Source organism: Balaenoptera musculus, chromosome X, assembly GCF_009873245.2.
Source record: "Balaenoptera musculus isolate JJ_BM4_2016_0621 chromosome X, mBalMus1.pri.v3, whole genome shotgun sequence".
In the NCBI taxonomy this organism is placed as follows: domain Eukaryota; kingdom Metazoa; phylum Chordata; class Mammalia; order Artiodactyla; family Balaenopteridae; genus Balaenoptera; species Balaenoptera musculus.
In genome coordinates this window covers 20099027-20243205 of record NC_045806.1, presented here as the reverse complement: position 1 = coordinate 20243205, position 144179 = coordinate 20099027, and the positions used below count along the sequence as shown (strand labels likewise).

The 144179-nt window shown below is 38.8% G+C and overlaps 5 protein-coding genes, 1 non-coding gene and 1 pseudogene across 12 annotated transcripts in view; 5 read left to right on the top strand and 2 right to left on the bottom strand.

Annotated features, from left to right (window-relative positions):
* Nucleotides 1–42093, bottom strand: part of ZFX (zinc finger protein X-linked) — a 67658-nt gene extending 25565 nt beyond the window's left edge. For 2 of the 5 annotated variants that reach the window (XM_036839460.1, XM_036839462.1), the window contains exons 1-3: nucleotides 40983–42093; nucleotides 11410–11498; nucleotides 8092–8661 (exon numbers count right to left, since the gene is read on the bottom strand). In XM_036839460.1, the coding sequence (XP_036695355.1) occupies nucleotides 8092–8661; nucleotides 11410–11470 (631 nt within the window). In that variant the 5' untranslated portion in view covers nucleotides 11471–11498; nucleotides 40983–42093. Of the gene's footprint in view, nucleotides 1–8091; nucleotides 8662–10280; nucleotides 10336–11409; nucleotides 11499–15689; nucleotides 16233–40982 lie in introns of those variants that run through there. The other 3 variants (XM_036839461.1, XM_036839458.1, XM_036839459.1) reach the window with 3 other exon arrangements.
* On the top strand, nucleotides 32014–33130 carry LOC118888452 (protein tyrosine phosphatase type IVA 1-like). The gene is given in 2 exon segments (XM_036839463.1): nucleotides 32014–32645; nucleotides 32647–33130. Coding segments are annotated over 2 exon segments (780 nt in total). The 5' UTR covers nucleotides 32014–32246; the 3' UTR covers nucleotides 33028–33130.
* Nucleotides 42094–52190: 10097 nt separating the features above from the next.
* On the top strand, nucleotides 52191–52818 carry LOC118889091 (annotated as a pseudogene).
* A 7765-nt stretch (nucleotides 52819–60583) lies between these two features.
* On the top strand, nucleotides 60584–60689 carry LOC118889392. Its single transcript, XR_005018526.1, has one exon. It is a non-coding gene; the product is annotated as a U6 spliceosomal RNA (small nuclear RNA).
* A 22268-nt stretch (nucleotides 60690–82957) lies between these two features.
* Nucleotides 82958–99561, bottom strand: EIF2S3 (eukaryotic translation initiation factor 2 subunit gamma). The gene is made up of 12 exons (XM_036840754.1): nucleotides 99189–99561; nucleotides 98573–98636; nucleotides 97473–97600; nucleotides 97261–97382; nucleotides 95052–95146; nucleotides 93616–93774; nucleotides 92204–92338; nucleotides 90626–90720; nucleotides 90062–90206; nucleotides 88395–88564; nucleotides 87850–88022; nucleotides 82958–83549 (listed from the first exon to the last, which is right to left on the bottom strand). The coding sequence occupies exons 1-12, from the start codon at nucleotides 99255–99257 to the stop codon at nucleotides 83486–83488; spliced, it is 1419 nt and encodes a 472-aa protein (XP_036696649.1). The 5' UTR covers nucleotides 99258–99561; the 3' UTR covers nucleotides 82958–83485.
* A 493-nt stretch (nucleotides 99562–100054) lies between these two features.
* Nucleotides 100055–104575, top strand: LOC118888965 (guanine nucleotide-binding protein G(I)/G(S)/G(O) subunit gamma-5-like). Its single transcript, XM_036840488.1, has 2 exons — nucleotides 100055–100101; nucleotides 104245–104575. The coding sequence occupies exons 1-2, from the start codon at nucleotides 100055–100057 to the stop codon at nucleotides 104564–104566; spliced, it is 369 nt and encodes a 122-aa protein (XP_036696383.1). The 3' UTR covers nucleotides 104567–104575.
* A 7986-nt stretch (nucleotides 104576–112561) lies between these two features.
* On the top strand, nucleotides 112562–140951 carry KLHL15 (kelch like family member 15). Of its 3 annotated transcripts, XM_036840753.1 has the most exons (5): nucleotides 112562–112623; nucleotides 113198–113397; nucleotides 118793–118843; nucleotides 124711–125422; nucleotides 139708–140951. In XM_036840753.1, the coding sequence occupies exons 4-5, from the start codon at nucleotides 124718–124720 to the stop codon at nucleotides 140815–140817; spliced, it is 1815 nt and encodes a 604-aa protein (XP_036696648.1). In that variant the 5' UTR covers nucleotides 112562–112623; nucleotides 113198–113397; nucleotides 118793–118843; nucleotides 124711–124717; the 3' UTR covers nucleotides 140818–140951. The 3 variants fall into 3 exon arrangements, with proteins under 3 accessions (XP_036696648.1, XP_036696646.1, XP_036696647.1); XM_036840751.1 differs by lacking the exon at nucleotides 112562–112623 and having other exon boundaries at nucleotides 112854–113397; XM_036840752.1 differs by lacking the exons at nucleotides 112562–112623; nucleotides 118793–118843 and having other exon boundaries at nucleotides 112854–113397.
* The last annotated feature ends 3228 nt before the right edge of the window (nucleotides 140952–144179 follow it).

The window sequence follows — 144179 nt, the reverse complement described above, 5'->3', positions numbered from 1 at the left end:
GATTCACTTTGTTATAAAGCAGAAGCTAACACACCATTGTAAGGCAATTATACTTCAATAAAGATGTTTAAAAAATAAAATAAAATAAAATAAAATAAAATAAAAAAAAAAAAGAAATGAAGCACCATAAAAGGTTTACATTACAACAGAGACTCTCTGCCAAGTGATCGGGCTTTGGCAGGAGAAGCCCCATACTCCAGAGGCATATTAGTTGTTTTCTTTGATGTTACTATCAACAGTAAGCACACATACCCAAGTATCCTGGTTTTCCATAAGAACACACTACGTTGCCATAACTTATTAATTTTGCTAAACCTTTAAAAACTCACTTATGGATTTTTGCCTGGCCTTTAAAATTCAGACTTTAATATTTAGGGTAGTAAATTTTGCAAATTCACTACCCATTTCTGATAACATGAAAACAGTATAAGGATAGACATATAGATCAATGGAATAGAATTAAGAGTACAGCAATTAACCCCTCACCATTTACCGTCAATTATTTTCAACAAGGGTGCCAAGAACATTCAATGGGGAAAGAACAGTCTTTTCAACAAAAAGTGCTTAGGACAACTGAATACCCACATGTCAAAGAATAAAGTTAGCTCCTTACCTCACACTATGTACAAAAATAAACTCAAAATAGACCAAACGCCTAAACATAAGGGCTAATACTACATAATTCTTAGAGGAGAAAACGGTGTAAATCCTTATGACCTTGGGTTAGCCAACAATTTATTATATATGACACCAAACACATAAGCAACAAAAAAAATTACAGGCATGCCTCATTTTATTGCACTTCACAGATACTGTGTTTTTTACAAATTGAAGGTTTATGGCAACCCTGGGTCAAGCAAGTCTATCGGCGCCATTTTTCCAATAGCATTTGCTTACATATATTTTGCTTCTTTTCGAGTCTCTGTGTGATATTTTGGTAATTCTCACAATATTTAATATTTTTTCATGATTATTATATTTGTTATAGTGAACTGTGATCAGTAATCTTTACTGTCACTACTACGACTACTGAAGGCTCAGATGATGGTTAGCGTTTTTTAGCAATAAAATATTTTTAATTAAGATATGTACATTTTTTTAAGACCTAAAGCTATTGCACATGTAACAAACTACAGTATAGCGTTAACATAACTGGGAAACCAAAAAAATTCGTGTGACTCGCTTTACTGCGATATTTGCTTTACTGTAGTGGTCTGGAATCAAACCTGCAATATCTCCAAGGTATGCCTGTTTAAATAAACTGGATTTCATCAAAACTTAAAACTTTTGTACATCAAAGGACGCTACCAAAAAAGTGAAGACAACCAACAGAATGGGAGAAAATATTTGCAAATCATATATAAGGGATTTGCATCTAGAATATATCAAAAATTCTTTCAACTCAGTAAAAAAAAGACAAATAACTCAATTTAAAAATGGGCAAAATGGGCGTCCCTGGTGGCGCACTGGTTAAGAATCCGCCTGCCAATGAAGGGGACACGGGTTCGAGCCCTGGTCCGGGAAGATCCCACATGCCACGGAGCAACTAAGCCCGTGCGCCACAACTACTGAGCCTGCGTGCCTGGAGCCCATGCTCTGCAACAAGAGAAGCCACCGCAAGGAGAAGCCCGCGGACCGCAACGAAGAGTAGCCCCCGCTCACCGCAACTAGAGAAAGCCCGCGCACAGCAACGAAGACCCAACAAAGCCAAATAAATAAATAAATTTATTTTAAAAAAAAAAAAGGGGGGCAAAAGATCTGAACAGACATTTCTCCAAAGAATATATACAAACGGCCAATAAGCACGTGAAAAGACGCTCAACATCATTAACCATCAGGGAAATGTATATCAAAACCACAAGAGGATACCACACTTCATATCCACTAGGATGGCTATCACCAAAAAGACAGTATTAACAAGTACTGGAGAGGATGTGGAGAAAATGGAATCCTCATTCACTGCTAGTGGGAATGTAAAATGGTGCAGCTGCTTTAGAAAACAGTCTGGCAGTTCCTCAAAAGGTTAAACATAGAATTACCATATGACCCAGCAATTCCACTCCCACATATATACTCAGAAGAGATGAAAACATATATCCAACAAAAACTTGTACACAAATGGTGATATTGAAGTCCTAACAGCCAAGAAGTGGAAACAACCCAAAAGTTTATTAACTGATGAACAGACTAAAATGTATACCCATACAATGGAATATTACTCAGTAATAAAAAGGAATGAAGTACTGATACATGCTACAACATAGACGAATGTTGAAAACATTATGCTAGGTGAAAGAAGCCAGACACAAAGGACCACATATTACAGGATACCACTGATATGAAATGTCCAGAGTGGGCAAATACAGAAAGTAGATTAGGGCTTGCTTAGAGTTGGAGAGGATGGAGAGGGATAATATGAGTGATAGTTAAAGGATATGGGGTTTCTCCTTGGGGAGATGAAAAAATTTCTAAAATTGATCATGAGGATGGTTGCACAAGTTTATGAATATACCAAAAACCACTGAATTGCACACTTTAAACGGGTGAACAGTATGGTATGTGTATGAAAAGCTATTACCAAAAAAAAAGTTTATTTCAAAACTTAAGAATCTAGGATTAGAAAGGAACACCTAACTCCCATTCACCTCCTACCTAACTGTCCTAATTAAAAGACACGAGAGATGTCAACAAGACCTAGAGTGACATTTCGTTGATCATATTAGTATCAGAGGCACCCAAAGAATATTTTGTTTCCCGCAGCTGTTGTAAGGCAGTGCCTGACTCATCATCACCAGATCTTCTCCAACTTTCCCTATTGTACAAACTGATGTTTCACAAAATAGCATCTTGACTATGCAGCTGAAAAGTGAAACTGTAGGAGGGTGAAGACCACTGCAAAGAAATCAGGGATGCCTGGCAGCTGTCTCAGATTCATGGAGAACTAAGAAACCATCTGAGTAACAAGTGGACGATTCAAACACTCCACCTTTCAGAGAGCCAGAAAACTCCTAAGTACCATAAAGCAGTGCTACCATATCTAGCCTGACCAGAACCAAGTAACAGCCACAGCTACTGGTAGGGAAGAAATGTGTCATTAATACCTTGGATGAGGCGTGATGTCCACAGACTTTCAGCTATAGCATTCATTTATTCAACAAATATTTCACATCTAATATGCCAAAGGATTTGATGGGGAATATACATAAGTAGCTAAGATGCAATAGACAGTTGCTGTCCTCAAGAAACATACAATCAATTTAGAAGCAATCACAACATCTAGAGAGCAAAGACTAGATGAAGAGGTCATCCTGACCTCAAAGGCAGCTATACTGTGACAAAGAATGTTTGTGCCAATGTACACTACCCATGACACTACTACTTGCTACTTTATCATCTTTTTAAATGAGACTTTCAGAGGGAAGAAATCTGTCAAGAAGGACTCTAAAAACTTTATAAAAGCTGTTTAGTAGACTCTTCGCTTCAATGACTTACTGAAATTTTTAAAAAGAATATTTGCACATCTGTTCATGTTCGTCTTTGACCTATAAAGTGATGAATAAATATCATAGGAATTCAGAGATACTACCATCTCTCATCATATTATGAAGAGCATTAAAGTTGACTGCTAATAATGGCATCTCAGCATTCTCTATCACAGATAAAATCAGGCCATAGTTCCTCTATATGCTTACTACAAAGCCCTTCTCAATCCTGAACTTCTGAAATCAATATAGGTTTTAAGTTAAAATGTAGCATAAAAGAAGTATCTTTACTGGGAAGCAGACAAGAGAAAAGCTAGTTAATTCCAAGGCATTCATCTGGTCTGATTCCAAAGCCAACAGTTTAAACATGATCATTACTTTGAAGGGAAAGGGGATGATGGTATGGAGTGGGGGGAAAGAGTGAAGAAGTGTCTGTATAATAGAGAAGACAAAAGATACTACCAAAAGTCACCATCCCTAAAACCAATCCAACCATTTCACTATAGTGAAATAGGGGGATAAGAACTTGTATATGTGTTCTTTGTATTCTTTGAGCTTGGATGTGATATTCCATTTTTAAAAGAAAGAAGAAAGGAAGGAAGGGAGGGAGGGAGGGAGAAAATAAAAAGTAAAGGAAGAAATTATTGTATTATTAAAATATATATTTTACGTACATATATAAAATATACTAAAATACAGTACAATAGCAGTTTGTGTCTATCTGTATTTACTTTTTCAGGAATATTAAAATCTATATCAATTAGCACAAACCCAGGGCCTAAAAAAAAAAGATGACTATAAATAAAATTTTTAATAAAAATTTTGTAAGTCTGAGCTCTAATACAAGAATCTACTACACTATGTCAACCATTACTAACGAAACGTCTGGTTTTTTGGATGACTTTCTTGGAGGGTTGACTTCCTAAAAGAGTAATAAAGGTAAGAGACAGTGTGCAGCTGAAGGTCGAACTAATGCCATGCACTTTACTCCTTAGCTAACAAGTTTAAGACAGAAAGGACAGAAAAGGGAAAGAGAAATCAAGAACAGAGAGTGCTTTCTCAAGTATTTCACCAGATCCTCCTCCCTCATAAAGCACAATGAACCCAATTCCCTCCTTTCTCCAGCCTTGCCCCTGGGTTGCCTAGTCATGGGATAGAAAATCCGGCAGTTATATTTAAAAATAGCATTTTCATTTAAATAGTGCATCTTACATACAAACTTAAGTCTCCCAATCTCAGCTGGCCCCTGCAGTTCGTTCAGCAATCTGTAAGTTCTCAGCTTCCTGCCCTGGCCCATCCCCATACGACATAGGCTTTTCAACCCTTTGCCACTACCCTTCAGCTCCCACCCAACCTCTGCAAGTCCTTCTATATTAGCAGGTGAATTTGCTACACAGAGAAAATAGCTCCCAACATTCAAACACTCCTTTTAAACTTACTGTCCCAGGCTCTCCAATTTTCCTGATCCTTAACTGCCTTCCTGTCTCAGAGAAGGGGACTCTTTCTCTCTAGGACTCACCTACCAGCCTTCCACCACTGCCCTGGACCCTACTCCGTTCCTCTTCTCTGGAACCTGCTCCAACTGTTAGTCCTTCCTATATCTTCAGTCTCTGTTCAACTGTTTGTGTCCTGCACCTGTAAACCTATATATATGCTCAACACACTTCCACCATCCATTCAACCATCAAAAGCTGTACTCTTGCTTCTTCTGTCCCTTCACTGACCAAAACGGCAATTTATACAAACTGCTTCACCTACTCCACCACTTCCACCAACTTCTCAATCCATTACAGCTTATCTCCTCTATCTCTTCTCCACTGGCCCATGCTTTACTGAAACTATTCTAATTAAGATACCAATAACTTTTTATACAATTTTTTAAGGTTACTTTCCATTTATAGTTATTACAAAATACTGGCTATATTCCCCATGTTGTACAATACATCCTTGAGCCTATATTACACCCAATAGTTTTAATCATAAAAAATTTAAAAATTAAAAAAAATAAAGTTGCCTTTCCACAAAAATAAAACAAAAAGGATAATTAAAAAAAAAAAAAAAAGATACCAATGACCTCCTAACTGCCTAACGAAAAAGCCCACTCCCTCCTCAGTAACTAACACTCTTAGAAATTCTGCTTATCTTTCACAGTGTTAAAAACATTCTAAAGATTTTTCTCCTCCTCCTCTTCCTAAAACCTCCTGATTTTCATGAGCTCTTCTCTGCCTACTTCTTAAATGCCCAAAGGATCCATACTTGACACTCTTATTTGACAAGCACTCTCTGGGGACCACCATCCATTTCCACATAGGGTACTACCTATATTCTGTTGTCCCAAATTTCTTCCTCTAGTCACAAACTCTCTCAAAAGCACCAAATTCATATTTTCAACTGCCTACAGAAAACATCCACCAGATTGTCCCCAGCAAGCAACCTAAACTTTCAACAGGTCCTGAAACATTTTCTTTCCACCAAATCTATTCCTCCTCCCGGGTAATGGCATAACCAGGCACCCAATCTCCCACGGCAGAAACCTTAGTGTCCTCCTTGAATTCTTTCTCCCTCAAATCCTTACCCCTATTCTATCTATCACCAAATCGCATTCATTTTACTTCCTAATCTCTCTTAAATCCAGCTCCCCTGCTCTACTCCCATTACTATGAAGGTACTTAGCATCTTCTTTATCTCATGGAGGAACCATTCCAACTTCTCTCTAGCACTAATCTCTTCTCACCTATTCTTATTCCTTATTACTACCAGGGTTACCTTCCTAAAATAAATTCAAACTTGAAACAGGATATTACATTTTTCCTTGTCAGAGTGGCAAAAATTAAAAGGGAAAACAATACCCTATGTTGGTCAGAGTGTAGGGAAAGGGACATTCTCATAAACTTGGTGGGTGGAATTCTATTAGGCAAAATACCGAAGCAAATATAACCAGACTTGTAAATATGTATACCCTCTGATCCAGCAATATTATTTCTAGAAATTTATTTTAAGTAAATAAACAGAAAGTGCACAAAAATATGAGTACATCCTAAAGTTCCCATTATTCCCAGCAGAAGCCAAGACCTTTTTGACATACTATATATACCATTTGCCTAGAATGGCTCCCTCCTATCCATGTCCTTCTTCATCCTGCAAAAGTAGGAACTCATCCTTGAGTTCAAAGGTCAGCAACTCCATTCTGTCTCCACAGCAATTTAGTCACACCTCTGCATCACAGTGTAACCTATCTTTCTCTCCCACTGTAGACTGTAAGCTCTCCAAGGACAATGGTTTTGTGTAATTTTTATTTAGCACATATCCATATTTGCACTATCTAAAAAAATGTCTGACACATAGTAGGGGCACAGTAAACACGTGTTGAATGAAGGCATTTTCCTCCTCTTTACACGAAGAACTCTCTGATTTCCAGAATCTTAAGAACTTTTAAAAGGTATTTCCTAAAATGCTGGTGGACTCCAATATTTCATATTAAATTCCTGTTTTATAACAGGTATTCAAGCAAAGCAAATGGTCTCGTGCATTTATATAAGCAAATAGTCTGTAAGTCTTTATTTGTTTGAAGTTTAGTTCCTAGAGGCATAATTAGAATTTCCATACTGGGTCAGAACTGTGGTCTATCTAACTGAGGATTAGGATCCTCAGGATCTCTGAAAGTGGTACCAAGAAATAAATTGTAAGAAGACATAGCTATTCTCCCAGATGTTAGAGGTGTGTTCCAAAACACCTTACTTTTCTTCAATAACCTAGTATGAGTCCATCATACTTGAAATCATGTTTTGGAATATTTGTTTAAATACTATGCCAGAGCTCTTTTCCATGCTATCTGTTATATAAAGAGCATTTTACATATTATATAAGTACATAGTATTACATAAGTAGTACTGTACATCCATATACAAGAATATAAGTAGTTTGGGTATACATTTTTCTCTAAGTTGAACTCCTTTTAAGTTTCAAGAGGGTTCCTAATTCTATTGAAGGCTGGTAACAGCCTAATCACATCCTTCATGATTTCACAAAGTTCAGTTCTAGTCCTTTCAATCTTTGATCTCTAGACTGAAGAAATCTCATTTTTCTACTGTGTCCTTACAGAGAAATGATTCTACCCTGTACCATTCCACTTTTCTTAATTTTGAGTTATCTTACAGGCTCCAAACTGAAACAACAATGAAGGAAGGTCTATGAGATTTAATTTTATAGAAGTCAAGAAAATTTCACCCCTGATATAAGTTAGGAAAGACAGCCTTCAAAAACACCTTTGAGGGGGCTTCCCTGGTGGTGCCGTGGTTGAGAATCCGCCTGCCAATGCAGGAGACACGGGTTCGAGCCCTGGTCTGGGAAGATCCCACATGCCGCGGAGCAACTAAGCCCGTGCGCCACAATTACTGAGGTTGCGCGTCTGGAGCCTGTGCTCCGCAACAGGCGAGGCCGCGACAGTGAGAGGCCCGCGCACGGCGATGAAGAGTGGCCCCCGCTCGCCGCAACTAGAGAAAGCCCTCGCACAGAAACGAAGACCCAACACAGCTAAAAAAAAATAAAATTAATTAATTAATTAAAAAAAAAAACCCATCTTCAACAATCACTGTACCCCAAGACTCACAGGAAATCATAAGGTAGTCCTCACAGTTGCTTTTGTCATCATCTTGCTGGTCCACAGGAATCCCATTGGCATCTATGATTGCTTCAGAGGCACAATCTGCTACCAATACTTCTTCTGACACTACGTCAGCTGTCAGAGGATCAGTGACGATCTCTGCCTCTACTACACTATCATGAACAACGTGTTCAACATGTCCAACATCAGACACATGTATGGATTCACTCGTCAAGACGTGTTCTGGCATAGACATTGAGGCTGAAGTAATATCAGAAGCTAAAACATCATCTGGGACTGTGCAATGTGCTAAAGAAACTTCTTCGGTTACATCTGAGTCCAGCACTTGCTCAGGAATGATGACCGTTTCAGATACATCTGCTTCTTCCATGATATCTGGACATTGAACATCTTCTATAACAACGTCCTCGATAACATCTTGGATTACAACTGAGTCTGGGTCATCAGGAACAAAGTTATGCACAGTTATGTCTGAATCCACAACATCTGAAACAAAAACAGTTTCTTGTACTTCCACAACAATTTGATCACCATCCATGTGTGTAGCATCAGCTCCTTAAAAAAAAAAAATTAAAATCACAAATTTCAGGTAGACATGCATGACTACCTCAATTAATGTAAATGTTACTTAATTTCTACCAGGAAAACAGAGTAGCTCCTCAGTTGTCTCAAACATTAAGATAGATTAAAGAAATAAAGAGAGAATCTATTTTTGAATCATATCAGAAATAGAAATTCTTAATACAAGAACTTTTATACTCATCCCAAATCAATTAACAGGTAAGGAAATAAAAGAAAAACAAAGTAACTGAGGCAGTCACACACACAAAAATATATTCATGAAAGTAATATTCTAGGCTGACTAAAACTAAACCCATATGCATAGGTACTTAAGGGATGATTACAAAAATTAATAAGTAAAGCAACTTCAGGTGGCAAATATACCATTTTCCTTCATTATATGTTTTTCACTTCTTTCCCTTCTTGCTCTATCTCTCTTTCAACTCATATTTTTTTCTCCTGTCCATCTCTCCCATGTTTTCTTTTACTTCCCTTCATTTCCCCTTTCTCCTCCTTTGTTCTAGAACAATATCCCACCAATATCCTCCATTTATGATTATGGAAATTCAGAAACTATCCTTCGAATCTAGAATATAAAAAGAATCGGGCCATAAATAAAAAGAGGGCTAGAAGGCCACAGTTAAAGAGGAAAGACAACTGGTTAAGGAGCCTCTGTGGACAGATAAGATGAATAAAAGTGCAGTTGCTCTGGAGCAATGGAAGGTGAGGTTAGTTGGAGTGGGGCCTGCCCCAACCTCACCAGGGTAGTCCGCCTCCGTTCAGCTTCCTCCCATCCCCCCATATGCCAATCCCCCTGGCAGTTCCTCAGAACATAAGAAACCCTACTCTAGTCCACTCTGCAGTTAACAAATGAAGGTAGAGGGTTGAATCAATTGAAGCCCAGTGAGATTAAATGACTTCTCCAAGATCACACAGTTTGCACAGGTTATGGTGCTCAGTAAATACTACTCTGAATAAATGCCACAAATGAGAATCAAAATCAGATATCCTTGCCAAAAACATAATGTAAGATAAAATAAAACAAATCTGGTACCTTGGCTCCTGATCCAGAGAAAAGCAAACAATATTTTATAAAAGTCTTACCTAAAAAGCTATTCAGTCGATTAGTGCTTCTGGATGTGACTCAGACCAGGCTGAGTCCAAGCAGCTGCCTAACTCAATGACTCTGTGTCAATGGCCAGGCCCTCAGAGAGACACATGGCTTTTTTTTTTTTTTAAACAAACACAAATAATCAACAAGGGCCAAAGAACCTTTAAAAATGTAAGAAATCTTAAAGCCAGTTAATATCCATTTTATTTACACCTAGAACTAATAAAGAGTGCTTGCTTTAATTCCCATAGAACTTCTACAAAATGCTTTATACTGTTTTCAATATTCTCAATATTAACATCAAGCAATAGATCACTGTAATCTCCATTTTGCAGACATGAAGATGAAAGCATTTAGTGGCAAGAGTACTGCTTAAAAAAATCTAAATCAGAGAGCAGGATTTGGACACTTATTAGTTTTGTGACCTTGGGCAAGTCATTTAACCTCTGAGTTTCGGTTTCCTCATCAGTGAAATGAGGACAGTAGTATCTGCCATGCATACCTCACAGGACTGCTGTGATGATCAAATGGGAATATATGGGAAGTGTTCTGAAAAACTGTAATGAAAGGTTTCATTATTATTAGGACATATGAAAATGGAGGCCCTGGCAGATTAAGTGACTTGCTCAAAGATAAACAAACACCATAAGTGTTAACAATCAGGGCTAAAATGCAACAGCCCTTCAATCTACCCCTTAGCCCATGATCCAGGCTTGCTTGTGGCAACATTAAGCTAGTAAATGGTGTGCGTTTTTCTCGAAAGAGCTTAGTCTCTCTTTCAAGCACATTAATTATACTTCATGTTCTAAAGAAGAAAGAATCATAACTTTGCATTTATCATTATCAAGCTGAAATTACCAAATGTGAATCAAAAGACTATCCCAAATTGTTAAGAAAAATACACAAACCACCATTAGATTTAGAGATTAAAGAAAAGTTAAAATTAAAAATCGCTAATATTTAATTTCCTGATAAAGTTAATTGCTATTTCTTTAGTATACAATACAGTCATTTCAAGTCCAATGGAAAACTCATTAACATTTTATTTATAAGGTAGCTAGTTAGTGTGATATAAAACCATTTTATATTACAAAACCTAGCATAATCACTTCACTGTTATATAACTGGAACCATGAGTAATCCAAAATTGTGAATACTTTTTTCCCATTTTTAGAACTTCATAAATTTAATTCTCCTTGTACAGTCTGGGGAGTGAGGTAAGACTCCTTTTGTTAACTTGTGAGAGAGAGGATTTTAAAAGTAGGATGGGGTCAGAACATGGAGGGCCTTAGGTTTATACTTTACCAGCCGGATAATGGTCTATGTGGAAGAAAGTAGAATGAAGAGATGTAAGCAAGGAATATTTTCAAAGGGAGAACTTTAACAGGACTGAAGTAAACACTAAGGTTTTGATAATGTTGCTGTTACTGACAAGAATATGAGTGTTGGTTATGAGGGAGCCAAATTTTTAAGGAGGGGAATAATAATATACTCACTTTAACATCTGTAAGCTTGATAGGATAACAAGATACCTAAGTGTAAATATCAATGACAGCATCTAGCAATTTTTCCACTTGACAACCAACTCCAAATCTGGTAGGCGGGAAGTGGAACAACCCAAGTAGTTATACCTGTTGCATCAAAATATGAGTTTGGCTCTTGTGGTTGTAATTCAAGTCCATCTTCATCCATGGCCTTTAATTCTCATCAGTCACAGCTCCTAAATTAGGCGAAAAAGTAAACCAAGTATTACTCTTTTTAATATATGTATTAAAAAAATGTCATCATACTATTTACATTTCTGAGACACCAAAAATTATGTGACAGATGAACATCTATCAAAAATGTGTCTATCTGAGGGCTTCCCTGGTGGCGCAATGGTTGAGAATCTGCCTGCCAATGCAGGGGACAGGGGTTCAAGCCCTGGTCTGGGAAGATCCCACATGCCGCGGAGCAACTAGGCCCGTGAGCCACAACTACTGAGCCTGCGCGTCTGGAGCCTGTGCTCCACAACAAGAGAGGCCACAACAGTGAGAGGCCCGCGCACCGCGATGAAGAGTGGCCCCTGCTCGCCGCAACTAGAGAAACCCCTCGCACAGAAACAAAGACCCAACACAGCCATAAATTAATTAATTAATTAATTTTTAAAAAATGTGTCTATCTGAAATAAAAGGGAAAAGTTAAAATTAAATTGCCAAAAACATAATGATACATGGGCATCTATATGACAAGGAAAGGTGGATAAATCAAATAAGTCAGCTTTGCCTCAACTTTTTGAGATACTGCTTACATACATCATACATACATACGTACATACATACATACTGCAAACGTCTTGATGCATTCTGACACATGCATAAATCTGTGTAATCACTACTCTACCCAGATCAAGCTAGAGAACATTTCCAGCACCCCAGCACTCTGGTCTCCTCTCACTCTGTATACTCCTCACTCCCACAAGGGTAACCAGCTTTATTAAGGTTCAATTTATACTCTGTAGCTTATCGGGAGGAAATTCCTGCACAATTTTCATATTACTTCTCTGAATTTAATGTAGTCTGCTATCTTTCAACCAATACATTAAACAACGGTTAAAGATTCAAAGTGCAAAATTATAGTAAACACCCTTTGGGATTTCTGCCTAACTTACAATGACCTCTTAACTAATCCCCCAATCGGGCTTCCCTGGTGGTGCAGTGGTTAAGAATCTGCCTGCCAATGCAGGGGACACAGGTTCAAGTGCTGGTCCGGGAAGATTCTACATGCCGCAGAGCAACTAAGCCCGTGTGCCACAACTACTGAGCCTGCGCTCTAGAGCCCATGGGCCACAACTACTGGGGCCGCATGCCACAACTACTGAATCCCGTGCACCTAGAGCCCGTGCTCTGCAACAAGAGAAGCCACCGCAATGAGAAGTCCACGCACAGCAACAAAGAGTAGCCCCCGCTCGCCACAACTAGAGAAAGCCCATGCACAGCAACGAAGCCCCAGTGCAGCCAAAAATTAAAAAACAAAGAAATTAAAAAATAAATAAATAAATAAGCCACCAAAAAAAAAAAAAAAAAACCCACAAAAAACTAACCCCCCAATCTAGAAAAGTAAACTCCTGCAGTGTATTTATACTCTCCTGGCCATAGTTGATTGGCACTAACTATAAAACGGTAAAAATAAGTTCATCTTTGAGCACAATAAAATCAAAGTCCTATCCCTGAGAATCGAAACCATGAGCAAAGGTCACTTAGTCTATCTTTCTCTCTCTGCCTCTGTCTCTCTCTTCCCTCTCCTCTCCTGGTGGCTGGAACATAGGAGGTGAGGAAGGCCATTTTCCAACTTCAGCTTAGACTAGTGAGATAAAGTTTACAAATAAATAATAAAAAGAATCCAGTGAATGCCCTGAGAAATAGAGGAGAGGGAGCAGGGAAGGGAGGCTTACCAATAATAGCTTTTTAGCTCCTGGTTCTAGACCTTTCTGAGGTCCAGCTACAGTCTGCCTTGAGTTTTTGCAAGCCACCCCAATGACCTTAATGCTTCCTTTTCTACTTAAGCCAAAAACTTACAACAAAAAAAACCAATCAAATAATATACTACTTAGTACTAATCATTGCTTCAAAAGAGCACACATCAGGGATTAGGGCTTACTCATGTTGCAAGTATTACATAAACCTCCTCCCTCACTGGTTTCCTTATCTCTACTTTCTCACTTTCTAATCCAACCTAAATGGTTCTATTAGATGCATCTTTCTTTTACTTTTATCATTTTTTGCTGATGATATAAGTGCTGCATGCTGCTTACTAAAATTTCAAATAACAAAAACAAGAATCATTTTTCTAAAGCATCAGCCAGGTGATATCAGGCCTCTGTTCAAAAAATGTTTAATGGCTCCCTGCTGCCTGCAAATAAAGTTGAAACTCCTGCCATCTTCTAACTTCCAGCTGCAAACTATCTTTCTCTCATTATCTTCCCTAACTCTCCTTCAAGCACCTCGCCCGACCACCATATGAACACACTTCAACCAAACAAAAATGCCCCATATCCACATAAGACCCCAACTCTATATTTGGCTCAGGGTTTCTTCTACCCAGAACACCTTTCCCCTATCACCTCTGCTTGGATCTTCCCCCAAGTCCCCTTCCCCACACACACAAAAAAGAAAAAGCTGAAAATAATCTCTCCCCCCTCTGAATTTCTATAGCACTTTATCTTTTTTCCTTTTTCCCTGACTCTACTTGTTTGCTGTAAATTATGATTATTTATGTCTTATTTTCAGATGCCAAACTTGCATTTATATACATATATATACTCCTTAATGAAATATCCATGAGAAACTCATTTAATTAATGTTAATATAATAAACAGATTTTCAGCTTGTCAACTCTGAGACATATTCTATTCATTTTCAGGAAGGAGCATGTTTCACGTTATTTACTCAAAGTGCTTCAAACAAAAGGACCAAAAAACAAAAAACATTTCAACTATAAAAAATGGAAAACGTACATGCTCTGAATAAGCTGTCACTGCTCTCTCCCCATCAAAATCACCTCTAGCCATAATTCTTTTTCTCTTTTTAAAAATGTAATTACAAAATGATAAACATAAGCTAATTTTCTAAGCATAATGGCATAGTATACATGAAATCAAGCCAATTTAGAAGGCAATAAATGGGGTTCCTTAAGGTATTTAAGGCTCCTCTCCCCAATTTCCCTACATAAACCCAAACCCATCAACTCTAAGAATTCTCCACCTGCACAATAACTCCTTTTCTCAGCTTTTCTACTAGAGTTTGATGGATAATCCCCTCGATTTTGAAATTCTCTCCTACCTCAGTTTAAGTGACATCCTAGTCCTCTTCCCATCTTCCCAACCACTGTTTACTCTGCTGTTCCTCTCCCACTACTGCAACCCCGCCCAGGGTGGGACACTCAGCCCTCTTCTCTTCTTTTTCTTTATTCCAGGGTTTCAACTAGCATTTACACAAAGATGATTCCCCAAATCCACATACTCAGGGTAGTACCTAACACTTCCACCACACTGTCTGCTGAACATCTTTTTTTTTTTTTTGGGCAGTGGGGGGGCTGTGTTGGGTCTTCGTTGCTGTGCGCGGGCTTTCTCTAGTTGCAGCGAGTGGGGGCTACTCTTCGTTGCGGTGCGTGGGCTTATTGCGGTGGCTTCTCTTGTTGTGGAGCACGGGCTCTAGGCGCGCAGGCTTCAATAGTTGCAGCGCCTGGGCTCAGCAGCTGTGGCACGTGGGCTCAGTAGTTGTGGCTCGAGGGCTGTAGAGCGCAGGCTCAATAGTTGTAGCGCACGCACTTAGTTGCTCCACGGCATACGGGATCTTCCCGGACCAGGGATCGAACCCGTGTCCCCTGCATTGGCAGGCAGATTCTTAACCACTATACAACCAGAGAAGTCCCATGCTGAACATTTTCATCAGGAGAAAACCTTGCTTTCTCCTGACATGACCACTAAGGCCTTTTCCTTCTTCCCTGCTTATATTCGGTCAGGTTGTCAGACTGTCCCTTCCTTCTCCACAACTTCTCAGGAATCTGTCCCTTTTTACTCCCACTGTCACCATTCACTCTCAGCTTCATATTTCCTGATCCCCAGGGAACAAAAATAGCCTCTCAACTGGCCTTTCGCTTTCTGCCACTCCCACAACAAATGACCAGGAACCTACAAGTAAGGGCTGGTGCCAAATGCCAGGGCATTCCTGCAATCTGTGGGCAGACTAATCCTCGGAAGTACTGCTTTGATCACGGCACTCCCCTGCTCAGAAAGCTTCAGCAGTTCCCCAAAATTCAGGGTGCTCTAAAATATTAACCCAAGCTACCATAACACACTTATTTCCAAACATTTCACATCATACCCATTTCCTAACAGATATGCTGGCCCAAATGGAGGGTGTCCACTCACCTTATTTTGACTCAGGTAAGCAATAGTTGTTCAACAAACAGTTTTGACTGGTTATTTTTCCTTCTATTTTGTCATTATAAAAACTCAAATCAGGAAAAAAACATGTTTTGAACTTCTAAGCAGAGATGACTATACTTCAACTTTGTAACCCCTGTGGGGTTAGAAGTAAATCTCTCTCACAACCAGAATGAAACCAATGTTCTTAGGATAGAACCTACTCAGGAAAGTTCTCAGGATTGTGATAAAGTAAGGGTGGGGAGCGCAGGCTGATGATGTAATGCAAAGTGCCCCTACCTTTGCTGCAAGAACCAAGCCCAGAGAACAGTTGAATCTGAAGACAAATAAGCAGAACGGTTCAGAGAACCAAGAACCTAACACTTTGGGCGAACACATACTAATGTTCAGTCTGATTATCAAATGCCCTCAAAATACTTCCGGGACGTCACTCTCACCTTAAGCTCTGTAAAATATTCCCTTCCCAGATGCAGGAGTCATGATCCTAAAAATGCTATGGAAGAATTCACAACAGAAAAACGTACCATTTTAAGGGAAATATTGGTTTGAGAGAAACTCAGGAAATTCACAATAATTTTCTTCAATTCTTCAAAATAAAGCAATAAAAATACCATGCCAAGTTAATAGGTATAGCAGTGGCATTTCATCTGTCTTAAATCTGGGATAATGAATATAATTTATTTCTTTTTTTTTAACATCTTTATTGGAGTATAATTACTTTACAATGGTGTGTTAGTTTCTGCTTTATAACAAACTGAATCAGTTATACACATACATATGTTCCCATATCTCTTCCCTCTTGCGTCTCCCTCCCTCCCACCCTCCCTATCCCACCCCTCTAGGTGGTCACAAACCACCGAGCTGATAATATATCTTTTGATGCCTAGACACTTTCATGATCTCCCTCTCGGGGAAGGTGCTTATATTTTCACTTTGCTTTTTGTCATAAGCATACAAGAATCATTTGTCTGCTTTTGGTCTTCCCAAAACTCCATGCCTTTTAATTTTATGACTTGACTCTAGTTCCTCTCCCTAAGCCATGCTCAGAAAACCAAACTGTATCGTATAGATTAGATGGAATTGCTCAAGCTACAGGAAACAGAAACAAAAGCAGATCCACCTGTAACAGAATTTTTCTTAGAAGGAAATTGGAACTGGTGAAAATTTACACTTAAAGCCTAATTAATATCTTCCCTCTTAAGCTATGAATTTCTTTCCCAGTTCTTTCCCACATTGTTCAATGTGGGAAATGCAGCTATCATTTCTTCAGATATCTAATTTTCAAATCTGGAATGCTATTTCACTTCTCTTACCAATTCAGCCCTTATATGTCTCATAGTCATCCACTCTTAAATTCATCATGTCCCCTTTATTTTCACTGCTACCACTCTAACAAGCTCTGGTGGTCTTACTTCCAGAACCCAGTGGGAATCTTCCAATCAAAAGATTTGAGCCCTTCTTGAACTCAAGAAATTTTCTTCTGTTTCAATACTTGCTTCCATTTTCTCTGTTCATTCTTACTAGAATTTCTATTATAGGATGTAAGAACTCCTAAATCTAGCCTCCATATTGCTTTAACTTTTTCTCCTGTATTTTCTATCTTTGTCTTTCTATTACATTCTCAGAATCCCTAAACTCTTCCTTCTAAGCTAATTTGATCTTCACTCCATCTACTGAATTTTTACTTAAAAGATCATGTTTTAATTCCAAAATAAACTTAGTTTCTTTTTCACAGCAATCTTTTTTCAGTGGATACTGCATCTTCTCAAATATCTCTCAGGATTTAAAGTTTATTCTGTACCCTATATTAACCTGTCTCCTCTGCTGTTTCATTATTCAGTTTGTTGAATTTGGTGCCTCTCTTTCAGACTGATGGTTTTCCTCAAAAGCATGGTTCTTACAGGTTGTCCATTCCTATCTGTAGATGAGGGTCTAGAGTTACATTCTGATAGCTGGGCTGTATTTCCTCAGCCCAAGTGAGAAACCCTGTTTGCCTAGCAATGAACCTAAGTTCTGACCAAAGGAGTCCCGTCTAGAAGGAGGTCAAGGGAGAGAAAGGAACCATGTAACTAGCCAGGCTTTCCTTTAAGGTGGATGAGTAGCCCATCTTGCAGGTACTGGAGGTCCAATATCCCTCAGGATACTACAAGCTACCTAAAGCACGGTCCTTAACTTTCTCCCCACAGTACCCACTTTGGAATTTCCTATGGATGAATTTGCAATTCAGAGAGCCAAATTTTTGGCATTAGCTCAGGAGGAAAACCACTAGAGATATCTATACTGATAAGTAAAAGGCTTGGCTTTCTATAACTTTAATTATCTGTCTGTGCCCATGGCTTGCTCTTTCTCCTCGGATGTCCCCACTTTTGACACTGGGGAAAACACAGAATGACAATTTTGGGATGGTCCTTCCAACTTTCCAAATAGGGCCACAGGTTCACTAAGCTCTCTAGGGCTTTGCCATTAATTGATTCCCAATTGCTTTATTCAACCAGAAATTCATCATATTCTGGTCTACAAGTGGCATACCTCTCAGGTTTTCTTTTTTCTCTGAATTTTTATACTTCTTCCTCAATGTGATTTCAAAAGGAAGTAAAAATAAATGTGTGTCTTCTCTAGTCTATCTTGAATTTGAAGTCATTATGAATTTGTATGTGTCAAAACAGAATGGAAATATGTAAAAGCAAAAAAACTATGATAGAAACTGAAAAAAAATCAATAGTAGTGAAAAGTTACAACTCTTATCAACACCTGACAGATCAAACATTCAAAAAATAAGGAAAGAGATATATATAATTAATAATATTAAGCTAATAGCTTTAATTCAAATTCTACTCCCTAATACAATATTTTATTTTCAAAAAACCTTGCCCACCCTCTGTGCCAAGAAGAGGAAGAGAAAATGCTTCCTGTTGTAAATGTCAGAGCCCCGTCCTTCCTTGCCCTGTCCTACTTGGAACTTTTGTACACTTTGCTCAAAAATTCAATGCCAAGTTTTTGTTACAGATTAGTTTTTTCCATAAAACCATTTGAGCCAATCAGTAATTTCAAGGTTTTGTTTGTTTAAAGTCTAAGAGTTCGAACTTTCAAAATCTATTACAATTTGGTCCTAAAACTAACACAACATTGCAAATTAACTATACTTCAAATGAAAAAAAAAATTTTTTTAAAGAGCTTTTAAATAGGAAATAAAAAATTTGGACCTAAAATGACAAGCCTTCTTAAAGTCTTATTTTTCCAAAGCCCCTATTCATGTTCAGATTAAGAGTTGCCAAAACACCTAAATGTCCACTGACAGATGAATGGATAAAGAAAATGTGATATATACATACAGTGGGATATTATTCAGCCTTAAAATTCCATTGTTTGTGACAAGATGGATGGAAGAGGACATTATGCTAAGTGAAATTAGCCAGATACAGGAAAAAAAAAAAACATTCTGCATAACCTCACTTATATGTGGACTCTAAAACAGTCAAACTCAGAGAAGCAGAGAGTAGAACGGTGGCTCCCAGGGGTTAAAAAGGAAGAGAAGTTGGAGAGATAATGTTCAAAGGATACAGAGTTCTGGAGATCCTCTTTATGGCACAGTGTCTATAGCTAACAATACTGTGCTGTACACTTAAAATTTGCTAAAAGGGTAGATCTTATGTTAAGTGTTCTTACTAAGACGGAGAAGGAGAGGGAGAAGGAGAGGGAGAAGGAGAGGGAGAAGGAGAGGGAGAAGGAGGGGAAGAGGAAGAATAGGAAGAAGAAGACAACGATGACGACATGGTGGGAGGAAACTTTGTGAGGTGATGAATGTTTATGGCTTTGCTGGTGGTGATGATTTCTCAGGTGTATACTTATCCCCAAACTCATCAAATGTATACATTAAATGTATAAAGCTTTTATATGTCAATCATACCTCAACAAAGTGCTTTAAAAATAAAAAATATAAAGAAAATTTTTAAAGAGTTGCCAAAACACCCTCTGAAGTTAGTTGCATTGACGTGCTACAAGCACTAATAAGCACTACACTTTTTAAATGCCTTTGTCTTTAAGACTGTAGCTTGATGTTAGGAAGTACATACCCTTTTTTTCTTTATATATACTTTTTTTTTTTTTTAATTTTTGGTTGCATTGGGTCTTCGTTGCTGCGCGCGGGCTTTCTCTACTTGCGGCGAGTGGGGGCTACTCTTCGTTGCAGTGCGAGGGCTTCTCATTGCAGTGGCTTCTCGTTACAGAGCATGGGCTCTAGACACGCGGGCTTCAGTAGTTGTGGCACGCAGGCTCAGTAGTTGTAGCCTGAGGGCTCTAGAGCACAGGCTCAGTAGTTGTGGCACACAGACTTAGTTCCTCCGTGGCATGAGGGATCTTCCCGGACCAGGGCTTGACCCCGTGTCCCCTGCATTGGCAGGCGGATTCTTAACCACTGCAACACCAGGGAAGTCCCAGGAAGTGCATACACTTTCTACATAGTTTTTGTTATGTAAAGTAGTACAGCCTCCTTCATGAAATATTGCTATTTAATATACTCAATAATTTATCCATGTTCATTACATAAAACTCTACTGTATATCATAATGTCTAACAAATCTCTTTAGATGACTCATTTTGATTTTGAAGTTTTAAAAAAATAGTTTAGTTTATCAGCTTTTCCTGACACTCTGAACAGAAATCCTACTCACATGATTTCCTCTAATAACCACCTTTAGTTGAGGTATACTGGAGTGGACTTTGTGAAACACTTGATGTGATCAAAGGATGGAGACTGTTTTGACATAATATGGAAATTAATTTAAACTACACAGTACACAGAAGAGTTAAACTAAATAAAACCGTCAGGGGAAATTTTTAAAAGGTTAATTTCTGGGCTTCCCTGGTGGCGCAGTGGTTAGGAATCCACCTGGCAGTGCAGGGGACACGGGTTCGAGCCCTGGTCCGGGAAGATCCCACATGCTGTGGAGCAACTAAGCCCGTACACCACAACTACTGAGCCTGTGCTCTAGAGCCCGTGAGCCACAACCACTGAGCCCGCGTGCCACAACTACTGAAGCCCGCACGCCTAGAGCCCGTGCTCTGCAACAAGAGAAGCCACCGCAATGAGAAGCCCCGCTCGCCACAACTAGAGAAAGCCCGTGCACAGCAACGAAGACCCAACGCAGCCCTAAATAAATAAATAAATAAATTTATTTTTTTTAAAAAAAAGGTTAATTTCTGTCAAATGCAGTACATGATGAAGAATTGTTGGTATTATCAGAAACTTTTTTTAATCTTTTTCTTGCACTTGCCATCCTTCCCAAAATCAGGCATTTACTTCATCTCTGAACTGGTCATTCCCACAGTTGTTAATTTAGTTAAGTGCTTTTCAGGGGACTTCCCTGGCGGTCCAGTGTTTAAGACTCTGTGCTTCCACTGCAGGGGGGCACAGGTCCGATCCCTGGTCAGGGAACCAAGATCCCGCATGTTGCGCAGTGTAGCCAAAAAAAAAGTGCTTTTCTTATCGAACTCCTCCTTAATGAGCAACATGTCTCCTTGTATTGGAAAATCTTTCCGATAATGCATTGGAATTTCAGGGGTTTTTTCCCCTAAACTAAAGCAGTCTCACTTTCATGTTACTTTATTCAAGCTAATGACGGCTTTCCTTAGTTTTCTAATAACCAGTTGTAAAAAACATGTACTGCAGCTTTACAGTTTTTTAAACTATTTTAAATCTTTTTAAACTCGGAAACTTCTTAAAATTACTGTTTTGCCAATTGACCAACACAGTAACTTCTTTTTTAAACATCTTTATGGGAGTATAATTGCTTTACAATGTTGTGTTAGTTTCTGCTGTATAAAAGTGAATCAGCTATATGTATACATATATCCCCATATCGCCTCCCTCTTGCGTCTCCCTCCCACCCTCCTTATCCAACCCCTCTAAGTGGTCACACAGCACTGAGCTGATCTCCCTGTGCGATGCAGCTGCTTCCAGCTAGCTAGCTATTTTACATTTGGTAGTGTATATATGTCAATGCTACTCTCTCACTTCGTCTCAGCTTACACTTCCCCCTCCCCGTGTCCTCAAGTCCATTCTCTACGTCTGTGTCTTTATTCCTGTCCTGCCCCTAGGTTCATCAGAATCTTTTTTTTTTTTTTTTAGATTCCATATATATGCACCAAAACAGTAACCTGACTAATACTTACCCTACTCTTTCCCTCACCTACATGAACACACATGCTTCCTATTATTGCTCTTCTTAAATACATCACTTTGGGTCTGTTAGGCTCTGTAAACTCAATGCTGACACTAACAATGTTCTCTGTACATTTTAAATACTGGCAAGAATATAATATCAGGCCTTTCAACGACTGTAACAAAATTTTTAAATTGACATTTGCAAAGTTATGGAGCATTTTTACATTGATCCTCTGCTAATACTATTAGGAGTATGTTTTGTACCTATAACTTAATAAATCCTTTAAACATAAAACAAAAAAAGAACATGCTGGACAATGAAAGGGCTGGTTTGCAATACACCTGCAGACCTGCTTCTTTTTTTCTTTGTTTGCTCATCTTTTTTTTTTTCCAGCTTTACTGAGATATAACTGACATTCCATATTCTGTAAGTGTAAGATGTATAACATAATGATTTGACTTACATACACCATGAAATGATTACTATAATAGGTTTAGTGAATATCCATCATCTCATATAAATACAACATCAAAGAAACAGAAAAAAAAATTCTTCTCCTTGTAATGAGAACTCTCAAGATTTACTCTCTTAACAACTTTCATATATAACATAGAGCAGTGTTAATTACCTTCATCATACTGCACATTACATCTCTAGTATTTATTTATCTTATAACAGGAAGTTTGTACCTTTTGACTACCTTCATCTATTCCCCCCTCCCCTCCCCACCTGTTTCTTACATGACCAACAATGGGCATGCTCCACTGAGTATCAGCTCCAGGTAGAGTATCAGCAGCATTAATTCCATGATCATTCTCTGGAGCAAAGCTAGGGAATCAGCTAATTCACATTGCACTCCCCGCCCCCCACCCCGCTCCCCGCCCAAATCCATGCCTGCTTTTTTCAGGGATTTGGGGAGATAGGAAACTACTACTAGATAATAATCTAAAACAAAGGAGGAAACTGGGGGGAAGCACAAACATACATAATTTGAAATAAAGAAAAAAACACAGATACAGGAAAAGTAAAAAACTTGTAAGAAAACAGTCTATAATTCTATGCTAGCACACTGAAAAGAAATGTTAATTTACAAGCATTAACTCAATAAGAGATAGAGAACCCAATCACCATAAAATGGGGGGGGGGGAGGAGAAAGATGTCTGTTACCCTTTCAAAAAGCTCTAGGCTTTTCCCAAAGCTAGCTGAACACAGGAGGAAACCCATCTCAAATCTTTTTACAAAACTAATTTACCATTTTTTGAAAACACAATGATCCAAAACCTATGGGAGGCAGCAAAAGCAGTTCTAAGAGGGAAGTTTATAGCAATAAAAGCCTACCTCAAGAAAACTAGAAAAATCTCAAATAAACAATCTAACCTTACACCTAAAGGAACTAGAGAAAGAAGAACAAACAAAACCCAAAGTTAGTAGAAGGAATGAAACCATAAAGATCAGAACAGAAATAAGTAAAATAGAAACAAAGAAAACAATAGCAAACATCAATAAAACTAAAACCTGGTTCTTTGAGAAGATAAACAACATTGATAAACCTTTAGCCAGACTCATCAAGAAAAAGAGGACTCAAATCAATAAAATTAGAAATGAAAAAGGAGAAGTTAACAACAGACACTGCAGAAATACAAAGCATCCTAAGAGACTACTACAAGCAACTCTATGCCAATAAAATGGACGACCTGGAAGAAATGGACAAATTCTTAGAAAGGTATAACCTTCCAAGACTGAACCAGGAAGAAATAGAAAATATGAACAGACCAATCACAAGTAATGCAATTGAAACTGTGATTAAAAATCTTCCAACAAACAAAAGTCCAGGACCAGATGGCTTCACAGGTGAAGTCTATCAAACATTTAGAGAAGAGCTAACACCCATCCTTCTCAAACTCTTCCAAAAAACTGCAGAGGAAGGAACACTCCCAAACTCATTCTATGAGGCCACCATCACCCTGATACCAAAACCAGACAAAGATACTACATAAAAAGAAAATTACAGACCAATATCACTCATGAATATAGATGCAAAAATCCTCAACAAAATACTAGCAAACAGAATCCAACAACACATTAGAAGGATCATACACCATGATCAAGTGGGATTTATCCCAGGGATGCAAGCATTCTTCAGTATACGCAAATCAGTCAATGTGATACACCATATTAACAAATTGAAAAGGAAAAACCATATGATCATCTCAATAGATGCAGAAAAAGCTTTTGACAAAATTCAACACCCATTTATGATAAAAAAAAACTCTCCAGAAAGTGGGCATACAGGGAACCTACCTCAACATAATAAAGGCCATATACGACAAACCCACAGCAAACATCATTCTCAATGGTGAAAAACTGAAAGCATTTCCTCTAAGATCAGGAACAAGACAAGCATGTCCACTCTCGCCACTATTATTCAACATATTTTTGGAAGTCCCAGCCACGGCAATCAGAGAAGAAAAAGAAATAAAAGGAAAACAAATTGGGAAAGAAAAAGTAAAACTATCAGTGTTTGCAGATGACATGATACTATACGTAGAGAATCCTAAAGATGCTACCAGAAAACTACTAGAGCTAATCAATGAATTTGGTAAAGTTGCAGGATACAAAATTAATGCACAGAAATCTTGCAATCCTACACACTAACAACGAAAGACCAGAAAGAGAAATTAAGGAAACAATCCCATTCACCATTGCAACAAGAAGAATAAAATACCTAGGAATAAACCTACCTAAGGAGGTAAAAGACCTGTACTCAGAAAACTATAACACTGAGGAAAGAAATCAAAGATGATACAAACAGATGGAGAGATATACCATGCTCTTGGACTGGAAGACTCAATCTTGTGAAAATGACTATACTACCCAAATCAATCTACAGATTCAATGCAATCCCTATCAAATTACCAATGGCATTTTTTACAGAAGTAGACAAAAAATCTTAAAATCTGTATGGAGACACAAAAGACCCCGAATAGCCAAAGCAGTCTTGAGGGGAAAAAAAATGGAGCTGGAGGAATCAGACTTCCTGACTTCAGACTATACTACAAAGCTACAGTAAACAAGACAATATTGTACTGGCACAAAAACAGAAATATAGATCAATGGAACAGGATAGAAAGCCCAGAGATAAACCCATGCACCTATGGTCAACTAATCTACGACAAAGGAGGCAAGGATATACAATGGAGAAAAGACAGTCTCTTCAATAAGTGGTGCTGGGAAAACTGGACAGCTACGTGTAAAAGAATGAAATTAGAACACTCCCTAACACCATACACAAAAACTCCAAATGGATTAGAGACCTAAATGTAAGACCGGACACTGTAAAACTCTTAGAGGAAAACACAGGAAGAACACTCTTTGACATAAATCACAGCAAGATCTTTTTTGATCCACCTCCTAGAGTAATGGAAATAAGAACAAAAATAAACAAATGGGACCTAATGAAACTTAAAAGCTTCTGTAAAGCAAAGGAAACTACAAACAAGACAAAAAGACAACCCTCAGAATGGGAGAAAATATTTGCAAATGAATCAACGGACAAAGGATTAATTTCCAAAATATATAAACAGCTCATGCAACTCAATATTAAAAAAACTAACAAGCCAATCCAAAAATGGGCAGAAGACCTAAGTAGACATTTCTCCATAGAAGACCTACAGATGGCCAAGAAGCACATGAAAAGCTGCTCAACATCACTAATTATTAGAGAAATGCAAATCAAAATTACAATGAGGGGGCTTCCCTGGTGGCGCAGTTGTTAAGAATCCGCCTGCCAATGCAGGGGACACAGGTTCGATCCCTGGTCCGGGAAGATCCCACATGCCACAGAGTAACTAAGCCTGCGTGCCACAACTACTGAGCCTGTGCTCTAGAGCCTGCGAGCCACAATTACTGAAGCCTGCACGCCTAGAGCCCGTGCTCCGCCACAAGAGAAGCCACCACAGTGAGAAACCCGCGCGCAGCAACGAAGACAAATGCAGCCAAAAATAAATAAATACATTAAAAATAAATTACAAGAATAATAATAGTAATTAAACCTCACACCAAGTAGAATGGGCATCATCAGAAAATCTACAAACAACAAATGCTGGAGAGGGTGTGGAGAAAAGGGAACCCTCTTGCACTGTTGGTGGGAATGTAAATTGATACAGCCACTATGGAGAACAGTATGGAGGTTCCTTAAAAAACTAAAAATAGAATTACCATATGATGCAGCAATCCCACTACTGGGCACATACCCAGAGAAAACCATAATTCACAAAGACACATGCACCCCAATGTTCACTGCGGCACTATTTACAATAGCCAGGTCATGGAAGCAACCTAAATGCCCATCGACAGACGAATGGATAAAGAAGATGTGGTACATATATACAATGGAAAATTACCCAGCCATAAAAAGAAACGAAATTGGGTCATTTGTAGAAACGTGGATGGATCTAGAGACTGTCATACAGAGTGAAAGTCAGAAAGAGAAAAACAAATACCGTATATTAACGCATATATGTGGAACCTAGAAAAATGGTACAGATGAACCGGTTTGCAGGGCAGAAATAGAGACACAGATGTAGAGAACAAACGTATGGACACTAAGGGGGGAAAGTGGCAGGGGGGTGGTGGTAGTGGTGGGATGAATTGGGAGATTGGGATTGACATATATACATGAATATGTATAAAACAGATAACTAATAAGAACGTGCTGTATAAAAACAAAATAAAATAAAATTCATAACTTAAAATAAAACTAATTTACCGTTTTTTAGAAAACCTAACAAAAATAATGTAACCAAACTACAAACATGGTTAATTACGAATCCCAAGTCAAGTTTTTGCAAATGTGATCCATCATATAATATATATAGACACACACACGTGCACATACGTGCACATGCACACACACACAGACACCTTGACAAAGTATGGTTATTCTAGAATTCAAGGATGCAACCAAATAATGGCCCAAATTAAGAGGTCAAAAAAGGAAAATCCTGATGTGCCTCAATAGATGCTGAAAAGTTGAGATTCAACATCTATTTTTTTACTTAAACTAGTCAAATTGGAAGAGAAAGACATTTTTTTTAACAGTTAGAAAAAATACAATAAATAGGAGTGAAATCTTAGTACATGCTATCACGTAGATGACCCTTGAAAACCTTATGCTAAGAAGCCAGATGCAAAAAGCCACATATTACAGGATTCCATAAATATGAAACATGAAGAATAGGCAAATCCATACAGACAGAAAGTAGACTGTCAGGGGCTGGGGGTGGGAGGTGATTGCTAATTGGGTACAGAGTTTCCTTCTGGAGGGATAAAAATGTTCTAAAATTACTGGTGATGGTAGCACAACTCTGAATCTACCAAAAAAAACCCCACTGAATTGTACACTTTTGAAGGGTGAATTCTGTAACAACTTCCTCTCAGTAAAGCTGGTTTAAAAAACACACATGCAAATCTTAAACTAGTTCATGTTACAACATGTATTTTTAGATACGAGAATGATATCAGTATCACTTTATAACAAAAAGACATGTATTAAAACTAAGGTGAAACACTAAAAGTATTTCTTTTAAAGTCAAACTTAAGACAAGGATGCCCACTAACACTATTATTATTTAAGATTGTATGGGAACTGATAAGCAATGCAATTAGATAAGATAATGAAATGCAAGATATAATTATTAATTGAAAGAAATTATATTTATTTATATATGACTTATCCAGGAAATTCAAGAGAATCAACTACAATCTTAATATCAGAATGAATTCATAAAATGTGCTGGTATAAAATTAATATACTTGATGGCAAAAGCTTTTTATTTTAAAGACAAAAGCTTTCTTATGTAACACTTAAAAATGTAAAATATCATTAATAAGAGTAACTGAAAACTCTAAGTGGGATTTTTTAAATACAAATATACAGAGAAATCAATCTTGCTCTTGAATATACTGGATCAGTAGTATTACTTCTCTCTTAATTAACCTCTACATTCAATCAAAATCCCAACACACTTTTGTTGTAAATCAATTGACCTTATATATGTAGGTCTACTCTCGGACACTATTCTGTTTCATTGATCAATCTGGCCTTGCACCCACTATTTTAATCACTGCATCTTTATAATAAGCTTTAATATATGGTAGTGTAAGTTTTCCAACTTTTTTTTTCAAGACTGCCTTTGCTATTCCAATAGGCCCTTTGCATTTCCATATAAATCTGAGAACTGGTCTATTAAAAAAAAAAAAAAAAACCGGTTGGGGTTTTGATTGGGACTTCGTTGAAAACTGACATGTTTATAACATTGATACTTCTTATCCATGAACATCGTATCTCTCCCCATTTATGAGTTCTTCTTTCATTTCTCTCAGTAATGCTTTCACTAAAGGTCTTAATAAGCTTTGTTGGGTTTATTTCAAGGTACTGGATGTTCTCTGATCTTACTATAAATTGCACTACTAGCTTTTAAAACAAAATATAAAACAATCAATCAAATGTACTGGCTTTTAAATTTTATTTTCAAGTTGTTTGTTGTTAGTATAGAGAAATACAAATTATTAATCAATGTCCCCCAACTATAATATAGTAAAATTAGAAATAAATGTCACTGAGGTAATAACACCTCCCAAAAAAAATTCCCTTAAATTTGAAGAGTCTCAATAATTCAATGAGCAATAGGAAAATTATAAAAACCACAATATATTTAGAACTAAATAATAAAAAATCAATTCACATAAAATTCACAGTACCAGTTACAGTTCAGAGGAAATTTTATAGTTTTAAAAGCATATAAGAGTAGAGATTAAAAACTAATGAGCTAAACTATTTACAATAGCCAGGACATGGAAGCAACCTAAGTGTCCATTGACAGATGAATGGATAAAGAAGATGTGGCACATATATACAATGGAATATTACCCAGCCATAAAAAGAAATGAAATTGAGTTATTTGTAGTGAGGTGGATGGACCTAGAGTCTGTCATACAGAGTGAAGTCAGAAAGAGAAAAACAAATACCGCATGCTAACACATATATATGGAATCTAAAAAGAAAAAAATTGGTCCTGAAGAACCTAGGGGCAGGACAGGAATAAAGATGCAGACGTAGAGAATGGACTTGAGGACACGGGGAGGGGGAAGGGTAAGCTGGGACGAAGTGAGAGAGTGGCATGGACATATATACACTACCAAATGTAAAATAGATAGCTAGTGGGAAGCAGCCGCATAGCACAGGGAGATCAGCTCGGTGCTTTGTGACCACCTAGAGGGGTGGGATAAGGAGGGTGGGAGGGAGACGCAAGAGGGAGGGGATATGGGGATATATGTATACATATAGCTGATTCACTTTGTTATACAGCAGAAACTAACACACCATTGTAAAGCAATTATACTCCAATAAAGATGTTAAAACTAATGAGCTAAACTTCCAACTTAAATTTTTTAAATGTCAGAATAAATGCAAATAAAATAGAAAGAAAGAAATATTAACCACATGGAGCAGAAAGAGAAATGGTCAATAAAAAGAACTATTTGAAAAGCCTTAATATAGGCAAGTTATTGGCAGTACTCATCAGAAAAAAAAGGAACAAATTAATGAAATTAGACACTTTAAAGTCATTAGAGTAGCCTATATTTTATACCAACATATTTGAAATTTTATATTTTTCTAGAATACAGTTCATTTTGTATAAATAACAGCAACTTAAGAAAAGCCAAAAAAGAAATGAAATGGAGGTATTTGTAATGAGGTGGATGGAGTTAGAGTCTGTCATACAGAGTGAAGTAAGTCAGAAAGAGAAAAACAAATACAGTATGCTAACACATATATACGGAATCTAAGGGAAAAAAAAAAAAAAAAAGGCCATGAAGAACCTAGTGGCAAGACGGGAATAAAGACACAGACCTACTAGAGAATGGACTTGAGGATATGGGGAGGGGGTGGGGTGAGATGTGACAGGGTGAGAGAGTGTCATGGACATATATACACTACCAAATGTAAAATAGATAGCTAGTGGGAAGCAGCCGCATAGCACAGGGAGATCAGCTCGGTGCTTTGTGACCACCTAGAGGGGTGGGATGGGGAGGGTGGGAGGGAGGGAGATGCAAGAGGGAAGAGATATGGGAACATATTGTATATGTATAACTGATTAACTTTGTTATAAAGCAGAAGCTAACACACCATTGTAAGGCAATTATACTTCAATAAAGATGTTTAAAAAAAAAAAAAAAGAAAAGCCAAAAACACTTATCACCATGAAACAAACTATTAATCTAAAAACAACTCACAAAAAAAGACACCAGGCAAAGACAGTTTCACAGATGACTTCTAAGTTTCCAGAAACAGATCATCTCTATGAAATACAACTTGTTTCAAAGGAGAAGAATTATTCCGCAACACATCTTAAGAAGTTAGCATGGGCTTCCCTGGTGGCGCAGTGGTTGAGAATCTGCCTGCCAATGCAGGGGACACGGGTTCGAGCCCTGGTCTGGGAAGATCCCACATGCTGCGGAGCAGCTAGGCCCGTGAGCCACAATTACTGAGCCTGCGCGTCTGGAGCCTGTGCTCTGCAACAAGAGAAGCCGTGATAATGAGAGGCCCGCGCACCGCGATGAAGAGTGGCCCCCCAACTTGCCGCAACTAGAGAAAGCCCTCACACAGAAACGAAGACCAAAACACAGCCATAAATAAATAAATAAGTTTAAAAAAAAAAGTTTAAAAAAAAAAAAAAAATAAAAATAAAAAAAAAAAAAAAAAAAAAAAGAAGTTAGCATAAAAAGAAAAAGTACATGGCAATAACAAAAGGATGCAAATATCCAGGAACTCCAAAGACAGTTTAAAATACAAAATCTATGAATACAATTCATCACACGAATAGAGGCTGCAAAAACATTTAAAAAAATCAACGAAAACTCTAAAATGCTAAGTAAAAGAGAACATAAACTAATAAATATCTCCTCCCTCCAAAAAAAAAAAAACCACGAAAATATCACACTTAATGATAAAATATTAGAAGCACTCCATTAAAGCACGTGGACAATGATGTCTGTTATCAATGCTTTCACGCAACTCTGTGCTAGAGGCATTAGTCAGTGAAGTAGAAGAAAAAGAAAACAAACAAAAAAGAAAGAGGAGGCAAAAAGGAATGGAAAATAAAACATCTTTACTCACACACACCTATGTATTCAGAAAATACAAGAATTATAAACTGTAATAAACTGTTATTACTCCCACATTTCATTGAATCTAAAAATATCGCCTATTTTAAGATGCATCCTTGTTTTACCTACATCTAAGAAAAATATCCTGGCAGTTAAACTGATGCTATACTTTATTACCTAGAAATTTCATTTTAGATTTATCAAGACAATTCTTTTAGACTTATTTAGACATATTTTCATCATATCCTGTGGATATATAGAAGAAAAAATAGCAGCAAAAGAAATTGGGAGTCCGGTGACCCTGCCGATACCCGCAAAGCCGCCGCCCTGGCCCTGCCACCACCGCCACCTCAGGACCAGCTGTATGATTAGGCCTCAATCTTCAATGAGTAGACATATTCCTCAGTTCCGTGGTGTTCTTGGTCATACATTTATGGAGTTTCTGAAGGGCAGTGGAGATTACTGCCAGGCACAGCACAACTTCTGTGCAGACAAATGAACTGTAGAAATTCATTACTACTCTACCAAGAAGCTCCCATATGAGTGGTTAACCTGGACACAGAAGTGTTGAACTGAAATCCACAGAGCAGTTTTTGTTTTTTTTTTTTTAATTTTATAGCTACTTTTATTTTTATTTATTTATTTATTTTTGGCTGTGCTGGGTCTTCGGTTCGTGCGAGGGCTTTCTCTAGTTGCGGCAAGTGGGGGCCACTCTTCGTCGCGGTGCGGGGACCGCTCTTCATCGCGGTGCGCGGGCCTCTCACTATCGCGGCCCCTCCCGTTGCGGGGCACAGGCTCCAGACGCGCAGGCTCAGTAGTTGTGGCTCACGGGCCCAGCCGCTCCGTGGCATGTGGGATCTTCCCAGACCAGGGCTCGAACCCGTGTCCCCTGCATTAGCAGGCAGATTCTCAACCACTGCGCCACCAGGGAAGCCCACACAGAGCAGTTTTTACAAGAGTTCTGACCTGGATGGGGTAAAGCTCAGTGCACTTCCTTTCTATTGCCTCAGTATCACTGAATTGAAGAATTGCTGCTTCTTGTTAGGAGGTTCATTTCATTTCCCATTACTCTCAACTTCATACTCAAAAGCACTGAGAATTTCAAGTGGAGTGTACTGAAGTAGACTCAGTTTCTTTGCATCATTTCTGTATTCAAGTTTATAAATTCTTTCATAAACCTACTGGGTATTTTTTTAACTAAATTAACATGGCTCGAATGAACCGCCCAGCTCCTGTGGAAGTCACTTATAAGAACATGAGATTTCTTAATCCAACCAATGCGACCTTAAACAAATTTATAGAGGAACTTAAGAAGCATGGATTTACCACAATAGCAAGAATATGTGAAGCAACTTATGACACTACTCTTGTGGAGAAAGAAAGCATCCATGTTCTCAATTGGCCTTTTGATGATGGCGCACCACCATCTAACCAGACTGTTGATGATTGGTTAAGTCTCCTGAAAATTAACTTCCATGAAGACCCTGGTTGTTGTATTGCCGTTCATTGTGTTGGCGGCCTTGGGAGAGGTCCAGTGCTTGTCGCCCTAGCATTAATTGAAGGTGGAATGAAACATGAAGATGCAGTACAGTTGCTAAGACAAAAGCAGCGTGGAGCTTTCAACAGCAAGCAACTTTTGTATTTGGAGGAGTATCGTCCTAAAATGCGGCTGTGCTTCAAAAACTCCAATGGTCATAGGAACAACTGTTGCTTTCAATAAAACTGGGGTGCCTGACGCCATTGCTTGGAAGTGGAACCTAGACAGGACGGAATTTGTTGTACATGTTAGCCAGCACGTTGGCTTTGTGAAGTCTGATGAAGCTTCCATAGGAGTGTCGAAAAGCAGTTTTACCAGGCCACAAGCCTGGCAGAATTGCAACTTCTATGTCTGGGTTATGATCAACCTCCTTGGACACTTAGCAAAGGATTCTTGCTGTTCAGCATTTAAAATGTGCTTATTATCGTTTGTACCAATTGACCTTTCCTGAAATCATGCAGTATTGAGTCATGTCTTTAAATCTGTTTCCATGCCAGAATCTTACCAATATATAAGAAATTTAGAAAGACTAGGTGCCAAAATACCCAGCACAATACTTGTATGTTTTTAGTATCACATAGAACTAAAATCCCAGGAACTAAGAAAACTCTGGACCTTATGTGGTTTATTCCTTCCATCATTTCAAACATAGAAAGTAGGGCCTATAATGTTATTTGCTCACAATATGCTTACGTCTTCCACATTCATACCAGTATACATCAGATTTGCTCATTTTGGTTTTTTTTAATTAACCAAGTCTTACAGTGATTATTTAATGTCTTTCTATAAATCTCATTTTGTGCTGTAATAGAAGACCTCCATTTTGAAAATCTACATTGTAAAAGAAGCACATGTCTTTAATGTCTCCAGACAAAAAAGCCTTACAGTTAATTTTAATGTTTGCACTTTGGGGTACAACCTACAGGGAGGGCCTGAAAAAAGAATGGGAGGGGGCTATTAAATATTTTTAGTAAAATGTTGTCTTTGTCTTGTGCAGAACATGTAGAATATGTGCTTTAATTTAGTAAATATTTTTTAAAAGGTGGAAATACTTTGTTATTGTAGCTAAAAATTCTTAATCATAAAATTTCTGAAATTCTTGTAATTTTCTTTCAAACTTATCTGAAGTTGTTTACCATTTTATTTTTGTTTGAAGTGTGATTCCCAACCTCTCTTGAAAAAAAAAAAGGGGCTTCTGCTAATGAATTGAGAAGACATTTAATATTTTATATGCTTTTTGAGCTGTGTAACTTAATATTTGGATATTTGACAATTTGTTTTATTATGTAATTGATAAAATGGTGATGTGTATTAACATTAGCTCAACCATATATTTATACTGTCCGCGAACATGTGGTTATAGTTCTGTGGGAGAAATAATTTGTCAGTGGTCACCAGCATGTAAAAATCTAGTGTGAGAGCTTAAACATTAAATAAATGATGAAACGCAAAAAAAAAAAAAGAAATTGGTAGAGTACTCCTAAAACTTCACATTCAGGGTCCTACTATGGAATGCTTTTCTACTCATAGCTATTCAATCTTTCCTAACAATATTGTCCTCTACCAACAAGAGTGCTGGTGATGCAGCATTTCTTAAAATGCTCCATAATTATCTATGTGATTTTCTTTCCAGTAAGACACCCACCTCACAATTCCTTCTGCCTTCAGTTGTATTGTTGGGTGTGAAATTAAAACACAATTAAAACAATGCACATACTCATTTAAGTGATGACAAAATGAAGAGTCTTGACCAAGTATGTGCATGTAAAAACAATAACTACATCATGACTGCTACCTGGACAACAGTGATTATAGGACACCATCAAATGAAGATCTATATGAATCTCTGACATATTAAAATGGGGGCGGGATGTACTTCAGAATCTATGAAATATGGTAATACGAAAGTTCAGCAAGGTTACATGATCAATACAGAAACAGTATCTAAAAGAAAATCCTATTCACAATAACAAAAATTATACAAAATTTTTTTCTAGCAAAAAATCTAACAAAAGTTGTGCAAGAGCTTTATGAAAAGCAGTAGACTATGCCCAGATTCAGACCCCAGCTCCACTACTTAGCATACATCTATATGTATCTATATATTATTCTGTAAATTTGATGCAAATACAATAAAAATCCAACAGTTTTTCATAGAAACCAACAAACTGACCCAAAAATAAACAAAGGAAGGAGAATAGCTTTAAAACTCTGAAGAAAAAGAACACTTATTAAGATTTAACTATAAAGCCATCATTGTTAAATCAGAGTGGTATAGGTATATAGTCAAACAGACCCATGAAATCAGAAGAAAGTAGAAACAGATGTATATATGTGAGAATACGATAAACTTCACAAGTTGCATTACAAATTAGTGAGGAGAAAGGCTGAACTACTTGGCAAATTCATATTAAAAAGATAAAATCAGATCCCTATATCACACAATAGAGAAAAAAATTCCAGATGAATTAATGACCTAAATATGAAAAAGCACAGAATCATTATGACCTTGGGGCAGGAAAAGAATTTCTTGCAGATACAAGAAAACATAAACCATAAATGAAAAAGAACTGAGGAAACTGACTACTTTCACATTAAAAAGTCCTACACAAAAAAATATTCCATAAACAAAGCTAAAGAATAAGCCACAGACTAGGAAATGGTATTTTCAGTGTATAAAACTACAAGCCATTAGTATTCAGAATATAAAAAGAATAACCATAAACCAATGAGAAAAAGGCAACAATCCAATAAAAAATGGACCAAGGATAGGCACAAGCAAGTCACAGAAAACTCAAATGGCTAATAATACGTGGGAAAAAAGGCTCAACAACACGAGTAATCTAAGAAATGCAAAATGAAAACAGCAATCAGATACCATTTATACCTAAAAGATCGGAAAAAACTGCAAAGTCTAATCTTTTGGCAGTGGTCTGGAGAAACAGAGGCTCATACACAGCTGATGGGCGTGTCGAATGGAACACAATTTGACATTTGGCAATTCCCAGTAAAGCTGACAAATGCACAGACTCTTGAATGTAGCAACTCTACTTCTATAATCCCAAGAGAGAAGAACCCCATATAAGGATGCTCACAACAACATTGTTGTGAGATTGCAGAAAACTGCTAACAACCTAATGGCCCCTCCCTAAGAATAGATGAATAAACCACAGTGTATTTATACATTAAAATACAAGTAAAATGAATGAACTAGATCAGTAGTTTTCAAACTTCTTGGACTCAGGACCTCTTTACACTCAAAAATTGAGGACCTCAAAGAGTTTTTGTTTATGTGGGTTCTATCTAGAGATGTTTATATTAGAAATTAAATCTCAGACACCTTAAAAGTATTCATAAAAAATAAACCCACTGTATAAAAACATGAACATTTTTAAATAACTATTTTTCAAAACAAAAAATTGTGAAAGGAGTAGCACTGTTTTACATTTCTGCAAATCTCTTCAAGGACAGGCTTAATAGAGGACAGCTGGATTCCCATAACTGCGTCTGTGTTCAATCTATCATGACATCACGTTTCGTGGAGGCTCTGTACAGTACTTGTGCAGTGTACAAAAGAATGAGGCTGGAAGAATCTCAGGGATCCCTGGGAATTCCTGGAGCACACTCTTGAGAACCGCTAAACTAGATCTACATACAACATAAATAAATCTCAAAAACACATTGCTAAGTGAAAAAATATATATATAAAATGATAAACACAGTATGATACCATTTATGTAAAGTTAAAACACATAAAGCAGTACTTGACATTGTTTGTGGTACATACATATTAGGACAGTGGTTATTTCTGGCAAAGAAAAGACAGGAATGGGATAGGGAGGCACTCTTCAATCTGTGAGGTTTTCTTTCTTTAAACACACAAAAAGTTACGAAGCAAATATGTAATAAAATATTAAGATCTGTTAAATCTAGGCGATACCTGCCTTTCAGTAATTCTGAAATATTTCATAATTTTAAAATTTTAAATATTTTTTCAATCCTAATGGCTGTATTCTTCAAGGCCACGTAGCTTCCTTAAAATGTTACCTCCCTTTGAGTAAAATATAGTTACAAGATTCCTGGATTTTATAAAAATTTCTTTGGAAAACTAATTTGACAGGACTAAGTATACACTGGCCATACTAACCCCAAGCTTAAGTGCTGCAGGCGGGGGCTACTCAGCTTATGTGGCATATGCCTTACTGCGCACACCCCTTGCTCAAAGGATACAGTGACTAGACAGATGCTTGAATAGTTGAAAACGATTCAACTACACAAAATTCTCTGCACCCCAAAACTGAGAGAATTGCTTTTAGGTAACTGTCATTACCATGTACCAGGTAATGCTCTGGGACAAGGATAAATGAGAACCTGTCTCTACATCCAGAGTTTAGAAAAGATAACAAAAATATAAATACAGATCTAAAATATAAAAGGTTAAATGCTAAATTAAAACATACCTACATTGCTATATGACACAGAAGAATGAGCCTGGAAAAATGATGGTGCCATAAGCAGAAAGAAAGCTAGAAGCAGGAGTTGTTTTAGGGGCTCTGCGTTTAAAAAAAAGTTTTTTTCCCAATAAATAGTACTGGGCATCTACTATGTTCCAGATAAATTTGGTTTCAGCCATGTTGAGACAGTAAGACACCTGAAAGGAGGTGGTCAGTAGGCAATGCTAGAGAAACTAGAGGATGGGCATGGTAAAGGGCACCAAAACCACGCAAGAAGATTCAAGAGAACAGGGTAGACAACTGACCTTGAGGAAAATCCCATAACAGAAGGCAGAGAAGGTATAGAGTTTCTGAAACAAAGAACACTTTTATATAACACACCTGCTGACATGCTGTAGAAGTTTCCCAATTTGGGAAACAGTGGATCTAGGAATAGTGGAATGCAAAGAAATGAAAATGCTGGTGAAAGGAGAGCTAAGACAGCTGAGGTTTTTGTAAGATGAGCAAACCTAGGAATGTTTATAAGGAGAGGGAAAGCCATCAGCAGAGTTAGAGGGCAATGATGCAAGTGGCAGAATCACACTGACAGAGCTCCATCCTTTGGGACCAGTGGATCCCACAGGCAGAGCATCTGGGCCTGAAGGAGGCCAATTCTTGCCACAAGTGAAGAACAGGAGGACAGCCTAGGGAGAGACAAAGGAAGAATATGAAGTGGAAGGAAGAAAATTCAATTGCTTAGATCAGATGGCTGTCTATCTTTTTGGCTTAAGTAAAAGATTAGGTAATCTCTGCTGAGGCTGAGGGGTTTCAAGGACAGGTTGAGGAGTTTAAGAGTAAAAAAGAAAAACTCTGGAACTGCCAGTGTGCATAAACACAAATAGTACAAACAAGGTCATAAGTGGCAATACAAGTCCAGGTAGGTTGAGAGACAAAGCATTTACAAAAAGCAATGTGGAAAAAAGTTTTTCTTCACTGCATTGTGAGCATGCTTTTAAAAAGGAAACTTGCATCTATCTGAAAGATACACAAATTAAAAACCAACACCTCATTTATCCAAGATAGTTGTTGTTCCACCAGTTTTCCAGACCACCCTTTCAGGCAAAAAGCACTTTAACTGTTTCCGACAGAAATCCTTCCAAACCTTACACTCCTGTCTTCTTAACTATATGACTGAAGTCCAACTCTTAATCTTAAATCATCCACTCTTGCTGTACTGGAACATGTACTGCTGCTGCACTGCGTGTGCAGCAATATGATTCTCTTTTAGAATTCTATGTCTTTCCCAGCTGTCAAGATATAAAGCAACTGGTTCTTTCAAGTTTATGTTTACCTTTACCATCTCAACAACCACAGACTGCTTTAGCAACTTGCTTCTAGTCAGCCTCCTAGAACGCACTGTGTCTCAAACTTTTCTAAACCATAGCCCTCTAAGATAAACATGAGAATATTCAGTTCCTTCCCTTCCTCTCATGGAGCAATCACTGTTCTGACCTGTCGCAGTTTAGGAAAAATGGAAAAACTGAAACAACTTTCTGGTGAATACTTATGCTACCTATAAATTTACGTATCAAAATTCTAGGAAACACATTCCCAAAATGTGCATCGAGAATAGTTCAAATATTAATCAAAACATGAGAAGGCTTAGCTTAGCAAACAGCCTTAGTTATTACCCTCTTAATCAAAAAGGTGGCTCCTCTTACCAGATAGAAGAACAGGGATTCCAAAAAGACCACCTGAAGGCTGCTGCCTTTTTAATCATCGCTCTTCTACTTTTCAAAACTGTGACTTGTTTAAAAATTACCATGGGGATACTTACAGGTTCATTCCTCAGTTTCGTAAAGTAACCCACAGCACTGGTCCTGTAATTTTCAACCACGGTAAATGAAAAGCTAGAAACCCCTCCCCATTTGTTTACTACAGAGATTATAATAACTCTTGAGCAAAAAGTTACTTGGAGTGAGAAATTAGGACAGAAAAAAGGAGCAGCTGCCTACCACAGATGAATTGTTGAAAAAGTAGCAAAATTATCTGAACTTCTGAACATTCTTGATAATCATTCCTGCAGTGAAACACTGGTTGTTACTCTATTTCTCAACTTTGAAACTTCCTAGGCCAATGGAAGGGCTAAGTGACTATAAAGCCGGGCTCAGGTGCGTCATCACTCTACTACTTGAGGGCTCCCTGGCCTCCCCCATTGAGTATAAGCCCCTCCACCTGGAAAGCAAGCTCCGTCTACCTTATTTAGCCACCACTCCCCTACCTACACCGTCTACTCCAGCCAAATTACACATACTTGCTGTTTTCTGAAGAAGCTTCACCCTTGAAATGCCCTTTCCCCACCCCCATCTCAGTCTAACAAAGTCCTACCCATCCTTCAGTAACCTCCTAGAAATGTCACCTAACCTCGTTTTCCTCTGAAACCCCAATAATTGGCTGTACCTTCCCGGCAGCACTTCAGTGCATTTCACCTCATCTCATCTGCCTCTGAACAACGAACTTCTTGGAGCCACCGTCTGCATTAAAAGAACCTTTTGAATCTTTCAGAGCACCTAGCACCGAGTTCACAGTAGTGTAGTATGCAATCAAAACTACTTTAAGGAGTGGAATTCCACCTTAGAATTTTTCAAATCAAACAGAGAAACTAAATACCATACCAGGTACAGGAACAATAAATACTGCATCACATTACGTTGTCCTTCAATAAGAAAATAAAACCTTCTGCCCTTCTCTTACTCCTGAAAAAAAGTAAATACTACCAACAGATCGCTAATAGCTTAAATGCACCTTTTCTAGAAAGTTGTTTCCAAATTAATGAAATTCAAACGACTCCGTAAAATTTTTATTTCTCCGTTTCCGTGCTGTGCAATTTGCACTTTTCCCCTTACTACATGAAAGACTGAGAACTTCTTTCCTATCAATTTTTTTAAAAAATTTTATTCCTTTCTTTCTTTCTTTACTCGATAAGGCAGTGACTGTTAGAAAACAACCGCATCTAAGGCACTCTAATTCACGTGTGACTTCACTGGGGTAAAAATAAAATGTCTTGGGGTCCCACTTGCCGTGGTGAGTCCACATGCCTGGGCGGACCCTCAAGTGACCTGTACAAGGGCGGGGGAAAGGCGCGGGGCCGGGGACGCTGAGGAACGAGATGGCCCCAGCGCCTGGGCGCCGACGAAGACCGCCTGCGGCAGCTCGGCTAAAATGCAGCGGAAGCAGCAGCTAGTCACGGGGGCTGCGGTAGGCAGGGCAGGAAGGTGGCGCTGCCGCCGAGCGCCTAGAGCCCGAGCGCACATCATGGCGGCGAGGGCAATGGCCGCTGTGGGGAGCGAGCACGCCCCCTCCGCGCGCACACGCTGCCGTGCCGGGCCTCCGGGACCCGTCACCGGAGCCGCCGCCACCGCCACCGCCGCCGCCCGCTCTCCGACCCCCCCTTACGGGCTGTAGCGGAATTTTCTCTTCAGACGCCGCCTTCAAGATGGCGGCTCCCCCTCCCAGCAACCTCCTCAATCGTCCCCTGCAGCAGGCGCCGAGCCGCCGCCATCTTGTCCCCCATCCCTCCCCCCCCTCACCGATATTTACATAGCGAAAATCGGCCCGGCCGGCCTGCGGCCTTCACCTCACGCCTGCAGCCTTCGCCTCCTTGCCAGGCCTCGCCCCCGCGCAGTGCCCCGGGCCGGACGCGGCACCGACCCGGGGCCCATCGGCCGCGTCCCGGGCCACCGGCCGACCCTCCCCCAACCCCCGCCCGTTTGCGGAGCGCAGCTTCGCCGCCGCTCGGGGCAGCCGGGCTCCTCCCCGGGCCTAACTGCGGCCTCCTTGGGGCCTGCTCGGCGCCGCGCGCCACACCGCCCGGCCTAGCGCGGAAGGGCGCCACGCGGGCCTCCGACCAGGCCGGGACCAGGCCCCTGCGCGCGTGCTAGGCCCCGCGGCCGCGGCGGCGCCCGGAACTCACCGGACGGGCGTGCGGGCGGTCGGCGACGGTGGCGGGTGCTGCAGGCCGGCCTTTCTCTGGAGCACTGGGCCGGGCTCCGGCTGGTGGGGCGGGCGGAGGGAGGGAGGAGGGGCCGAGCTCGGAGCTGACAAAAAGCGGCCCAGCTCCCCGGCACGGGCCCGCCGTCAGCACGTCACGTCACCGCCCGGGAGAGAGACCCAGGAAAATGCGGAAGGGTACATAGGCCCCCTCCTTCGCCCGGTGTGTCTCCCTGGTGTCCCGGTTGGCGCGCTCACGCCCTGCGACCGGGGAGCCCAGTGGCCTCGCTGCGGCGGGGTCTCCGGCGGCCGAAGTCTCCGTGACAGCGCCCCCCTTCTTTCCACCTCCTCCGCGCTCCCGCCCGCCGCCGCCGCTACACACGCGCCGCTGCCGCCGCCTCGGCCGTAAAGCCCGCGCGGGGCCGTGGTCCGCCGACCCCACGGAGAGGCAGGCGGCCCGCACCCGGCCCGGCCGCCCCCCACCATCTCCTGTGGGCCGCGGCCGCCCCCCGGGCCCTCCCCGGAGACCTACCGCCTCTCCGCGCCGGTCCTGGCCGAAGCGCCTGCTCGAGTTGTTTGCAGGCCCTCAGACCCCCGCCCGCAGTAAATGTGTTTTCTTCATCCCCATGGCTGGAGAAGAAGATAAATTTAGCAACCCCCGCCGTCCCCTGCCTTCGCTTTAAAAAAAAAAAAATCTTTGAAATAAAATGAAAATAGGCTTGCCAGTCTAAATGGGTGCGTGGGCAAAAGGAGGGGGAGAAGGGTTATCCTAGAGCACCTACCAAACCGTTTAATTTTTTTTCTAAATAAGCGTTCAATCAGAGAGTCTAATTGATTTTATTAGTTTACGGCGGAAAAAATAAGGGTTATGTTTTGAAACTGGTTTCGCACATTGCAATGAACATGAATTTTTAATGTATATTTTCTCTCTATCCGTGTTTCAAAGTTGGGGAGTCTATGAAATATGTCTTGTGTGATTGTTTCATAAATAATGAATTTTTCACATTCTTTTAAAAATACAGAGGGAGGAGCAGAATTGGGATTTGGGTGTTTTTTTACAAACTACTTAAGTCTTTCAAAGTTTAAAAAGAATTAGGAGAGAAAGAAAAATATGTATTTGAGTAAATAAAACATTTATCAACTCCAAAAATGTGTATTTTGCATTTTCGTTACTGAAATTTTTATACTCTTTCCATACTGAACTTGGAACCCAAATTATGTTTAAAACTTACTAGTTAAACGCTAAATGATGTAGCTTTTACATTAATCCGAATCTGATATGATATTTCTTCGTTCAATTCACTAAATGTTAGATAAAGATTTTTTTGATTTTTTTTTAAAATTCTTTGGCCGCACTGCGCGGCATGTGGGATCTTAGTTCCCCGATCAGGGATCAAACCCACACCCCCTGCACTGGAAGCTCGGAGTTTTAACCACTGGACCGCCAGGGAAGTCCACTAAGTATACTTCTAAACAGTAAATAAAACAAAAGTTATAAGGCAAATAGCATATTGGTGTGAAATCTCTTCAAATACAGAGGCCTTGTATTTTAGTTTCCTGTCATAACTTTTTAAAACTACCAGAATGCAAGTTGTCCTTTCCCTCAGACCTCTTACAATTATAAAATTGCTTTCAAAAAGGAATAGCAAAGGTACAGTAAGATAATCTCTGAGGGACTTCCCTGGTGGTGCAGTGGTTAAGAATCCGCCTGCCAATGCAGGGGACACGGGTTCGAGCCCTGGTCCGGGAAGATCCCACATGCCTCGGAGCAACTAAGCCCGTGCGCCACACCTACTGAGCCTGCGCTCTAAAGCCCGCGTGCCACAACTACTGAAGCCCACGCGCCTAGAGCCCGTGCTCCACAGCAAGAGAAGCCACCGCAATGAGAAGCCCGCGCACCACAACGAAGAGTAGCCCCCGCTCGCCGCAACTAAAGAATGCCCACGCGCAGCAACGAAGACCCAATGCAGCCAAAAATAAATAAATAAATAAAATTTAAAATGTAGTAAAAAAGAAGTAATCTCTGAGAATGTACTTGATGGTAAATTTCCTCTCAAGGCTTTAACCTTGATTTTTTTCAAGCAATTAAATGATAACTGACATGTCTTCATCATTTATAGAAAATTCTACTGGGCTGTGATATAGACTATTCACAGAAAGGTAAATAAAACTAATGATTTTTTCAAGTAAAAAAAAAGTGAGGATTATTAAAACTTTGAACTTTTAGTCAAAAAAAAAAAAGTGAGAAATAGCTTGTATACCTACACTAATGTGATTTCAAAATATTGATAACCAGCGTTTAGGTAGTTTCCAAGGGCCTCCTTTGAATGCTATGGCATGTCAAGAACGGGGTCTCATCAACCATGTAACTGTAAGCAACATGAACACAACCTAATGTCAGCATTCTTGTTAGTTCTTCCATAATTACCATCAAATACTTCTAAGTCCACTAGCACTTAAGAAAAAAGTGTCAAGGAACATAAACGAAAAAGATGTTTGCTCAATTTACAAAACCAGAAGTAGTTTAGGTATCGATACTTTTAAAGAGCCTCTTGCCATTACTTTTCGTCCATAAAGAGACTTAACTTTGACGGGAAAAAAGGAAAGGATGGCCTAGTTCTACTAATTATATTAAATAAACCATTACTGGAGTCCAACAAAGATTATTCTATAGATGACTGTACAGATGAGGTCAGCTATACTTTTTTTTTGCGTTTTTAAAAAAGGGAAAATAATTTGTACTTCAAATCCATTTATGGAAGGCTGTAAAAAACAGTATGATAAAAATCATTTTACTGGAATTACATTCAATATAAAATTCTCGTGTGATAAAAGTGAAGGCTCAAAGGAAGTGTGAACAGCAGAGATCAGGAATTGTTCGATGTAATAAAACACAATATAGGTTGTGAAAATATTCACAGTAGGACCTTGAAGACACCTAAAATCACTGAAAGCATTTGGTAATCAAGCACTAAGTGGTTAAGCACCTGACACCTTGCACTTAAAGGACCTACTGCAGCCTCTCTTGAATTGATACTTTTCTTCCTTGTTTTAGTATTAGGGACCTAGAAAATTCTGGGCACAGGGAGTAAAAAGATGTGGTGCTTGCCCTTGGGGAACTCAGAATAAGGAGGCTGTGTATGGCTGAATACAAGCATTCTTAAGTGCTTTCATTTTCTCACCTAAATAAACACACAATAAAGTGAAATTTTATTTAGGGAGATTGAGAGCAGAACATTTCAAAGGCATATGCTGTGAATACAAAATAGATGGTTTCAAAGCAGTCAAAGGGATTTTGGTTATGTGCTAAAATTTATTTGTTCCTTCAGAGCTGTTAATGTATATTAGATAGTTAAAAGCAACTACTCAAGGTTTTGACAGTGTTTTAATAACTTAACTAAAAATCCCTGACATGTTTATAGGTCCTTGAGCCAGGAATAATACAAGACCTTTCAATCATCTTTCCAGAAAAAGATTATTCAGAAAAGAAGCTGTTAAAAAAAGAATAAAAGAAGCTGTTGCTTTTCATTCCTCATCACTGACTGATGGAAATCCAAATAAGAAACAATAAATTATTAGCTTATGAGAAATACAGACCTTCTTGAATAAAGTTGTGGTAATTCATTACATTATATCCCAAAGGTTAAAAAAATATTTACTTTCCCCTAGAGAGACCATAGTTTTATTGAACTAAGCATGCCCTATAAAAATTTACCATTTATCTGGTACTTGATACTTATACTTATCTTAACATGAGCAAGTTGCATCATGTTGGAATTCAGCTGACTATAATTAATGCCAAGTAAGAATTTTTACTCTGAGTCTTTAAACCACACACACTCCCCAAGGGAAATAATTTTAAAATAAACAATGACTGACAATTAGGTGGTTTTTGAACAGTACTTTTCACACGAATCATCAGTTGAATAAGACATTGTTTAATTCCTGAAAATCACCAATAGCTGAATTCTACCTCATGGATTATAAATCACAGGACACAGCAAACAAATTAGCTCCACTAAAGAGGTGAAAATCAATATATGAGGTCTAGAATAACCAGTAATAATGAGCACCCCAGGCACCCAGATTGGGACCTCTATATACAATTTTCCACTAAAGGAATCAGGGTTCCTGTGATTCCTGGGCTGGAGCAGAAAAGTACAAGATGAACCAGGAATATCTCCTCATAACAGAAAGAAAGAAAGAAAAGAAAAAGTGTCAAAAGGTCTCAGGAGCCAGTTTAAAGAGGCTCCAGTTGGCTAAAGATGAAAAAAATTTGAATGTTAAAAGAATAATTGCTATGGATCAAAACACATTAAGTATGCTCCTGAGTTTATAATGAGGCTTTTAAAAATGATCAACTAGGGACTTCCGTGGTGGCACAGTGGATAAGACTCCGCGCTCCCAGTGCAGGGGGCCCAGGTTTGATCCCTGGTTGGGGAACTAGATCCCGCATGCAGGCTGCAACTAAAGATCCCTCATGCGGCAACAAAGATCCCACGTGCCACAACTAAGACCTGGAGCAGCCTAAATAAATAAATATTTTAAAACTATAATAAAAATTTAAAAATAAGTAAATAAAAATGATCAACTAGTGGTGATGGTAGCACGGCTTTGTGAGTATACAAGAAACTAGTGAATCATATACTTTAAAAGGGTGAATTTTATAGCATGTGCATTATATCTTTTTTTTTTTGCCCCCCTTCCCACCTCCCTACCTCCCCGCATTATATCTTGATATCTAAAAAATGATCACCTTTGGAGAATACTAAAGAACCAACCATTATTTTGAAAACTAGTAAAGGAAAAGATCAAGTAGTACTTATCCTGTATGAACTATACCTCAGGTTAAACAAATAGTTGATGAAAAGAATATTCTTTTTTTTTTTTTTTTTTTTTAATTTAATTAATTAATTTATTTATTTTTGGCTGTGTTGGGTCTTCGTTTCTGTGCGAGGGCTTTCTCTAGTTGCGGCAAGCGGGGACCACTCTTCATCGCGGTGCGCGGGCCTCTCACTGTCGCGGCCTCTCTTATTGCGGAGCACAGGCTCCAGACGCGCAGGCTCAGTAGTTGTGGCTCACGGGCCTAGTTGCTCCGCGGCATGTGGGATCTTCCCAGACCAGGGCTCGAACCCGTGTCCCCTGCATTGGCAGGCAGATTCTCAACCACTGCGCCACCAGGGAAGCCCAAAGAATATTCTTTTAATAGAAGTATTCCTACTAATACATGAAGAAGGCTTGATAGAATTAGAATATCACCATTTTGCAACCACTAATAAATCAACAGATCTAAGCAACAATCATCAATAGCTGCTAACCAGAGTGACAACCAGACATATGCCTCATAATTGAAGTACACAATGCACTGGCCAAAAAAATCAAACCTGAACCTGATCAACCCCCTAGCTCTTTGCCAATTTACAAGAAATGTAAGGACAGAGAAACTTATCAATGAAACAACAGGGAATGTAATTGACAACATCTAGATGGTGGGAAACACTATGGGATCTTCTTTCTTCAACAAATAAATTATAAGGAAAAAAACACTGGAGGGAAAACCAACAGATGAGAAAAGACATAAAAAATATATCAATCAATTGAAGTATATGAACTTTATTTTAAACTTGAGTCTAACAAATAAGTATAAAAATATGAGACAATCAGAGAAATGGGAACACTGACTGGATTGCTATCAACACTAACTGGATAAACGCTGATATAAACAAATTATTGTTAATCTGGTTTAAGTGTAAAGATGGTGTGATTATATCTTTGAGCCCTTATCTTTTAGAGATACATTATCAAAATATTTACAGATAAAATGATACGCTATGAGAGATGGCCTTCAAGCTAATCTGGGAGGCTGGGGGCGGGAAAGAGGTTGAGGGTTAAGTGGGTGGGGGATATAAATGAAAGAAGATTGCCCTTGAGCAGACAGTTGTTGATGCTGTAGGATGGGCACATGGGGGCTTGATGCATTATTCTCTTTGTGTATATATTTGAAATTTTCCATAGCAAGTTTAAAAAACAAACACAAATAAACATACAAAGAAAAGATTATCTTTTCTTTGTATGTTTATTTGTGTTTGTTTGTAATGCGAGCATTACAGATATTAGTTGCTTCCTTTCTCACTTTTCTGTGGACCATATAACACCACTTATTTTCAAAACAGTTAGCATAATTAAGCAATAAAATAAATAAAATTAGAACAACATTAGGAAAACAGCAATGTTTTTCAAATTTGGAAGGGAACAACACCTTGCTAAAGATGCAAATTCCTGGGCCTCAATTCCTAGAAATTCTGATTTTTAGTAGGCACAGTATAGGGCTGAGGAATCTGCAATTTAACCAAGCCCACACACCAACAGTGCTTTAAGAAATACTAGTACATCCTGGTAAATGCCTCTTTGCTCACATTTATAAGACTTTCTCTTGGAGTATAAAGAAGTAAAATTTCTGGATATGGTACATTTTCAATATTACTTTCCAAAATGACTGTACTAATATACATTCCCTCCAGCAGAAGAGAATTCCCAGTTCCCCATTCCTTCGCCAACTCTTGATGTGCTAATGCTTTTAAATTTTTGCCAAGAACATAACTATCTTACAGGATGACCTTTCAGCTAGCAACGTTTGTTAAAGCAGCTCTTGAAAAACCTTCCACATTTTGAACAAAGACTCCTTTTTAATGACATAATGACTTTTCACCCCAAAATACATTAAATAAATATGCTAAAAGAAATGATCATTCAACCTTAAGTTTAAAGCAAAAATATTCTCACCAACTACAGACATAAGAATTCTTCTTTAGAGAATCTCATATGGAACAAATTTGAATTGTGCTCTGTGTTTACATGAACCACAAATGTTTTTTGATTGTTTTTTGCATACAGACATCAAGCAAATAGAAACAAACAGCCCAAATTGAGAACAAAACAGGAAGAAGCATCTGGCAGAAATGTGGAAAGTTTCGTAATTCTCCAAAAGGTGAGGCGAGCCAAGGACACAGCAGGAATCTGACCTAGTAAAGTTAAAGTTTCAGTGAAGTGTGGACTGTGCATGTAAGACTCCTAGTCTCTGGCAATGGAGCCCCCACTTTATGATAATAACATTACATTAAGGGAAAATTCACATGAAGCTGAAGTAAGCAATAAAGAGGACATGACATGATCTGGTCTGGTGATAAAGTCTGGGAAGGTTTTTGCTGTAAAGAATGACTTTGTGAGTAGACCAAAAAAAAAAAAAAAGGATTATGAACAAAAGGGTTAAAGTGGCCTGTGCTCTGGAGCAGAGCTTCTCAAAGGTTAACGGGCACACAAATCGCCTGGGGATGTTGTGAGAAACGCTCCTTGTGATGCAGTGGGTCCTGAATGGGGCCTGAGATTCTGCATTTCCTCTGAGCGCCCAGGCTAGGCCTGTGCAACAGTGGTCTGCGGGATCCCGCAGAGCTGCCGCTCTTCCCCCGACTCTGCCTGAAGTCTGTCACTGAGAAGTCGTGTACGGCAGGTACCTGCCGGCACTGCTGCTAGAAAGACAGAGGCCCTGGCCCGGGAAATGGCCGAAGCCCATCCCCCCGGGACCCCTCCGGATAAAGGGGCTGCCTCATGGCAGCCAGGGGCTTCGCCCTCCCAGGCCTTCTGTGGCCCAGGAGGGTTCGGGGTAGAACAAGGAAGGAGTCAAGCGCTATTGGGATTCACACTGTCACCCACGTGCACGCCCCCAGGAACTCATCAGGCACAGGTGGAGGAGAGAACGACGAGAGAGACGGTCGATGGATACGGAGAACAGAGAGGGAGCACCAGCACCCAGGTACTCGCTGTTCCCAGACAAGACATGCAATGAAAGATCTTTGAGAAAAAGGGCTTCCTAAGCTTGAGGAAGATCTGTATCTGCAGACTGCAGGAACTTGCCACACTTCAGGGAAAATGAACTACCTACACGCAGACACATTTGGCGACAACTTTTAACAAGGGGGAAAAAACCCTGCGATCATTACGGCAGGAGAAAACAAGTCATCATTAATTGAGGGCTTACCTTGAGTTCCACACGCCACTTGGTGCTTTCCGTGAACGCTCTCGTTTAACCCTCATAGCGTTCCAGTAAAGTGGCGGTGCTGGCCTTTAAGGGGACTGGGTTCAGAAACTCGGACGATCTTGTCAGGACCCCTGTGCTCTCCAGCTGCCTCAGCTCTCTCATTCCGCGTGGGAGCAGGCAGGCTTCCCCCAGAGCGGCACACGCAGCTCCGGGCTCACGTTGTCCCAGCTCCGTTACCCCAGAAGAAAGGCAGGGTCCCTCTTCTGGTTTCACCACAGAAGGACACCGGTTGTCTTTATGTTCTGTGCTTGCCCTTGGATCCACCACGGTGGCCAAGAGGAGGGAGGAAGATACTTGGCCAGGGGCTGAGGGCACTCTGATTAGAAGTCCCAGAACTAACAGGTTAGAGTGAGAAAAAATAGACAAATAAAAGAGAGGAAGGATGGTTTGGCTAACAAATCCAACGGGTCCACGACAGGGAGGTCTAGGAGCTGCCCCACTTTACAGATGACGACAGTAAGGATTAGAGAGGTCGAGTAACTTGCCCAAGGTCGCACATCCAGGGTAAGTTGAAGAGCCAGGACACAAACCGAGGCAGTCTGACCAGAGCTCTTAACCACTCTGCTATAAGGCAACAACACCAGTTTGGTTTCAGGCTTCTCTGCAACATCAGCTTTCAGAAGAAAATGGAGCAACAGCTAGACTTTGTGGAGAAAAAGATTGTAACCAAAGATTTGCGTGCTCTGCCAAATTGTCTTTCACAATAATACGGAACAGATATTAAACACACCCTGTGTGGCAGGCACAGGTCTAAGTTCTAAGGGGACCTCTGCACTACTATACCTGAGCTGGGGGGAGGGGAGGATGGTGGCCCACTTCTCCCAGAGTGACACATCTGCTCTAGAAGAGGGTAAGTGGGCAGGGATAGTAGCCCGTGGTCTTCTCATCTTGCTCCTCCTGTTATGGAACCTTTGCCCTGTGAGCAAGCTGGAGCAGGAGTGATCACGGCCCAGTACTACACAGCCTCCCGCACGTGTAGTAGAACTTCTGTCCTACAGTGGAGGCTGGGCAGGGGGAGAGAGCTCCAGCCCTCTGCCCTGCACCTGCCTGGATATACCTTCTGCAACACAGAGCTGGCTGTGATGAGACATGGTAATGGCCTGCCCTTCCCGGAGTGAAACCATAGCTCTAGACCAGGAGCTGTGAGGAAACGGGGCCGCACCTTTCTGACTGCATTTTCCAAGAATAGAGCTTCCATCACACTGAGCTGGGGATGGAAAGCAGTTCTTGGCTCAAATGCCACAGACTCCCATGGTTCTTACTAAGGTTTGTAGTAGATTTTCTTGAATACATGTTTCTCTATTCACTGTATGTCCTTAGAACAAATTCCAGAGACTTTAAATGATTGGGTTTTTAGAATAATTTTCACTAGTTAAATGGTTATTTCACTGGGGAGAGTATCTCCCAACCTCCTTACCCCACCATTTTGAAAGTCTGCTACCTTAATCAGGTTTTTTTTAAGGCAAAAAATAAGTTTGTTTGGTAGTATTATAAACTCATGATTCAAACATATTCAATGTGTTTCAACCCACTGCAATTTTTTTTTGGGGGGGGCTGCGCTGTGCGGCTTGCGGGATCTTAGTTCCCTGACCAGGGATTGAACTTGGGCCCAGCAGTGAAAGCTTGCAGTCCTAATCACTGGACCGCCAGGGAATTCCCCAATGTAGTTATTTTTATTGATGTTCAAATTATCCCAACTGTGGCTAGTGGGAACTTCTTTAAGTTGCCTCCAGAGTCCTTCTGAAGTGACCCTAACAGTAACGGACAACTTTCTTGCTACTAAAATACTATGGGGCTTCCCTGGTGGCGCAGTGGTTAAGAATCCACCTGCCAATGCAGGGGACACGGGTTCGAGCCCTGGTCTGGGAAGATCCCACATACCGCGAGGCATCTAAGCCCATGCGTCACAACTACTGAGCTTACGCTCTAGACCCCGCGAGCCACAACTACTGAAGCCCGCACACCTAGAGCCCGTGCTCCGCAACAAGAGAAGCCACCGCAATGAGTAGCCCGTGCACTGCAACGAAGAGTAGCCCCCACTCACCGCAACTAGAGAAAGCCCCATGCACAGCAACGAAGACCCAACACAGCCAAAAATAAATAAAAATAAAATAAATTATAAAAATAAAATAAAATACTATGTACGTGACCTTCCGCAGACCCACAGAATGCTTTTGAAAAACTTAAAAGTCATAGTTACCAGGGAACTCCCTGGTGGTCCAGCGGTTAGAACTCCATGCTCTCACTGCCAAGGGCTGGGGTTCACTCCCTGGTCGGGGAACTAAGATCCCACAGCTGTGCAGTGCGGCTAAAAAAAAAAAAGAAGTCATAGTTATCAGCATCAAAAGGAATATGTAGGCCTTCCAAAGAAACAAAGAAGATAAAATCAAATACTCAAAAGAGAAAAATAAATTTAAAAATCATAACGCACATAAAAAATAAGGAAACATTAAAATAGCATAGAAAAATATGACATGAATAATAAAACAAATGTATTAGTGATCATGATAAATAAAAATGGAATCTACTCCCTTATTAAAAATTAAGATTCACAAATTGGATTAAAATTCAATTTTATATTATTTAAATGAAGCACAAAATGAAACAAAAAGATTAATGTAAAGGAAGGGGAAACATATAAAACAAATACAAATTAAGAGAAATCAAATATGAAAATACTTACATTAGTAGAGTTTGACATTAAAAAAAGACATTGAAATTTATAAAGAAATTTATACGTAGAAGGATAGAAAAACGCTTAACAATATGATTAATACCCTGCAAATAAAAGTCCAGGACCAGACAGCTTCATTGAAGAATTCTACCAAACATACAAAGAATGACTTATACCTATCCTTCTTAAACTAGTCCAAAAAATTGAAGAGGAGGGAACACTCCCAAATTCATTCTATGAAGATACTATCACCCTGATACCAAAACCAGACCAAGACACTACAAAAAAAGAAAATTACAGGCCAATATCTTTGATGAATACAGATGCAAAACTCCTCACAAATATTAGCAAAACGAATCCAACAATACATAAAAAGGATCACACAGGCGGAGACCCTTTGCACCCCTGCGAACATGGCGAACATGGCGCTGCAAGTGGCGCGCAGCGTGCGGGCCGCGGTCTGCAGCCTGCGCGCCGTCTCTGCGCCCAACGCGCCCTGCCCGCCGCGGCCCTGGGGACTGCGGGCGGGCGCCATCCGAGCGCTGCGCACCGGACCCGCCCTGCTGTCCGGTCGTAAATTCACAGACAAACATGAATGGGTAACAACAGAAAACGGTGTTGGAACAGTGGGAATCAGCAATTTGGCACAGGAAACTTTGGGAGATGTTGTTCACTGTAGTCTGCCTGAAGTTGGGACAAAATTGAACAAACAAGAGGAATTTGGTGCTTTGGAAAGTGTGAAAGCTGCTAGTGAACTCTATTCTCCTCTATCAGGAGAAGTAACTGAAATTAATGAAGCTCTAGCAGAAATCCAGGACTTGTCAACAAATCTTGTTATGAAGATGGTTGGCTGATCAAGATGACACTCAGTAACCCTTCAGAACTAGATGAACTAAAGAGTGAAGAAGCATATGAGAAATACATAAAATCTATTGAGGAGTGAAAATGGAACCCCTAAATAAACTAGTTTGAAACAACTTAATCTAGCATAGTTGTCTTAAATTAGTGGTGGATAGATTTTTAAAAAGCAACTTTTAGCAAAAGAAACTACTTGAAGTAATGTTGCCTGAAGAAAATACCCCTTAACTTCCTAATGATTTCAGACAAACACTATGCATCTTTTTCACAACACCCTGTGATTTTTAGGCTAGTCTCCAGTTATAATACTCAGAATTCCTGAAATTATCTGTGGTAAAACTAGTTATAAAAATTATGTAATTCAAGGATAACATTGCTATTTTAACCTTATATAATATTGTAACTTGCTTACAGCCATCCCTGGAATTGGGTCAAAATACTCAATGAACTTGCCACTGGAAAGAAATGACAGTGGAGAAAAGTTTGTTAGTTGTATAGTGTCCAGTGAAGAACATTACTATCTTAATTTTGCAATATACTGTGTTTGCTGGTGCTATTTTTATACAGTGAAGCAACAGCCTTGCAGGAAAATAAGAAACAGTTTAATAATAAAATATTCAACTTCTTAAAAAAAAAAAATCACACACCATGATCAAGTTGGATTCATTCCAGGATCACAAGGATGGTTCAACATATGCAACTCAGTCAATGTGATACAGCACATTAACAAAAAGAAAGACAAAAACCACATAATCAGCTCAATAGATGCAGAAAAAGCATTTGACAAAATTCAGCATCCATTCATGATAAAAACTCTCACCAAAATGGGTATAGAGGGAACATAGCTCAACATAAAAAAAGCCATTTACGACAAATCCACAGCCAACATAATAATCAATGGTGAAAAGCTGAAAGCCTTCCTGCTAAGTTCAGGAATAAGACAAGGATGCCCACTCTTACCGCTTCTATTCAACATAGTATTGGAAGTCCTAGCCACAACAATAGGACAAGAAAAAGAAACTAAACCTATCCAAATTGGAAGGGAAGAGGTAAAACTATCATTATTTGCAGATTTCATGATACTCTATACACAGAGAGAACCCTAAAGTCTCCACACAAAATCTATTAGAACTAATAAATGAATTCAGCAAGACAGCAGGACACAAAATTAATACACAGAAACCTGCTGCATTTCTTTACACTAATAATTAAATGTCAAAGAGAAAGTAAAAAACAATCCCATTTAAAATCACATCAAAAAAATAAAATACCTAGGAATAAACTTAACCAAGGAGGTGAAAGACCTATACACTGAAAACTATAAAACACTAATAAAGGAAATTGAAGGTGATTCAAAGAAATGGAAAGATATCCCATGCTCTTGGATTGGAAGAATTAATACTGTTAAAATGGCCATACTACCCCAAGCAATTTACAGATTTAATGCAATCCCTATCAAAATACCCATGACATTTTTCGCAGAACTAGAACAAACAATCCTAAAATTTATACAGAACCACAAAAGGCCCAGAATTGCCAAAGCAATCCTGAGGAAAAAGAACACAGCTGGAGGGATAACCCTCCCAGACTTCAGACTATATTACAAAGCTACAGTAATCAAACAGTGTGGTTTTGGAACAAAAACAAATGTGTAAATCAATGGAATAGAATAGAGAGCCCAGAAATAAACCTACACACCTACAGTCAATTAATCTATGACAAAGAAGGCAAGACTATACAATGGAGAAAAGACAGTCTCTTCAACAAATGGTGTTGGGAAAGCTGGACAGCTACATGTAAATAATGAAATTAGAGCACTCCCTCATACCATATACAAATATAAACTCAAAATGGTTTAAAGACCTACATATAAGGGTTTCCCTAGTGGCGCAGTGGTTAAGAATCCGCCTGCCAATGCAGGGGACACAGGTTCAAGCCCTGGCCCAGGAAGATCCCACATGCCACGGAGCAACTAAGCCCGTGAGCCACAACTACTGAGCCTGCAAGCCACAACTACTGAGCCCATGCGCCACAACTACTGAAGCCCGCACGCCTAGAGCCTGTGCTTCGCAACAAGAGAAGCCACTGCAATGAGAAGCCTGCACACCCCAACGAAGAGTAGCCCCCACTTGCTGCAAGTAGAGAAAGCCCACATGCACCAACAAAGACCCAACACAGCCAAAAATAAATAAATAAAATAAATTTATTTTAAAAAAAAACCTACCTATAAGACATGACTCCACAAAACTCCTAGAAGAGAACATAGGCAAAACATTCTCTGACATAAATCACAGCAGTATTTTTTTAGATCTGTCTCCCAAGGCAAAAGAAATAAAAGCAAAAATAAACAAATGAGACCTAATCAAACTTAAAAGCTTTAGCACAGCAAAGGAAACCATCAACAAAATGAAAAGGCAACCTGTGGAATGGGAGAAAATATTTGCAAACAATGCATCTGACAAGGGGTAACTATCTAAAATATACAAACAGCTCATACATCTCAATATCAAAAAAAAATCAACCCAATCAAAAAATGGGCAGAAGACCTAAATAGACATTTCTCCAAAAAAGACATAGAGATGGCCAATGGGCACATGAAAAGATGCTCAACATCGCTAATCATTAGAGAAATGCAAATCAAAACTACAATGAGGTACCACCTCACACCAGTCAGAATAGCCATCATCAAAAAGTCTACAAATAATAAATGCTGGAGAGGGTGTAGAGAAAAAGGAACCCTCCTACACTGTTGGTGGGAATGTAAACTGGTGCAGTCACTACAGAAAACAGTATGGAGTTTCCTTAAAAAAACTAAAAATAGAGCTACCATACGATCCAGCAATCCCACTCCTGAGTATATATCTGGAAAAAATGAAAACTCTAAGTCAAAAAGATACATGCACCCCAATGTTCACAGCAGCACAATTTATAATATACAAGACATGGAAACAACCCAAGTGCCCACCAACAGACAACTGGCTTAAGAAGATGTGGTATTTATAGACAATGGAATATAACTCAGCCATAAAAAAGAATGAAATATTGCCACTTGCAGCAACATGGATGTACCTAGAGAATATTGTATTCAGTGGAGTAAGTCAGACAGAAAAAGACAAATACTATATGATATCACTTACATGTGGAATCTAAAAATAATACAAATGAATCTATATACAAAACAGAAACAGACTCACAGACATAGAAAACAAACTTATGGTTACCAAAGGGGAGAGGGAGGGAGGGAGGGACAAAATAGGGGTATGAGATTAACAGATACAAACTACTATACATAAAATAGCTAAACAACAAGGATTTACTGTATAGCACAGGGAATCATATTCCATACCTTGTAATAACTTATAACGGAATACAATCAGAAAAAAAATAACTGAGTTACTTTGTTGTACACCTGAAACTAACACAATATTATAAATCAACTATACTTCAATAAAAAATAATAATATCATTAATAAGTCTTGCTATTTAATAGCTCCCTGGAAAGAAACATGTATACTAGAAAATATACCTTTTTTTCCCCCTCAGTGCCCATGCAACCTTTACAAAAATTGAATACATGGATACAACTGCACTAACAGTGGCACTTAAACAGGGTTCAATTACTAAAGAAGACTCACAGGACCCAAAATGACAAAACTTACAAATGTACAGTTTATTACAGGGAAAGGACACACTATAGCAAGAGTATGAAAGTCAGAATATACATCACAGCATATGATTCATAGCAGGGGTCTAGAAAGGCCAAGTGTAGGCTCCTATTGTTTTTTTTCCTCTGGTCCCACAAGATATTCTGTACTCATCTTGTATCTTCCTGCCCCAGTGCTAGAATTAGCCATTTCTTCAAGGAGCCCTGATTCCATTTATGGGAGAAAGGTATTTAGAAACAAAGATTTGGATGCTAGGTGTGCTTACTGCTGCTGGAGTGCCACTGTTTCTAGGCCATTTCAGCAGTCAGAGCCGGAAATATATCTAAGTATACCACCCTACATATACAGACATACCTATATTTCTGTATCTATTTACCAACTAGAGTACAGTATTTATGTACAGTTCTTTTTGTTGGTAGCCTTACATTACCTAGTCAAAACACAGGCTTTCTTTTCTTTCTTTTTTTTTTTAATATACTGGGGTATAATAGACAAAGAGCATTATACTAGTTTCAGGTATATAACATAATGACTCGATATATGTATATATTACAAAATGATTCCCACAATAAGTCTAGTTAACATCCATCACCATACAAAGTTACAGATTTTTTTCTTGTTATGAGAACTTTTAAGATCTACTCTCTTAGCAACTTTCAAATATGCAATATAGTAGTATTAACTATTATTAAATGAAGCACAAAATGAAACAAAAAGATTCATGTAAATGAAGTGGAAATATATAAAACAAATGCAAATTAAAAGAAATCGAAGATGAAAATACATTACTAGAATCTGAAATTTAAAAAAATGTCACCATGCTGTACATTATATCTCCATGACTTGTTTATTTGTAACTGGAAGTTTATACCTTTTGACCCCCTTCACCCATTTCACCCACTCCTCCCTCACCCCTCGCCTCTGGGAACCACCAGTCTGTTCTCTGTATCCGTGAGCTTGAAAACACTGTTTTTCAGTTTCTTAGCAGTTTTTCCCCCTACCCTCTTTAGTGAAGTTGTCATACATTTTTAATAAAATTAAATTATTTTGTTACACTCTGAGATCATTAACAACCAAAGTGATTTTTAAAAATTTGCATACAGTAAAGTTCATTCTTGGTGGCGTACCATTCTACAGGTTTTGACAATTGTAGAGTCATGTATCCACTACCCCTTGTGCAGCCCATTACATACTCAATCCTTCCCTCTCCCCCAATCCCTGGCAGCCACTGATCTGCTTTCCTAGTCCTGTTGTAAACTAAATAGTGATATGGAAAGATAGCCATGTCCTAATCCCCACAACGGTTGAATATTATATCATATGGCAAAGGGGATTTTGCAGATGTGATTATCCAGGTGGGTCCTAAATGTAATCACAAGGGTCCTTAAAGAGGGCAGCAAGAAAGTCAAAGGAAGTAGTACGAGACATGAGGATGGAAGCAAGAGGTTGGAGTGATGTGAGGAAGGAGTCACAAGCTAAGGAATACAGGTGGCCTCCAGAAGGTAGAAAAGTCATGGAAAATAAATTCTCCCCTAGAGGTTCAAGAAGAAACCAGCCCTACCTTGACTTTATTTAGCCTAGTTAAACTGATTTCAGATTTCTGGCCTCCAGAATTGTAAGAGAATAAACTTGTGGTAATTTTTAATAGCAGCAATAGGAAACTAATACACATATCTTTAGTCTTGCCTTTTTCAAAATGCCATATGAATAGAATCATACAATACTTTTGGGTCTTTGGGGGTCTGGCTTTTTTCGCTTGGCAAAATGCATTTAAGATTCGTCCATGCTTATGTTATGCATATTTTACTACTTAAAAAAATGATTCATTCATGTTATTGAGTGAATCAATAGATCTTTCCTTCTTATGACTGACTAGTATTCCATTGTATGCATGTACCGGTTTGTTTATCCACTCACCTGTTGAAGGACATCTGGTTGTTTCCAGTTTTTGATAAAGATTCTATAAACATTTGCATACAAGTTTTTGTGTGTACATAAATTTTCATTTCACTTGGCTATGAAAGACAACTCATAAGGGACTTCCCTGGTAGTTCAGTGGTAAAGAATCCGCCTTCCAACGCAAGGGACGTGGGTTCGATCCCTGGCCGGAGAACTAAGATCCCACATGCCGCGGGGCAACTAAGCCCGCGCGCCACAACTATTGAGGTCGCACGCCTCAGTGGGAGAGCCCGCGTGTCGCAAACTATAGAGCCCATGCGCCCTGGAGCCCGTTCGCCACTAGACAGAGAAAACCTGCACGCCACAACTAGAGAGAAGACCACGCACTGCAACGAAGAGACTGCGCAGTAACAAAAAGATCCGGTGTGCCACAACTAAGACCCGACGCAGCCAAAAACATAAGGAAAATAAATAAATAAAATAAATATTAAAAAGACAAATCATAGGTATTCATAGCTCTTAGGCCATGGAGATGCCGATTTAAATATCATTACCAGGGAAACATATTACTAAATAATAGAAACAAAAAGAATTACAGGCTTTTTAAGGCCAAGGTTACATTCACAGAACAAGCCATAAGTTCTCAGTTCCAGATGTCTTACAAGTCCCCTTTGTTAGAAATAACATTATCAAGGACATTTTAAGAAACCAGAATATCGTCTTCTTATTCTGTTGCTGGGATTTCTTACACCAGCAATTAGGAAGGGCCTGTGGTTTTTCAGACTAAATGATGAAATTCCATTATTTAGAACTGTGAGAAATAAGGACAGTTCTAAGAAGATTAAAACTTACTATGGAAAGGAAAGGGGCAAAACAGAATTACAAACAACTGGAATAGGAGCATGTAATGTTACCCACCCCTAGTCCTTAGTATTGTTTGCTATGAAACTTTGTCAAATAGTTTCATGAAGTCATTAAAATTTACCTGTTTTTTCCAACAGATATGCAGTGACACTTCTGCCAGGGGAGTTTTGCCTGAATAGAGAAAAAAAATAAGCCATTCAAACATAAAAGTGGCAATATTTTTCCTTAAGGGACCAAAACTACAGAGGAAGAACTCTGAGTTGCACCCCTCAATGTGAAATCAGGTTCAAGTCATGTAATATGCAAAAGGCTTGTAAAACCAACCTCAAAGTGTGTAACAGATATTTGTCAGCGTATGGGATTTTCTCCTACTTACAAGCTCACAAGTTAGCCTGTTACTATGTCCTGCACGCCAGCAGCACAGTAAGCAGTGCAAGCACCATCGGCATATTTCTGTGGCTTCCCCACACCCCCAGGTCCAACAGGGGGCCGTGCAGAGGGGCCAGGTGTACACAATGCACGTCTGCATCGCAGCCGAAGGATATTGGCCTTGGGAAATTCACATCTTTTACAGCAAGCCTGCTCTTTATCCCAGAAGGAAATATCACCTCATCCCTCAAGACAGCTCCCTGCAAACACAGCCCTGAGAAATGAGCCAGGTAAAGTGGTCAGGGCCTTGCATTCTTGGCATATAAAACAAGAACAAGCAGGGACACTCTGGGCTGTGTCAGATTGTATCTCCCAATAATATTATACCCAGAGAGAAAAGAGGCCATCTCTCCTTCCACATGAAGTGAACAATAAGATGTACTGCCCAAAGTTTTGTCCCTAGAATATTTTCTTTTACCACTATTTTTCAGTGGTAAAATAGAGGCTAGAATGCAGCTACCTCCTGCCTTTAGCTGGTTCCAGCAAACTGTGCAAAATCCAGGCCTGTGCTTTTTCTCTGTTAACCAGTCATAGAGAACTCTCTGGGAAGCCATAAATGTGGATTAAGTGAGAAGTAAATCGGTAGGAGCAAGTACCGTAGGAGTTGAAAACACCTCTTCAGGCAGTTTACTTGTGCCTTCTGACTAGCTTGGACTCAATCGTATATATAACGTTATCATTTTCAAACAGAATACCGCTGTCACATCCAACTTTATGTTTCCATGGATCAGATAACACCTAGTTCCTGACGGTCATTTCAAGTAGCATACCTCGCTCTCCTTTTACCTTCCAGATCTCCTGCTCATGCTTTCCAATGAGTGAACCCACCCAGAAGCTAGAGGGCTAGGAAACCTGTTGATACAATCCCTTCCCAGGGCCAGGGGAGGTAGAGAGGGCGGAGTGAATCTCGAAGGGCAAATGGAAGATATCCAGCACAGCCCATAAATGGCATTGATGTCATTGGTGTGATTTTCTAAAACATTAAACCATTCTTGGTAACATTCCAAACAAAACAACACACACTCCTTTCAATTTACACAGTAGTTCCGTTCCTGGAAAATTCCAGGATATTAAAACTGTTCAGAAAATACTTTGAGTTATGCTCGCTTCAGCAGCAATATACTAAAATTGGAATTATACAGAGAAGATTAGCATGGCCCCTGAACCAGAATGACATGCACATTTGTGGAAGCATCTCATATTTTTAAAAGTAAATTTTAGAAAAAGAAAAAAGTACTTTGACTTTACATGTAAAATGAGGTTAGGCTTAGGCTGAGACAATCACAGATAGGTTTCTGATACACACGACTGGCTAGAGCGACATTTGAAAATTATGTAAGGTGTAGAAAAGTTCATCCCTGTGAATGTCACATGCATTGAAGAACATATGACATTCTTGGCCCCTGCCCTCTAACTGCCAGGAGATTCCTGCCAGGAGATTCCTGCCAGGAGATTCCTGTCAATCACTGTAACAACAAAAATAGCCCCACGTGTTTTCAAAGCATACCCTTGGTGGTACTGCCCCCAGTGAGACCCACTCTCCTAAGGTGAAACATTCATCCTTACAGAATTTGAGTCTGATACTTCATCCCCTTAGCGGCTGGGGGAGACAATAAATGGAAGAAATGACTTTTCAATTCATGGGTCCTTGTTCAATCCAATATACAAAAGTCTCTGACCCAGCTACCAAACACTTGCTGCCATTTCTAGCAACATACTGTGAATTTGAATTTTATGATTTAATATAAATAAAAAGTAAGAAAATAACTGGATGCGAAGCTCAAGCTTCACATGGAGCCAGGTAAAGTTTATAAATAACCACATTTCATGTCACTTGAAATTAAACTATAACATTTTTCTAGTTTTAACTTACACATTTTAGGTAACACATACACATTATATAAAATTATAAAATAGACACAAAAATAAAAAGTAAAAACATAATATTCTGTGGTAGACAGAATAATGGCCCCCCTCAAAGATGTCCACGACCTAATCCCTGGAACCATTTACATGGCAAAAGGGATTCTAAAGATGTGACTAGGGACTCCCACGGTGGTCCAGTGGTAAAGAATCCACCTTCCAACGCAGGGGATGTGTGTTCTATCCCTGGTGAGGAAACTAAGTTCCCACATGCCGCAGGGCAACTAAGCCCACACGCCACAACTACTGAGCTCTTGTGCCTCATCTAGAGCACGTGTGCCACAAACTACAGAGCCCATGCGCTCTGGAAGCCATGCACCACAACTAGAGAGCCCACACACCACAACTAGAGAGAATCCCACATGCCACAACTAGAGAGAAGCCCGCACACCACAACGAAGAGCCCACGTGCCACAATGAAAGATCCCACGTGCCTCAACGAAGATCTCAGGCGCCACAACAAAGACCCAACGCAGCCAAAAAGAAATAAAATAATTAATTAATTAATTAATCTTTTTTTTGAATTTTATTTATTTTTTTATACAGCAGGTTCTTATTAGTCTCAATTTTATACACATCAGTGTATACATCTCAATCCAAATCGCCCAATTCATCACACCACCAACCCCAACCCACCGCGGCTTTCCCCCCTTGATGTCCATACGTTTGTTCTCTACATCTGTGTCTCAAATTCTGCCCTGTAAACCGGTTCATCTGTACCGTTTTTCTAGGTGCCACATACATGCGTTAATATACGATATTTGTTTTTCTCTTTCTGACTTACTTCACTCTGTATGACAGTCTCTAGATCCATCCACGTCTCAACAAATGACCCAATTTCGTTCCTTTTTATGGCTGAGTAATATTCCATTGTATATATGTACCACATCTTCTTAATTCGTTCGTCTGTCAATGGGCATTTAGGTTGCTTCCATGACCTGGCTACTGTAAATAGTGCTGCAATGAACATTGGGGTGCATGTGTCTTTTTGAATAATGGTTTTCTCTGGGCATATGCCCAGTAGTGGGATTGCTGGATCATATGGTAATTCTATTTTTAGTTTTTTAAGGAACCTCCATACTGGTCTCCATAGTGGCTGTATCAATTTACATTCCCACCAACAGTGCAAGAAGTTTCCCTTTTCTCCACACCCTCTCCAGCATTTGTTGTTTGTAGATTTTCTGATGCTGCCCATTCTAACTGGTGTGAGGTGATACCTCATTGTAGTTTTGATTTGCATTTCTCTAATAATTAGTGATGTTGAGCAGCTTTTCATGTGTTTCTTGGCCATCTGTATGTCTTCTTTGGAGAACTGTCTATACAGGTCTTCTGCCCATTTTTGGATTGGGTTGTTTGTTTCTTTAATATTGAGCTGCATGAGCTGTTTATATATTTTGGAGATTAATCCTTTGTCTGTTGATTCGTTTGCAAATATTTTCTCCCATTCTGAGGGTTGTCTTTTCGTCTTGTTTATGGTTTCCTTTGCTGTGCAAAAGCTTTGAAGTTTCATTAGGTCCCATTTGTTTATTTTTGTTTTTATTTCCATTACTCTAGGAGGTGGATCAAAAAAGATCTTGCTGTGATTTATGTCATAGAGTGTTCTTCCTATGTTTTCCTCTAAGAGTTTGATAGTGTCCGGTCTTACATTTAGGTCTCGAATCCATTTTGAGCTTATTTTTGTGTATGGTGTTAGGAAATGTTCTTATTTCATTCTTTTACATATAGCTGTCCAGTTTTCCCAGCACCACTTATTGAAGAGACTGTCTTTTCTCCATTGTATATCCTTGCCTCCTTTGTCATAGATTAGTTGACCATGGGTGCATGGGTTTATCTCTGGGCTTTCTATCCTGTTCCATTGATCTATATTTCTGTTTTTGTGCCAGTACGATATTGCCTTGACTACTGTAGCTTTGTAGTATACTCTGAAGTCAGGGAGTCTGATTCCTCCAGCTCCGTTTTTTTCCTTCAAGACTGCTTTGGCTACTCGGGGTCTTTTGTGTCTCCATAAAAATTTTAAGATTCTTCGTTCTAGTTCCGTAAAAAGTGCCATTGGTAATTTGATAGGGATTGCATTGAATCTGTAGGTTGCTTTGGATAGTATAGTCATTTTCACAGAATTGATTCTTCCAATCCAAGAACATGGTATATCTCTCCATCTGTGTCATCTTTAATTTCTTTCATCAGTGTCTTATAGTTTTCTGCATACAGGTCTTTTGTCTCCCTAGGTAGGTTTATTCCTAGGTATTTTATTCTTTTTGTTGCAATGGTATATGGGAGTGTTTCCTTAATTTCCCTTTCAGATTTTTCATCATTAGTGTATAGGAATGCAAGAGATTTCTGTGCATTAATTTTGTATCCTGCAACTTTACTAAATTCATTGATTAGCTCTAGTAGTTTTCTGGTGGCATCTTTAGGATTCTCTATGTATAGTACCATGTCATCTGCAAAAAGTGACAGTTTTACTTCTTCTTTTCCAACTTGTATTCCTTTTATTTCTTTTTCTTCTCTGATTGCCGTGGCTAGGACTTCCAAAACTGTGTTGAATAATGGGGGCGAGAGTGGACATCCTTGTCTTTTTCCTGATCTTAGAGGAAATGCTTTCAGTTTTTCACCATTGAGAATGATGTTTGCTGTGGGTTTGTCGTATATGGCCTTTATTATGTTGAGGTAGGTTCCCTGTATGCCCACTTTCTGGAGAGTTTTTGTCATAAATGGGTGTTGAATTTTGTCAAAAGCTTTTTCTGCATCTATTGAGATGATCATATGGTTTTTCCTTTTCAATTTGTTAATATGGTGTATCACATTGACTGATTTGCGTATATTGAAGAATGCTTGCATCCCTGGGATAAATCCCACTTGATCATGGTGTGTGATCCTCCTAATGTGTTTTTGGATTCTGTTTGCTAGTATTTTGTTGAGGATTTTTGCATCTATATTCATGAGTGATATTGGTCTGTAATTTTCTTTTTATGTAGTATCTTTGTCTGGTTTTGGTATCAGGGTGATGGTGGCCTCATAGAATGAGTTTGGGAGTGTTCCTTCCTCTACAATTTTTTGGTAGAGTTTGAGAAGGATGTGTGTTAGCTCTTCTCTAAATGTTTGATAGAATTCACCTGTGAAGCCATCTGGTCCTGGACTTTCGTTTGTTGGAAGATTTTTAATCACAGTTTCAATTTCATTATTTGTGATTGGTCTGTTCATATTTTCTATTTCTTCCTGGTTTAGTCTTGGAAGGTTATACCTTTCTAAGAATTTGTCCATTTCTTCCAGGTTGTCCATTTTATTGGCATAGAGTTGCTTGTAGTAGTCTCTTAGGATGCTTTGTATTTCTGCAGTGTCTCTTGTAACTTCTCCTTTTTCTTTTCTAATTTTATTGATTTGAGTCCTCTCTCTCTTTTTCTTGACAAGTCTGGCTAATGGCTTATCAATTTTGTTTATCTTCTCAAAGAACCAGCTTTTAGTTTTATTGATCTTTGCTATTGTTTTCTTTGTTTCTATTTCATTTATTTCTGCTCTGATCGTTATGATTTCTTTCCTTCTGCTAACTTTGGGTTTTGTTTGTTCTTCTTTCTCTAGTTCCTTTAGGTGTAAGGTTAGATTGTTTGAGATTTTTCTAGTTTCTTGAGGTAGGCTTGTAAAGCTATAAACTTCCCTCTTAGAACTGCTTTTGCTGCATCCCATAGGTTTTGGATCATCGTGTTTTCATTGTCATTTGCCTCTAGGTATTTTTTGATTTCCTCTTTGATTTCTTCAGTGACCTCTTGGTGATTTAGTAACGTATTGTTTAGCCTCCATGTGTTTGTGTTTTTTAAGTTTTTCCCCTGTAATTCATTTCTAATCTCATAGCGTTGTGGTCAGAAAAGATGCTTGATATGATTTCAATTTTCTTAAATTTACTGAGGCTTGATTTGTGACCCAAGATGTGATCTATCCTGGAGAATGTTCCATGCGCACTTGAGAAGAAAGTGTAATCTGCTGTTTTTGGATGGATTGTCCTATAAATATCAATTAAATCTATCTGGTCTATTGTGTCATTTAAAGCTTCTGTTTCCTTATTAATTTTCTGTTTGGATGATCTGTCCATTGGTGTAAGTGAGATGTTAAAGTCCCCCACTATTATTGTGATACTGTCGATTTCCTCTTTTATAGCTGTTAGCAGTTGCCTTATGTATTGAGGTGCTCCTGTTGGGTGCATATATATTTATAATTGTTATACCTTCTTCTTGGATTGATCCCTCGATCATTATGTAGTGTCCTTCCTTGTCCTTGTAACATTCTTTATTTTAAGGTTTATTTTATCTGATATGAGTATTGCTACTCCAGCTTTCTTTTGATTTCCATTTGCATGGAATATCTTTTTCCATCCCCTCACTTTCAGTCTGTATGTGTTCCTAGGTCTGAAGTGGGTCTCCTGTAGACAGCATATGTATGGGTCTTGTTTTTGTATCCATTCAGCAAGCCTGTGTCTTTTGGTTGGAGCATTTAATCCATTCACGTTTAAGGTAATTATCGATATGTATGTTCCTATGACCATTTTCTTAATTGTATTTGTTTTGGTTTTTTTGGGGTTTTTTTTTTCTTTTTCTTTTTTTGGGGGTTTGTTTTTGTAGGTTCTTTTCTTCTCTTGTGTTTCCCACTTAGAGAAGTTCCTTTAGCATTTGTTGTAGAGCTGGTTTGGTGGTGCTGAATTCTCTTAGCTTTTGCTTGTCTGTAAAGCTTTTGATTTCTCCATCGAATCTGAATGAGATCCTTGCCGGGTAGAGTAATCTTGGTTGTAGGTTCTTCCCTTTCATCACTTTAAGTATATCATGACACTCCCTCTGGCTTGTAGAGTTTCTGCTGAGAAATCAGCTGTTAACCTCATGGGAGTTTCCTTGTATGTTATTTGTTGTTTTTCCCTTGCTGCTTTCAATAAATTTTCTTTGTCTTTAATTTTTGCCAATTTGATTATTATGTGTCTCGGCATGTTTCTCCTTGTGTTTATCCTGTATGGGACTCGCTGCGCTTCCTGGACTTGGGTGGCTATTTCCTTTCCCGTGTTAGGGAAGTTTTTGACTATAATCTCTTCAAATATTTTCTCTGGTCCTCTCTCTCTCTTCTCCTTCTGGGACCCCTATAATGCGAATGTTGTTGCGTTTCATGTTGTCCCAGAGGTCTCTTAGGCTGTCTTCATTTCTTTTCATTCTTTTTTCTTTATTCTGTTCCACAGCAGTGAATTCCACCATTCTGTCTTCCAGGTCACTTATCCGTTCTTCTGCCTCAGTTATTCTGCTATTGATTCCTTCTAGTGTAGTTTTCATTTCAGTTATTGTATTTTTCATCTCTGTTTGTTCTTTAATTCTTCTAGGTCTTTGTTAAATATTTCTTGCATCTTCTCGATCTTTGCCTCCATTCTTTTTCCGAGGTCCTGGATCATCTTCACTATCATTATTCTGAATTCTTTTTCTGGAAGATCGCCTATCTCCACCTCATTTAGTTTTTCTGGGGTTTTATCTTGTTCCTTCATCTGGTACATAGCCCTCTGCCTTTTCATCTTGTCTATCTTTCTGTGAATGTGGTTTTTGTTCCACAGGCTGCAAGATTGTAGTTCTTCTTGCTTCTGCTGTCTGCCCTCTGGTGGATGAGGCTATCTAAGAGGCTTGTGTAAGTTTCCTGATGGGAGGGACTGGTGGTGGGTAGAGCTGGGTGTTGCTCTGGTGGGCAGAGCTCAGTAAAACTTTAATCCGCTTGTCTGCTGATGGGTGGGGCTGGGTTCCCTCCCTGTTGGTTGTTTGGCCTGAGGCGACCCAACACTGGAGCCTACCCGGGCTCTTTGGTGAGGCTGATGGCAGACTCTGGGAGGGCTCACACCCCGGAGTACTTCCCAGAACTTCTGCTGCCAGTGTCCTTGTCCCCATGGTGAAACAGAGCCACCCCCCACCTCTGCAGGAGACCCTCCAACACTAGTAGCAGGTAGGTCTAGTTCAGTCTCCCCTGGGGTCACCGCTCCTTCCCCTGGGTCCCAATGCACACACTACTTTGTGTGTGCCCTCCAAGAGTGGAGTCTCTGTTTCCCCCAGTCCTGTCCAAGTCCTGCAATCAAATCCCACTAGCCTTCAAAGTCTGATTCTCTAGGAATTCCTCCCCCCATTGCTGGACCCCCAGGTTGGGAAGCCCTATGTGGGGCTCAGAACCTTCACGCCAGTGGGTGGGCTTCTGTGGTATAAGTGTTCTCCAGTCTGTGAGTCACCCACCCAGCAGTTATGGGATTTGATTTTACTGTGACTGCACCCCTCCTACCATCTCATTGTGGCTTCTCCTTTGTCTTTGGATGTGGGGTACCTTTTTTGGTGAGTTCCAGTGTCTTCCTGTCGATGATTGTCCAGCAGCTAGTTGTGATTCTGGTGTTCTCACAAGAGGGAGTGAGAGCACGTCCTTCTACTCTGCCATCTTGGTTCCTCCCTCCAATAAATCTTTAAAGACGTGATTAAGTGAAGGATCTTTTTATAAATTTTTTAAAATAAATTTATGTATATTTTATTTCTTTCTTTTTGGCTGTGTTGGGTGCAGCCCGGTGTGTGGGCTTCTCATTGTGGTGGCTTCTCTTGTTGCAGAACACGGGCTCTAGACATGCAGGCTTCAGTAGTTGCAACATGCAGGCTCAGTAGTTGCAGTGCATTGGCTCTAGGGCGCACGGGCTTCAGTAGTTGTGGCACGCAGGCTCAGTAGTTGTGGCTTGCATGCTCTAGAGCGCAGGCTCAGTAGTTGTGGCACATGGGCTTAGTTGCTCCGTGGCATGTGGGATCTTCCCGGTCCAGGGATCGAACCTGTGTCCCCTGCATTGGCAGATGGATTCTTAACCACTGCGCCACCAGGGAAGTTCCGATCTTTTTTTATTATTATTATTTATGTATTTATTTATTTATTTATCATTTGGTTGCACCAGATCTTAGTTGCAGCAGATGGGCTCCTTAGTTGTGGCTCGTGGGCTCCTTAGATGTGGCATGCAAACTCTTAGTTGCAGCATGCATGTGGGATCTATTTCCCTGACCAGGGATCAAACCCGGGCCCCCTGCACTGAGTGCCACCAGGGAAGTCCCTAAGTGAAGGATCTTGATGGAGAGATGATCCTGGATGATCCATGTGGGCCCAATGTAATCACAAGGGTTCTTATAAAAGGGAAGCAGGAGGATCAGAAGGCAGAGAAGGTGATGTGATGATAGAAACAGATACTGAGTGATGTTTAGTCAGAGCCACGGAATTCTAGGAGCCTCTAGAAGCTGGAAGAGGCAAGGAATGGATTCTCCCCTTGAGACTCCAAAAGGAACCAGCCTCGCAGACACCTTGATTTTAGTCCCATAAGACTCATTTTATACTTCTGGCCTCCAAACCTGTGAGAGAATAAATTTGTATTGTTTTAAGCTACTCATCTGTGGTAATTTGTTTCAGCAACAATAGGAAATTCATAAACAACCCCTCCCCCGCCAACCAAAACAGAGATCCACCATTGTTAACACCTTAGTACCTGTACTTCGAGATCTTTTCCTATACTATTATATGTGTGTGTATGTATTTTTTACAAGAATGGATCACAGTGTACATGCTATTTTATAACCTGCTTTTTTTAAGTCAACAAACTCTGTCTTTCCATTTCATCAAATACCTAGACTATATTAAAAATTTCCCAAATAACACAAAAATGTCCTTATCAGTTGTTTGGTCCAATCATGATCTGTTCAAGGACCACCCATAGCATATAATTATTAGGTACCTTTCGTTATAGTGTTGACTATTGGAGAGATGGTCCTACAGTTGTTCTGAGGATATACCACCTTCTGGGTTTGTTTAGTTGCTACCTCTTGGTGCTATTTAGTTTGTTCTTCTATTTGTTATTTTCTGTAACAGTCTTATTAAACATTTTTGGCTAGAATATTTTATAGGCGATGGGTATTCATATTGAATTGCATCAGAGGAAACACATAATATATGGTTAATCCATTAATAATCTTAAGATTGATTACTCGATTAAAGTGATGACTGCGTAATCCCTCCATTTTACAATTATATTTTTGCCCTGAAACTAGGAAGTGACCATATCACTTTTGCATTTTAAAAACATCCAATGCCATCCATTCATTTTAACACCAGTTGATAACCATTATGATGATGATAGTGATCCTGATAATTTCATTAAAGTTTGTGATGTTTTTCAAAATCTATCATCTCGTCTACATTTACTAATTGGCATTCATCTGTGAAGTAGAGCTTCCCTCATCAACTGGAGATATATGGTTACCTGAAACACAGATTCTACTGAAAAGGCAGGATAAGATGCTTACTTCTTTACTATTAACTACCAATTTTCATAGTAAGCAGTTGATTTAATAGCTGCCTCAAATGGTGACAAATAAAATTTTTCAGACTTTCTCTATTTTGAACATCATTATCAAATCACGGGTTTTCATAGAATCCGTTTGTTTCAATTAATTGCCACCATTAGTCTTTACAATGTTCTAAATGTCATGGCTGTGGCCAGTGGAACATAACCCCATTGATCTTCAGGAACTTTATGGATTTCTAGCACAACAAAATGTCCCTAGCTCTCCTTGTACTTTCCGTGTCCCAGCCCTGGAATAAACTATTTCTCCAAAAGCACCCAGCTTCCCTTTAAGGCAGAATGGCTTTTCAGAAGCCACAACCTGAGCACGAGGGGGTGTTCGTTATTACTGAGGTGACGTTGCTTTTAGGTCATTTCAATGGACAGAGCTAAAAAAAAATACACATATTGTGGCAGACAGACTTTAGGGTGGCCCCCATGAGCCCTGTCTTCTGGTGTTCATACTTTTGTGTGCTCCCCTCCTCCTGAAAGTGGGAAGAACTATGACTTTCTTCTAGTCAGTAGTATATGCCAAAGGTGACAGGATGCACATGATTACACACATACACACACACACACACACACACACAAATATATATGATTATAGTATGTATGATTAATGCCAGCCTTACAAGGAGACTATCTCCCTTGCTGGCTTTAAAGAAGACAACTGCCATGTTGTAAGCTGCCTATGGAGAAGGCCATTTGGCAAGGAACTAAGAGCAGCCTCTGGCTGACAGCCAGCAAGAAACTGAGGCCTTCAATTCAGCAGCCTGCAAGGAATGAATAAACCTGCCAACAACCATGTGAGCTTGGAAGCAGATGTGACCACAGCCTCGGCTGATACCTCGACTGAAGCTTTGTTAGTCCCTGAAGCAGAGCGTCTAGTTAAGCTATGCCCAGACATCTGACCCACAGAAAGTGTGATATAATAAATGTCTTGTGTTAAGCCTCTAAGTGTGTGGAAATATTGCTATGTAGCAATAGATAACTAGTACACTATTTAATGATGGATTTACATGAATATTTTCAATTCCATTTTAATATTACAATGTTTTCTTCAATTTCTTGGATTTTATCCTAATATTTTTACCAATAATGGAACTACTGGTCCTATCCCCTGGAGGACTGCACACCAAATTGTGAATGAAAAACTGAAAATGAGGGATCTCCTCTCCTTTCTATTTTTCCATTCTTCCTCTCTTTGAATGGGAACATTTATTCATTCATATTTTTTTCTCTTATGGCCTTGCTCATTTAAGTAAACTAAGTCTATGAAATCACTTCATAATACTTTTAGCCCTAGGATTCCTTTAAATTGTTATTACAAACTGTAATATTTCCTGTTAATATAGTACTTCATGGTTTAAAACAAATTTGTTCATGTATAAGTTTCTCTAATAAATTTTTGGAATAGCATTCAATTAACAGAAATTTGATTTAGGCAAAATTATCATACAAATTATTTGCTTCTCACTAACAACAGCTATTTCCCCAAACAAGGCACATCTATGCTTCAAAAAAATTTTTAACAGTTAAATACACTTTGATTCTTCATATTTTTAATTAGCATATTAAACAGAAATTCAAAGTCCAAGCTCTGAACAACCACTTATGATGAATAAAGATGTCCCTAACCTAAACCATCAACTTCTTTGGTTTTGTTTTGTTTTGTTTTTTGATTTTTTTTTTTTTGGCTGCACCGCATGGCATGCAGGGATCTTAGTTCCCCAACCAGGGATTGAACCCATGTCCCCTGCAGTGGAAGCATGGAGTCTTAACCACTGCACGGCCAGAGAAGTCCTCACAACCTTTTTTTTGAATATTTGGTAACAAATATTTAATTTTCAAAATTATACAAGTACATTTATATTTCTATTATTTCTGCTCAAAAATTAAATGTTGTCAAACGTCCACTTGAAATGGTATTATTAATATTGATGAAAGAAGAAACTCAGATTCATTTTGAATACTTGTCTATTAATACTTTCAGGTTCAACACAAGATGTTATAGAACAAATAATTCAGCCTGACAAAACATTTCCCAAAAGTACTATTTCCAGTAACAATTTCTCTGCTGAATGAGACTTGACAGTAAATATTGTAAAATATCTCACAACCACCCTGCACATGGATCAATAAATATTACTGTAATGTATTTTTATTTATTTATTTATTTATTTATTTATTTTTGGCTGCGTTGGGTCTTCGTTTCTGTGCGAGGGCTTTCTCCAGTTGCGGCAAGTGGGGGCCACTCTTCATCGCGGTGCGCGGGCCTCTCTTGTTGTGGAGCACAAGCTCCAGACGCGCAGGCTCAGTAGTTGTGGCTCACGGGCCTAGTTGCTCCGCGGCATGTGGGATCTTCCCAGACCAGGGCTCGAACCCGTGTCCCCTTTATTGGCAGGCAGATTCTCAACCACTGTGCCACCAGGGAAGTCCTACTGTAATGTATTTTATAGAAAGTAGCAGGACTGGCTTTATAGAAGCTTGAGGAACAAGTTTCTCCTGACAAAAATTATCACACCCACTAAGAAACAGATTAAGTTATTTAATACACGTTTTTTAAAAATTAATTAATTTATTTATTTACGGTTGTGTTGGGTCTTTGTTGCTGCACGCGGGCTTTCTCTAGTTGTGGCAAGCAGTGGCTACTCTTCGTTGCAGTGCGCAGGCTTCTCACTGCAGTGGCTTCTCTTGTTGGGGAGCATGGGCTCTAGGCACGTGGGCTTAAGCAACTGTGGCATGTGGGCTCAGCAGTTGTGGCTCACGAGCTCTAGAGTGCCAGCTCAGTAGTTGTGGTACACGGGCTCAGTTGCTCCGCGGCATGTGGGATCTTCCCGGACCAGGGCTTGAACCCATGTCCCCTGCATTGGCAGGAGGATTCTTAACCACGGCACCACCAGGGAAGTCCCTAAGTTATTTAAATCAAAGACTTTTCTGGCACAGCTTCACATTTTCCTTAAAACACTGTTCTACGTCATGAAATTTCTCTCTGGATTAATAATGCATTGAAGAGGCTGAGGGAACACTGAGAAAAGGGTCTGGGTTTTATTTAGCTCTGTCCCCTGGTCTACTATAGAAACTGGCATATTAACTCAATTAATGTTAAATAAATGAATGGATAATTGGGGGAAGGGAGGCAAATGATCCAATGAGATGGCCTTAAGTGGCTTTAAGTTAGTCTGAAATATATTTAAATACCTTAAATGGAATAAAGAAATACAAAGCAATTAAGGACTGAAGGAAGCTAGCCAAAACCTTAAGTGAAAGCTGCAGATTTCCATGAATCAGTGAAAGAAATAGGGATTAATAGGCTATAAACCCAGAAATGAGGATTATGTGGTCTGCAGATACAACCCCTACTTTGAAATTTTGGAATCCATGTTATTTTGTCTATAAAAAGGGAATTAGTCTAGCCTTTGAGACCATGAGAAACTGGATATCTACAGCCCAGATCTTACAACCCAGCCAGTCTATGGTCAAACAACCTCAGTCAAGAGACAGTTTTCTCAAAAGTGCTATGGGCTCAACAGGGACAATACTGCCCTCTAGGGAGAATTTTAGAAGTTTGTGGGTACTTTTTCTTTGATAAAGGGAATCTTGAAAGCCACAAGAGAAAAAAGGCATTACCACTAAGAAATGAAAATCAGAATATCAGCAGACTTTGCATCAACCATCAACTGATACCAGAAGACAGTGGAATGATATTTTCAAAGTGAAAAGGGAAATTATTAGCGACATAGGATTTTATACCTAGGTAAATTACCATTGTAAAGGCAAAATAGAGATATTTACAGACATACGAAGAAGTAATTTACCACTCACAGACTCTCACTAAAAGAAATATTGTGGATGTACCGATTTCTGGTGCCAGTCAAGATACAGTTAAGCCCACTACAGTCTATCTCTCCCACTTCAAACAACTAAAATCTCTGGGGAAAAAACAGAACACAAAAAGTAACTACTTGAGAATCCTGAAAAGTAAGCAAAGGAGGTGAATTGAGAAGGGAAGTCAAAACCTGAAGTGACTCATACAGGGGTGATTTACCGAATTTTTATCTACATTCTATCCCAACACTGGTCAGAGGAGAAGTCTCTAGCAGAGCTGCTGTAGGCAGTACAAGGAGAAAAACTCCAAGGAACCCCATACTTCTGGCCAGAGGTCTGATAAAACGTGCCCCCGAAAGCTGGAAAGTGTAGAAAGAATCACAAAGAGTGAGCTGGAGAAGGGGATCCATTAATTCTGTGTATGAACCAGCAGAAATTCCAGGCTCACCTCTGAGCTGAGCATGCATGGGGCAGACCCAAAGCAACATAGCAAAGACTTTGAGAACTGAACTACTGTATGAAACACCACTCAAACTAACCTTTGAGAAGCGCATATGTAGGATAAGCCCAAAGTATCAGCGCAATGGCTTTGAAAACTGAACTGACGCTGGGACTACTACGCACAGAAGGTGAGCAAGAACTTGTAGACTGAAGCTAACTAGGTTGATTGCCTGCTTTAAAAAAAAATCTCATCCATCAGAGGACTTTAACAGGACCCAGATTCTTATTTTAGGTTCAAAATATCCAGTATACAATCCAAAATTACTTGACATACAAAGAATTAAGAAAAATGTGACTAATTCCCAAAGGAAAACACGTTCAACAGATGCCAAATCCAAAATGATGCACATGTTGAAATTAACAAAGATTTTAAAGCTGTTATAATTATGCTCTGTGAGGTAAACACACCGTTCAAATAAATGAAAAGATAGTTCTCAGCAGAGTAAAAAGAAACTATAAAAACTAACCAAATGGAAGTTTTAGATGATAAAAATACAATATACAAAATTAAAAATTCACTGGATGAGCTCAATAGAAGTAAATGTGTAATACATATATATAAAATATATATGTATAAAATCCTCATTATATATATGTGTATATATATATATATCACATATCTACTTCTACTGAGCTCATCTAGTGAATTATGTTTATATAAAATGAGGATTATGTGGATTGCAGGTACATCCCCTACTTTAAAATTTTGGAATCCATGTCATTTTGTCTATAGAAAGGGGATTAGTCTAGCCTTTGAGACCATGAGAAACTGGAGATCTACAGCCCAGATCTTACAACCCAGCCAGTCTCTGGTCAAAAAGCAACCTCAGTCAAAAGAGACAATTGTCTCAAAAGTGCTATGGGCTCAACGGGGACAACACTGCCCTCTAGGGATCATTTTGGAAGCTTGTGGGTACATTTTTTTGATACATTGGAGTCAAACTGCAAAACATCAGTGATAAAGAGAATATATATATGGAGAGTGAGACAGAGAGAGAGACAGAGACAGAGAGAGGGTTTGATTGACTGATTTTAAGGAATTGGCTTAAGGCAATAGTGGGGGCTGCCAAATCCAAAATCTTCAGGGCAGGAGAGCAGGCTGGAGACCCAGGGAAAAATTGATGTTGCAGTCTTGAGTCCAAAAGCAGTCTGGAAGCAGAATTCTTTCTTCCTCAAGGAAGGTCAGTCTTTTCTCTTGAGGCCTTCAACTGATTAGATAAGACCCACCCACAATTATAGAGATAATCTGCTTTATTCAAGGTCTGCTTATTAAATGTTAATCACATATTTTAAAATATCTTCACAGGAATATCTAAACCAGTTTTTGACCAAACACTGGGTACCATAACCTAGCCAAGTTGACACACAAAATTAACCATTACAGATGACAGAGGAGTTAGTGAGCTTGAAGACAGATCAATAGAAATTATCCAATCCAAAAAAGGGAAAGAAAGAAAATTGAAGAAATTTAGCAGAACTTCAGGTCTGTGAAAAAAATATCAAAAGGTCTACCATTTGTACCACGGGAGTCCCAGGAGAGCAGAAAGAGATTAGCACAGGAAAAATATTTGAAGAAGTAATGGCTGAAAATTCCCCAAATTTGAAGACATAAATATATAAAGATCAGCAAACCCACAAGATAAACTCACCAATAAAAAAGTTTTGTTCATTCTTCTCTATTACATATAGAGCATTTATAAAAAATGACCAGATATAAGTGACAACTGAAGTCTCAACAAATTTCAAAGAATCAATATTAAACAGACCTCGGACTTCCCTGGTGGCACAGTGGTTAAGAATCCACCTGCCAATGCAGGGGACACGGGTTCGAGCCCTGGCCTGGGAAGATCCCACATGCCACAGAGCAACTAAGCCCATGCGCCACAACTACTGAGTCTGTGCTCTAGAGCCCATGAGCCACAACTACTGAGCTCACGTGCCACAACTACTGAAGCCCGTGCGCCTAGAGCCCGTGCTCTGCAACAAGCCGCAACAATGAGAAGTCCGTGCACTGCAACGAAGAGTAGCCCCCACTCACCGCAACTAGAGAAAACCCGAGCACAGCAATGAAGACCCAACACAGTCAAAATTAAAAACAAATAAATAAATTTTAAAAAAAGAGAAATGAAAGCATATATCTACACAGACATGAATGCTAATGTTCATAGCAGGTTTATTCTTAACAGCCAAAAAGTGGAAATAATCCAAATGTACACCAACTGGTGAATGGATAAACAAAACATGGTTTTATCTTTACAGTGTAATACTATCCAGCAATAAAAAGAAACAAACTACTGAATCTGAAAAACATCCTAATTAGAATTCAGATGCCAAAAGACTATGTATTGTAGGAGCATGAGAGAATTTTCTGAGGTGATGGAAATGTTTTATATTTTGTTTGGGCTGATGGATACATGGGTGTATAAAATAATCAAAACTCATCAAACTGAGCACTTGAGATTTGTGCATTTTATTAAATGTAGATTATACCTAAATAAATAATAAGATTTGTTTGATTCTGCTATGAAAGTCCCAAGTGGAAAATGCTTGGCCTTCAGTGTTTATATTAGAAAGAAGAAAAGCTAAAAGAAAATTAAATAGCCCAATAAATCCAAAGAAAGTAGAAGAAAGGAAATAATAAAGGTAAGAAATCAATGAAATAAAAAGCACAGTAGAGACTCAACAAAGCCAAAAACTGGTCCTTTGAAAAGGCCAATACAATTTTTGAAAAAATAGTCCATGAGGCATAATAGTAGTTGATGAGAAACTTTTGAGACAAAAGATCGTTGGAATAGTGCTTTCGAGAATAAAAACCACTGGACTAATGGGTTTTGTTGTATTTTTTACAACCCTTTGGAGAAGTTTGAAGATGATTTACAAACCATAAAGTCCCATAAGACTTAAGAGAATTTGAAAGGGAAGAGAATTTGAAAGGGAAAGATTTTCTTTAAGTCTGAGCTATAATCTGCATCTTGCCATCATTAAATGCATCATTAAATGCATTCCCGGTTAACTGAAGCTCCTACTGCGATATTCTTGACATACATATCATTTATAAAGGGTTGATTTTTAACTCTTGGAGTATACTACTTAAAATTATGATTTCTGCTTAGTTTTTTTATATGTTTGTTGTAGGAAATATATTAGTCACTGTATGCTTGTAACAGGAAATTATATTTTATAGAATGTATTTATTGTAGGAATATAGATTGCAACGGATATACCAGCCTGATGGTGATAAACTTTAATGTATAATTTCACTATTATGTAAGTGGCATGAATTCACTTGCTGGTCTTGGCTTTCCCCCAAAAAACTTGTTTGAGAAAATAAACTTGTCATTCTAACAGATTCAGTGCTAACACCGACAAGGAGCATGTTCCTTTGACACTCCTCTCGATTCTTTTTGCTAAAGTGAGCAACAACCTCTACTGTATTACGAATTCTCAAAGCACTTTAAGTCAGAGATTATTCCTTCTCGGGATTTTCATAAAATACCTTTGGGACCAATATTTTCACCTTTCATTTTAACCAGGGCTGAATCAAAGGTGGCTTATAGTTTTATTTCATAACAGAATAAATGTACCACAAAAGCTACTTAATGATCCCCTTTTGACTAACATTTCGGTGCCCTACAATCGTTGCCATACTAAACAATGCTGGAATAAACATCCTTCTACATAGGTCTTTGTGAACATGAGCAAATATTTCGTTATGATACATTCCCAGATACAGAATTCTGGGTCAAAGGGTGAGATATTTTAAATCTCGATAGATGTAATCAAACTGTCCTCTTTAGAGAATGTACCAGTTTATACTTCTCACCAACAATATATCCTCACCAACACTGGCTGCTATAAATCCTTTTAATTTTCGCCAATTTTAATGAGTGAAAGTGAATCACATTGTTCACGTTTCTTATTACTAGACAGGCTGAACACTTCACAAATGTGTATTGGGTACTTGCATTTCTTTTATATACAGTCTATACATATTTGCAAGCTGGATTTTCCCTGTTGCCAAAGAGCTGAAGTCAGACATATTGTTCAATAATGGTGCTTTATCCTCCAGAATAGTGTGATTACCCTGCTGCCCAATGTTTGTAAACACTCCCTTAAATGCAAGCACTAAGAGGAGTATTTGTCTAAGCTCTTCCTGAACAGTGATATAATCCCTGAGTATGAAAGTCAATGGCTCAGCACAGAACTACTTTTCTCTGCTCTGGCAAGACCCTACCGTATAAGAGTCACTGGCAGCAGCACAGCCCTTCCCTGTTGTGGAGCCTGAGGCACAAAGAAAACTCTATGGAGATGAGATGCCGTGTCTGCTCCTGCCTGTGGGACTTCACTGCCACTAACTTCCATCTTTGCCCAAATCAAATCAGCAGCACTCAGTGTGCTCATGAGTCTACATGAGTCCTCTTCCTGCTAGTCTTTAGCCCATCTAAAGTGATGCAATATGTATTTTGTCCCATTTCTATTCTATCTTACTGATTTGTACTAGGAATATTAATCTTTCACATTTCATGTAAGTTTTAATTATTTTCTCTCAACCTATCATCTTTTAAATCTGTAATCTCCTTGGCTGTAAGTTTTGAACTTTTTATGTATCAGATCTACCAACTTTTCCTTTAGGCTTTTGGGTTTGTTTTGCCTTCCTCATCCAAACTATTAAAATAATCTCCTAAGATTTCTTTGTTCATAATTTTGTCTCAATAAAATATCTTAGGGCTTCCCTAGTGGCACGGTGGTTAAGAATCCGCCTGCCAATGCAGGGGACACGGGTTCGAGCCCTGGTCCGGGAAGATCCCACATGCCGCGGAGCAACTAAGCCCGTGAGCCACAACTACCGAGCCTGCGCTCTAAAGCCCGCGTGCCACAACTACTGAAGCCCACGTGCCACAACTACTGAAGCCCGCACACCTAGAGCCCGTGCTCCACAGCAAGAGAAGCCACCGCAATGAGAAGCCCGCGCACCACAATGAAGAGTAGCCCCCGCTCGCAGCAACTAGAGAAAGCCCGCGCGCAGCAACAGAGACCCAACCCAACCAATAAATAAATAATAAAAATTAAAAAATAAATAAATAAAATAAAAAATAAAAAAATAAAATATCTTAAATAAGGTTTTAAATAAAAGATCTTTTATCCCCAAATGGCTCACGATTTTGACTAAAAAAGTCTATTTTCTCAGACATAAAATGCTGCCTATAGCATGTGTTATTAAAATTTTATATCTGGTTGTAAAGTTTGTTCCAATGATTGATCTACTTCTGCATCAATACCACACTTCTTATATTGTGGCTTTATCATATGTTCTAAAACATGTCAACTCTCCCATCATAATTCTTTTAAACAAGTTTATTTACTATTCCCCCCAACCCCATCAAGAACACTTACATTTTTATTCATTCACTTATTTATTTATTTAGCTGTGCTGCGTGGCTTGTGGGATCTTAGTTCCTCAACAAGGGATTGAACCTGGGGCCTCGGCAGTGAGAGCGCAGAGTTCTAACTAATGGACCGTCAGGGAATTCTGGTTTATTTACGATTCTTGTGAATCTTACTTTTCCAAATCTTTAATATCAACTGGACAAGTTCTTTAAAAAACCTTATTGAAATTTTTATTCGGAATGCACTGAATTGGGCTTCCCTGGTGATGCAGTGGTTAAGAATCCGTCCGCCACTGCAGGGGACACAGGTTCGAGCCCTGGTCTGGGAAGATCCCACATGCCACACAGCAACTAAGCCCGTGTACCCCAACTACTGAGCCTGTGCTCTAGAGCCTGCATGCCACAACTACTGAGCCCGTGAGCCTAGAGCCCGTGCTCCACAACAAGAGAAGCTATCACAATTAGAAGCCCGCGCACCACAAGAGTAGCCCCCGCTCGCCACAACTAGAGAAAGCCCGTGCACAGCAACGAAGACCCAACACAGCCAAAAATAAAAAATTAATTAAAAAAATAATAAACTATAAAAAAAATACACTGAATTTATAGGTGGAGAAAAAGGAGTCATCTGTATAATATTGAGTATTCTCATCTAAGAGTACTGCCTATTTTCTCATTACTCATATGCTCCTCTTTTGTCTTTCAACAAATTAGTTTTATTCATATATATCTTGCATAATCTTGTTAAATTTATACCTGGTAAGTTTATACCCATGGCATTTTCTGATTTGTGTGTGTGTCTGTGTGTACATGTGTGTGGTGTAAACTAATTAGTAAATTATTTAGTAAACTAATAATTTTTGCATTTTTATTTTGAACTGTCACCTCACTGGACTCTCGTAGCAGTTCAAGTTTTTCAGTTTCTGGGTTGTATTTTCTAGGCAATCTTATTATACCTTGTAAGTAACATTCTGTCACTTCCATTCTCAATATTTCTGTCTCATTTGCTAAGCCCCAGAGAACAATATTGTAGAATTCAAGTGGTAGCTGATATTCTTGACTTGTTCCAGACCCTAATGAGAATATAGAGAAACCAAACAATAATATGAATTCCAGTGCAATGCAACTGATGACTACTTCCCAACCCTCTGAATTTACCCTTGTTATTTCATTAACCTCACAACCCCACATTTTACCCAATTGAAACTTTATTCCACCTACAGCATTATGGAAGGATGTTACTGCGCTCCAATGTTTCATCATTAAAAACAATGATTCTGATAGTTCTCTAAGTACCTTATATCAAGTTAATAGTGTCCTTCTCTACATTACCTACATTTAAAAAATTTTGAATTGTATCAAATACATCTTCAAGGTATGCTTTTTCCTTTCCACCTCTAAAAGCTCCAGGTACATACAAGAATGCATTACTCTTTCAATAGCATGCTGGACTTAATTTACTAATATTTTAGTATGGATTTTATAACTTTGTGAGAATGGTCTCTAGTGGTTTGCTTTTGCTTTGTTTTTGGTAGTGTTCTCTCCACGTTTGGGCAGCAAGGATATAATAATTTTGAACAATGAATTAGAATGTCTCCTTTTTTGCCTCCTTTTTGTGTCCTACATTCTGGTACAAATTAAACAACAGGAATTACCCATTCCTTGTATTGTGAGTTTGTGGAAACTTCTGCAGAGGAAATTTTTTAGTAACCTCAGTTTCTTGATTATCAATATTTTAAGGGTATCTGCTTCAGCTCTGGTAATTTAAAAAATTTTTATGTATTTCCAGAGAAGCATCCATTTCCTTTCACCATATTAAATTCTTCTAGAAATAGAATTTCAGAAGTTTTATGGGAGTGCAGCTATTTGCACACTCTTATTAAAAGAAAAATTCTTTTTTTGCTCTGCAAAAACCAAAAACACACACACACACATCATCATCATCATCATCTTTGGAGGTTACATACAAAGAGTGAAATAGTAGAGCGAGCTTTCTAGGTCAACCTGGAAATCATTTGGAAGATGTCAAAGCTACTGTCCTGATGCCCCCCATTCCTGTGAGATGAACTTTATAATTTATCAGAGTGGTACACAGCATTCTCTCTTACAAAAAGGGTAACTCTGGCTGTGTTGAGAACAGACTGCAGTGGGGCAAGTGTGGAAGTGAGGAGTTGTTACAGGGCTATTCTAGGTGAGAGCCACTGGTGGCTTGGACTAGGACAGTAGCAGTGCAGATGGTGAGAACTGGTCAGATTCTGAAAACACCTTAACAGGAGAGCCAACAGGATTTACATATACAGTGTACTTTCATCAATAACCTCGCATTACAGGCAGATTCTCAACCAGGTACAACTTTTGCTGAGAATCACTGTTCTATGAAAACAAGGCCCACTGTTTTCGTATTTGCGTATTCCCGTTTACACTAAGCACAGTGCTTTGCAAATTTGTTGAAATTCATGTGGATGTTTGAAATAGAAAAGACTTCTGGTTTCAGTTCTGACATGAGATTAATTACAATAAATTAGTGAACTTGGGTCTTATGTTACTCCAGAATTTCTGGTAGAAGGTGCTTACAAAACACATGGGGACATGTTAGACATAAAATTAATGATTGGATTAAAACCTTGTTTCATTTAAGTGTGTTCTCCATGCTGTAACACAACCCTTCAAAGTCAAGCAAGTACGTAACATTAATATGTTTCCCCAAAACTTATAAACTTACGTTAACAACCAGAACCACACCTTTTAAACTTCTACAAGGCAGCATGTCCAATGCCCAAAAGAGCACAAGGTTACAACTGTGGCATCAAGTCCCACATTAAATGACAATCTAAGAAAAGCAAACAAGAATACTATCAGACTACCAAACCTTAGTAAGATTCTGTTATTTGATACTCCTACTTCTCAGCTCTCTAAGTTTGTTACTCAACACAGGGGAGCTTTAAAAATTAATGCCTGGGCTCCACCCAAAGCCAATTAAAATCAGAATCTCTGTGGAGCATCTATCTTTTTTTAAGCTTCCCCAACAATTCTAATGTCAGCCAGAGTTAAGAACCACTGCTTTAACAGAATTTCATGAAACAAAAATAAACAAAAATTAAAATGCACAACACAGGAAAAGTGCAGGAACACGGAGAATAAGTTAAAAGCGAAAGGGCTCACCCTTTGCTGTATAACATTTTTTGCCTCCTGAAAGTTCCACAGATTACTAATATTAGAATCTACATCATAACCTTATCAATTAAGTAGTTAAGAAAAAACATAAAATAAGGCCTGGAAAGATCTTTGTTACTTAACTAAAATCATCTGGTGTTAACAGTACTTTCCAATGGGGGAAGGCTGTAGGGTTTTGGGCGTAAAGCAATGCAGAAACAATCGCAGGGCATCACAGGGAGAGGATGAGAACTTCGGGCTCTAGCTTCCTGTGTTCTAGTCCAGAAAAAAAGGGGAGAGAAAGGTGTGTCCATGGGAACAAGCCCTCATGCCTGAAAGGACAATTTTATTTGAACCTATTAATTTGTCACTCAAAGTTAAAAAGATAAAAGCAACATAAAATATGGGGTAAAGGGAAGTTGGTCTTCAAGAATTTGTCTTCAAGTTTTTACTGATAACAATAATCCTTCAAGCCTGGAGCTACTCAAAGACGAATCATGAAAAATAAGAAGAAAAATTTTATTTCAAACAGATTCAGTGGTATGTGTGCTACAGCAAAGGCTGGTTGTAGCAGTTTCCTTTCAAACCTGCACTGATGTATAAATTAGACATTATTCGGGAATGATTAATTTCTGGTAAAATGTAGATTCAATCCAACATTATGCCAATTTTTACATTGATTGTAGACCCTATTTTAGTACTAGAGGTTAAATTTTCATCACCAAAAAATGAGAATAACCTTACAGCTACTCCTAAGGTAATGAGCTGTGAAATTAATTCCTCACTATTGCTTTGAAAATATACCCCTAGGTTGTTAAGAGAAATTCCGACTTCATCCAAATCTGTTATTTAATTCTTCAGTCATCATCTACTGTTGGCTTGATTGTCACTCCTCTTCTTATTTGACCCCAACCAATTAAACTGCAAAATGAAAATAAAAGAAATCATGAATTTTATATCCATTTCATTATCATTACTACATAATCACATGACATAACTAGTTTTACTTGCCTATCTGCTAAATCTAAATTTGTTTCCAAAACCTGGTCCTTCAGAAAGCTCACACTATCTTCTTAGACCCAGAGAGATGGGCTCTAGCCAGAAGGAATGATAGGAAAAGCAAACAAAAAGGTGCTAGTACAAATATGCTCATCTTCACTCTTATCAAAATATACCTGCCCCTCAGAACCACTAATGAAGAACATTCCGGTCCGCCCAAGGAGCCACGCTGATACACAAACCACCTCAGTCTGATTTTTTTTTTTTTAAATTTCATTCTCTTTTCCTCTTTGAAAAATGTTTTTATGTTTTGTTCTGTTTTGTTTTTTAACCATTCACAGCACTTCAACAGATCACCATGGCTTGCTTTATCATGACTTTAGCTGGTAACGGAAATTAAGAGAAGACCTAGAGGACTAGATAATCTATAAACAGATTACTCTCAAGAGCAGAGGGATTTCTGCTCCTTCTCTCTTTCAATGTCTGCTCTAGTCACTGGTCAGGCCAGACTGCTACCTCAACTGTAGCTTCTACAACAGAACTTACCTAAGCATGGGTTAAAAACAACAAATCTAAAGAATATAAGGATCATTCAGATGCTTTCATTTCTTTTAACATACTTGCTAATTTTTAAGCAACGTATAAAATTTCATTTGGATAGAATCCTCTTACAATATTAGTAGACAGGGACCTCACTGGTGGTCCAGTGGCTAAGACTCTGCACTCCCAATGCAGGGGGACCGGGTTCAATCCCTGGTCAGGGAACTAGATCCCACATGCTGCAACTAAGAGTTCGCGTGCCACAACTAAAGCTCCCGCACACAGCAACGAAGATCCTGTGTGCCACAACTAAGACCCAGCGCAGCCAAATAAATAAATAAATATTTAAAAAAATAGTACACAGGCACAAAAAGATCATTCCTTTCTTTTAAAATACACTGTAAATCAGTATGTCTATAACAGCAAATAGTATAATCACACAAGAGAGTAAAATCAAGCAGGCATAAATCACCACAAAGCAGAAATGATTTACTTAAAAGAGAACAAAAAGTTTAACTCTGAATTAGAGAGTAATAATTCATATCTTCTGAACAGTAAATGGTGAAAGACCATCCTGAGGCACTGTACCAGGGAAGCCTTAATAAGGGAGGTAGGTAATGAGAAAAAAACAAAGCCAAGGGTGATTTGAGTAATTATGGCGACAATCAGGACACAGAACAGTCTAATTTAGAGGGTTTATATGAGACAAAGCAGGAGAAACTTAAAATTCGTTCAAGCAGGCTTCCAGAAAGGTCCTGAATATCAGAAAGTAGTGGGAAGCTACTAAAAATTACTGAGTACAGCATGAAAAAATGTTTTAAGAAGATTAATTTTGACTGAGTGCTTAAGTAACAGTGGAAGAGGCAAATTAGGAATCTTTTGCAATAACTTTTATGTGTGAAATGATGGTGGTATGGGCTATAATGAGGTCACACAGAATAGAAAGGAAAGAGTAGATTCAGTAACTAACCAGGAAAAGAGAAAAGAGACAGGAGTCAACAATATGTGCATGTTTCCTAGCTCTACCCACTCGAAGCGCCCTGAAGCAACAGCACCTTAGGAGCAACAAGCACACCTAGCACCCGTATCTGCATTTCTAATACCATTTCCCACTAAGAGGAACCAGGGCCCCCTCAGGAGAAATGACCAGTTCCAAACTGGAGCAGGGGAGAGGTACAAGATGATTCCAGAACATCTTGTGCCACAAAGTAAGGAACTGTCAAAAAAAACAAAAACAAAAACAAACCCAATGGGGAAATATTGAGGCTTGCGCAAGTCCCAACCTGTCCATGGGGTTGCTATCTGCTTCGTAAAACAAAGCAGAGGGTTTGTCTTCTAAGAAAAGTCATCTTCTCTGAAAAAGCCTCTTATGTAGTTGGCTTTGGCATCTTCCCAAGGTAGGAGGGCAGGGACTGATTCTGGGTTTTCAGTTGAGGTAGAGAAGACAGTGGCTATTACCAGAAAGTCCAGAGTGGGATGTAGTTACCTCCAGAATGCATCACTGCTAACCTAGCCTGGGTTTCATGACAGTCATAGAAATGGATTCCTTAATAAAATAATAGGGTAAAAAAAAAGGGGAAATGTCAAAAGGACATAGGAGTCACTTAAAGGGTCTCTACTGGACAAATCCTCGACAATTTGGGTATCAAAATAAATAAGAACAGGTTATCACCTCACACCAGTCAGAATGGGCATCATCAGAAAATCTACAAACAACAAATGCTGGAGAGGGTGTGGAGAAAAGGGAACCCTCTTGCACTGTTGGTGGGAATGTAAATTGATACAGCCACTACGGAGAACAGTATGGAGGTTCCTTAAAAAACTAAAAATAGAACTACCATATGACCCAGCAATCCCACTACTGGGCATATACCTGAGAAAACCATAATTTAAAGAGTCATGTACCACAATGTTCATTGCAGCACTATTTACAATAGCCAGGACCTGGAAGCAACCTAAGTGCCCATTGACAGACGAATGGATAAAGATGTGGTATATATATACAATGGAATATTACTCAGCCATAAACAGGAATGAAATTGGGTCATTTGTAGAGACACGGATGGATCTAGAGACTGTCATACAGAGTGAAGTAAGTCAGAAAAACAAATATGTATATTAACGCATATATGTGGAACCTAGAAAAATGGTACAGATGAACCGGTTTGCAGGGCAGAAGTAGAGACACAGATGGAGAGAACAAACTTGGCAGAGGGGGGAGGTGGTGGTGGGATGAATTGGGAGATTGGGATTGACAAATATACACTAATATGTATAAAATGAATAACTAATAAGAATCTGCTGTATAAAAAATAAATAAAATTCAAAAATTCAAAATAAATAAGTAAGAACAGTAATGAATCATAACCTACTGAATAAAATAGGATGCCATGAGTGCGTATTATAACTAGATAAGTAAATAACGGGGCAGAAAGAATGACAAATGATAAATGAGGAGTGGTGGAGTTGGGGGATGGGGATCACCATTTTGTAAACACCATAATCAAGCTCAATTCAGACAAAAATCATCAGTGGATGCTAAATCCAGCGGGGTGGGATTTGATGAGGAGCAGGCTATTTGTATAGAGTCTCCCCACAGAATGCTTATTTGCAAGGGTACAAAGAGTAACCATATAGTGGAGAAACTGGCTAACACCTTGACTGCGTGATCAAAATTAACCTCAACAAGGAGGAATCAGATATCGTGTGTCTCTGGCTGTGACTCCCTAAGGAGAGACATCACCACCTACACGGAAGTATTCCAACCAAGAATACATAACCTGAACCTAATCTTAGGAAACACCAAGTAAACCCAAACTGAGGAGCAGTCTAGAAAGGAACTAGCTTGTACTCTTCAAAATTGCCAATGACAAGACAAAGAAAGGCTGAGGAGGGATTCCCTGGTGGCACAGTGGTTGAGAATCTGCCTGCCAATGCAGGGGACACGGGTTCGAGCCCTGGTCTGGGAAGATCCCACATGCCACGGAGCAGCTAGGCCGGTGAGCCACAGCTACTGAGCCTGCACGTCTGGAGCCTGTGCTCCGCAACAAGAGAGGCCGCGATAGTGAGAGGCCCGCGCACCGCGATGAAGAGTGGCCCCCACTTGCCGCAACTAGAGAAAGCCCTCACACAGAAACGAAGACCCAACACAGCCAAAAATAAATAAATAAATAAATTAATTAATTAATTAATTAAAAAAGAAAGAAAGAAAGGCTGAGGAAGTTCCAGATTAGAGATCAAAAGACATGAAAACTAAATGCAATGCATGATCCTAGATGGAGGACACAGAGGACATTACTGGAAGAAGTGATAAAACTGGAAAAGACTGTAGATTTCACTATTTTAACAATGCTAAACTTGTTAAGTGGTTATATAAGAGAATATCCTTGTTTTTAGGAAATATACACCAAAGTATGAAGACATCAAGGGGCAACCTATTCCTCAAACGGTTCAGAAAAAGATAAGGGAGATATTAAACCTAAGTTCACTGGTTTTCGCATAGGCTGTGTCTATCACAAATCAGGCCTAGAAACACAGATTTCGAAGTCATTCGAATAAACAGTTGAGAGTTGAAACCACAGTACAGTAACTGTTGCGTTCAAGGTAAAGTGTGTTTGTGCGTGTGTTAAGAAAACTGATTCTGTCTTTTTTATTAGACACTGACAAAGGCTAATAAACTTACCGCCAGTGTTTCTCAACTCTTCGGCTAAGTGCAATTTTTTCTCCTACTTCTGTGCACACAGGATTAGTCAAAACGATTTTGCCCAAATCAGCCTTGACTGCACTAACTCTTCCTCCTGTCGACAGGGATCCTATGTTCACCATAAGCACTTCATTCTTAGACAGCTTTTGCACCTAGGGAAATCAAAGGGGGAAAAATAAACCCCAAAATCAAGAAAATGCTTTCCAAATAACTGCTTATTTTCCTACAACCTTGCCAACAAAAGATGTCAGCAATTTTCCATCTCTGCCAACCTGATCTCAGTAAGACTTTTTAAAAAAGTCACATGGATAATAGGAATTATCATGTCATACATGACGTACTGTTTCCTGTTTTGTTTTACTTTGAACTGACTGCCATACAGAAGTTCTCAATTTTCAGGAAGTCAAATTTATCTACCTCTTCTTTTTTCTTAATCCCATGTTAGCTGAAAACAAATGAACCTCAAAACTGGTCTTAATTTCACTGTCACTTTTTTTGGAACAGGAATTACAGAAAGCACTTACTTTTGCTGCTTTCTTGTCTCCTTCAGTGCGTACACCTAGAAGCCGTCTAAGCAGGAAATAGGAAATTTCCAGTTCTGTGAAGATCTCAGGTAAAGCTCCAACTGCACCAAGTACCTGCCCCACCATTCTGTCAGCCCGGCACAAAGTGGGGTCAATTTTTGTTCCAACTCCTAAAACAAAATAAGATATACATTTTATTGTTCAACATTTTATTTCCTATAAAGCTGTTTACCCAAAAAACTTAGTCAAACAAGTACAGCATATACTTATACATTTTAATACACACTTATACTTTCATACTCATGTACTAGCTACATAGATGTGACAAAATACCTGTTTTATCTGAAGAAACAGAACTGTAAACTCATGGGTTAGTTGAGCATTTGAGAACAGAAAGATTCTCTTGATTTAAATTCTAAGCAAAGGACAAACAGAGCTAAGAGCCTAACTCAAAAATGAGCCTGAATATCCTTAATGAAGGTTGAAAAGATACAAAATTCATAATGAGTAGTTTTCAGGATATTTGCCTGCCATTTCTCCCCTGGAAGGCTGATCAAAAAGATAGCTTAAAGACTTTATATGATTCCTGGGATCCCCTTCAAAATATTTTAGCTGTATGTCTTTCAAGGAGAAGAGGGAAGAAGATACAAAGATGAGGCAAGAATAGTAAAGTATTGGGAATTCCTGGCAGTCCAGTGGTTAGGAGTTGGTGCTCTCACTGCCGTGAGCCCAGGTTCCGGGGAACTAATATCCCGCAAACCGTGTAGCGTGGCCAAAGTAAAAGAAAAAGAGTGGTAAAGTATTAACTGTTGAACCTGGGTGGTGGCTACATGACCACACATTACACTATATTACACTAATCTACTTTTATGTTTGAAAAGTTCCATAAGTTAAATTTTAGAAGTCTCCAGAGTTTCCTTGTTTACAAAACAAACAAAAAGGATAAAATTATACACGGTAAACTCCTAATTACAAGATAACAATAGAAAAATGAATTATATAGCCAAACACCAGAGAACAAAAAGACAAACTCCTTCACCAAATGTTTTCTTCTTTAATCCAAAAGTTATAATACCTCTAATTCTCACTGTACCTTGCCTTTTTCTGGGTATCTGGTAATACACTATTGTATGAGATCAGAAGATCCATAAATTATCTCAGTAATTCCAACATAACGGAAGTTATCTTCTTTAATTCCCACCTCAGTGTAACTATGACCTGACATGATTCAGCTGACATTTGTGGGTAACTCTCCATTTGCAAAACATACATTAAAAAAAACAAAAACAAAAACAAAAAACCACCACCACTCTATCCCCAAAACCATGTAGGCTAAAAAAAAAAAGTATAGTTAGGTATTTTAAATGATAGGACATAAAACTTACTTTGTTACTGCTAAAAAGGAGCTGCTTTAAAAACTAAACCAAAATTCTACTTTATGTTTAAAAATAATTTTTACAAACACATGAAACCATCTTATGACCTAAAATCAACAGCTTAACCACATATGTTCCTCTACCCCATTCAATTATTAAACATCAAATTAAAAATCTATAATATATAATAATAAAAATCCATAATATATCTTTATGAGTAATATGTTTCTCATGAAAAGTACCATGAATATCCACAAATTAAAAATGTAGGGATGAGAGAAAAATCTTTACCAATAAGACCTCCTGGAGCAGCATACTGAAGATCATTATGCTCTGCGAAAAGTGATACAATTTTGGAAAAGATGGGTTTACACATGAGCTTTCCTTCACTATCTTTGGAAACAATACCAGGTCTGACTTCTATCTCCTGACCCACCTGTAAAAATATAAATTAGTGATTAGAATTTGTGGGACAACACGATTTCCATTACATACAAAAAGTCTTAACAGGAAGAAAACAAAACTGAAAAGCAATCCTTTCTCTATTTCAAAGATCACTATTTAAAAAAAAAGATGTGGGAGAGATCTTCAAAACCAGAACCATCCAAATGTTTCAAACTACCTACCACACAGGCCTATCACCATATAAAATGTGCTCCATATTCATAGAAGCCTATCAAGTTAGAGGTCAAACACACTCAAAAGATATAATAGTAAACAAAGAAATCTATATCAAGTACTAGACACCATGAAGAAAAAAATTATTTTTCAATTTGGAGTGTTCATACTATTTTCCTAATTAAGACAAGAGAAAAACAAACAAAATAAAAACACAACAACCAAAACCTAGTTTACCTTTAATACTCCTTTTAGAATACTACCACCAGCTACACCCCCCTTAAGGTCATCAACTTCACAGCCAGGTTTGTTGACATCAAAGGATCTAATAACTAAAAAAAAACAAAACAAATTAAAGCCAATTCTATTCACTTTAACTTCAGAAAAATTTGATTAAGTTAACTTCTCTAAAACAGTAGACACATAAGACTTATACAAGGGGGACTTCGTGACAAAATCTAATATTATTCCAACTAAGTATACTGCAACCTTAATTACGATGGAAAAAGTGGAAATAACTTAAAAGTTCATTGATAGGAGGCATATTATGGTATACCCAGAGTATGGAGTATCATGCAGCTATTAAAAAAGAATGTTAGAGCACATGTAATGATGTGGAAGGATAACCTTCATATACTGTTAAGGAAAAAAAAAAAACTAGTTATGCATAGTATGATCCCACTTCCACAAACAAAAACTAAAACAAGAAATGTGTATATGTTTATACATGATGATATGAACAAAGAGAAAGGTGCGGGAATAGTACACACCAACTGTTTACTTTGGTTCCTTCAGGGCTAAGGGGCGAGGCAGGGAGACTGTAGACCTTTTTCTTCTTATACCTCTATATTATATGATTTCTGCATTAAAAATGTAGTTTTAAAACTTCAAAACAACCCTAGGATTGGACTTCCCTGGTGGCGCAGTGGTTAAGAATCCACCTGCCAACGCAGGGGACAAGGGTTCGATCCCTGGTCTGGGAAGATCCCACATGCCGCGGAACAACTAAGCCCATGCGCCACAACTACTGAGCCTGCGCTCTAGAGCCCACGAGCCGCAACTACTGAGCCCGCGAGCCACAACTACTGAGCTGGCGCGCCTAGAGCCCGTGCACCGCAACGAAGAGCAGCCCCGGCTCGCCGCAACTGGAGAAAGCCCACGCACAGCAACAAAGACCCAACACAGCCAAAAGATAAATTAATTAATTAATTAATTTTAAAAAACCAAAAAACCCCACAACCCTAGAACTATGTGACCTGCACTTCAGTCCTGAGAGCAGTGATCATTAACAAGGGGTACACATCACAATCACCCAAAAGAACCCTTCCCACAACACACAGAGGGGGGGCCTGGATGAAGGGAGGGGTTCAAATGTCCATTTTGAAAAGGCTCCTATATCTATGTAGAAATCACGAGTTTAGATGATCAAATTATACCAATATTGGTATATGAACTTAAATAAGTTGAAAGAGATGAAAATCTTCATTAATGGTACAATGAAATAATTTATATGGAAATTCTAATATCCTGTTCCTGACTAAAACATAATTCCATACAGAATAATGCATTACTCCATCTCAATCACGTAACATATCACATACCAAGCACAAAAAGGCTAAAAGTTCCTTCTGTATTCAAAACTTTCTCTCACCAGTAATGCAATCTAGCACTGCTAATACAATCTCAGAATTAATTGAGTTCAAAAAAAATTTTATGGAGATTGTAATTTATTATCACCTCTGCAGAAATCATTGCTGATTCCCTTAAAGAGGAATCACCAATGTGGAAAAGATCAGACAAAATCCTATCACTTACCAATAAGTCGGGGTTCTGAAGTAAAGTCTCTTGGGGGTACTGGAATTTTCTTTACTATGTACTCACAGACAACTTCAATATTGTATTTTAGCTGAGCAGAAATTGGAATAATAGGAGCTCCTTCTGCTACTGTACCTATAAGACAAAATTCAGAAAGATCAAAATTCTTCAGTTTTACAGAACTTGTTCTTTACATATCATAGGAAACAGTTAAGATTACTAAAATAGATGCCTAAACATCCCCACACAAATGCCAGCAACAGGTAGAAAATGATAATTCTTTTTAGAAAAGTGCCAGTATTCTATGTTTGTTTTTGCTCCTGAAAATGAATACTATTGCATTTAAGGGAAAAAAAAGTCAAAATATATTAATAGATATATTTAATACACCAAAATGATAAAACTGCTCAAAAGAACAAAATACTAACACTCCTGGGAAAGAGCACTTTACTAGTTGAAAGATTTCTAATAACATGTAATTAACTTCCCAATAAATGTCAAGATAAAATTATAGACTCTGCTAATCAAAGACTGATGGCATATATAGTATTTGCTCCTTATTAATTAAATGTCAAACAGGCTGGTGAAAGAAACGGACCAAACACAATGATATTTTAATCAAAATGATTTATTCTTTTTTGTTATGAGAGAACTGGGTGCATAGGAAATCAACCTTTCTAACAAGAAAAACAAGGCTAAGAGAGGATCAAATGTCAATAAGAAGATGTCTTCCCTGAAATGAAAAACACTATGCTGTTAGAGGAAAGGAACACTAAAAGATAAAATAAATCATTGTCAGTTTCAATTCTAAAAGTAGCTACTCAGTAAGAACAGGGTAAGACTGAAGTTTTTTTTTTATGGATTTTTTTAAAATTAATTAATTAAATTTTTTGGCCATGCCACGTGGCTTGCGGGATCTTAGTTCCCCGACCAGGGATTGAACCCACTCCCTCAGCAATGAAAGTGCAGAATCCTAACCACTGGACCGCCAGGGAATTCCGAAGACTTAAGGGTTTTTTTTTGTTTTTTTTTTTAAATTTTATTTATTTGTTTATTTATTTATGGCTGTGTTGGGTCTTCGTTTCTGTGCGAGGGCTTTCTCTAGTTGCGGCAAGTGGGGGCCACTCTTCATCGCGGTGCGCGGGCCTCTTATTATCGCGGCCTCTCTTGTTGCGGAGCACAGACTCCAGATGCGCAGGCTCAGCAACTGTGGCTCACGGGCCTAGTCGCTCCGTGGCATGTGGGATCCTCCCAGACCAGGGCTCGAACCTGTGTCCCCTGCATTGGCAGGCAGATTCTCAACCACTGCGCCACCAGGGAAGCCCTTTCTTTTCTTTTTTTTTTTTTTTAAATGCTTTCGTTTATTTTACTATCACTGAGGAGGATTTTTATTAGATATTATGGCTTCTTACCTTGTACAAATGCAAGGATCTGTTCATACTGTTCTTTAGCCTGGCTTTCTTTTACCAAATCAATTTTATTTTGTAGAATCAAAATATGCTTCAGTTTCATGATTTCTATAGCAGCCAGGTGTTCAGAAGTCTGGGGCTGAGGACAAGACTCATTACCAGCTAAATGATAAAGAATAAAAAAAATGCATGAGAATTAGCTAGAAATATTTGCCAGAATAGGCAAATCCATAAGAGACAGAAGGCAGGTTAGTGGTTGCCAGGGACTGAGGGAAAGGGGGATCAGAAGGATTGCTTAATGGGCACAGGGTTTCCTTCTGGGGTGATGAAAATGTTACAAAACTAGACAGTGCTGACACTTGTAGAACACTGTGAATGTACTTAATATCACTGAATTGTATACTTTAAATGGCTAAAATGCTAAATTTTGTGTTATGTGTATTGTACTACCAAAAAAACACTAGCTGACATCTAAAAAAGGAAACGCTTGAATGCCCTAGCCCTACTCAAGGCAAAAGTCCTGGATCGTTGCCGAGCATCCACCTTTGCCCCTGCTTCAGCCACTGTGTCTGGATTCACTGGAGCCTCCTGATCATTTGGCTCTCTTCCCTGGTCCTAAGCCAAAAGCTTGGAATCCACAAGTTTAGCATCTCAGGGTCTGCCCTTAGCTTTTGCTCAGGCATAAGGAACAGCCCTCTGGCTCTGTCTAGTCTTAGAGACGTTCTGGCCCAGTCAAGCTCCTGAGAGGCAGAGAGTAATTAAGGGAAGACACTTAACACAGTCCATGAATTTCAGCTACTATCAGAAGCTACTCCCTAACAAACCGAGGGAAGAACACTAAAAACAACCATTGGTATTATAAAGAAATAGGTATGTTTTTTGGGCACCTTAATGACCATCCTAAGTGATGATGTTCAGGTGTCCTGTACTATATACGCTCGGCATACTTTTAAAAATTATATCCCATAGCAACAAAATCTCGACAGCTCACATAAGGAAGGTGGCACAACACCAGCCTTGAAAACCCCAATTCATCTAGACTTCAGCACTTATTATGAGATTTGCATCTAAATAAAACCATTATACACCAGTGTTGCAGTAGACAACTCAAAGATGCACACACAAAAATAATACATGCACTTTTACATGTAAATATAAAACTAATAAATCATTTCATGTGATCTAAGGGGAGAAAATGCTATTGATTTTTTCAAATATATACTACCAAAAGAATTCTCACAAGACATCTGCCCTAGGTCTATCTTTAGTATTTTGTGATAGCTGGTAGACAAGGATATCATCCTGGTTGACATGTTAGTTTCCATTTCCGTCACCTTTAGGTACTGGATGTGGCCCTTAAAGGCCTTAGTTTCCCTTTAAATAGTCCATTTTGGATTTGCTCCACAATGATTTGTCCAAACCAGTTCTGACGTATTTACCTATCAACAGAAGAGCTGCATCCATCACTGCGGCACCATTCAGCATAGTAGCCATCAAAATATCGTGGCCAGGACAGTCAACAAAGGAAACATGTCTAACAATTAAAAAATAGCAATCAGTCCTAAGACCAATCAATACTTCAACATTCGAGTTACAGATTTCCTAAAATTAAATCCCTTTGAATATAGAATATGAATATTACATATAAATATGAAATAAGAATATGGAAATAATTCTTATTTCTGTAAAGTCAAGTGGTTACAGGACTTGGTGTTTCTAGACCTTAGAAATAAGATTACCTACTGGCTCAATTATACTTCAAAAACAAACAAACAAAAAAACTCATAGAAAAAGAGATCAGATTTGTGGTTACCCGATCTGTGGTTACCAGAGGTGGGAGATGGAGGGAGGGGGAATCGAATGAAAGCAGTCAAAAGGTACACACTTTCAGTTATAAGATAAATAAGTACTAGAAATATGACGTACAATATGATAAATATAGTTAACACCACTGTTTGTTATATATGAAAGTTGTTAACAGAATAAATCATAAGAGTTCTCATCATAAGGGAAAAATTTTTTTTCTACTCATTTAAGTTTATATGAGATGATGGATGTTCACTAAACTTATTGTGATCATCATTTCACGACGTATGTAGGTCAAGCCATTATGCTGTATACTTTAAGCTTATACAGTGCTGTATGTCAATTATATCTCAATAAAACTGGAGGGAAAAAATAAAATATGAAAAGAACAACAACAAAAATTACCTACTGGCTGAGAGTAAAATCACTGCAGATGATTACAAAGCAAATGAAATTAGCTATGTGTAGAAATAACTGGATACAAAAACTCCCAAATCCAATCAAAGTGAATATGGTATAAAGTATATACTGGGAATGTCATTGATTTGAAAGCTAAACCAGTGTTAACAGAATGGGCAATGCCATCTGAAAAAATTTGCCAAAAACTTCTCTAGCATCTTGAAAAGCTGGAATTGCCCATCTGAAGTGCAGATGGCAGCACCATTTAAACAAAATTATGCTACTCATTCGGAATTATTATTTTTAATAATTGTATGCTCACACTCACGATCTAAAATAGGGGCAGCAGACTGGCCCACTGCCATAACCACTCATGCACATCATGTCTGCTTTCACAACACAAGAGCAGAAATGAGTAGGTGCAAAGAGAATCTATGGCCTGCAAAGCTGAAAATATTTACTATTGGGCCTTTTGCAGGAAAAGTCTGCTGATATCTGATAAGGGCCACAACTAGGGTGAGGCAAGTGAGCCACTCGCCCTAGGTGCAAAATTTAAGGGGGTGCCCAAAAAAATCCAGTAATCAAAACAATATTTAAATTTAATATTTAAAAAAATCAAAATTCATGCAAAAAATCCATGATGAACAAAATATCAAAAATTTAAATGAAAACAGCATCAGCAACAATGCCATGACAAAAGCAAATCAAACAAAAAACCCCAAGTGATAATGAAAAGCAAAACACTAGTAGTTTGAGCTGTCGGGGAACTAAGATCCCACAAGCTGCACAGTGGGGCCAAAAAAAATTTTTTTTTAATTTAAAAATAAATAAATAATACTATTTATCTTAATTACCAAGGCCCTTTTTTTTTCTTTTCTTTTTAAAGCTTCTCCCTCCTCTTAAACTTTGGGCTTCATTCGCCTCTCCCTAGTCCCAGCTCTGCCGCAATCTACAATTTCTTTGTGGAATATCCCCAACCCCCATAAACATCGCTGGGTGGATGACAGTATCCTCTAATAAAGAATAAGTATATGCAATCATATTCAGAAAACAGATGGGTAACAAGCCCGTGTATTTAAAAAACGTGATTAAGAATGGCTTTGTTCTCCTCTAAGAAACAGAAACCACACTGTTTAAGAGAAATTTAGGAGGCCTGGCAAAAAGAATCCCTTAAATCCAATGAGCTGTGTTTCCCTCCATTTCATTCTGCTTATGTGATACTTTTCCTTTGGAGAACTTACATGTACATCTCTTAATGTAGGTTTAAATACTTGACTTTTCCAATTATTGTCATTATGGACAAGAAAAACAAAATAATGCAAAAATAAAGCCATTCAACAATTAGGTTCACTGTTTAAAATCTCAGTTAAATATTTCAAAAAGCACAAATCACACAACAACAAAATATGAAGTGTAAAGTGTTTTTAGCAGAAAAGAGGTCACCTGACTAATTTGAAGTTCCCTTTGGTCCCTGGAATATCTGTAGGAAACTCATCGGGTGTACTACTTCCACAGGATCTATAACATTCTGGCCGAGGACAACTTGGGTCGTCAAGTTTATAAATCTAAAAGTTCCAATGAAAAAAAGACTTGGATTTGTTATCTGCACATTCAACAATTGAAGTTAGTTTCTAATTTCACTGTACACAGCTCACCTTAGCATTAGCATAGCCAAGTTTGATTGTAATATTTCTTTCTAGTTCATTTTTGAACCTGACAGTGTGAACTCCAGAAATAGCTTTTACAACCGTAGACTTCCCATGAGCTACATGACCAATTGTACCTATAGACAAAGTACAAAAATTAACTCATGTGCATTCAGTTACACAACATATTTTTTCAGTTTTAGAGTAGAAAACCCAAAGCCATAACTCACTGTAAACATCAATGTAAAACCAATAGTGACTTCAATTTCTCCTCCTACACATCCTTGATTACAAAAAACTTACTCTGATACAGGACTGAGGAGAACTTTCCACGTAACCGACAACCTTGTTTTAAACCATACTCAGCATAATAAAAGCTACCCATCTTATGTTTTTACTCACAGAAAAGAATGCCTTCATTTAAAATAAACACTTGGTAAAAAGTACATGAAATCTTGTATATCAAGAAACTTTCCAGCATTTTCAGAGTGAAGTAAATAGGTATGAGGAGCCCTCACACAACAAAAAGGAATCCATGAAAACAAGAAAACAACTCAGGTATCATTACGGTAATGCTGTCAAGGGTAGCACATATCTTATAAGTTTTTAACAGCCTCATGGTAGAGCCTTACTTTTAACTAGGTTTTACTGTGTTGTTTGTGCAGACTCTCAAATATCCCAAATTTACAATCAGTCAACATAACTTCTTCTCTGAAGTTCTATGTGCCAATTAAGAAAAAAAAATTATCTAGTTAATAATAGCTTATATATCAAACAAAACTTCCGCAAACTCTGCCCTTGCAATAACCCTGGGTGGCAAGTACAGTCGCGTTTCCCCCTCTTCTTTAAAATGCTACATGACTACAATCACCTTATGCTATTAAACTTTTCTTATGTATTTATCGCTTCTTCTCACCTAGTCTGTAAGCTAGGCACGGGCAACATGGGCTTCTCAAAAATATCTAGCAGGTGCTTGGCTCGCAAGAGCTGAACATCTATTTATTGAATATCTGCATCTTCATGTAATTCAGGTAATCACACAAAGTGAGAGGTTAAAATTAGTGGCCAGAGATCAATTAAGTCAGGTCTCCAAGTTATTCTTATCTTACCTATATTAATTGTGGCCTGTCTGCTGATAACTTCATGTGAAAGTGGCGTCAACTTGGTAACATCCTGCAATCGAACATTTTTATTTTAAATCGCTGTACATAAGACAAATCACAACTTTGACTTTACATTTGCTACCTACAGCTCTCCACCATTTGAATAGCCCTCTTCTACTTCTAAAGCGCTTTTTCTGTACAAGCAACCTTGGACTCTGATGACTGGGAAGCCCTAAAAGTCCTTCATCGTTACACACTGACTATGGGAGATGTGGAAGCTTGAGGTCCCCCAACCTTGAGAGCATTAGCACTAAGCACAGTGTAGATACTCCCTTCCCAGACCTTCCGAACTGAAAAGCCTTAATGACACTTAACACTGTGACTTTCCAGCCGAATCATTCGGGAGGCTCGGGGTCCCACGACCGCATAGCCTCATTCCCAGCTCGCATACTAGCAGAGGCGCATGGAGCGGCGCGAGCACGACTTACGGCGCCGGGCTCCGGGTCTCCCTCCTAACCCATGCTCCCGACAGCTCGGCACTGCCTCGTCTCAAAGCCTCCCGGAAGGCCCGGTCATCCCCAGTCCTGAGCTCCTTCAGCATCCTGTCAGAGCGATGACTTACCAAAGTGTTGAGATCTTGCCGAGAAAGGTGCGGCTGCCCTAGAGTCACACCAGCCTCACCCCCCGCCATCTTGCCCGGAGAGGAAGGAAATCGTCCGGGTGGCTGCCTGGCCGTTCGCAAGCCCCGTTGTGCAGGCGGGGCAGCGGAGGCGGGAGGGCCGACTAGGGCCCAGGCCTGGGAGAGGAGGATGGCCGGGGCAGCGGAGGCCTCACTGCTTGGACTTTTCTCCCCATGGATTTGTACAGTGCCTGCCGGCAGGCTGACTAAAAAACACAAGGCCAGTTTCAGGATCTATTCGCAGCAGACCTGTTGCATATTTGTGCAGGCAACGGTGAGGGCAGCCCTAAAAAAGGCCCCTTGCTAGGCGGGTGATGCAACCGACGCGCGCGCTGGGGAGGGTGTAGCCATTTCCGTTTCCCGTGGGGAGGGCCGAAAGAATTTCCCGAAACCTGGGATTCTTATCTGGGGTGTGAGGATAGGCACTGGGGATGTCCTTCTTTACCGATTTCTATAATTTAATAAGGTGTAATCAGCTCCGGGTCTGGCCGGGGCCCTTGGCCGGAAAGTGGCCGCGCACCGAGCGGGCGGTGGGGAGGGCGCCCTCACGCGGAGGTTTCGCGGCCCAGGGAGGGCAAAAGCAAAGTCTCTAACTCGTTCTCGGAGGGAGGTTTCTCGAGCCAGGGAGGTGGTCCATGGTGGCGCTAATGGAGCTAGCACTGGATAGAAGTTAGGTGTCGTGAGAGCGCCCCAATTTTTTTTTCTAAGTCGATCCGAATTTCCATCTCTATTTTCTTTACTCTTTCTTGTTTCTAAATATTCAATGTACTTTTTCTGCAGCTAATGAAAAGTGAAGGTCTTCAAATGTCATGTTTGAGAGTACAGATAGTATTCAGTGGAAATTGGGAGTCATCAAGTATGTTTTTTTTTATCCCAAGAACGTAAAACAATCTGTACATACATATTTTTTGTAAATCTTAAATGTAAGAAAGTATAGTTAAAAATCACCTGCTCTAAAATCAAATGTAAAATTATTCTTTGGGGATTTATTTTTTAAAACAGTGAAAAAAGCAAAGAGTAGTGAATATACTAAAGATATTTATAATCTCTGACTTATTTTAATATACTTGGAATTTTGTTTCTAGTAAGAGCTATTGCTTTCTTGTTTGACTTCCTGATTTTCAGTAAAATGTGCATATAATAACAAGAAACTATTCTGTATGAAAAAAACAAATCCGAGAAAACCCACTTCTTCACTGGAACGATTACCAATAAATCGGTATTTTAAAATTTAAAGATTTTTGAAACTTTCTTAACCCCTTTTTCGTCGTGTTAAAAAGAATTACAGTAAGTTTCATTTCTCGTCATGCATTTCTACACTTTACAAATTTTCTATCATGTACAGGTCTTCATTTCTAGCCAGAAAAAAATGTAAGGAGAAATGAGTAAGTATTTCAGTTACCTGTGGTCATTGAATACTTAAGCAAGATTAAAATTAATATATGTTTTCTATCAGAGAAAGACAAATACCATATGATATCACATATGCAGAATCTAAAATATGACAAATGAACTTATCTACGAAACAGAATCACAGACAGAGAACAGACTTCTGGTTGCCAAGGGGGAGGGAGAGTCGGGGAAGGATGGATTGGGAGTTTGGGATTAGCAGATGCAAACAATTATATATAGAATGGATAAACAACAAGGTCCTACTGTATAGCGCAGGGAACTATATTCAACATTCTGTGGTAAACCATAATGGAAAGGAATATGAAAAAGAATGTATATATAACTGAATCACTTTGCTGTACAGCAGAAATTAACACATTGTAAATCAACTATACTTCAATAAAATAAACATATTTTGTAAACATATATATGTTTACATTATAAAACATATATTTATATATATATATGTTTTCTATCACACAAGTTTTGGGTACAACAGTTAACCTAAAATAGGAAGTTACATTTCAATAAATGCATTCATTGGTTAAGTGATGGTAGAAACTGTACAATATATTGTATTTGGGCGGAGGCATTTAGTTCCTAAATTTGAACAAATTTAGCGGGGTTCCATGGTGTAATGGTTAGCACTCTGGACTCTGAACAAATTTAACTTCTAAATTTATAAGTTCCTAAATTTCGAATTTATCTTACATTCTAAATAGTTATACCGTACCAGCCAATTCAGAAAACCCACTGAGGTAATAAAGATGTGGAATTAGTGGTGATGGTTACACAACTGCAAATATACTAAAAAACAGTGAATTGTACTGTTTAAAAGGGTGAATCTTATGGTATGTGAATTATATCTCAATAAAAAATATATAATTTGTTGGTAGCAGTATATAATATGCTTCACTGTCAGAAACTTTTATTGGAAATAGACATGTGACTGAAAATAATGCTATTAATAATAGTATTAACATTGGTTCCAACTTGGGGAATTCCCTGGCGGTCCAGTGGTTAGGATTCGGCGCTTTCACGGCCGGGGCCTGGGTTCAATCCCTGGTGGGGGAACTAAGATCCCACAAGCTGCAAGGCGCGAGAAGAAAGAAAAAAAAAGTATACAATTCAATGCTTTTAAGTAAATTTACAGAGTTGTGCAACCATCACCACAATCCAGATTTTAAACATTTCCATCACCACAAAGAGATCCCTCATGTCAATGCCATTTGCAGTCAATCCCCGTATCCATCTCTGGCCCCAGGCAACCACTAGTGGTCTCTATATATATAGATTTTATATAAATGGAATTTTATATAAATGGAATATACATTTTATATAAATGGAATCATACAATATGTGGTCTTTTGCTTCTGGCTTCTCTCACTTAGCATAATGATTTTGAGGTTCATCCATGTTGTAGCATCTATCAGTAGTAGTTCATGCCTTTCTATTGCTGAATATAATTCCATTTTATGGACATACCGCTTTTGTTGATCCATTCACCAGTTGATGGATATTGGGATTGTTTCCACTTTTTGGGTGTTGTGAATAATATTTTTTTTTAATTTATTTATTTATTTATTGGAGGTGTTGGGTTTTCGTTGAGGTGCATGGGCTTCTCATTGCAGTGGCTTCTCTTGTTGCGGAGCGTGGGCTCTAGGTGCACGGGCTTCAGTAGTTGTGGCACACAGGCTCAGTAGTTGTGGCTCACGGGCTCTAGAGTGCAGGCTCAGTAGTTGTGGCGCATGGGCTTAGTTGCTCTGCGGTATGTGGGATCTTCCCAGACCAGGGCTCGAACCCAAGTTCCCTGCATTGGCAGGCGGATTCTTAACCACTGTGCCACCAGGGAAGTCCCTGCTATGAACATTTGTGTACAGGTTTTTATGAGAACATATTTTCCTTTATGTTGGTAAATATCTAGTTGTGCATTTGCTGAGTCCTATGGTAAATGTATGTTTAACATCTTGAGGAACAGCCAAATTTTTCCAAAGTGTCTGCACCGTTTTACATTCCCAGCAGCAACATATGAGAGCTCCAGTTTCTCCACACCCTTGCCAATGCTCGATATTGTCTCTCCTTTTATTGTAGACATTCTAGTAGATGTGGTTTTAATTTGCATTTCTCTAATGACTATGTTGAACATCTTTTCATGTACTTAATAGCCATTCATATCTCTTCTTTGGTAAAATATTTAAACCCATTTTAAAATTGGGTTATCTTATTATTGAATTGCAAGAGTTCTTTATATATTCTGGATACAAGTCTTCATCAGATGCATGATTTGCAAATGTTTTCTCCCAGTCTGTAGCTTGTCTTTTCATTTTCTTAATGGTGTCTGTGAAGAACAAAAGTTTCTACCTTTGATGAAGTCCAATTTATTTCTTCTTTTATGAATCTTGCTTTCGGTGTCAAATTTAAGAACACTTTGCCTAACCCAAGGACACAAAGATTTACTCCTATGTTTTCTTTTTTTTTTAATTAATTAATTAATTTTTATCTGTGGCTGCATTGGGTCTTCGTTTCTGCATGCGGGCTTTCTCTAGCTGTGGCGAGCGGGGGCTACTCTTCTCTGTGGTGTGTGGCTTCTCATTGCGGTGGCTTCTCTTGTTGCAGAGCACGGGCTCTAGGCGCGCGGGCTTCAGTAGTTGTGGCTCATGGGCTCTAGAACACAGGCTCAGTAGTTGTGGCACACACAGTCTTAGTTGCTCCACAGCATGTGTGATCTTCCTGGACCAGGGCTCGAACCCGTGTCCCCTGCATTGGCGGTAGATTCTTAACCATTGTGCCACCAGGGAAGTCCCCTACTCCCATGTTTTATTCTTTAAGGTTTATGGTTTCAGCTCTTACCTTTTGGGTCTGTGATCTATTTTGTGTATAGTGTGAGCTAAGGGTTTAACTCCATATTTTTGCCTGTTATCCAATTGTACCAGCACTATATATTGAAGACAATCCTTTTCCTATGGAATTGCCTTGGCACCTTTGTCAAAAATAAATTGACCAAGGACTTCCCAGGTGCTCCAGTGGCTAAGCCTCCGTGCTCCCAGTGCAGGGGGCCCAGGTTTGATCCCTGGTTGGGGAACTAGATCCCACATGCCGCAACTAAGAATTCGCACGCCGCAACTGGGAAAAAAAAAAAAAAAAAGATCCCACATGCCATAACGAAGATCCTGCATGCCGCAACTAAGACCCGGTGCAGCCAAATAAATAAATATTTTTTAAAAAGAAATTGACCATAAAAATGTTTATTTCTGGACTCTCTATTCTGTTCCATTGATCTACATGTCTATCCTTATGCCAGTACCACAATGTCTTGATTTCTGTAGTTTTATAGTACATTTTGAATTTGGAATGTGTAAGTCCTTTAACTATGTTCTTTTTCAAAACTGGTTTGGCTCTTCTAGAGCCTTTGTATTTCCATATAAATTTCAGGATCAGCTTGTCAATTTCTGCAATAAAGCCTGCTAGGTTTTTGATAGGGATTTTATTTTGGGGGGGATTATATCTTTTTATTCCATTGGATGCTCTCCTCTTCCTAAATACCCCCAAATTCTTAGCATATATTTCTTAGTAATAATAATATAAATAAATATTTACTGTTTACCAGGCATGGTGCTGAGTGGTTTACAGTCCTTATTGCATTTGTTCCTTACAATTACCCTTGGAGGACCCACCACCGATCCACCGACGGATTGCCGATCTGCCCAGCTCTCGCGTGCGCCGTGTCTGGTTCCTCCAGCGTCGCCGCTATGAATAAAGTGGTTCAACAGCTCCGGCTGGAGGCCGGGCTCAACCGCGTGAAGGTTTCCCAGGCAGCTGCAGATTTGAAACAATTCTGTCTGCAGAAGGCTCAACATGACCCCCTGCTCACTGGAGTATCTTCAAGTACAAATCCCCTCAGACCTCAGAAAGTCTGTTCCTTTTTGTAGTAAAATGAATCTTTGCAAGGCTTTTTTTTTTTTTTTTAAACAAGCATGTTTTAACGGGATTTTTTTGTTGTTGTTTTTTTAAATTTTTGGCTGTGCTGGGTCTTCGTTTCTGTGCGAGGGCTTTCTCTAGTTGCGGCAAGCGGGGGCCACTCTTCATCGCGGTGCGCGGGCCTCTCTTGCTGTGGAGCACAGGCTCCAGACGCGCAGGCTCAGTAATTGTGGCTCACGGGCCCGGTTGCTCCGCGGCATGTGGGATCTTCCCAGACCAGGGCTCGAACCCGTGTCCCCTGCATTGGCAGGCAGACTCTCCACCACTGCGCCACCAGGGAAGCCCTCTTTGCAAGGCTTTTAAACCACTTTTCATAAACCGGTGAATATTCAAAGGAAAGCTAAATTTGAAGCCTGTACAAAAGGCTGTCTCTATAACACGTGCCATACTGTACAAACTTCTACTTTTGTCAGTCTACCTCTCTGAATATTCATGAATTTCTGTTTCACAAGGGTAATTATTTTATATACACTGGTGGCAGCATACAATAAAATACTTAGTATAAAAAAAAAGAAAGAAAAACAATTACCCTTGGAGATTGTCCATATCCTTGGAAAGGTGAAATTAATTGACATGTACACACTGCTATATTTAAAATAGATAACCAACAAGGACCTACTATATAGCACATGGAACTCTGCTCAATATTCTGTAATAACTTAAATGGGGAAAGAATTTGAAATAGATACACGTCTATGTATAACTGAATCACTTTACTGTACACCTGAAACTAACACAACATTGTTTATCAACTATACTCCAATATAAAATAAAAATTTTTTTAAAATAAATTGCCCCAAGGCATAAAGCAAAAAAATGGAGGATCAAGGATTTGAACCCACGCAGTCAGACCCAGAACCCACATGTTGAAGTGCCGTGCTGCACAGTCTCCTGCACTGCTCTCTGGTGAAGCTGACCAAAGTGCCACAGGCACATGGTGTTTGCTTGTATAAGGAGAACACTTCTGATAGGGATTGTTTTAAATCTGTAGATAAATTTGAGGAAAATCACCATCTTCACAACCTTGAGACTTCCATTCCCAGAGGGCCATCCTGCCCCACTTACGTTTAGCATTCCAGTGTCCCTCCCAAGTCATGTTCCCAGGACAGCGGAAAGTTCAGCCGTCCTTTCAGCCAGGCCTGGGCCCCGGTTGTTCACATGTACCTCCCCTGCTTCCACTTCAGCTACCCCCGCCCCAAGCTGAAGAGGCCAGAACTGACTTACCTGAAGTCCCTCCGTGCCCTGTATTGACAAAGACATTTTGTCCCAAGACAGCTATGCATAGCTGTTTTTTTTAAGAACTTAGTTTTAGAACCAATAAATAACCTCAGAGCCTAGATTCAATCCCGTCTCTATCCTTAACCACAGTCCCCAAACCCTGAAGCTGTGCTCTAGCAACAGTAGTTACTGGAGGCTTTTCTTCACTTCTTTCATCAAGCAAACACCATATAGCAGCTCTTCATTGCTCCCACTCACCTCAACTCTGGCGTTCACACTTAGGATGTGTGTGTTTGCATGCACATCTACTGAAGTGCAGTATTGATGAATATGCGGCTTGTGTCTTGAGGCTTCTAAAGTATAGTGTTGCTTTTCATTGGTTCATAAAGAACATAAAAATGATTAACTTTAGGGGAGGATGTGTTCTTTTTAACATTTTCATTTCCAAGGGGGTATTGTCTACATTGTGTTTCAAAGTAAATACATTTCATTAAAATGATGGCATTAATTTTATCTTTGACTGATAGTGGGTGTTTAACAACTTACAGTACTTTTCTAGCCAGCTTAGCATACCACACTCTGTTTTACTCTGTCACTGGCTACTCCTTCTCTGTCTCCTTGACAGCTATCTTCTCCCAGATGACTCCCTAACGTTGGAGTGCCCCAGAGCCCAGCCCTTGCTCTACTTACCCTCAGCCCCTTGGTAATCTCCCAAACACCTCATGAATATGTGGCTTGCATGTTGAGGCTTCTGAAACACAGTGTTATTTTTCATTAGCTTGTAAGGAGCACAAAAGTGGTGAATTTCTTTTAAAATTTTATTTTTTAATGTTTTCATTTTCAAGGGGGCATTGTCTAGACCGCATTTCAAGGTAAATATTTTCAGTTAAAATGGACCTAGAGATTGTCATACTGAGTGAAGTAAGTCAGACAGAGAAAGACAAATATCACATGATATCGCTTATATTGTGGAATCTAAAAAAATGGTACAAATGAACTTATTTACAAAACAAATAGAGTCACAGATGTAGAAGACAAACTTATGGTTACCAAGGGGAAAGGGAGGGGAGGGATAAATTGGGAGACTGGGATTGACACATACACACTGCTATATATAAAATAGATAACCAACAAAAACCTACTGTATAGCACAGGGAACTCTACTCAATACTCTGTAATGACCTATATGGGAAAAGAATCTAAAAAAGAGTAGATATATGTATAATTGATTCACTTTGCTGCACAGCAGAAACTAACACAACATTGTATTTTTTGTTTGTTTGTTTTTTGGCCGTGCCTCGCGGCTTGTGGGGTCTTAGTTCCCCGACCAGGGATCAAACTCCGGCCCTTGGCAGTGAAAGCACAGAGTGCTAACCACCGGACCGCCAGGGAATTCCCTAACACAACATTGTAAATCGACTACACTCCAATAAAAATTAATTTTAAAAAATGGCGACATTCACTGTATCTTTTATTGACGGTGGATGTTCAGCAACTTACAGTACGTGTCTCCCCAGCTTGTAGCGTACCACACTCTAGTCTCCTAGACCAGTTCCTGATGTTCTCTGGGATGGCTCCCTACCCTTGGCACGCCCCAGGTTCTACTCCTTGCACCTTCTCCTTTTTCCCCCATTCCCTTGAAACCTGCTCCTTCTTGAAGTCTTCCAGATCTCAGGAAATGAAAATTCCATCTTTCTTTGCTACCTTTCTTTCCTTTATCCCTACAACCAGGAAATTCTGTTGGTTCTACCTTCAAGAATATTTGCAGACTCTGGCCAGTTCTCACCGTCTCCAATGTGGCCCCCATTCCACTCCATCGTTGGAAAAGTCCGTCTCCTTACCCATCTCCCTGCTTCCACACTTGTCTGCCTAATTCTTTTTTTAATTGCTCATTTTATTTTTTTGTGTGTATTATCTTCCAGTGTTTTTTTCCCCTTTCAGTTCTATTGAGATGTAACTGACATACAGCACTGTATAAGTTTAAGGTGTACAGCATAATGACCTGACTTACATATATTGTGAAACGATCACCACAATAAGTCTAGTTAACATCCACCATCTCATACAGATACAAGGGGAAAAAAAAAAGAAAAAATGATTTTTTCCTTGTGGTGAGAACTTTTAAGATCCACTCTTTAAGTAACTTTCAAATATACCGTACACCAGTGTTAACTATAGTCATCATGTTGTATATTACATTACGCCTAAATTCTATGTTCTACACAGCAGCCTGAGTGTTAATCATATTACTCCTCTTCTCAAAACCTTCCAAAGGTTCCTAATTTCTCAAAGGCCAAAGACCTTATAATGGCCAACAAGGCTTTACACAGTCTGGTCCCTCATCTCCTTCAAGTCAAGGCTAAAATAACAGAAGAAAAAAAAAAAGGGACTTCCCTGGTGGTCCAGTGGTTAAGACACCGCCCTTCCACTGCAGGGGCATGGATTCAATCCCTGGTAAGGGAACTAAGATCCTGCATGCCGCGCACTGTGGCTAAAAAAAAAAAATGGCTAAAATGACTACCTTATCATCCCAGTTAAAATTGGAACACCTCTCCCCCTTGACACTCATAATCTCTTTATCCTGCTCTATTATTTCCCATATGGTCACATTCTAAGAGAGACCATATAATTTGCTTATTTATTTTGTTTATTGCCTGACTTACGCAGTCTATAAGAAGGCAAGGATTTTTATATGTTTAGGTCACTGATAGATCCGCAGTGCTTAGAAGAGGACTTGGCACATAGTAGGTACTCATAAATATTTATGGCATGAATAAATAAATTAGCATAGTAGATTATAAGTGAACAATTTATTGAATTAAGTAGGAGTAAAAAAAAATGCAAGTGTGAAGATCACTGAATATGTTAATCAGTATAATAACAAAATACAGTGGAAAGAGCATGGGGTGAGAGGCAACACAGGAGGGGAGAAACCCTGTCTGCCAAGGTCTATACATGCCAGTCTTCCTGATTTTTGCTTCTTTTCCCTCTGTCCTTCGGGTCCTACTGTAACCCTACTAAATTTTCAGCGGTTCTCTAAATAAAGGTGCCTCGCTGCCTCTTCCAGGATTGGAAGGCACTGCCCTGTGAGTATCCTTTACTCTTTCTTTTTCCCTTTCCTCCTTCCCTTTGGACTGAACTTAGCAATCACTGCCTCCAAGTAACCTTGCTTGACACGCCGAAGCCCAGATTACATCCCCCCGTTTGTGCTAGCTCACACAGCACCCCATGTTGTCTAAATCTTTCACAATGTGTTAGGGACTCTGAAACCAAAGCTGAGTGTTTTTGAATCCTTGTTGGCTGGCCACAGGTGCAAAGCAGTTACTCTAACAACTGCAGGCAGAGAATTGTTTGCTAGGGCTTTAAGGATGGAAGTGAAATATGAGGAAGCATTTGGTTCCTGGAAGAATTACAGTGTTGAGTCCCCTTGACCATAAAGATATGTTATCACTTCATTTTCCTTGAGGTAGCTCCCCACATTGGTGAAATAACACAAATGAAAATATTTCAGACACACCTGTTTCATGGGGGGAGTGCCCTGCGAAGGGCCTTTGCTTGTTTGTTTTTGTGTCCACATCCCTTTTGGATGTTTAGGAATTTCGTATTCTCCTAGCTGGGCCCAGGGGATGGGTCTGGGGGCTCATGAGATTGGGGAAGAGAGAAGATGGGAGAAACAATTGATATTTTTGGGCTTCCCTGGTGGCGCAGTGGTTGAGACTCTGCCTGCTAATGCAGGGGACACGGGTTTGAGCCCTGGTCTGGGAAGATCCCACATGCCGCGGAGCAACTAGGCCCGTGGGCCACAACTACTGAGCCTGCGCGTCTGGAGCCTGTGCTCTGCAACAAGAGAAGCCACGATAGTGAGAGGCCCACGCACCGCAATGAAGAGTGGCCCCCACTTGCCACAACTAGAGGAAGCCCTCGCACAGAAACGAAGACCCAACACAGCCAAATAAATAATAATTAAAGATGCTAATAATTTTTTTTAAAAAATTGGTATTTTTAAGAATGGGTTCCTACCAAATAGTACAGGTCTTAGAGATGACCAGAAAGAACATCCCTGTGTAAGGATCTCTAGAAGCCATGACCTGTTTAAAGAGATTGCAGTTTCCTTGTGATGGCTTTAGGTTTTTGCTTTGCTAGGGAAGTTGAGGGAGAATTAAGTTTGAGTCACGAAGTGCAAAGAGAGAGTTGGAGAAATATGGAGAGGTGGTGAAAGACCAGAAGGCCAGAGGTAATAATAGGAGAGAAGCTAAGAAGAGCCATTCCAAGTGACAGGTGACCAACGATGCCCAAGATGTGTAAACATTAACCAGGATTCCTCCAACATTCATGAAGACACCGATTTCCTATTAGTCATGCAACATAATATTCTGTTTGGCTGTTAAAACAACAAACTTTCAAGGCTGGAAAAGTTTGGGATCAAACAGGGGATCCTGATTGCATTTTGAAGGTTCCATCTGGGATAGGGACCCGGAAATAAGGCCTAGGACAACAGCCACCATCCTGTTGGAATGTGTCAGTGTACAAGTCTTGGTGTGGACCCGCAGAAGTTTGTACTGATTTGGGGGATACCGGTGTACCCTGAGGGGCTTAGAAAAACCCGCTGAAGAGCTACAGAGTGCTTGGCAAAAGTTTTCAAGAGGAAAGAAAATGCATATGCAGCTTTATTAGAGTTTGCTGAGGGTGTAACTCTTTGATTCCCTGAGACTGGGGTGGAGGCTAGTTACGTGAAAAGTGATTACCAAGATAATTACCATTGACTCTGGATTTCTGAAGAGCCTCAACTTCTTTTTTAAAAAAACAGGGGAGAGGGTATACAGTATCCTAAATCCTCAGAACCCCTGGCTATGAACTTCCTTCTAACTCCACTACCACTCCCAGCCCCAAGCCTCTAGCATGCCTCCGGACATCTCTGGACTGCTAGATACCGGGTTTGAGGACTGTACTCTCAAATACTTAAGCTAGACGGCTGGGAAAAGACAGCTTCCAGTGGCACCATGGGGCTTTTTCAGTGTGAAAGGATGCCCTCAAGGCATTTAGGAGCTCCCATTACTCTCCAGTAATTGGTGGGAAAAGTAATTGAAGACAGGAATTACCTGGAGGAGTTAGTTTATTTAAATGATGTGGTTTTATTTTGCTTGGTCTTGGAGAAGCAGAATGCTTCTTATTATACTAGACCCTTCTATAAAACACTCATTTTTTAAAATTTATTTTTTATGTTTCTTTTTAAAAAATTTTTGTTAAAAACGCTCATTAGGGGCTTCCCTGGTGGCGCAGTGGTTGAGAATCCGCCTGCCAATGCAGGGGACACGGGTTCGAGCCCTGGTCTGGGAAGATCCCACATGCCGCGGAGCAACTAAGCCCGTGCGCCACAACTACTGAGCCTGCGCTCTAGAGCCCGCGAGCCACAACTACTGGAGCCTGTGCTCCACAACAAGAGAAGCCACAGCAATGAGAAGCCCGCGCACTGCAACAAAGAGTAGCCCCCACTCGCCGCAACTAGAGAAAGCCCGCGCACAGCAATGAAGACCCAACGCAGCCAAAAATAAATTTATTTTTTGAAAAGTTATTTATGGCTTACAGTTTTTTAAAGCTTGTTTTATAGTTTAAATCAGAAAAGGGACACGTATTTCCCTATTTTCAAAAGATTAAAGTGATTCACTATTTTTTCCCACGGAGTAGTCTACTTCAGCAAAACGGTACACAGTGTGCTATTTTGGCCTCTTGGGAAACATGACATATTCAAGTTTGCTAGAAAGAGATTAATGATCGTTTTTAGCCATACATCTCCCAATATCTTCGGGATACTGGTCTAGAGAGAAAATGGTGGCAGGGGGTGGGGGTAGGAGAAATCTCTCAGTTTAGGATCAGAAATGGGCAATGGATGACTTAATTTAAGGTTAGTTGTAGAACCAGTGGCCTCCAACTGTGTTTTTCTGTCATCTACACTTTTCCCACAAAGAGATTTCACAACAATAAATTTACAAAACAGTCCTGTAATGTAGTTTTAAATTCTTAAATCAAGAAAAGGTGGTATGCAAAAAGCATTAGCTACAACTCTAGAAACGATTTGTCAAAAGCGAACAACAACCCCCAAAATCACTGCCCTCTGAATGTTCGTTCTTGCCATGTTATTTTGACGCAAATAGAAACAGAACAGCGTTTTTAGATCCGGCATTTCTGTGCGGTGCAGACATGCCGTTTTCTATGAATTTTCTCACCTCTGGGAAATGTATTTCTGAAACGTGTAACTGTTGTGCAACTAGCCAAGTGGAACTATGACGCAACGATCCCCTGCAAGTTGCCTTTAAAACAATGATGTCATTTGGCGCAGATGTAGTCACGTTTATAACACAGGTACATACCGCAAAGCTCCCTCCACGTCGTCCCTGATTCCCCCACCCCCACCGTGTGCAAGATGCAAAAAGACATTTCTCGGGTTTCCTAACCCTCAACTTGTCGAGGGTGGGCGCACCCCACTGGCTCGAGCCCACCGCTCGTGCAAACGAAGTGGGACCGCGGCGAAGGGACCAGCATTGCCGAGAGTTCCCAGCCCCGACGGCGAAGCCGCGGGGGAAGCGGCGTCGGGCCGGGCCCGCGGCGGCAGCGTCGGGCCGCCTTCTTCCCTCGGTGAGGCTCGCTGGCGTGGCCTGCAGAACGTGGGGCCCCGCGGGCGTGGGACAGCCCTGCCCCCACCCCGCTCCCACACCCGCTCCCGCTCCCGCGGCGCCGGAAGTGACGCGCGCTGGCTGAAAGATGGCGGCATTGGCGCTCGACCAGGGGGAAGGTAAACACCCTCCGGGCCGCTCCCCGCGCGCGGGCCCCCTCGAGGCGCCGGTGGGGGCCGAGGGCGCCTCCCAGGCCTCCGTTCCAACTCTCGGCTTCCCACCCCACGACCTCCCTACCCGCGTGGCAGGCTTCCGCTTTGCGACGACGGCGGACGGAGCCCCATGCCGGCGGGCCCCGCCTCCCTGGGCGGGCCCCGGGCGGCTCCCGTGGCCCGCAGGGGGCGCGCGGCCCGGAGCGGCCCCTGGCTCGTGGCCCCGCACGCTCCGCCCCTTGCCCGCCCCTTTCCCGCCTTCCTCCACCCCCGGCGTGGGTGATCCTGAGGCTCGGCGCGCTTCGGGGCAGAAGCCCAGAGTCGCCGTCGTCGACGTCGCCGTTGCCGGCGCCTCTGTTGCTGCCCGCGACCCCCCAGCCCCTCTCTCCGCCCGAGGCCCCGAGTCGGCCCTACCGCCGACCCCCGCCGGGCGCTGCGAGGCCCCTGGCGTTGGCAAGGCCGGGCCCGGCCCCGACGCCGCTCCGCCTCGCGCAGATCCCGACTATCTCGAATCGCGTCTCAGCGCTGTCTTCTTTCCCAGGACTGGTTTCGTGGGGGCCGCAGGCGCGCAGAGTCACCCCCCGCCGGAGCGCCCCGGCCCGGCCCCGGAGCGGCCCCTTGTAGACGTTCGAGGAGCCTGCTGAGTGCCGTCCCGGCGCCCGACCGCCCACCGTCCGGCCCGCTGGCCCGCTTCTTCCTGATGCAGACTGCCGTCCACTAGAGGCTGGACGGACCCCCGAGGTGCGTAGCCGCCCCTGGCCCTCCGGCCTGCGGGAGCCCGGGCTTCGTCCGCGGCCCCGCGCTAGGCACGGATTCGGTAGCCCTTTCTGCACCGACCCGAGTCACACATTTGGTTGACGCCGGGATCTAATTTGTCTTTGAGTTTACTTAAATTGTTTGAAATATAATTTTTTTCAAGGAGAAAAAAAAAAAAAAAAAGGAAGAAGCATAATTCAGCCATTTTTTGCAGCACACAGCTGCAGGTACCATGATTATTTTCTCCCTAACCCGTTTCTTCCCTTTAAAAATTCTGTGTGCGCCTGAAATAGAACTATGCGAAATGCGAGGCATAAAACGCGGAATCAGAAGGTCTGGGTTCGACTGGGTGACTCCGAGAAAATCGCTTACCGAACCTCGGTTTCTTATCTATGAAATCTAGTCAGTTATAGCCACATCACAGGGTAGTGAGGACTGTATGAGGTCATATATGTGAAAATAATCTGTAGCTGTAAAGTGTTGTAAAAATGCAAGGCAATTTTTAAAGTAACCTTTGCCAGAGTGGTGAATGTTGTAGTGGCTAACTGTTGCTGCCTCTTTATTTCTATATTATAAGTATAAGGAATAAGTGCGGGATAGCGAAGCAGTGCTGTGAATCGACTAGATATATAATAGTCACGTTGCTTGGCCTTCTTCCTACGAAATGCTAACTGCTTATTTAAATAACGGTATTCTTTAATTCAAATTTAACGTTACTGTAGTGCTTTGCTTTTCATTTTTCTAGGCCGCTTATGCCCTTTTTCTTACTCGGAATATTAAGCACCTTGCATTTGTTTAGTCTTTTCTATTTTTTGAATTTACATTTTCTTTTGGTAATCTGATTAAATTGTAATTTAGAAAATGCTTTTAAGGTATATACCCTAATTTTAATGCCTGTTTTTCATATCTAGGAAACAAGATGCCTGAATATCTCTACTAATATGAAAATTGTTTTTGGAGAGCTTGTAAATGCAGTCAGATTTCTGTACTTAATAGATCTAGAAATGTATAGAAAATTTCAACTTTGGGACACTTAATGTAATATTTATGTAATTTAATTCTCTTTTTTAATCATCACAACACTTAGTAGGTGCTTAGAACCGGTTTTTCAGTGGTAAAGGATGTTAATTTGCACTTTTTATTGCCGATTAACTTGGGGGGGATACTAGGATATATAAGCCATAAATATTTGTGGTTTGAAAATCGGACTTATTTGTCAGAATTTATGATACATATGTGTAACAGATCAGTATGAAATCATTTTTATTTGGCACATCAAAAATGTATGGCTTTTTAAAATGGTCCACAAAAAGTGAAAGAGAAGCTTTTTTTTTTTTTTAGTATATTGTTATTTTTAGCTAACAAATGATTTTCTGAGTTTTTTTCTGAAATGTTTTATTAAATTTATAATCCAATACCAGTTGTCTTTCCGAATATGGTTTTTTTTTTAAAGCAGAATAATATAAGGCGGGCAGGATTAAATGAGCAAAGAAGAGCCTATTTTAATGTGCTAGCTTTTATATATTGGACTTATCGCTTGTCCTGAAGATAAAATTTTGGCAAATCAGTGCTTCATTGGGAATTTCAAGGTTTGGCCTTCTCTCTGCCTTGATTTGGGTTACCTGGGGCTAAAACCTTGGAGCCAGGGCTGGCGTGGCTTCATGGGTGTCCAGAAGGACCCCAAACTTGGTTTAATAATCTGCGTGTAAAACTGGCACTGTACAATATAAAGGTGAATAGTAAAATTCGTGGTAATAATGTAAATTTTTTATTTTTCTTTACTTAGAATGCATTAAACAGCAAATAAAAAAACACCATGACATGTCGAGAGAGACCTCAGAAGAAAGGAGAAAGCTTTGTACTTTACTACCTTTAACGACACTTTTTTCCTGCTTTTGAGCGAGGGCCCCCACATTTTCATTTTGCCCTGGGCCCCAAAAATGATGTAGCTGGCCTGTTCTGAAACTTGCCCTTTCCTATTTTAAACGTTTTAAGAGTGAATAACATTAACTGTGAAGAGAATGAATCTGTAGCTTATGAAGGGTCGGATTAGTTTATTAGCATATATTTCCTCTGAATTGGTAGCTGGTGGGCTTTTTTATTGAAGAGAAATGAAAGGCAGTTATTGGTGAAGCATTGCAGGATAGTGGTTAAACTCGAAGGCTCTGAAGTCAGGCTGACCCCAGCTTATGAAGAATCATAGCCTTGGGCAAGTTACTTAACGTCTGTGAGCTTTGATTTTTTTTCATCTCTAAATCAGGGATGGTTACAGAACATGGAGGGTTGCGAGGATTAAATTTATTTATTCATCCCACAAATATTTATTAAGCACTTATTATGTGCCAAGCACCGTTCCTAGAAAGGTTCTGGGGATACAACAGTCAATGAAACAAAACAGAACAAAAAAAAAGAAAACAACAAAAAAGTAAACTAAATAAGGAAAATAGCCTGTATCTCCATTTAATATTACTATGGAGAAAAATAAAGCAGAAAAGGAACAGGAGGATTTTCTGTTGGGTGGGGTGGGTGGGTGGTTTTCGATTTTAAAGAGGGGGTTTGGGGAAGGCCTCACTGAGATAAGACACGGGAGTACAGACCTGAAGGGAGCCATGTATATTGGGATTAGTGATCCAGGCAGAGGGAATGGCAAGTTCAGAGGTCTTAAGGCGGGTGTGTGGCTGTTTTTCAAGAAACAGCAAAGAGGCCAGTGTATCTGGGACAGGGTGAACAAGGGGGAGGAATTAGGAGAGGAACTCTCACAGTTCATTTTTGCCATGGGTATATGTTGTGCTGCTGCTGGTCTGAAAGCGGAAGGCCTTTTCAGAATTAGAAATTTTAACTTTGGAATAAAGAAACTAGAAAAGGCAAGATATTTCCTCAGACTTTTTGTTTTTAATATAAGACCTTTAAAACTCATCTGGCTGAATCATTGAAGCAGATAAAAACAGATAGAAGATTTATTCTTTGTCTCTGATAAGATCATTGAATTTAATGATTCTGCATCATTTTAAGATTTTCAGGAAATCTGTATCATAACATCAGGACCTTCCAAAAGGTTCAGTTTAGTTGTTTATTTCTTATGTAAAACTAAGGTGTTAACATTATAGTATTGATGATTTCATGTTAGGAAGTAACTTAGTAGAAGATTTGGGGTTTTATTCCCCAATAGAGGCTTTTCCTAGAATTCTCACTGGATCCAATCTCTAAAGGCTAGGGAAGCTGTTTTCCATGACATCACTCTTGGACTACTTTTACTTGTAGTGAGGAATAAGCAGAGGAGCATTAAATTAAAATCTTCTGATGAAAAAATAGCATTGAAACAGGAGTGGCTTTTTCTTATAAGGTTTCTTTTATTATAGGATGACTAAATGCTAAACATACCTGAAAAGTGAAGTAATTTAGATATTAGGTGCCAACCGGGAGGCTGGAGGACCCAGAGCCTTTCTAAAAGCTTAGTTAATGGTCATTTGCAGTTTGGTACTGAGTTATAAAAACATTTTGATGGACAAGAAAGAATTTCCAGTACTAAACAAATTAGTTAACTTATGCAGCCTTTCCTCTAGTATTAGAATTAGTTGTTTCTCAATTTGAGTAGTATATCTCAGGGTAAAATGACTGCTAATAGAGCTAATAAAGTTAGTCTGTTTTTGGAATTTCTTTCCTTTTAGATTGAGAAGTTGGTTGCTTTGAGATTGTTGAATAAAAGATTTTTACTTTACAGGTTACAGAAATTGTGAGAAATTTTACGATTCAGGAATTAATTCTATTTTTATCCGTAGTAAGCTTTGCATTTTCTTTTTAGTGTGCAAGTATGGCATTTTCTGCATAGGCATCAACGTTGGTAGGCTAACAGTTTGAGGATGAAGGTAGTATGAAATAATTCAAAGTTTTCATTGGAGATACGTATATCAACCTCTGAGAATCTAGCTTTGTACTGAATAAATTAGGGTTTAGTATGAATTTTCAAGCAGCTGTAGGAGGAATGTGAAAGCATTAAGTTATTGCTTATGGCATAAACATGGAGGTTAGTTAATTTTGAAATATCTTCTACTTAATTGCCCAGAATTTTGCCCTCCAATCAGAATGACAGCCTTCTAACTGAAAAGGAAGCATTTAATTTCTTTGCCTTTAATTTCCTGTCCAATTTTACCCCCATCAGACTTCTTTCTTTACTGGTCACTAGAGAGTTTGAACTGTTAGAAATTTCTGTGATACAAATAGCAGTAATGGTCTTCCAGGGCAGAGGTAGGAAGAGGTTGCTTTGTGTATGTGTGTGTTGTTATTTATCTCTTGTACAGTCAGTGGTACTTAAACTTTTTGGTCTCAGAACATCATTATACTCTTAAAAATTACTGGGATCTCAAAGAGCTTTTGTTTATGTGGGTTGTGTCTATTTATATTGACCATATTAGAAATTAAAATTGGAAAGTTCAAAAAAAATACTTGTAATTCATTCTGAAAAAACCCCATTACCTGTTAATCTAAATAACATTTTTTAATGAAAAATAACTATTTTCCAAAACAACAAAAAACTTGGTGAGAAGAATGGCATCGTTTTACATTTTTGCAAATCTCTTTAATGTCTGGCTTAATAAAAGACAATAGGCTTCTTATTGGCTTCTGCATTCATATCACATGTAGTATCTGGAAAACACTGAGAGAAAGAAAGTAAAAAAGAAAAATCGCTTTTAAAATTATTATTATGAAAATTGTTTTGATCTCGCGAAGTTCTCTTAGGGGACTAAGGCCCCAGTTATACCTGGACCACACTTTGAGAAATGCTATACCAGTCATTCTCATGCGCAGAAAATGTGAGGCTTTCTTTTTTCTTTAGTCAGTGCCAAGTTTATGGAACAGGACAAACTCCAGTATTTTCTTTCCTCGTAGTATCAGTATGCCTTATCATTTAGTTTAAGTTGGTTCCTCTTTTGAAAAACCTTACCGTTTGAAATTCTGAAGGCCAAGTGTAGAATACAGAAGTGTAGAAGGCCAAGGGTATACAGGTTTATAAACCATGATTTCTCTTAACCTGATGATGTGTTTTGAAAAGTTAGGATAATAATTTTTGTACCTTGAGCATTTTGTATGTCAGTAAGTATCTTTTCTCAAAGCCCCTTAGCAGATTATTTTTCTCCAGCCCTCATCGATTTATAGTTATTTTTGTCTACTTTTACAGTGATTAGTTCTTATAATTATTAATTTATTCCTTAAGTTCCTATAATTCTCTATCTTACACTTAAGATTTTGTATATTTTTCTTTTTGTATTCTTCTTACACGTACCTTTTTCTTGTTATTTATTTTATTTGCTTACATGTGTGTTTTTGTGTTATTTTTGTTTTATTTTAATCTAAGCCTCACTTTTTTTTCTTTTCTTTATAGCTTCCAGGGTATGGATTGTGAACAAGTTGGCTTTGTTTCACATGTTCATTTGTAAGTTTGGTTTTTTGACACCTTAAACATTTATGTTATAGATCTGTGCTGTCCGATAGACTATAATGCAAGCCACAATATGTAATTTAAATTTTTCTCATAGCAGCAGCTTTAAAAAGTAAAAAACAGATGAGATTAATTTTAATGTTTTATTTAACTCAGTATATCCAAAATATTACTTCAGCATGTAATCAGTATTAAAAATTTGTATAATGAGATATTTTACTTTTTTTTTTTTTTAAGTCTTCAAAATCTGGTGTTCATTTTACACTTAAAGCACATCTCAATTTGGTCTAACCATATTTCAAGTGTTCAAAAGCCCCATGGGTAGTGGCTTTCATATTGAACAGCACAGATACAAAGAGTAGTTACTCTTGTTAGGGCAGAAAAGCCTAAGGAGCCCAGAAAAGCTAGAAAATTATACTTGTGTGAAGAGAAAAAATGGAAAACAATGCCATTGCAAATGAGGTCCAGTGTTTTGACTACCAGTACATCTCCTGATCTCTTATAAACTTGCATTGTGATAAACCTTAGGGAGGTATGGCGTCTGTAGAGGGAAGTTTGAAGGGTGTTAAGTTCCTGTGGTTCTGTGGGTGATAAGGAGCATTAGGTAAGAGTTGGACAGGGAAGGCAGCATTGATTGACCTCTGGTGGGGTGCCTCCCTCTGGGCTAGACATTTAACTTACGTCAGTTTATTTGATCATCACCCCAACTCAGTAATAATAGATGATGATGATTCCTAATATATGGATGGAAACTGAGGTCAGGAAGTTAAATTTTTCCAGGTCACACCGATGGTAAGTACTAAAAGCGCTCTGATTTCAAAGATTTTGCTCTTCCTAACCACACTATTTTGTACTTCTTGCAAATGTAGTCTTAACTCTATTTCTAACTAGTTGTATGACTTGGAAGAAAAATTTCACCTGTGGACATTAGTATCTTCATCTCTCAAGTTAGAGTTGGCCTGGGTCCTAAGAGACTTTACGGAGAAAATGAGCTGGGGTTTGAAGTGCTGTTGCTAAGGAGAAGGGTTTCTCCAGAATTAACTAGACTATTAAAGGGTCAGGTTTATTTTATTGGTTCCAGTAGCACCAAGTGAAGGGGCATAATAATAATAAGCCCTAACGTTATGGTGTACTTAAGGGCCATATACTGTTTGAAGTCGTTATGTGTATTAACTCGTTTAGTCCTCACAGCCAACTGTGAGGTAGATTCTACTAATATTAGAATCCCCTTTTTACACATAAGGACATGAGAACGCAGAGAGGCTAAGTAGCTTGCCCCGAGGTCACAGAGCTAAGAAGCGGTAGAACCAGGATTCAAACACAGGCATCTGACTCCATACCTGTACTCGTAACTCACTACCATTTACAGACTATATCATGTTGGTCAGTTAATCACTGAGTATCATCTTCTACTTACATACATGCTTCCTATAAAAGTGTAAGATACTGCTGCTTCTCTAAAGCTGTCTTATTGATAGATGCACCAAGCTTTTTCATGTACAAAAAAAATTACTGCAAATTTCCCAGCTATTACAAATTAGTTTTAGAAGAACTTTAGATCAGATAAACTTCAGAAATGCATTACTAAGACTTTAAAAATAGCTATAGTTTATTTACTTTGCATATCTTTATAAGTGCTTTACACATCTGTAAAATCATATAAAAAGTAGAATAAATAAGAGTTTTATGACTAAAAATTTTTAGAGATCATCGTGTTGAATGCTTTTATTTTATAGGTGCAGAGATAAGGCCAAGAAAGTTTGAGTAACTTACTCAAAGTATAGCTATTTCTGCTCTAAAACTGTATTAGTTAGGGACCTTGGTTATACGTAGGAAAAACCCACCTGAGGTAGTAAGGGGAGGATCTATTCTGAGCATGTAAAGATTTCTCTCAGCACCCATGGGTAGGAATAGAGCTGGGCCTAGGAAGTGGAAAAATGAAGGAGTTAGGGAGCACTCCCTGTCCTCTCGTCTTGGCTTTCCTCTTCTTTCTCAGTTGACTGGCTTTCTCTGATACTCAGCCCACATGGCAGGCAGAAGTTGGTGCCCACAACTGCTCTTTGACATGTTCTAGTTCCAGTCATACATAGTCAGTGCACGTCTCTTTTTCTCTTTCTCTCCTCTTCTTTCTAAATTCTTGACACAAGAGCGTTCATCTTGATTCATATTTCCCACCCCAATCTGACCATATGTAACAGGACAAGATCACAGGGTGGATGCCTGTCTGCTAGGAATCCCACTTGGTGGGCTGGGTGCCCAGAGGAGAGTGGGTGCTCTCCTTACATCTTTAGGGTCTTTTGCCTCACAGCTTATCAATCCTCCTCATTCCCCGCCCCCACCCCCGGCTTCTTTGCCCTATGATGTTACCACCATATTAAGTATCTGGAACCTAGGTTACTCTTTTTGAAAAAGCATAGTATCTCCTTTAAAAACTTTCATTTAGATGGAATCTTTGTCCGAAAGGTGAATATTAGCTGTTTGAGACCATGTCACATAGTGATAACTGTTGAATAGAGAGGGTTACTTTGACAAGAAGTGAAATGTATGGTATTTTAGGCACTGTCAAAATAACAGATTAATGAAACAAAGCAGTTTCCTCTCAAGTATATGAATGCTGATGTCCAACCTTCTACTATTAAATCCACATTAACTGTGACCAGTAAATCTCGATGAGTCAGAGTGATAGTTGGTGTCCTTAATGATCCTGAGAAAGATAATGAAATATCAAAAATTTCATCCAGTTTAATTTGTTTTTTATTCTAATTATTTTGAAAATTGATAGTGTGATGTTGATAGCCTTCTACAAACCAGAATATTTGATTATTCAGATATGTTCCTTTTGTTCACAGTATGCATTTGTGTACATGTGCCTTATATCACTTGGAAAATTCTAAGTTCATTCATTTTACCTTTAAAAATAATTCAGGAAATAAGATCTGATAGCTTACTTTAGTCTTGAATGTGTTAGTAAAGTAGTTCTGCCAAGCATTGATTACAGTGTCTAAAATATTTTATATCTATTTTCCAAATTATAGACAGCCCTCTTGTGTTCTACCTTTCCAAAATGGAAGTATATAGCTTTTGGATTAATGGAGTGCTAATAAAAATTTTGATATTAATTTCATCTTGTGCATACTTTGCTGTCTTAGGTAAGTGAACATATTATGTGGGATAATCAGTAAGACTTACAGGTAAGTTAAGGACAAAGGGGGAGAAAGAGGCACCTAGAATGCCTCTTGATAAGACGGGGAATACAAAAGAAAGAACTGATTGGGGAGAGAGTAGAATTATGATTCTGTTTAGACACAATTTTGAAATCCCTGTGGGGCACCCAGAGGTATCTAACAGGAGATTTGCTATGTATAGTACTAGTGTAAGGATAGAGATTGGGACAGTGATGGTGAAGGCACTGATAAAGGTAGGTATTAGTAGAAACCATGGGTTTAGATGAGATCGTTGAGGGAAATACAGTGTTTAGATGAGAGGAGAAAAGGTGCAAAAATAGAATCCTGGGGAACACCAGTGTTTAAGGGATAGCTCTCTTAGATAAAAATCCACCTTCTATTGCTCCTGGTTACTTATCATATACACATATCCTGATCTCTCTCTCTCCCCTCCATATTCACGGATGACTGTGGTACCTGGCTAAGAGTCATTTTCTCCACCTCTTCAATGTTCACATAAGACCACTTATCCAAAAACTGAGAGGCAAAGTTCCCTGACCACCTAAACTCTTATAACCTCCCCCCCTTGCTCCATTTTTATTTTTTTTTTAAAGAAAGCCACGTGGAGAGGGCTGTCTTTTTTTTTAAAATTAATTTATTTTATTATTTATTTTTGGCTGTGTTGGGTCTTCGTTTCTGTGCGAGGGCTTTCTCTAGTTGTGGCAAGCGGGGGCTACTCACCATCACGGCCTCTCCTGTTGCGGAGCACAGGCTCCAGACGCACAGGCTCAGTAGTTGTGGCTCACGGGCCCAGTTGCTCCGCGGCATGTGGGATCTTCCCAGACCAGGGCTCGAACCCGTGTCCCCTTACATTAGCAGGCAGACTGTCAACCACTGTGCCACCAGGGGAGCGCCCTCTTGCTCCATTTTAAAACCTTATTCTCAAACCTGCTGGGCCTTGCCACAATCAGGAACTGATCCACACCTGAAATCTTTAACTGTCGGCTTCCCAGTCTCCAGCTTAATCTCCTCTCTTTTCATTTGGTCTATCATCTCCAAACTTTACCTCTGTCCTTCTCCAGCTTAGACCTTCCTTCCTTTCCCTGATTGAGTGTTTGGGTGGACCACGAGCCCTACAGCAAAGCAGCTGGCACCACAGTCACTGCTGGCACCTGCTCTATCTCCTTCTTCAGGGAGGCCATCCTGGCAGCCTCACCACTCTATTACCAGTGCCTTCCCCTTTGTTAACCAAAAGAAGAGCACCTCTGTGCGCGAGGCATTACGTTAGATATAGCGGTATATGCCTTTCAGGAATCCCCTCTGCCATATTTTAGAAAAAGGACAGTAGAAAGCTAAGAGAAGGCTTATTAGAAGGTAGGTCGTAAGCTATAGAAGAGCATTTTGTTCTAAGAAGAACATAGAAGAGGGTTGTTTTGTTTTTTGTTTTTAAATCAGAAAGCAGAGAAAACTTTCTGTGACCGGCATGAGCCTGTAAGGGAGTTTGTTTACACTGAAGCAAGGTTCCACAGGGCACAGTGGAAAGGGTTGGGAGGGAATTCGTGGATGGGAGGATGTGTCATTGTGGAGGAAGCTTGGAGCTGTGTGAGGATGAGAGTTGAGGAGAGGATAGATAGTTGGCCTGGGGGGGTTGTGTGGAAAGAAAATTACTTTGCTTCATAAACAGTCTAGTAGACTGAATTAGTTTATTCTGCTTAAGAGATCTAATTATAATCCCACTATTTGGCTTCATTTCTCTGATATGCAGAAATGTGGTTTAATTTCCTTTAAAAATTATGTATTTATGTTTTAAATATATAAACAATACATGGTCATTGTTTTTAAAAATAAGGTTAATGAGGTAAGTAAGAAGGAAAAGATAAACCTCAAAATTTCTTGAAGTCCCACTACCCCAGGGACATCATTTTGGTATATATTCCTCCAAACTTTTTCTCATCGAAACATATATATATATATATATATATATATATATATATATATATATATATATATATATATATGTATATTTAATTTTTGAAAATATACTGAGTATACTGCAGTTGCCTGCTTTTTTTTCCCACATAACAACAATACCTAGTAAATATTATTTCTTAGAATAGGTAGATTGCTGCCATCATTTTTAGTTGTTAAAGTAATCCATTGTAGGACTGTACCGTATTTATTTCTATTGGGCTTTTGAATACTTTCCAGTTTTTTATTATAAATAAGGTTAGAAAGAAAACCTGTGTGTGTGCAAGTTGGCATATGTATCTGATTATTTCCTTTGGGTAAGTTTCTAGGAGTTTTCAAGGTCAACAGTGTACTTTTTGGTTTAATTTCTTTCTTATCTCTTTTTCTCCTGATTTAGTATTTGGCTGAGAAATCCTTTTTGGATAATTTGGGGACGTGTTTAAATATATTTGGTAAACAGTGTAAAATCACTGGGATAGGCATATATTTGTAAGTTAACAATTTACCATTGTTGAATAGATATTTAATAGATTTTTTCCCCCCAGGTAGGGAAGCCAAAAATATTAGCCCACAAACCTTTAAGTTGTTTTCTCCCAAAGGGTTTGTACATGTAGGACTTAGGCAGTGGAATTGAGATAATTATAAAAACTTTTTAAGCTCTAAGTTAATAATGTCTTCAGAATGCATGGAAATGATTAACACAGTTTTCTTTGATTACTTTTTTTCCAGGTGATTCATGGCAGGGGACGTGGAAGGATTCTGTTCCTCCATCCATGACACCAGTGTCTCTGCTGGGTTCAGAGCACTGTATGAGGAGGGATTGCTTCTTGATGTCACTCTGGTTATTGAAGATCATCAGTTCCAGGCCCATAAAGCACTCTTGGCCACCCAGAGTGATTACTTCAGAATTATGTTTACCGCAGACATGAGGGAGCGAGATCAGGACAAAATTCATTTAAAAGGTCTAACTGCTACCGGTTTCAGCCATGTCCTTCAGTTTATGTACTATGGAACTATAGAACTGAGTATGAGTACTGTTCATGAGATTCTTCAGGCTGCCATGTATGTTCAACTTATAGAAGTGGTGAAGTTCTGCTGCTCTTTTCTATTAGCAAAAATCTGCTTAGAAAACTGTGCAGAAATTATGAGACTCTTAGATGATTTCGGTGTAAACATCGAGGGAGTCAGGGAGAAGTTGGACGCCTTTCTGCTAGACAACTTTGTACCACTCATGTCCAGGCCTGACTTCCTGTCTTATCTGAGCTTTGAGAAGCTCATGTCTTACTTGGATAATGATCATCTGAGCAGGTTCCCAGAGATAGAGCTGTACGAGGCTGTGCAGTCTTGGCTGCGGCATGATAGAAGACGCTGGAGACATACCGATACCATCATTCAGAACATCAGGTTTTGTTTGATGACCCCATCCAGTGTTTTTGAGAAGGTTGGTGCATTTGAAAGCAATAGACAGGACTCATCGTTTAGCTAATAAGGCAGTATGTCTTTATAGATAAGATTCTCAGGCTTGGTCAGGAGCCAGAAAGAATGAATAGTTTTTAAGAATAGTTATGTGTAAGAAGTCTAATTTGTTGTAGCTTGTGTATTTAGGTTTTTTAAAGCACATTTTGTGGGTGAAAGATGGACCAGGTAGGTGGTAGAATAGTTTCATTTTGAAAGTACTTTTAAAGTTGAAGCATAATTATTTAACCCCAAATATTATAAGTTTGCTTTAGCTTCTCTTTCTTTTCACAGAGTAATTAAATTTGAACTGGGTCCGTCTAGCTCTCTTTTTAAAAATGAATTTAAGTGATACATGCTGAAATTAGAGTTGAGAGGAGTTTTGTAGTTCTGAATGATAAGTATTAACACAATTTCGTATTCCTCTAAAATGTAGTGAGGAAACATAAAATAGCTCTTGAAAACCAGTAGGCCCTGGTGGTGATCTTCTTCCCTACTCTTGCCTAGTTCTGCGCCTCCCCGTCCTTCTCCCCCACCCCCCTTCACTGTGAATACTAACTGAATTTAATCATGAAAACATATGTTTGTCTAAAACCGTTGTTTTTTGGCATTTCTAAACAAATAGACTATAGATCCTCTATCTACATTGATCAAACATCCCTGTGCACATTTTACCATGTAATAGTTCTGCTGTCTTAAAATTGTCTTTCTCCAAAACAGCCTTGGCCTTTTTGCATGTAAGCATTTTTCATTTTTTATATCAGAGTCTCAGTTGTGATGCTCTCTTGCCCAAAGGAGAGAAAGCAGTTTCAGTAATTGCTTAACTTAATTGGTTTCTAATCACATGGTTACCTCTGGCGCGCTGTTTACTTCTTGCATCTTTTCTTCTTTCTGGAAAGCTCACTTAAAGCTTTGGTCGACACCCTTCATGTTAGGTGGTTCCTCAGCTTTAGTTACCAGACCTGGTGATAAAAATATAATATTTGCAAAGGAGGGTTGTTTACACCATTTGAAAAATAAACAAATTTGCGCCTTCGAATAACACTCAGCAGCCTGGCATGTCTTTTTTTTTCCTCTCTGAAATGCTGTGAAATATCATTAACTTAAAACTTTTACTAGATAACTCAGTTTTGTGGGATTTTATCTTTATTCTCAGAATGTACTGATATGACAGAAATAATTGAAACTGAAGAATACATTTCTTAATTATTTTTTGTTCAGTGATAATCAGCCCCACATCAACAATGTAAATAATTTTTCTCTGATGTTTTGATTTTTTTCCTTACTATTGTTTTTATTGCTCTCTTTTCCTGGGGAATCCTGTTTTGTCTTTACATGTTAGATGGAAATGCTTTCCCACTATTAAAGCAAACAAACCCCCCTCAACTTCAGTCTAGATGGAAGTGCTCATGAAATAGAGAATAAAATTTTCCCTCTTGTAGGACATTATGATGGATAATTGATAGCAGTAAATGATTAAGTGCTGAGCTGCAGAGCCTTTTTATATTCCAACTATCAGTTCAGGGTGGTCAGTAGTGACAGTGGCTGGAAGTTAATGCCATCAGGTAATTTTGTAGGGTTTTTTTTTTTTCCATCATCTTCTTTCTTTCTTTCTTTCTTTTTTTTTTTTGGCCGCACTGCGTGGCTTGCGGGATCTTAATTCCCCGACCAGGGATCGAAGCATGGAGTCCTAACCACTGGACCGCCAGGGAACTCCCAATTTTGTAAATGATATAAAACATCACTTGTACCTTCTGATGGTTCTGTTTGCATATATAGCGTAGGATGTGGTTATTACTTATTGGCCAGGTATTGGGAATCTCATCAGAATAAAAATGTTGTTAAGGCTTCCTTCTTGAATTAATTTCTTACGAAAACTTAATAAGGCCCTGGCTACAGAGAAATCTTTCTGTTTTTTATAATATAAATCTTCCAGTTTTATTTGTGATACTGGTAAGGTAAATGGAAGGGAAGGTAGTCGGTGATTCTTGTCTTAGCAGTGTGTGAGAGATAATGTTTATCAAAGGAATGTGTTGTAAAACACTAAGTTAAGCAGATTTGAGACCTTACCTCTAGAAATTAAACTTCAGAATCTAAAGTGGAAAATTTGGTTGGGAAATAAGAATTTGGACTGTTTTACACCATACTGTTTTGAGCTCCTTGAAAATAGGGCCCATCTATTTTTCCTGTACTCAGCACTCTGCAGGTCTCAAACAAGGCCATTTTAAAACCATTATATATGCATGGAACCAGAAAGGGCACAGAAATAAAGACATAGTACATCTGTGCTGGTCCTTTTTTAGTATGAGAATCTACATGGGGAAAAGTGTAGGCAGTTTTGATTTGTGGTTTTATCCTATTTGCTGAAATTTAGAAAAATGGAATGTTAATATGCACTTTTTATTTTTAGCTTTCAATTTTTAAAAACTGTCTATTAGACTTTGTAAACATACAAAAAAGCTGAAGGAACAGTAGAATGATCACCCATAAACATATCTTGTAGGTTAATAGTTGTTGTCATTTTGCCACCCTGGTTTTAGATAGAGAGGAGAGTGTGTGTGCCTTTATGTAAAATTTTTGTTTTTTGCTAAACCATTTTAAAGAAAGTTGTAGATGTGACGTTTCCTCCTTAACTACTTCAGCAAGCATCTTATCTCCCAAGAGTGAGGAAATTCTACATAACCATAATACCATTATTGAAATTAACAGTCATTCCTTAATATCGTGTAATATCCACTTCATTTTCTGATTTTCTCAGTTGTCCCAAAAATGTCTTTTTTAAGCTGTTTCTTAAAGATTTAATCAAGGTTCATACAGCACATTGGTTATTATGTCTCTCTTTTAATCTGAAATTGTCTCTCCTTTTTCTCATTTATGATGAGGATGCTGAAACATACAAAAAGTTGAAAGAATAGTATAATGAATACCTATATAGCTATCACCTAGATTCAAGAACCGTTAACATTTTACCATATTTTCTTTATGTAGATTTTTTTTCCTTTGCTGAACGTTTGAAAATAAGTTGAAAACATCATGACATCTCGTCCCTTAATACTTATTAACATGCCTCTCCTAAGAATAAGGACTTTTTCCTACCCAGGTTCAATACCATTCCACCCAGGAAAATTAACAATAAGACCCTGATATCATCTAACAGCTAGTTCATATTCAGAGTTGTCCCCCAAATGCCCTAGAATCCAGTCATGGTTTACACATTGCTTTTGGTTATCATGTCTGTTTAATCTTTCTTAAAGAATCTAAAACAGTCCCCCACTTTTGTTTTTTTTTAGAAAGATCAGATTACCGATTGTCCTAGTGTGTCCCCACATTCTGGATTTATCAGATTATTTCCTTGTGTTGGTGTTAACTTAGTTCTTCTCTTCCTTATATTTCCTGTTAACACACCTACTTTTTAGCATCGTGTATTTTCAGGAACAATTAGAGGAAAATATTGTTGTAATGCCAGATAAAGTCTTGGAAAACCACTTAGCAACTCTGATCAAACTTAGAATTTGCCATTCTTTTTTTATTAGGAGGCTAAGTAGCCCAATCCCATGACTAAAATCATCAAGGACTTTATTCACAGTACTCTGCATTAGGTTCCTTTCAGATTCATAAAATTTCCCCCCCTTTTAAAAAAAATTTGGAGCCCTTCCATTCAATTTATTGGAATTAAAACTAGCTAAAGTGTCAAAATTAAAAGATTATTCTTTTTATTAAAAAAGTAGTGTATCTCTAGAACCATGCTATTCAATACAGTCACTGCTTGTGGCATTTGAATACTTGAAATGTGACAAGTCTGATTTGAGATTTCAAAGGTTAAGATGACAAAAAGGATATAAATTACCTCATTACTAACTTTTATATTGATTATATGTTGAAATGATATTTTGGATATATTGGGCTAAAATACATTATTAAAGTCAATTTCACCTTTTTGCTTTTTAAACTATGGCCACTAAAAAGTGTAAAAATTACATCTTTGGCTCACATTTGTGGCTCAGATTATATTTCTGTTGCACAGCACTGCTCTACAAGTTCAGGGAGTAAGTTGTGCTCTAGAAACTCTAAATATGCATACATTAAACAGCCTTTCTCACTTATTTAACCCTCTCCTGGATCCTTAGCCTTTAGAAATGTTCTGTACAGTTTAGTGTTAAGTGAACCTTCCTACTTAACTATTCTGTGGAATGGCTGCTGAAGATAACTTAAGTATAGCATCTCTTTGTCAGAATCCTTTCCCTGGCCTCAGGAAAATAAAAAGTGATTGAACAAAGCTTCGTGAAGAAACCTTTAGAGATTTTAATTCTTCCTTTGGTAGTAACGATCAGATCTGAGCAATGGCTTTGTAAGGGGCCATTCTGCCTCTCCCTAAGGAATAGCCCCCACTGATTCCAGGGACCCGAAACATGCCCTCTAGCTGTGCCAAAATCTTTGGGTTTATTCTTCTGCAGTATCTTTTCCCCTAGTCGTCTACTGGATTTTCTCCCCAGCTGAAAACAGACTGTCTTAACTTTTGTACTGACTCTGTGGGACAGGATCATCACCCAAGAGACCAAGACTTCCAGATTTCCTCACCAAGTTCCTTAGAGGCAGTGATTCTACTTATCTGAACACCTTACACTTAGATGCCAGGCCTTGCACCGAGTGCTCTACACATAGGTAGAGTCTACAGGTTATCTCTGTTTTGTAGCTAAGAAAACAGGCTCAGAAAAGTTAGGAGTCGTATACCAGAGTAAGTGGCACTGTCCAGACTGGAACCCGGGTCTGCTTGCTTCTCAGTCCAAGCTACTAGAGTAGGGAGAGGACCCTCATGTGCAGGAAGCATGTAGTTAACCCCGTGGCCCTGCTTGGGTGGTTTAGAAGTTGTTACAGAGTTGTGAAAATTCTAACATGTTTGCATGAACGAAACATAGCCTAAGAATTTTAATGGCACTGAAAAAAGTGTAAGATGTGGGAACACTTTAAGGTGTGAAAGCAGAATTCTGGAGTTTTCACTGTATAATCGAGGAAAGCTGAAAATAAATGTAAGGATCTTGTCCTTTTGACATGGTTAGGAATATGATTCATTTTAACTATAGTCCATTCTCAGTTTTAATACTAGACTTCAATCTCAGTTTTTACGTAATGCAAATGTCTGTGTCATGTATTTTTACTAACTCTAATGGTCTTTGCATCTGTTAACAGAGATAAGGCCTGACATTTGTCATTCTGAATTTCAGTGATGTGGAGATTTAAATAGTTTAAACTTTGCTCTCTTTGGTCTTTTGGTTTTTAAAAAACAATTATTGCTTTATTGAAAACATTTTATTAAGTAAATGTATATTTGGCAAAATGCCTCTTTTACTTTTTTGTACAGAAAAGACCTTTTTAGCAAAATTGTTAAATTATTCATTAAAATACCCATATGTTGATTTTTTAGTAAAGTGACATTTTAATATTTTTGAACCCAGGGCATCTTCAGTATCATAAATATGCGTTAAGGTAAGATTTAGCATACCAGTGATCCCCTTAGAAATTATATTAATCATAATCATAAGATCTTACAGTTTTTCAAAAGGAAAGAAAATTATTTTTTAAGGAATCAGATTATATAGATGAATTCTGCTTTATTCCAAATATTTTGTTTTATAAACTAGCTCATGATATTCAGATACCCTAATGTGCTTTTTCCCCCCCCTAACCTGTTAAATGTAATTCACCATATCCCCCCAAATTAGGTTTATTTAACTTTTGAAGAGCAAAGCTAATGTTTTAATGAGAAAAGATGTTAATTCTCCTTCACTGAGAATATATTTGGATTTAGCAAATCATATCCGCATTTTATAAAAGTTTGTTGTTATAAGGATATTTACAGCCTTGAGATAATTTTGATAGTCCATTGAAAAAAGATAAGTTCATTACTAGTGAATATTAATCCTAGGATCAGAGTGAAAATGCTTCAGAAAGGCTAACACTTTTTTTTTTAATGTCTTTTACTTAAGGACCAGAATTTGTGGCTTTAAAAGCTACAGTTTAAAATGGGGTAAGATGTCCTGGACTCACCTTGGAACTGATAGAATTTAAGGATTACAAATTAAGTATCCAAGTATACCTTACTAAGACCCTTAGTACCTTCCTAAGAACGTGGTAGCTCTCAGAACTGGTCTTCACAAAGCACTGATAATCTTCCAAATATTTCTCTATCAGCATAGTTGGTTTATATAGCATTAACAATGGACTATGACACATAAGGAAATTTATTCTTAATGTGTCGTCCTTGGGTGGTGCGATATTTTGGTTGAGGCACAACCCACTTGGTAATGAAATTGCCTGGGCAAGGACACATCTATGTAAAATGTAGGTGCTGTGTACCCTTCAGAATTCCTTCACTTAGGCACTGCAACATGTTTTGACTAATCTAGCACTTGACCAATCCAAAATTTCTGTCCAGAAACCAAACCATTAACTTTAGTGTTACCACAGTTTAGCCCAAAAACTCGAAAAAAGTAATTATTTCTAATGACTTAAACTACAGCCAGACAAATCTAGAGGAAAAAACAAATTTCCCTCTAACCCTCAGTTTTAGAAGAAACAAGCAGTGCTGTATTTGACAATAAAAATATTTTTTAGAAGACAAGTAACCTGGATTTCCAATGTGAAATTTGATTAGAATTTCTAATAAGCTTGAGTTGTTTTTGAAAAAGTTTAAAATCCCCTTCATATATTAAATAGCACTTATACAGCTAGAAACTTGAAATTACTTAACAATCAGCTCACTTGCCCCTTGGAGTGAAAGCACAGAGATAAGCAGGTTTTTGTTTGAAACTAGGTCAGTGGGTTAAGCGTACTTTCTCAGTCAATGTCTTTTTCTGCATCAGTCTCTTTTTTACCGACCCCTCCCTCCCAGCCCCATGGACTTGGATGATTGTAATTAATACATGTGCACTTCTTTAAAAATCACCCAAGGTGTTTTTCTCCTCTCCAGTCTTCTGCCCTTTGTGTATAGATATGGAGTGCTCTTATTTTCCACCTTTGACTTGCATTCACTCCAGGTTCCTGGAGTTGACTAGGTGTTGACTGCTGTGAAATCCCCTGGGAAAGAGACTATTAGAAGGTTGTATTAAGCTGGTAGGAACCTATTGAAAATGGGAATTAAAAAATTCAACCTTACTTGCTGATTTTCCTTTTAAATAAAAGGGAGATGAAAACAAAAGCATAGAAGTGGAAATTGACTGTGGAGTAACAGGAAAGGAAGACATGGAATGGGGATAGCCATATTTACTTGTAAAAGGAGAAAATCTTTTTAATGAATTGGGAAATAAAGAGAGGGAGAGAAACCAAATGATAAGCAGAAATCGAAAAGGATCAGAGAATTCAGAAAATGACTGGAGAAAAGGTTAGGAGCAGGAAAGGAACCAGGGGGGTATATTAAGATTTTAGGCTTTAAAGTTTTAATTCTCAAATTTAATATTTACCCAGAAAATGTTACATGTGTCATAGGTAAGCCTTGCTCATTCAGAAGTTAGTTCTAGGATTAAACCTTTTATTTGACTTTCCTTCTGCTCTTCCGTATTTATAAATAAAATATTGACATAGTTGAGAGTATTTCCATAAGTAAGGAAAAAATTGTGTAAAAAAAGTTGTGAATTCTAGAACTTAGTTGTACTATCTAAATATTAGTGTAATCAGGTGATAAGATATTCTTAAGTCTTTTACATTATTTTCTACCTTTTAGGCTTGTGCACTCATTTAATTTCTAGTGGTGCTCTATTACTGTTGTACCAAAATTGGAAGGAAATTAGACTTTCTAAACCCATTTATTTATCTGTCTATTTATTTATTTTTGGCCTTGCAGCGCAGCTTGTGGGGTCTTAGTTCCCCGACCAGGGATCGAACCTGGGCCCTTGGCAGTGAAAGCGCCAAGTCCTCACCACTGGACCCCCAGGGAATTCCCTAAGCACATTTATTTATTTATTTATAATTAATTTTTATTGGAGTATAGTTGATTTACAATGTTGTGTTAGTTTCTGCTGTACAGCAAAGTGAATCAGTTACACATACACATATCCACTCTTTTTTAGATTCTATTCCCATATAGGTCATTACAGAGTATTAAGTAGAGTTCCCTGTGCTATACAGTAGGTTCTTACTCGTTATCTATTTTATATATAGTAGCGTGTGTATATGTCAGTCCCAATCTCCCAATTTATCCCTCCCACCCGCCCCCCTTTCCCCCTTGGTAACCGTTAAGTTTATTTTCTACATATGAAGCACATTTATTTTTGAGTTAAATATTTTTCACTATCTATAGAAAAGTTGAAGGGATAGAGGACTCACCAAATTGTGCTGAAACTCTTATAAGAATATTGTCCTGAGGGAGTCCTTTCCCTTGCCCCCATTTGCCCTGGTCACTTGCCTTCTGAAGCTGTCAATACTTTAGACTCTTGCCTACTTGGAGAGGACAGGATGTGTAAATCCTTTTTAAAATTTGTTTTAACTGTTTGGTATTTGACTGCAATTATAGTGTTATTGAGAGGATTTGTGCTTAACAGGAACTAATTTTTTTAAATAGCCTTATCCCTGGTCATTTTTCAGTTTTTCAGGACAAAGGGATTGATTAAAGGCATTTTGTAACTAGCTTTTTTGGTGATGATTTTGTTTCACATAAATCAATACAAGCTTCAGTTCTGAGCATGATTTTATAAGTAAGCCTCTGATATCAGGGTAGATGTTTTTGCAGTACAACATATAAAGGCTTCCACATTTTAACTGAATTATCAAAATTAATATCAAATGTCGCTGTGGTTCCCAAAGACATAATTTGTTTTCGCACTAAAGCTCCATGACAGTAACTGCTTTATTTTTGGGTATTTCTTTTGAGAATACTGAATCATGGAGGAAGGATGATAAAACTGACAGCCAGGGCTCAGTCTTCCTTCCACATGACACCTTATACTCATCATTGCAAAAATTAGGTTAGCAGTTTTGGATGTAGGAGGGCCAGAGAGGTAGGTGTCTGTTCATGCAACTTACTCCTTTTATAAAGGGAAAATACCTAAACTGGAGGCTCCATGGTCACACAGTGACTTGGGGACAGTGTCAAGTCTAAGACCTGGGATCTTGAGTTCAGAGATTATTCTAACCCTCAGTCCTCACCCCTCCCACCTCCCTACAACTGGATAAACTAATAAAAGGCCTTTTGTTTCTTTGGTTTAGTATATTGGGCATTTAAAATCCTTTTGAAAGGTGAAACAGCTGATAATACCTTAAATTGGCTGGCTGAAAGCCTAAAATCATTTTTTAAACTATAGCCTGTTATAGTAGATACTTTAAAATTGTAGATTTTTAATCAAATAAAGGTAGTAAGCTCTATGGAAATGCCTGTTTTAATTATATTGCCAGCTTCATTTTAATTCTTTCAAAATTAAGAGCAGTATAAACAAATTACCTTTAAAAGTTAAAAATTTAGTAAGTGGATTATATAACATTTTGACAGAAGAGAATCATGGAATTTTTACCCAGTGCTAACGGCTAGCTATTATTTCTTTGACTTAATAAATATATTCAGAGGAATCACATTCAAAATTATTAATTTCTCACATTTTCTCTAAATGCATATGTGCATGCACACAATTTCATTAAACCAAAAGATTAGAGGAGGAAATGGCCAATTTAAAATTTTCAGATCACTGTTTTTAAGAGGTAATAAATACTTTCACTTCAAAATGCTTTTCATAATATAACTTTTTAAAGTATCAAAGCAAAAAACGTGATAATCTTTCCAAGTTTTAAAATAAGACAGCTTTTTAAGTCCTAGAAAGGATAAGGAAAGTATTTCAGAACATGAAAGAAATGTCAGTCTTTCCATATCTTTCTTTTGAGAGAGCCTGATACACAGATAGTTAAACTGTTATATGAGGAGCAAATGATGAGAGAAATGCTTTCTCTGTGAAAAGATGAGCCACACGTTTCTTTTTGGATAGCTCCCTTCATTAATGCATTTTAAGTGATTCCATTCACAAAGAAGCTTTTGGCCCTACACTTTTTGTTTTAAAGCAGAGTGTATCTATAATTACTTTGTCCAGGATTATCACAGAGGCATTAATTTCCTGTTTCTATCATGAAAGGAGAAGCTAGTTATGCTTATTGATATTGTGTGGTTTTAGAGGAAAATTGCAGCAATAAGTAGCCCTGGGAAAAGGCAAGGTAGATCTAGAACTTCTAGCCTTGGCAGAGAGAAGTAGGAGCTAAATTTCTTTGGTTAGAATATCTTTTAGGGTATAATAGCTATCTCAAAAGGCACAACTTCCATTATTGTGGGCTTAGAGGTAGAACAGATCAGGTAAAGATGTAGCTTTGACTGGGACTGCAACATAGTGCTGAAGTGATTCTTGTAAACTCATTGGAACCCAAATATCAAAGGAGCACAATAGAATGAATAGGGAGAGGACAAAGGGACCAGAAGATTGGGTATATAAAAAAAAGAAAAGACTAGGAAGTGACTCTAGGAAGCCATTAAGCTGGCCCAGTTTGACATGATCTGCAAGAACCTGGGGTTGGAAGGTGGAAAGCCATTATAGGCCATTCTGCCTAGTCCTCGTGTGATGCTGGAATTTCTCTCCAGCCCTCCTGATAGGTGGCCACACCTGGACTACCTTCAGTGGCAGGATGCTAGACTCCAGAAGTAGACAGTTCTTCACTTTGGGAACATGTACCCGTACCCTTTTTACTGTAGTCCCTGTAGAAAAGCCCAATACAGACCTATTTCGAATCTAAAAAGGGCAAGCCCCTCAAGAGCTCACTGGTAACTATATGTTGTACATGTATTATATACATTTTTCCCCTACATATACTGCTGACTGCAAAACTCCATTTTTATTTTTTGAGAATATTATATATACAGTTCTGCAGGTTTTGTCATTTTGACATTTTGAATGTCTGTGTTACTGCATGTGGATTAATCTCATTCCTTTTAATGATTGCATGTTATATACCAGAGTTTGGTCAACCAATTTCATATTAATATGTGAGTTGTGCCCAGTTTTTGTGCTCTTACAAATAATAATGCAGTGAACATCCATTATGTTGTCAGTCCTAATTGCAAAGCTTTTCCTTATATTGGCCTAAAGTCTTTCTCTTAACTTCTACTTATTGGTCCTGAAAACAGTTGTCATCTTTCTCTCCTGAGTCTTCTCTTGGATTGAAACATTCTTCATCTGTTTGACCACTCTTCCTGTGATTTGGATCTCTTTGCTGTCTTCTCGACATGATCCACTTTGTTGTCTAAAGTACACTGGTGGAATTCAACACTGTCTTAGTTGTGGTTTCACCTGAACAGAGGGTGGGACTGTCTAATTCAGTCGATGATTTTATTAGTTCTTAAGACTGTCATATCACATTGTTGGTTCGTAGTGAGGATAGAGTCAGTTAAAGCTTTACATTTGGAGTTTGTGGATCCTTGGAACATCTGATAAAAGCTGTGGATTTCCCCCCTCCCCCCCCAAATGCATTAACATAATTACTGTTGCAATTTCAGGTGGTTCATGGGTCCCTAGTGTTTCTGTTTTCTTTATGACTAGGCTTTGTTGATTACTTTGCTGAAGTCATAGGTTCTCTCATTCTCTAGCAGTGTTGTTACATCATCAAAAATTAAACCAGAAATGGTCAGTCTTGGCATTACTTGGTGAGTCTGTGTTGCCTCCTAGTTTGTACTGCTTTCTTATATGCAAGCACTAACTAGTTTTTAACAATGCAGGATCAGGCTCAAGCTAACCAGTCTTAGTTCGGAAATCTGTCTGGTTTCTAGTCCTCTGCCATCCTTCGTGATTCCACACAGATTACAGAAAGCAGTTAAACAGCCTTATCTGTGAAGGCTCCTAGGATCCCAGGACATGATTTGTGAGATCAGATGACTTGAACTCGGTGAGAATATCTAGCTGGTTTTTCTTTTTTCTCAGCCATCTTGGATTTAAGTTTTTTCTTAGTTACTGTGTTTGATCTTCAGATTGGGAAGAATATAATATTCTTAGCCGAGAATGGAAATAAGATAGGCTGTTTCTCTTTATCTTTGTTAATATTACATTAACCACCTCATCCAGGGGGGAATTCACTTTTTCCTCTACTTTTTTTTTTTTTTTTTTACTTTAACCTCTAAAATGCCATTTATTCACTATCTGGCACTTTGTAAAGTCACAATTCCTCCTTAGGCTTTAGCTTTGTTCACAATATTCTTACAGCTCCATTTCACTCTTTATAATACTTGTTTTATGTGCCTGTTTTTTACCATCTGTCGTAAGTAGTTTTTTAACATCCGAATTCCAGAAAGCTCTCTGCAGCACATCAGATTTTTTAGATACTTTCCCCCTTTCTTCCCCTCATCAGTATGTTTTGCAATTATGCAGTCAGCATTATGCTTTTGAGAGCCTCCAAGCCTTCTCGAGCTTCTTTACACAGTTTCTGATCTTGGAATTGATCCTAATTTTCCTTTGAAAATCTTGAGATCTGCCTATCCATTATGGGCACCATTCCCCTTCCTTTCTTTCTTGATCTCCAAACAACACGGCTGCTTCCTCTAAAGCTTCCTCCTACTTGCATGTCGTCAGTCATGCTTTTCTGGTGAGGATTAGGTACAAAGTAACAGTTTTTCTCATTTCTCCTCTACTTTCTGGAAGACTGAATATTTACACAAACAAACGCACATCATCAGATGCATTAACGTAAATTGAGTGACACTTCCACAGATGTCCCCTGGTCAGTAATAATAGCTAATAACAGCCGTAATTTTTTCTGCACTGCCACATGACAGGCACCATACTAAGTCCTTTCCGCGTAGGATAATCTTGCCTGTCTCCTACCTTAGGGTTATGAGGTGTAAGTGCTATTGTCCCAGTAATACAGATGAGAAAACTGGCTTAAAGATACTGAGTCACTTGCCCAAAATCACACAGCTTGTGAGTGGCAAAGTCAGATATTTCCTAAATCGAATTCTTAATCACCATACTGGGCTGCTTGATGTGGTGCTTAATTACTATGCTAATTCTGTTACTTCAAAACCTGTGTAGCAGTCGACTACTGGCTGTGCACAGTAGGCGCTTAAATGTTTAATTTGTTAGCCTAATGACCCCTCTAAGAGAAAAGATAGTATAATTGTTCTTAATACAAAGAATTAATCATACGATCACAATGATTGGACATACAACCTAATTCTTCCTAGCAAAATAACTGTGAAAGAAATCACAGCAAATAAGAATAGTGAACAATTTCAGTAAAGAGAAACAGTATAAAATCTGTCGATTTTATCTCTACAGGATCCAAATGGTAACCATCCAAATCCTAGCCCTCTTATCTCACCCTTGTCATTGTGATACAGGCTGTTTCTGCTTGGTTTCCAACTTCCTACCTCTTTCACAAAATATCCCTTGAATGTTTTGGACCAGTTTGATACGTTCTTTATCTAAAGTTCGTAGCACTCACAGATGTGCTATACAGCTTCATACCTAACTGTCAGTTGCCTCATTTACTTAAAACTGGTAGATGTGTATTTGTTTTCATTTCCTGAAATATACTCTAAGTTCTTTGAGGAAATGGACCACATCTTATACTCTTTTTTTTTTAATCTCCCCACAGTAGTTAGCATGATACTTAAAAGTGCTTCATAAGATGTTAGCAGTCATTATAATTAGGTAGTTCCAACCCCAAAAACAAAAAGGAAAAAGTTTGACCTTTTCTTGTCAACTGAATTATTACTATAGGAGTTAATGATATCAGACCAAGTTTTTATGTCAAAAACCAACTGAGAATTTTGTGTGTATTTAAATTTTTACTAACTCACTAACTTAATTCCCCAAATTATTCAGTCATGGGTGTTCTTACAGTGTTCCTTGTGGTTAAGAAAACCAAGGCCAACGTTTCCTCTACCGTGAAACCTCTACTTGTCCTCGTATAGCCACCACTTGTAGCCCAGGGCCCGACATATATTAGGTGATTAATACATTTTGTTAGGGGAATTTAGCTTGTGCCTGGAAAATAACTTGTTTACTTTTAAAAAGATTGGGAATGTGCATAAATTAGTACAAATACAAATTACAAAAACAAATACGATAAAAGCTTTGTAAAAAAAATAATAAAAAGAAAGTATGTGATCTTAACAGGAAATCAGTTTTAGTAAAGTAGCTTAAAATCATAAGCTAATCATCTTAGTGGGCTTTGATATTTTGTTTGCCATTGATGTTTTGTTTTTTGTTTTTGTTTTTTGTTTTTGTTGTTAAATTCTTTTACTTGTATTCTTAGGTTAAGACATCAGAATTTTATAGATACTCCCGACAGCTGCGCTATGAAGTTGATCAAGCCTTGAATTACTTTCAGAACATTCACCAGCAGCCTCTGTTGGACATGAAATCAAGCCGCATCCGCTCTGCCAAACCCCAAACTACAGTATTCCGAGGCATGATTGGACATAGCATGGTTAACAGTAAAATACTTCTCTTAAAGAAACCAAGAGTCTGGTGGGAACTGGAGGGCCCACAAGTACCTCTGCGTCCGGACTGCCTTGCTATCGTGAATAACTTCGTGTTCTTGTTGGGCGGGGAAGAACTGGGCCCAGATGGCGAATTCCATGCTTCTTCCAAAGTGTTCAGGTATGACCCGAGACAAAACTCTTGGCTCCGGATGGCAGACATGTCTGTACCACGTTCAGAATTTGCAGTTGGTGTTATTGGAAAGTTTATTTACGCTGTAGCCGGCAGAACCAGAGATGAGACTTTCTATTCAACAGAGAGATATGATATTACCAATGATAAATGGGAATTTGTGGATCCTTATCCAGTTAACAAATATGGACATGAGGGGACAGTGCTCAATAACAAGTTGTTTATCACTGGTGGAATCACCTCATCTTCCACCTCCAAACAAGTGTGCGTGTTTGACCCCAGTAAAGAAGGGACCATAGAACAGCGGACCAGGAGAACTCAAGTAGTTACCAACTGTTGGGAGAATAAGAGCAAAATGAATTACGCTAGATGCTTTCACAAGATGATTTCTTACAACGGCAAGCTTTATGTCTTCGGTGGTGTCTGTGTGATCTTGAGGGCCTCTTTTGAGTCTCAGGGATGCCCTTCCACAGAAGTGTACAACCCAGAGACTGATCAGTGGACCATCTTGGCGTCCATGCCAATTGGTAGAAGTGGCCATGGTGTGACTGTGCTGGACAAACAGATAATGGTTCTTGGAGGCCTTTGCTACAATGGTCATTACAGCGATTCTATTCTCACTTTTGATCCGGATGAAAACAAATGGAAGGAAGATGAGTACCCGCGGATGCCCTGCAAGCTGGATGGTTTACAAGTATGCAACCTGCATTTTCCAGAATATATACTGGACGAGGTCAGACGTTGCAACTAATGGCATCTTTCTCCCTTCAAAAAAGCCAAACAAAAAATTTGTTTGAGACAAAGTAGTTAATTAAAAAACATAAAGAAGAACCTCACCAGTTTTACTATCAAAGCCATTGGTCTAATATAAAAATGTTTTCATTCTGTGCTCGCATCCTTTTTTTTCTTTTTAGTGGCCTCAAACTCATGCAATAAGTCAATTCTAAGCGCTAGCTCTTGAAACTACTTCCAGAAGCAGTTTAATAGAACGATTCACTTATCTGGGAAGTTGATGTTATGCTTTAAACATTTCTTTCAAATGTCAGTGTAGGAGTCATGCATCTTCTAAGAGAAGACCTGATAAGTGTCACTGGATGTAATTTCAGTTCCTATCTCTATCTGAAATCTTTTTGAACATTTATTTCGGTGTATTGCAGTCTGTTAGACTTTTTGATTTTATTATTTAAGTTTAAAACTCTTGACCTTTTTGCATGGCTTTTTGCTGAAAATGCAAAAATATAAATTTTCTACAAATTTAACTTTTTTATATTCAAAACACTATTTCTAAGCTGCCTTCTCTTATCTGCATTGTGTTAGTGAAAGCATATCCATACTTGCTTACATCTTATGAATATATAAGGCACATCCCCTTTTATGCGTGGTTAGGATTCTATATTTTTAAGCTAGTGCACTTGCACACACGGTTTGCCATACTTGTATTCTAGATGTAACGTCTTTACATGTATTAACATTTTTAGAAAGTTAAAATAACTGGAGTCCTCGTTTGGTATCAGAGTAGCCTATCTTCAGTCCATACTGATTCAGTAATATTCAAACTCCTTATATTCCTGAAACATGTATGGTTTTATGAAAACTAACATTTTATGTTTTATTTTCAAAAGTAAACGTTAGTGTTGCTTATCGATGTATGTCTTCTTTTTGAAAATGTTTTTCTTTGCAGTCTGTTTAATGTTACCCTGTTTTTAGTGAGAATCGGAGTGGTATATGACAAGCCCTGGCCCTGCAGCGTGCAAGCACTTTTAAAGAGAACTTAGGTAATACCAGACTCCTAAATAAAGGCCCCTTAAAAGTAAGTGCAACTCCCGTTCTTTACATTCAATAAGGCTGCTGCATCTGTTATTGAATGGAAAGTAGCAACTTGTGGAAAATTTGAGCTCAGTTTTGACTTAGAGGTAAGGAATAGAATTATAATCTTAACTGGTCATATCTACTTGTTTATTTAGTACAAAATATTTAGTGGCACTGGGGATGTAAGCCCTCAGCTTTTGTTTTATTTACTGAAAGCTACTAGCATGAAGGATAGTAACCTCAAAGTTCAGAATGGATCAAGAATAACTGTTTAAAAGCATTTATAATAAGTGTTTTAGGATTAGCCACACCTTTCAACTCTTTAAACTCGAAGAAAAAACATATAGTTGTCAAAATTAAGCAAGAATAACCAGGGAGTGGATCATTCAAATTGATGCCATTTTCTTCTGAGTAGACTCTATATACGATACAGACTAGATCTACACTGGCAAAACTTGCCAGATCTTAGGATATTGGTGCAATATTGCAATGCCTTCTATATGGCTGTTGTATAAGTTTTCTAGTTTCACTTTTTTTTTTTTTTTTTTTGCTGCTGCCACCACTGAATATAAAGTGGAAGAGTGAAATCATGGAAATGTGAAGACTTGTTTCATTTTTGCAATTAAAATAGACAACTATGAAAAAAACCTGATTTTAAAACTCTACAACTGGAGGCTAGAAACAGTCAGGTACATAAGTAGTTTTTTAAAAAGCAAAACATTGGAATTGGTTTTAGAAATCAAGTTAATATTCTTTTGTATATGAGACTTAAATTTTTATTAAGTGGTCCTATCATTTACTTTCAGTTTCTAAAAACGAAATTCAGTATCCTGTTTCCCATGCTAATATGGGTAAAAGTCTTTTTCTACATCTTAAAAATCATTTTTAGTCGTTTTATTTTTGAAAACTAGGAGTTAGATTAGCCGTTTAATTCTTTTTCTAATATATTAGTTGGCTTAGTGTTTTATATGTGTGCCATCTTGCTTTAAAGAAAATAACAGTAATGTCTTCATTATTTTCCTCATTGTTGTCTTTTGCTGGAAAAGACCGAGACAGGGTACCCCATCAGGCTTTTACACTCCAGTGGTGGTTCTCTTTAATTGCTTAGATATGACTTCGTAGTCCTAGTTAAAGTAAGATCTGGGCAAACAATTGAATATTCTTGGTCTTCACTGTAAAAACACAAGGCCAAGATCAAAGTTCATGTTTTGGAAAATTTGTGAAATCTTTTAACTTGAACTAACTCTGGGTTTAGCTTCACACGTTAAGTCATGTCTGACCTGATGTTAGCTGTAATCAGTTTTGAGCTTTAAGAATAGTTGTTATTGCTTGGGTTCTGAATGTATGAGAAAACTCTTCTGTTTATATGTAGTGCTAATTTAGGTTATTTTAAATCCATGAGTAACTTACATTCCCTTTTAAAATTATGGTTTAATTGCTGAAAGAGATTTATTTTTGTTATACTAAACTATGGAAAATTTTTTCATAGAATTTTTTTCAACTTTATTTTTTGTGTGCTTCATTTGGAACCATTTTTGTTTATATACATTATATGTGCTCAAAATAGATTTTTTAAAATTCAGTAAGATTTAAAACTATACAGTGTAATTGCTGTGATCTTTGTGTGTTAATTTTCACTTTACATTTTAAATGCCAGACTTTACAAAAATAGCTGATCTTTGTTAATTGCATCTTAATTAGAAACATTTGTTCTCTTCCATGTCTTTGACCTTCTAAGTTTTTATTTTAATCTGCTTAAAGAAAATCCTTGCACTACAACCTTTTCATAAAATTCAAGATTCTCACCTTGAAGGTTTTGTATTGGAAGAAATACTACTGGTTTTTAAAAAGTAAAGCTTAATTAATAGAATTATTAGCTTTTCTTGAGACAGCTTTCTCTGTGTCCTCATTACTCTGTGTGAGTGTTACTATAATTTGTGAAATATTGACTGAGCCCTTCACTTATCTTTTCTAAAGCAGCACCTTTGGACACCTCATTCTGGGAAGCCTGCTCGAGTCATAGTAAAGGACACACACATTTGTGTGGGGAGAAGTGGTAAAAATGGTTTTGTCTTAATTACATGAAACTAAGCTTTAAAATATTTTATAACAAATTATTTGAGCTGCATTATCTAAACATGTCAAACGTTCAGTGGGACTATTTTTATATATGTATATGTGGTTGTAGGTCATAACATTTCAGTTTATAATATAAATTGTTATTTCAGTTTATAAGCTATCTCTCAGAAAAGACTAGCTCTTTTGAGAATACGTAATTTAAAATTTTAGACTGAAGTATAAAAC

Excerpts from the sequence above, each read along its gene's own strand:
- KLHL15 (XM_036840753.1), top strand. The coding sequence starts at position 124,718 with ATGGCAGGGGACGTGGAAGGATTCTGTTCCTCCATCCATGACACCAGT. Across the intron at positions 125,423-139,707 it reads CATCCAGTGTTTTTGAGAAG|GTTAAGACATCAGAATTTTA; the intron begins GTTGGTGCATTT and ends TTGTATTCTTAG.
- EIF2S3 (XM_036840754.1), bottom strand. The coding sequence starts at position 99,257 with ATGGCGGGGGGTGAGGCTGGTGTGACTCTAGGGCAGCCGCACCTTTCT. Across the intron at positions 98,637-99,188 it reads GGCAAGATCTCAACACTTTG|GATGTTACCAAGTTGACGCC; the intron begins GTAAGTCATCGC and ends GTTCGATTGCAG. Across the intron at positions 93,775-95,051 it reads TGCAGCTCTTCTGTTGATAG|CTGGTAATGAGTCTTGTCCT; the intron begins GTAAATACGTCA and ends TTTATCATTTAG.
- LOC118888965 (XM_036840488.1), top strand. The coding sequence starts at position 100,055 with ATGTTTGAGAGTACAGATAGTATTCAGTGGAAATTGGGAGTCATCAA. Across the intron at positions 100,102-104,244 it reads TGGAAATTGGGAGTCATCAA|GCATGGTGCTGAGTGGTTTA; the intron begins GTATGTTTTTTT and ends ACTGTTTACCAG.